This window comes from Spea bombifrons, chromosome 7 (assembly GCF_027358695.1).
Source record: "Spea bombifrons isolate aSpeBom1 chromosome 7, aSpeBom1.2.pri, whole genome shotgun sequence".
In the NCBI taxonomy this organism is placed as follows: Eukaryota; Metazoa; Chordata; class Amphibia; order Anura; family Pelobatidae; genus Spea; species Spea bombifrons.
This window is the reverse complement of record NC_071093.1, coordinates 18,201,875-18,346,053: the sequence shown is the minus strand read 5'-3', so window position 1 is coordinate 18,346,053 and position 144,179 is coordinate 18,201,875. Positions and strand designations below refer to the sequence as shown.

The window sequence follows — 144,179 nt, the reverse complement described above, 5'->3', positions numbered from 1 at the left end:
TAGGTAAGAAGATCTCTAACATAAAGTACTTGAAGACCAAAAGCAACAAATATACATACACAAGCCACGTGACCTGGGCACTTATCCTAAATAACACGCACCCATTATGAACAAAAAAGGGGCCAGCGAGAAAATGGGGGCCAGCGAACAAAAGATTTACCGCCAACCCTTATCCGCCCCTAGCAATAGTGCATGCTACCAGAAATACATAACAAATGTAACCTGCACATACAAGACCCAGCACAGCGAATACATAAACATACAAGACTTATCACACGGCCAAGCTGTGTAGAGTAACGGGAAGAAAATTTCGAGAGGGCCGGTTGATAAGTGCAACAGCCTGCCAGCAGAGGTCAACATTGAGTCCCTCACTTAGCAAGAACAGTACATGAGGTGGCTGTCCCGTCAGTAACTGCTTTAGAGGCGACAAATTTTGCAGACCAAAATCAACAAATTATATTTGTTACAGAAACGGTATACTTCCTGAGCTCCTAATACTCTTAAAAAAGAGATCTTTACCTTTTTTCCTGTGTTTGTGTTCTCATGGCTGGCTGTATCCTGTAGATTCTTGCTGTTCCTGTTAGTGCCTGAAGAATAGTATTGCCTTTCTGCAGTGGAAGTTTTATATAACTCTGTTTGTATTCTCATTTCCCTATGTTTTTTTTTTCTTCAGAATGTCTGATAAAAATCCAGAAAAATCCTGCAGAGAGATCCCCTCCTAGGAAAGCTACAGGGGAAACTAGACAGAAAGTATGTTCTTCCTGCAAAAGACCCTGCATGATCCATTGGCTAAGTTGTGCAGCTCCTGCACCCGTGCTAAAGAAGTTTCTACGACTGAATTTGCCTCCTGGTTAAAGGAGGAACTGCAATCCACTTTTGAATGCTTCAGAGCTATGGCCAACACCTCTCATGCGGCCATTTCCCAGCAAGAACCCTCTCAAAGGGCGACTCTACCCTTCTCACCAGGCGTTCCACATGAATACAAGGATTCTTACACGGATTTTGATTTCTGATGAGGAAGGGGAAATTAAAGAGTATAAATTCTTCTTCCCAGTAGAAGAAAGCGGACAACTCATCTCAGTGGTCAGATCGACATTAAACCTGAAGGATGAGGTACCAGAATCAAAGCCGGATCCTTTTCAAGGTCATTCCAAAAAACCCGAAGACCTTCCCTGTTCATGATTCCCTTTCTGCTATCATAATAGCACCCAGACAGGAAGTTTCTTACTTCCAACCAAATAAAGAAGATGTGTCACATTTTTTTTAAAATTTAAAATTTGTTTATTTTGTTTGCGTTTCGTGTTTTCTTTTTGTTCCACAAAACTTGCATACAGAAAATAGAAATTGCAATACAAAAGAGTACAAACGATAAATATGGTTACATAGAAATGTACACATTGATGCAAGAGGAACAGATGTAAGTATGAATCCATATGCATTTAGATATGAGTGTATTACAGATTTAAGGAATCAAGTAACAGAGGAACTGTCCCAATGGAAGGCTCTGGCGGATGTCTCATAGGCAGTACTGGCGTGTGTAGAAAGCAATCTCGTGGGTAAAAAGGGAACTCACGAGGTCGAGTGAAACATGGGTGAGATGATACATAAAAAAATCAGAATCGAGCCCCTAGCCGAGTGGATAAATTGGGGCCGAGACTGGGCTGTCAACTGTCGGAGCTTGTTCGCCAGCATCGTGTCGGCTTTATTGCCCTTAGCGTAAAAGCGTTGGCGAAACGAGAGAAGCATCTTGGCAGTGAAGTGTGCTTGTATTGTAGCTAATTTATTTTTAACAGATTGGATATCAGAAATCAAGTGAGAGGAAGGGGCTTGTTTATTGAGTCTCTCCAACTCTTTGAAGCAGAAGGACATCTTTATTGCCTTCCTTGTCCCTCTCACGTTTGAGATGAGACGCTATGTTAATGAATCTGCCCCTAATTACAGCTTTATGAGCGTTCCACAATGATTCAATCAATGTGACCGAATCTTGGTTTTCTTGAAAATACAGGTCTAAATGTGAGTGAATTTGTGTAGTGATGGTCGAGTCTGAGAGCAAGGAATTATTGAGGCGCCAGGAACCTCTCCCCTTAAAAGGATGGGGAGAGTGAAAAGATAAACATAAAGGGGCATGATCTGACCAGTTGATAACACCAATAGAGCAGTCCCGAATCGATCAAAAACTTATCAACAAAAATAATATCAATTCTTGTGTGGGATTTGTGTAATTTCGAGAGTAGTCTCTTTCCAAGGGGTGGTGGAGGCGCCATACATCATATAGCTGGTGTGAGTGTAGTGTTGAGGTGACAGAAGGGGCTAAGGAGCGCAATCGTTTAACATAACTACCCGATGGAGTCGCAGAGGTATCTAATGAGGGATCAAGCATAGCATTTAAGTCTTTCTTAACTGAAGTAACTTTACGAAGTAAAGTGTAGGTGATCGTGTTAATGACACAGTTGAGAAGTAAAAACCTTCCCTGGGGGTCCACCACTTGGTCAGTTAATTGAAAAGATAGATGTCATGAAATAAAAATGGAGACCCCTGCTTTACAGGAGGAGCCCATGGAGTGGAATTGCCACGGAAAATCTTTAGAATAAACGCTAGTGGGTTTGGATCGTTTGAAGAGGGTCTCTTGGACACATAAAAGTTGGGCATGTGCTCGTTTAGCTTCAGAAAATAACATCCTCCTTTTATGGGGAGTATTGAGGCCATTGGCGTTAATAGATAACAATTTGAGAGAAGACATCACGTAGGAGGTATTGTATGGCTTAATGAAAAAATAGCCCCCCAAAAAATAGGAAGTGTGGTGTGAAGTGTAAAGGCCCCCAGAGAAAGTACCACAGTATCGGAGAGTCGCGCCCAATGCCCGTAAAGAAAATCCAAATATAAAATAAATGATTGGAACAAATAAAAATTAGCAATGAGGGACACGTGTGTAAAAAAGTGACCATGTGCTAGGAAGCACAAAGTAGTAAGAGCGTGGTAGATTGCGTATTGTTTAACGCGAAAACAGAGTGTGAGAGAGCCGCCATCAGGACAACAGTAAAAACTCAAACTAAAACTTAATAACAGAAAAAAGGTAAGTGTAGTAAAAGAACATTGTGCGACCCGTATGGGATATGGGCGCTGTTTGGGGGAAGGAGCCTCATCCGGGTGTACCATATCTATGTACACACAGAGAGGGAGAGGTTATTTCCTTGAGCAAGTGAGGAGATCTCCAACTCTGAAGAGCAAAATCATAGCAATAACAATAAAACATAAAAAGAAAAATTAAAAAAGTGTGCTCATCTTTGGTTGTCCGTGTAGTGTTTTAACTGTGTGAATGTGTTGATTGAAGCGATCTGGAGGTCGATTGCCATGAAAGGATACCATCATCGCCGAAATCAGGTGTGCGTAGTAGATCTAAAGGAGGGGACAGAGTCCCATTCCAGAGTAAGGTGTTTCGGCAGAGACGGACGAGTGGCTGAGCAAGCCAGGGTGTTGATCGATGAGGATGGTCGTTGCGGAGAAACAGAGTCCCCAGTCCAAAAGCAGCTTGAGGCCAGATTGCAAATGCCTGTAGCCTAGCCAGTTGGAGAAAGTCAGCATTATCAGACGATACCGCTTTTTCTCCTCATCATCTTTTTTTTTTACGTCAGTACTTCTATCCAAGTAAGGAAAATATGTGCACATATTCCCCCTTCTTAATCCTCTCTCTCTCTTGTTTCAAATGGGAGCCCAGAGGTCATTCAAAACAAACATAGACCTCCCTTTTAGCCCTGCTCTTTATCTTTGTCCTTATCATTATCCATATCCTTCTCTCTTCGTTATGTGACAATGTGGCGCTAACTTCAGTAACCGTTCCACTACCCCAACACTATCTGCATAACTCTGGCTATGACGGCCCGGCAGCAATTGTCTGACCGGCCCCTAAAGGCACGCACGGACTTGTGCGCGCCAAAATCTGCATAAGTCCCCCAAACCCCCCTGGGTACCAAAGAGTCACTTTCACAAGCCCTAAGCCGCTCGTCATACCGCTGAAACAACCCATGCATGCCTGCCAATAACGCCCTCACGGATGACATAGCCAAATCACGCCAAAGACACAGTCCTCCCAACAACATTAGAGCTGTCACCCACTAACTCAACTCCTGTAGTGTGTCCCTGAGAAGGGGAAGACACAGAAGCCTGCTGAGGACTAACACCAACCCGCTCATTTTGAAAATGAAGTGAGGTAGAGAGAAAACAATGTTGAAAGTCAGTGTGAGAAGTGAGAGATGCATCAGGATAAATAAACTCACCAGGCTGGGGCCATGGAGCAACCCTATATCACGGTCCCGTCCGAAGCGCATCGCCAGGGTGCTCGCGGCGTTGCGCTCCCGTACAGAGCACGTCGCCCGAGTACCCACGGGCACCGGGTACATGGCACTTATCCCACCAGGGTCTTTGCAGCATCGCTGTGTGCTATTACACGGTGGTTCACAAGAACGAACCGCCGCTAAGTGAAGGACGCATATGGCGCTGCACGCCACGCCTCCCTTCCGATCCCACAACCCCATGGAGGAGCCGAAACGTCCATTGTCACGGTTGGGGGCGGGATCTGGAAGGGCGGCTGATTTAAAAACTGAGCACTAATACCTGTTCAGTGCTCAGTTGTTCTAACGACTGCGCTGTATACTTACCTCTTATCAGTGTTCTCTGCTGGATTCCTGTTGCATGTATATTGACCTCGTTGACCTCTCTGTTCCTGACCCGGATTGCCTGACTATTCTCTGCCTAATAACCGGACAATACTATCTGTTGCACTGTGCTGTCAACTCCGCTCCTTCCCAGGAGTCATCCATACCTGTTGGGCACACTAAAGAGACTGATACCTTATTCTCTGCATCCTGGTTTCCTCACCTGTTCAAACATTATACCCTAGCGTTATCGCTCTCTGCGAAGTCACCTCCAGTGCAGTCCTCCTCAGCTGCTTCTGTTCTGGAGCCTGACCTGCTGCATTGATCAACAGCCGGGTAGTTGGAAGGATGCTGTCCCCTGGATGAACCATTAGTCCATCACTGAGCAGGAAGTAGTTTCAGATCCTCCTGGATGTACCTTCCGATTCCTCAGGAAGAGATATCCCCTGCTGGAGCCTGGCAATGGTTATTGTAGCTTGATTCTGGCCTGAAAACACATCCTGGCTGGCATCAGACAACAGTGTTTCCTTGCGGAGAAGGGTAACAAATTTGACTTCCAGGACTTTCAGGCAATTGCATTTCCAGTCCTGTGCACTTCACTTTCCGTGGTGCTGGAATGCAAAGATGAACCTACAGACCACTTCCTTTCAGCATTGGCCTGTTCAGAAAGAAGCTGAGACACAGGAACAAGTGCAGGCCTGCCGCCCACCTTCACCGATGGTACACCCCGAGGACCAGGCCAGCAATGGGCAAGCACGGAGCATCGGGACGGCCTAACAGCATCTGAGCTAGCGGGGATGCAGAGACGGAGTGGGAAGGGACGGCAAAGCTTGGATAGATGCCAGTTGCTCTTGTAGCCTGGATGGACAGCAAGACACAGCAGCAGCCCTGAACTCCACAAGCATGGCCTCCAAATTTGCATCAGACATGAGAAGTCTCTTTTTTTTAAGTGATTAGCTGATTTTAGTATCAAGTCTCTTGCAGCTCAAAAAGAGGTGCAGAATGCCCCCATATATACCCTCATAGTCCAAACCCTTATAGGCAAGACTGTCTGCAGCCACTAAATTGTGCATAACCAAGCATTGGAAGGGACCCCACCTTAGTAACCAACAGATACTGCATGAGGTCAAATACATTAAATACATGGTGTATTTAAAAGCCCTGGTCTCAGATAAGATAGAAATATTCCACAAAATGTAGAATGTCTGGTCTGGGCCTTGCATAGGTCCTCCTGCTTCAACTGACAGCCCAGCTAGGATGAGCTGCCATGTTGGCACATTGTCTGCCGTGTAATGTATGCCTTTAAAATTTGTTTTGCCCATTCTGTGGAACTACTTGTACTGATGCTTTTCTCTCTGTATCGACAATGCTTGGGCATAGGAGAAACATTTTATTAATGTACAAGTCTATCTGCTGCTCTATGCTTGGACTTTTCTCAGCCTATTGTTACCTACACTTAAGGGGTGTCTTGACGAGCACGTTTTCAACAACACTACTACTTTTTGAGTTCTACCACCCCTTGGCATCACGCACAAGCTGACAGTACTTAGGAAAAATGGGATAGCCACAGTTGTAGGATTTCTATGTACTGTGTTTTATGTCCTTGTTAAAATGTGGTGTTCTATCTGGCATCTATTTGTGATGTAACCTGGTCTAGTTTCAATCCGTAACTAACACCAATAAAATGATAAATAATATAAAAAAAAAACATGGAAAAAAATTTCCCCACACCCTTAGTCAATACACTATATGGACAAAAGTATTGGGACACCTGACCATTACACCAACAGGAACCTTTATGACATTGCAATCTAAATACATAGACATTAATATGCTGTTGGTCCCCCTTTGCAGCCATAACAGCTTCCTCTCTTCTGGGATGGCTTTCCACAAGATTTTGGAGTGTTTCTGTGGGAATTCTTACCCCTTCATTCAGGCACTGATGTTGGACGAGAAGGCCTGGCTCGCTATCTCTGTTCCAGTTTGTCTCAAAGGTGTTTACTGGGGTTGAGGTCAGGGCTTTGTGTGGGTCAGTCGAGTTTTTCCACACTAAACTCCTTCAACCATGCCTTTATGGATCTTGGTTTGTGCACTGGGGCATAGTCAGGTGAGAATGGAAAAGGACCTCCCTCAAACTGTTCCCACAAAGTTTGAAGCATAGCATTGTCCAAAATTTCTTAGTATGCTAAAACAGCCTCATACCATATCTCTCCTCCATCAAACTTTACAATTGGCACAATGTAGTCAAGTAACGTTCTCCTGGCATCTGCCAACCCCAGACTCCCTCACCAGGCTGCCAGACAGAGAAGTTTGATTCATCACTCCACAGAGCACATTTCCACTTCTCCAGAGTCCAGTGGGGGGGTGCTTCACAGCACTCGATTCAACACTTGGCATTGTCCCTGGTGAGGCTTGCATTTAGTTGCTTGACCATAAAAACCTATTCCATGAAGCTCCCACCGCCCTGTTCTTGTCCTGATATTAATGCAGAGCGTTGGCGACTTTTACACACCTTGAGCCTTAGCGCTCGGGGGCCCTGCTCTGTGACTTTAACTGGACTTCCGCTTTGTGACTGAGTTGCTGCCACTTTTCAATAATCCCACTTTGAGTTGACCGTAGAATATCTAGCAGAGATAACATTTCAGGAACTGAGTTATTGCAAAGGTGGCATCCTATCACAGTATAACACTTGAATTCACTGAGCTCTTCAGAATGACCCATTTTTTTGCAAATGTTTGTAAATGTACACCTGTTGCAATGAGTCTGATTGAAATACCTGAATTCAATAATTAAGAGGTGTTTCTCAATACTTTTTTTCATATAGTGTATATTCAATGTGATTGTGTATCCACAAATCACATAAATCACATAATCATGCTAAAGAAATAAACTCTAGGTAGAAAATATACACGTCTACAGGCATGCCATCCTTGGACTACACCTCATTTGGAGTGGGGGGCATCTGTTTTTGACATACAGTGATTATATTGAAATCACTCTATGTCATTGTATGTGACAATCTGTTTTTTTATAATTATTTTTTATAGTTGGAAAGGCCGCAGAACAGCCTATGACCAATCTCCATTTTTTACTCTGTAAGGGGTAGCTATTACATTTAATGGACAGGAGACCCTATGGTGCCACTACATGTCTGGTACATAGGTGGCATCGGTTGACCACATTTTATTTCTGCCATTCAGGGACACACTATGAAGTCCACAGATGTATGTGTGTGTATATATATATATATATATATATATATATATTAGGGCTGCAACAAGTAATCGATAAAATCAATAATAATCGATAATGAAAATGATTTTATCGATTATAAGTCAAGGGTTTTTTTCTGGGGATGCACTGATATATCGGTGGCCAAAATATATCACCGAAAAGGGCTTTATCGGCCAAATGGCGAAATAAAAAAAACAGCCGAAAATAATCGTCCGTGGGGGCTGGGCTGCTTACCTGCACGTTGGTCGCACAGTGTGCGAGCAGCATCTCGGTCACGAAAAGCAGGAACCCATCGGATTCACGTGAATGCACATCATGTGACTCTGCTCCGTTCCTTCTTCCCCTGGGGGCGTTGCCAGAGAAGCTGTTCGCGAGGAAGCAGCAGGGCCCCTTCAGTAGTCTGCAAGTGAGAGATCTGCAGTTCAGGTAAGCGGGTGGGAGAAGGTGTATGAGCAAGTATGTGTGATTAAGGAAATGAATGAGTATCTGTAAATTAATGTATATGAGTGTGTGTGGGGGGGGGTGGCATGGCATAGGGAGCCTGTAATCACTTCCGCCGGAGCTTCTATGATAGACCAACAGCGTGATGTAACCTTCCGGTGCTCCACCATAGAAGCCCAGACGAAGTATCGGCTAGCACCAGGGCCGGCCCAAGACTTAATGCCGCCTGGGGCGAAGTTTAAAATGTCGCCCCCCCCCGCCAACGCAGGAGGGGGGCGGCATTTTAAACTTCGCCGACGCCATTATCTACCCTAAACCCCCTCCCACCCCCCCCAGTACTTACCTTTAAACAGTCCTGCGGCGAGTCTCCTTGCTCTGCCACGGTGCCGGCTTGTAATGCTGAGCGCCGTAAATTGACGTCACTTCCGGCGCTCAGCATTACAAGCCGGCACCGTGGCAGAGCACGGAGACTCACCGCAGAGGAGAAAGAGAGGGGCACCGAGCGGGTAAGCGAAAACCACTCGGCGCCCCTGTCTCTCATCCGCTTAAAAAAAAAAGCGCTTGGGGCGGCAAAGTGCCGCCCCTTCAAAAGGGTCAACTGCCCCAGTCGGCTCCATTGTAGGGCCGGTCCTGGCTAGCACAGTGGAGGTTGTCTTGTCTGCGCGCATTGCACAATGTTCACTGGCTGCCAGGGGATATGGATCTTTTTCTCTGGCAGCCGGTGGGCACCTGTGCTACTGCCGGCACTTCCGCTGGAGCTTCTATGATGGAGCACCGGGGTCACAAGAAGCTCCAGCAAAAGCGCCGGCCACCATCATAGGTTGTATCCACGCATTGTGCAGACATTCACTGGCTGCCCCTACTAGACGCCAAGGAGTCTGGAGCATGGGGGGTAAGTCTGGGGGGACATATTTGGGGGTATAAGGCATATCAGGGGGGCAGAGGGGCATATCTGGGGCTATAAGGCATATCTGGGGCAGAGTGGCATATCTGGTGTATAAGGCATATCAGAGGGCACTGGCATATGGGGGATATAAGGCATATCTGGGGGGCAGAGGGGCATATCTGGGGGCAGAGTGGCATATCTGGTGTATAAGGCATATCTGGGGGGGCAGAGTGGCATATCAGAGGGCAAAGTGTCATATCAGGGGCAAAAGGCATATCTGGGGGTATAAGGCATATCTGGGAGGCAGTGTGGCATGCCTGGGCTCAAACATGCATAACTGCATTTTTCTCAAAGTTTTTTTGTTATTCTGCCGTTTGTTTTTAACATCCTGTTTGTTTATTAAATTAGTTTAAATAAATGAAAAATTTTAATTTTTTTTTATCCGATTACCGATATATATATAAATATTAGACCCTGCCGACAATATATATAAATATTAGACCCTGCTGACAGTACATTTTATATTGAAAAAATTCAAATCCTAGTATGCAATCACTCCCTCCACTCCTGCACCACAAAATAGGTATAGATCAAATAAAAAACACATAAAACAGCACTTGCATGTATAGATCAACTGAATAAGACCTACAAACATACATGACTACATACATAAATAATGTATGGAAACATAGCATAGCAGGGATAGATCAACACATTAACACACAAACCAAGCTTTGCATGTATAGATCAATTGAAATTCACATGAACTCAGCAGTGAAGGCATAGAATCAGACATACAAATCCTGTATTTGCAGGTATACAATAATAATGTATGGAAACATAGCATTGCAGGTATAGATCAACTGGAAATCACATGTAAACTCAGCGTTGAGGATATAGATCAAAGAAACACATGGAAACAGCACTGCAGATATTGATCAACTGAATAAGACATACAAAGCCTGTATTTGCAGGTATACATGAATAATGTAAACATAGCATAGCAGATAAACACCCTGCCTGCGCAATCTTGGTTCCCAAGGCTCTTGTGCCATTTTTGGCTTTCCACAAATCAATTATACATCTATGATACACACAAACACATTTACAGTAATTCACTAATTCACACTTTCATTCACATAATCGATTATTCTCACTCACACAAATAATTTACACATATTCATTAACCCCTTAAGGACAATGGGCGGTCCCTAAACCCATTGAAAACAATGCATTTTGAGCCTGTACATGTACAGGCTTTGTCATTAAGCGGTTAATGCATTCTCACAAATTCATTCTCTCCCTCATTCACACAATTTATCCACACACTAATTCATTTATTCTCTCACGCAATCTCACTCTTTATTTATTTCAATATTCTAACTACCCTCTTTCAAACTATATACATCTCCCTCCCTTCTCGTTATCTACCCCCTCTCTCTCCCTTCTCGTTATCTACCCCCCTCTCCCTCCCTTCTCGTTATCTACCCCCCTCTCCCTCCCTTCTTGTTATCTACCCCCCCTCTCCCTCCCTTCTCGTTATCCGGGACGTGTGGTCACCCTAAGGTGGCATCCTGGGCCAATTTTTTTGGCACTGAAATGGATAAATAACATTCCATCAATTAAATACACATTAATTAATTAATACAATTTTTTGTGTGTATTTTTTCCACACACATTGTAATTTAGGTATGAATTTATAGCTCCTGGTATATGTGACTGTCAAACAAAACCTCAATATGTGTTCAGCAACATCTCCTGAGTACAGTGATATGACCCATACATTGGTCTGTCTGGTTGTTTGAGGACTTGTTTGAGGACTTAAAGGCCACATTTGGGAAGTGTGCATTTTTCAAATTGGAAGTTTGATTCCCATTTGGAATATTTTTGAAGCCTGTCAGTTATATGTACCCCATCAAATCATATATTTTTGAAAACTAGACACCCCAGGCTATTTCAAATGCTGGTATTTTAACTCTTTTCATGTACACATTTTACCCTTCATCAAAGTTTGCTTTAGTATTTTTAGTGTGTTTTTTTCACACACATTCTACTTCAGGTATGAATTTACCATTCAAATCACCTTTATTCATAATGATAACAGTGATACCATACATTCTCGGAGTATGATACAAAATGGTGTTAACAGAGGTACCTTATGCACATGGGGGATTACACTTGATATGCTATAACAAGGCGTAATTTAAAGGTGATACATAATCCAAAGTGACAAAGTAGGAGACATTGAAGTTACATCCAATTAGTAGTTGACAAAAGTATAACAAGGATTCACCGTATCCCATTGTGTAACAGCTTAGCTCTTTAAACATAGACATAATATAAAAAGGAGATACCTTAGGAAAGTGTATGTGTAAAAGACACAAGGTAACAACCTGCAGTACCTGTATTCAACCTGCAAGGAGACCCTGAGTTCTCAGGAGGGTCTGGAGAGACCCTCTTAGAAACTTTGTAAATGACGACCAGGCAGCAGAGGTAAAAGGTTTCGTCAAGCTGGAAGTGACTCGCATGAAACCAAAAGTGCAGATGGCGTCACACGATCCCTCTGTTTCTTGCTCTGGGCTGTTGCTTCTAGCCCACTGACCTACCTACTGCGGTGGTACTGGGGACTGGAGTGCCAGGGTAAGCATAGAAATAAACGCCAAGGGCTTTCAGGCGAAACAGAAGGTTCCCATAAGCGAGTGCTAGCTTTCATCAGGTTTCCTGCCTTTCCATAGAGGCAGAGCCATCTCTCCTTAAGTGCCACCATGCTAATGGCAATGAAACACTTTTTCCACACAGGTTCCTGCCCCCTGCACGGTAAAAGAGATTCCTCACAGAGTGCGCAGGCACCACAGCAGTAACCTTCTTGCCCACGTTAGGTGGCGTGTCTCTCAGCTTGGCTGGTCCCCAGACCAGTGAAATCTGAGAGAAAGGTAAGGGGTACGGGACAGTGAGTTAATGAGTGAGTGTTTAGGGGCAGAAATGGCGCAGGCAGGCTGCTAAAGGGGCAGCGGTGACACAGATGTACCAAGTCAATGTCTGGCTTAGTATATAGTGATAGGGGTTATGCTGCACTACTATCAATGTCTGGCTCAGAGTTACGCTGTGCCACCATCAAAATCCGTTCATCTGGTTGCCATGGAAGCAAGAAATATACACGTAGAAGTTTTTCGTATTGTGCACAATCATTTTTAGTTTCTTCCGATGTTGCATTTGTTCATTCGGTATTCAGACGAATGGACAAAACTGTAAAATTCAGCACGAAAATACATTCGTCTGAAAACGAATACGCAAGTCTAACTGACTACCATTATTTGGGACTGTGCTAGTACGTGCTCATTTATTAATTGCCTCTGAGCTGATTTACTATTAAAGGTGGATTGTATGCTACAGAATTTCCAGGGCAAAATGTAATTTGTTATTACATTTATATTTGTTATTAAATATTGTTATTAATTATTGTGTTATGTATAATTTATTCACATGTTATGGTTAATCTGCTCTCTCTGAGTTTCTTATTTGAAAATTGTTCTTGCATAAATAAAATACTTTTGTGTCCTATATTTAAGAATGCTTATAAGGGACTTATGGGGATTTTTTACTGCAGCACATGTTTTGTGATCTGGATTAGTTAAAAACTCCCCCCCCCCAGCTCTCCTGCTACTTAGCACAATCCAGAACTGGGTCCAGACCTGGAGTTTAGGGTCTGAACTGTGATAAACCATATGTTACCATACTGTATGAACTTATTAACCAAGTGAAGCACCAAATATTGTTCACAGGTCCCAGCCACATTTAGGCAGCGCTTGCACGATTGAAACTTGCAGGATTTGCAAGTGTGAAGTGGTCCTGCCGTGAATCATGGACACAATTCAACAACCTTCAAATCTAAAATTCAGTCATAAATGCAAATTGTACTTGTAAATTTAGTTTTTTTAATGTCTGCTGATGTTTTTTTGTCTGTTTACCCATATTTTAAATGAATTTGTATTGCAGCTAATATGTACAAATATAGTTATAAACAAAAATCACAATTATATTTCTGTCAAACATCTGGGATAAGAAAATATATAATTGGATAAGAAACCATAGTCATAGAAGTAGCATTTTGGCTAACATTTTATAGTACAGTCCTTGTATTGGCATTGAAAGACTTGCATTATCTGCTCATGTAAGGGGTGTATATTTAAGCTTTTAGAAATAAAATAAATTTCTTCAGCTGTTACGTGAGGATGGTAGACAACATTTTTAACAGTAATTCTCTGTGCACCTGTCATGTACCTGGCTGCCGGTTCCTCCAGGTCCTCGGATCTGCAGCCGCTACGGAGAAGGGGGAGACCTCCCGCCTTGCCGCAGCAGCCTCAACCGCAGCGGAAGAGAGGGAGACCTCCCGGCTCGGGTCGGCAGCTGCAACCGCCACGGAAGAGAGGGAGACCTCCCGCCTCGGGTCAGCAGCTGCAGCCGCCGCGGAGAAGGGGGAGGCCCCCCGCCTCAGCACAGCAGCCTCAACCGCCGCGGAGAAGAGGGAGACCTCCCGCCTCCGCGAGACAGCCTCAACCGCCGCGAGGACGGGGAAGACCCCGCAACTCCGCACGGCAGCCGCCACCTACCGGAGCCAGGTCCGGACTTGCCGCGTGCACACGTTCTGCACGCCACCTAGTGGCGCCAGCCGGTACTACCGGTCCTTTTAGGAACTTGCGATCTCGCCAATCCCAAGATGGCCGCGGACCGGAAGTGACGTAACGGCACTTTGAAAATTTGGCGGGAGAATGCTAATTAGTGTCTGGACTTCCTCTGCCTATTTAAGAGCCTCAGAAACCTTCCAGCTTTGCCTTCTGATGGTTGTACCTATCTTGCATAGTGTCTTCTCAGTACGCGTTCCTGTTGATTTCCCGTTACCGACCCGGCTTGTTCCTGTTACCGATTTCCTGGCGTTTGACTCTGGCTTTCCTCACGACGATTCTGACTTCTGGCTTCCTGACCTCGGCTTACCCTGCAACGATCCTGATTTCTGGCTTCCTGACCTTGGCTTGCTCATTGGCTATTCTGTACTGGACTCTGGTGTTCTGTCTATTGGACTTGCACACGCTGTTCTACCTGATTACAGGTTCTACCATACGCTGTGCGTGACAGCACCACATCCAATTGCTTAGTAAAAGGTTTTCTCTATGACAATGTGGCTTCATTTAGCGAGATAGTTGAATTGAAAACTATTCATTTTCACTGTTAACTTCCATCTCTCTTCTTTTTTTTTAACTAATTATTAGATTTTTAACGACATCATTAATTACCCAACAGGTTCTAAGCCGCGGTACTTGCAGAAATATTTTTTTCTGCCCTAATTTTAGGTGTCATAATGATTTTGGACAGTAGACGGTAGTATTGCTACATGTTTACAAAAAAACAAGGTAAAAGAGGATGGTTGTGACCAATACAGGACATGACATGCTATTTTTCTGAAATGTATTGATGTGTATATATATATATATATATATATATATATACACACAGCAAATAAAGTTGATGCACTCAGCGGGTCTTCTTTTTATAAAATGTATTGACTTGGTGAAGGTCCAACGTTTCGGCTCTCAATGAGCCTTTCTCAAGAACAATGAGTGATGCAATCTGTGGCAAATTTATAGCTGAATGAATAAAGTTAAGTGTACTAACCTGTGTGGGACGTGGTCATGTAGCCAGGTTATGGTGTAATGTGTTCAGGTAACCAGCTGTAATGAGGGCGTGCTCTAATCAAAACTAACGTGGAGTGACCGAACGTGCTAAAAAAACAGCAGAAACAAATGTGCTCCAAATATATATATATATATATATACACTTAACAATGCTGCTCTGGGTTCAGTCTGAGCTAAATGCAATCCTATGTGCTCACCTGACAGCTGTACATTTCATTTTTATCTCATGTTACATGTCAGTAGATAATTACATGTATGGAAATCTGCACACTAAAAATGTCAAATGCAACATCATAGTTATGGAGGTAATTCAACTGAATGCATACTCCAATCATTTGGAGCCTCTGGTGCACAGCAGTATGTACACATTCCCCTGCAACCAGGGCCGGCCCTACCATGGAGCAGAGTGGGGCAATTGCTCCAGGCGGCACTTTTGAAGGAGCGGCACTTTTTTTATTTTTTTTTTTAAAGCGGAAGAGAGAGGGCCCGAGTGGTTTTCGTTTACCAAGTTGTCACTACCAGCTCGGCGCCCCTCTCTCTCCTCTGCGAGCCCTTTAGCTCGGTGCCGGCTTGTAATGCTGAGTGCCGGAAGATGACGTCATTTCCGGCGCTCAGCATTACAAGCCGGCACCGAGATCGAGCAGGGAGACTCGTCGCAGGACTGCTTAAAGGTAAGTACAAAGGGGGGGGATAGGGTAGATAATAGGAAGGGAGGGAGAGTAAGGGTAGATAATAGGGAGGGAGAGGAAGGGTAGATAATAGGGAGGGAGAGGAAGGGTAAACTTCGCCCCAGGCAGCATTATGTCTTAGGCCGGCCCTGCCTGCAACACCAGCAGCCATGGTTTTGTCCAGCCACGTCCAAATCTTTGTTGATTTTTTTTTTTTGCACAGAAGGATTAACATACTTATAACATATGCCTAATGAGTCTGTCACAAATCAGTCTTTGATATTGCAACAAGAGATATATGAGCCACTGCTTTTTAATTCCCTTTGTCACAATGAACTTGAACTCGAGAGACATACTACTTTCTTCAAACTAGATTAATTACACATAAAGTGTCCTATGTCATTACTTATTACAATATATATATAGATATACACACACACAGTCACTTCTATCCAGGGTCAGATTAACCAAGGGGCACTTTGGGCAATTACTCCTGGGCCCCAGAGTGGCAGGGAGCCCTCAGTGCCCGTCCTGCGGTAGGCTTACTTGATTTTTAGTAGCTTGAGCTGCTCCACTATTGTCATAACAGGTGATGCCTGTGAGCTCTGGATTAATGTGAGAGACTTTGATTCCCTAGCAAAGTGGAGTCAGTAAAAGAGGAGGACTCCTGTGAGTATCGAGGGGGTGTTGCCGTGGCTGCAGCATAAAGATATTGTTTTTTTTAGGAGTTCATTTTCGGTTATCCAATTCCAGTTTAGGGGTCAGTGTGTCCTACATGGTGTGGGATAAGCTTATGAAGGAGGTGCAGCTGGGAAGCATGATGGGCTCCTTTTCATCTCCCTACTGGCCTAGGTTGTGGGTATTGCCTTTAAGGATCGTACTAAAGAAATAGTCAAACTTTTCATATCCAAGAGGTGGGTCTGTTAATGATTTTATTGATGCAGAATTGTGCTCAGTGTCCTATACTTCCCTTGCATTGTCATGGGTGCGGAAGGTATACAATGACACAAATAAATAAAGATAAACCCCGCATAAGAATGCCCAGTGAACCCGTGAAGCACCAATGTGCTAATAATAAAAATATGAACTTACTTGGGTATAAAATATACCATAAGGCAGATCCAATAATACAATAATGAAAAGGTAGTGACAATAACATATACATTGAGTCTGCCTTTCTGTTATTGCCGCTTCATCTATCAAGTGTTCCTGCTTGGTTTGTGTTATTTTTTTGTTTGCTGTTTAACAAATGGATGTTTCATTTCTTGCTCTTACTGGCTGGGTATTTTAGTGTTTGTTTTCCTGGGTGTCTGTATTTTAGTGTGTGTCTGGGTATGCATGCCCTTACAAAAAAATTACTGCAGTTTTTCTGAAGTAATACTGCTATTTTTTGGACATGAAAAAACTGCAATACTGCACTTTTACTGCAGTATTACTGCATTTGTACTTCACTGTACTGCAGTTTTACTGCAGTTATTTTTGTACGGAAGTACAAATGCAATAAAGCTACAGCACATTGAAGAGCAACTGTAGGTTTGCAATATAAAAAAAAAAGTGCGGTAAATGTGCAGTAATACTGCAGTACAGTGAAGTACAAATGCAGTAAAACTGCAGTAAATGTGCAGTAATACTGCAGTAAAAGTGCAGTATTGCAGTTTTTTCATGTCCAAAAAATAGCAGTATTACTTCAGAAAAACTGCAGTAATTTTTCGTAAGGGCATGTTTGTGTCTTCCTAGGTATGTATTTATGTATCACCCAGGGTATATATGTGTGTCTCGGCCTGGGTATTTTAGTGTGTCTCGGCCTGGGTATTTTAGTGTGTGTGTCTGTATATTAGGATCTGTCTGGGTATGCATATGCATCTGCCAGGGGACAATAGTGTGTGTGTGTCAGGGTATGCTAGAATGCGAACATGTGTCTTTATTGATATGTGTGTGGTATGTTTGTGTGGGTGTCTGGTTGTGTATGTTGGTGTGTGCATGTGTGTTAGTGCTGAGTGCAGGCATGTGGCTTGATTCAGCAGTCAATAACGCCAGATACTCAGCATGCAGCTCAGTGTAAAATTTCAATGGGGCAATCATTGTGTTGGGCAGTGAAGTTACACCCTAATTCTTCTTTTGTTTATTGGCAAGGCATACATAGAAGTGTGGTCTGTTTCTTTTTTTAATCATAAGTTTTTTTGTTTAAATTGCAGGGTTTTTGCATATTATGAAGAGTTCTTTACTTGGTTTTAGGTGAAGGCTTCAGTCCGGCGTTTCCAGAAGCCCTGTTTGGTGGGGAGTGGTGGCATCTTGTATAACGACAACATCAGATGGCCTTCCTAATTTGGCACTTCAAGAGCGACAAGGCGGGTCGAAGATTTTAGGTGGTGTTGCACTTAGCGCCAGATTGCTTCATGTGTCTGCTTCTGTGTTTTGAGGAGTACAAGCCCTGCTTATACAGATAAGTTATCTTTTCTGATTCATCAGGATGGCTCTACTTTCAATTTGTGGTAGTTTTCAGAGGATACATACAGAGTCTGTGGTTCTTAGAGCCGGAATGTGGGTCTGATTCATTCTGCATTGGTGCTGCTACTTAAGCGGCACGGTGGGGTCTTCCAGCACAAGTAATTGTGCAAACACGACACAACGTGCTTCAGGAAGTTACTCAGAGAACACAGGTCCCTCAGCTATCCTGACGTTTTTGCACCACGTGCCAGGGGAAATGACCTGGGGATGGTATTCATTTGAAGGTTAATCATGGATATTAACTTTAATAAATATAATAGCGTGCAGCACTAAAAAAAAACACCACTGTGATAAATCAATGAAATAAGTTAGTAAAAGACAAACCTTAAAACACAAGTGAGAGTCTGGTGAGCTGTAAGTGATTAGATGGAAAACGTGTTATAAAAACCACAGTGAAAAAAATAATATCAAAATTATACTTATTTATATATGTATATATATCTCCATGATTCTTCCTCCAAATAGGGTATAAATCATGTACATGAAAAACAAAAAAACGTACATAGCGCAACTTGTAGCCAGAAGAAATGAATAAACCCAAATATATAGCAAGATGTCAAAAGAACAAATTCACTTAAAAGGAATACAGATTTAATCAGTAGTAAAAGACAACCAGCAATGATTAACAGGCTCTTCAATAACGATAAATGTAAACTGGTTGTGCTTACGAGAGCAAACGCAATATATGCGTGTCAGGAAAGAGCTTTATCAAATCGGCAATGTGAGAGGCTGTTCCGGTGATTTTTCCAAACGTCTCTCTTCAACAAATAAAAAAAAGCATCCAAAGCGGCAAAAGAAGAAACTGTTCCGATCCTCGTTCGGCGTTTCTCTCCTCCTTATGGTTTCCGGGTTCTCGTATCTAACGTGTTTACCCAGACGGAGTCTCTGAAGGTCCAAAACAAGTGCTGCTCATAATAATAAACTTTATTTTTTATTTTATTATTTTTAGATTATTGTTTTACATTTTGAACTGGATGGTTCCTCTGATGGTGACATCACTGCATAATTACTTTTAAATGTTAGCACATTTTTATAATTTTTTTTAGCAATTTTATTTCATTTTTTGTATTTTTTAAATATTTTACTAATCACGTTGTTATTAGAAAGCTGGGCTCCAATGACTTGTGTCGTTGAATGCAGTATCTGGAGAGACCCTCTAGCGAACTTTCCCAACTTGTTTTTTTTTTTAAGGACGCGTGCCATCTTGCGAGTGGCAAAGTCTCTCGCAGTGGAGCGTTAACAGCGCGTCCTGGGTTGGGTGTTTGGTGTCGCTGAATGCCTCGCTATCGTTGATCGCCTCCTAACCTCTTTTAAAACGGGCGTCTGCCGCCATACAAGGATGTTGATGCCCTGGTGAGGGGCTAGCCCTGATGCCGATCACTGTGTTGCTGAATGCCTCGACATTGAGGCATTACAGCAACACCGTTTAAGCAAAGGCACGTCATTGTTCGTTATCTGACTGTTTTTCTGTGACGTGTTTGGCCCGTCATTGGACGTTAATGGGTTCAATGATCCACGGTCAGGGACACCAGAAAGGCAGCAAAATGGTTAAACAAACCATAGTCAAAAACAGGTGGTTATAGGAAGGGAAATGCCAGATACTGAATACACAGAAAGCCAAGCACTGATCAACAGGTGCAATCTCCTTTTAAATGTTTTGAGAGTTTTGGTAAGGCTGTGACGTCACCAGGGGGCTTGCCTGAGCCGCCTTTTCATACGCTGCCGACTTGCACGCGCCGGCAGCTTCAGCCAGCTCCGTGCATGGGAGGCGTGGGATATTCGTGTGAGGTGCTGTGCCCAACAGGCGCGACAGGTCACACATATATCTAGAGCCCATGGCTCGGCTGCAAGGTTGGACTACTTTTTAGTCTCAGCTTCTTTGTTGCCCCAGGTAACTCACACTAAAATGAATAATATCTTTATTTCCATGCCCCAGTGGAGATTAAGGTAGACGTGCAATACACAACACAACGCCCTGGAGGTTGTCATTTCCTGGCACATCTGGCTAAAAAGCCATGGTGAAGCCGGGTCCCCTAAAAAGGCCTGTTTTTTCTGGTAAGAAGAGAGGTTAGGTAGCTTTTCTGAGCGCCCCCCCCCCACCAAACGAGTATTCCAGTGGTCCTAACCCTTGCGGGGAGGTACCAAGAAGATCCGGCCCTCCTGCAGGCCTTAAGGCCAGGGAGGGAAGGAAGGGGCTGAATATCCTTCAGGAGTGCGGCCCTGAAGAAAATGAAGAAGGGGATCTGGTGGCCTTATGGCACTTTGGCACTCTGCACTTTATTTTTTCTTCACAGCAAAGTCACTGACCTCGGGGCTTCAATAAAAAAAAATCTGGCTCAAAAGACAAGTTCAGAAATTATTTATTGGTTTCTTGGACAAATTTCAGAGATGACAACCTTCTTCATGTAGACAAGCATTTACTTTTCTGGCAGACATCAAAGGTGGTCACGAGCGGACAGATTATCTCAAATATGACTCAAAGAGGGAACGGCAGTCAAAATACAACAAGCTCACCAAGGAGCTAGCTGACTCATTGTCAGAATACCTAGATGAAGGCTAAAACCAAATATTTTGATTCAAAAAAATAATGGATAGCAGAAAGGGCAAATTCTTCTATTGGGGAGCATATCGGGAAAACAGATAATATCGTTAGCTAAACCTAAGAACCCCAAACATAGCATTCCAGTGATTAAATCAGCAGGAAACCACAGATTTGAACAAAATTAATACTATCTTAATATACTATACCAACCTTTATCAGGCCGTACCAGATGACTTCTTTCAGGGGGTGGGGTTCCTGAAAGAAGCTTAACTTCCCAAACGTAACAATTCTGGCTAAATGCCCTTATTTCTGAAGTGCATTTTATCAGTAAATTATTATAAATAATTTACCAATTGGTACCACACCGAACTTCCTTTTTCAGCTCTATACTACACGAAAAGACCCCTGTCGGAGAGTTCACACAGGTAAAAACAATCTTGTTGAAACTGAATAAAGACCCCCGAAAGGTTTACTTATACATAGCATAATGTGGACATAAAAATATTGGCAAAGGTGATGGCACTGCATCTACAATCCTTCCTCCTGGACATTCTATACAACTCCTAGCTAGGGTTCATAAGGGGGCGCACAGGCCACAACAGGCATCAGATCAGCAATTGTGGCAGTGAAAGTTTCTATGGTACAGAACAATCCTACAAATAACATTCTTATAAGCTTAGACGCAGTCAAGGACTTTGATCAGGTGGCATTTGTAGACATGCATTTCTACCAATGGGATAGACTCTGACCCAATAGTTTTAGGAAGATGAGATAGACTGGGTTGTCCTTTGTCACCTTTATTGTTCAATATAGCCTTGGACCCTCTCCTTTGTCTACTATCAGTAAGGTTTCTGGGCTTCTCCCCTCCCTCCTTTTCTAAAAATGCTAGAAGATGTGAAAACAATTGCAGGTTTTAGGTTAATATCTCTAGACTGGAAGCCCTGCATTTTGGTAGGAGGCGCAGGTCCAGGGGCTTACCCTAATTAGATATTTACTGGGCAAAAAATCTATAGATTATCTGGTTGCAAAGGTGCCCAAGAACTTTGAGATTCTTTATGCAATCAATATAAATAAAAATCTCTGAATTAAGCTGAGGGGTTGGCAGAGCCGCTCTTATTAAACCAGTCAGCTACCCAAGGATGTTACATGCCCTCCAAAGTTGTGCCGATACTCTTCCATAAGGAAGATGTTAAACTTTTAGAATACCATTTTTGCAACTTTCTATGGGCAGGGACTAGACCAAGAATGCCATGGCTCAGTTACAACAACCTAAATAAAATCTAGGCCATAACATTCCAAATCTCAGGGAATATAACTACTACTACTACTGCCCATGACCACTGGCCGTGCACTTTAGGACTAATGGCCATAAGCGTAGCTGCTAGATACATGTGCCATGCGCTACACCAGAAAGGCAGCGGGAGATTAGGCAGCTAAATGCATGGCTGAAGTCTTGGTGTAAGAAGGAGGGCTTTGGGTTTTTAGAGCACTGGGCTGATTTTGCTTTGGGGTACAATCTCTATAGTCGTGATGGATTGCACCTAAATGCAAGAGGGTCCAATGTGCTTGGGGAGAGAATGGCTAGACGGTTGGAGGAGATTTTAAACTAGGAATGGGGGGGGAGGGAATAAATACCGGGCTAGACAGTATAGAAAGGGAAGGCGATTTACTTAGTAACCAGGTGGGTGGATCTGGGGGCTTGGTCTATACAGATAATAGGGAGAAGCATATATTTTGCCCCCCAAAGCAAGGACAGAAAGCGATTGCAGCATCGGTGTTAAATGACAAGCTAAAGGTCATGTCTACAAATTCTCGCAGTTTAGGGAATAAGATCCATGAACTTGTAACAATTGTGGCAACTGAGAATGTTGATATAGTGGCTGTTACTGAGACATGGTATAATGAGAAAAATGACTGGGACATATCAATACCGGAGTACTCTTTATATAGAAAAGACAGAAAAGGCAAGAAAGGGGGAGGGGTGGCCCTATATGTGAAAAATAACATAAAATCTAACTTAATACAAGTTGGTGAGGAGAATTTAGAGTTGGTTTGGGTTACAGTACAATTTGGCAAAAGTAAAGTAACTCGCATCTGTTTGTTAACAGATATTTCTGTAGGTGAAAGTTTGGGATCTAGTGATCATCAGTCTGTGTGGTTTAATATACGAACAGTGACTGAGTCACACCACACAAAAACAAAAGTTTTAGATTTTAGAAAAGCTGACTTTTCTAAAATGAGAATATGTATAGAGGAGTGATTATCAGACTGGGACAATTTAAATGGCGTTCAGGAGAAATGGGATTTTCTAAAAGCTGTATTATTGAAGATAACAGAAAATTGTATTAGGCTGGTCAGTAAGAGTAAAAAAATTAAAGAAACCGTTGTGGTACTCTGCAGAAGTGGCCAAAATCGTAAAAGAAAAGAAGTTAGCCTTTAGTAGACACAAAAATACCCAAAGTGAGGAAGATAGACAGATCTATAAAATTAGGCAGAAAGAGGCAAAGAAAGTTATAAGAGCTGCCAAATCACATGCAGAAGAGAGAATTGCCCTCTCAGTAAAAAATGGAGATAAAACATTTTTTAGATATATAAATGAGAAAAGGAAAGTTAAACAAGGATTAGTTAGACTAAAAACAAAAGGAATATATGTAGAAGAGGATAAAGGTTTAGCTGACTGCCTCAATGAATATTTCTGTTCAGTTTTTACAGATGAAAATGAGGGAATGGGACCTCAGTTTGGGAAAAAAGACTGAATCATTTGAAATATGTGAGTTTATCGAGGAGGAGGTTCTACTTCAGTTGTCTATGGTATAGACAAATAAGTCTATGGGGCCTGATGGGATACACCCCAAGTTATTAAAAGAGCTTGGGGTGTACTAGCAAAACCGTTAACTGATATATTTAACAAATAATTGGTAACGGGAGTTGTCCCTGGGGATTGGAAAGTAGCGAATGTTGTGCCCATTCACAAAAAAGGCAGTAGGGAGGAGTCGGGCAACTACAGGCCAGTTAGTCTTACATCTGTAGTGGGGAAATTAATGGAAACAATGTTAAAGGAAAGGATTGTTGAACATCTGAAGTCACATGGGTTTCAAGATAAAAATGTTTATTTGCTGACGACACAAAAATTTGCAACAGGGTTCATGTTCCTGGAGGAAGAAGCCAAATGGCAAACGATCTAGGTAAACTGGAAAAATGGTCAGAGCTGTGGCAATTGGCATTTAATGTAGATAAATGCAAAGTAATGCACTTGGGGCATAAAAACCCAGAGGCAGAGTATAGAATATTTGATACTGTCCTAACCTCAACATGTGAGGAAAGGGATTTAGGGGTAATTATTTCTGAGGATTTAAAGGTAGGCAGACAATGCAGTAGAGCAGCAGGTAATGCTAGCAGAATGCTTGGTTGTATAGCAAGAGGTATTAGCAGTAGAAAGAGGGAAGTGCTCATGCCGTTGTACAGATCACTGGTGAGACCTCACTTGGAGTATTGTGTACAGTACTGGAGACCGTATCTCCAGAAGGATATAGAAATGTTGGAGAAAGTGCAGAGAAGGGATACTAAAATGGTTTATGGATTACAAGATAAACCTTACCAGGACAGGTTAAAGGATCTTAACCTATATAGCCTGGAAAAAAGACGGGACAGGGGGGATATGATAGAAACATTTAAATACTTAAAAGGAATCAACAAGGTAAAGGAAGATAGTTTATTTAAAAGGAGAAATACTACCACAACAAGAGGACACAACCATAAACTAGAGGGCCAAAGGTTTAATGGTAACATCAGAAAATATTACTTTACGGAAAGGGTAGTGGATGCATGGAATAGCCTTCCAGCAGAAGTGGTAGATGTTAATACAGTAAAGTGATTTAAGCAAGCATGGGATAGGCATAAGGCCAAGCTAGATATAGGATAAGGGCAAGTACAAAAGGAAAGTACTCAGAGGTTGGGCAGACTGGATGGGCCTACTGGTTCTTATCTGCCGTCACTTTCAATGTTTCTATGTTACAGTTTCACACTCACGGAGCATGCAGCCTGGCAAATCTGGCTGGTGGCTGCAAACTGCAGCATCAGATTTGTAGCTGGAGCGGCAGGTCGGTGAGTATCGGACATTGTTGCCAAGTTGGCGTTTGCCTGGAGCGCCAGATGACCAGCCTGGGCCTATAATGGACTGCAGCACTGTATGTAGGGGAATACATGCTTCAGCTTTAAACTTTAGCCACTAACAGGCTGGAATTCACCCATCACCTTTCTCATTATTGATGCAGCTGGGTCAGTTTCTCTCGTGTTATTATATGTAGTGTGAATCTGTGGCACATGAAACATCAATGAACACGCTGTGAACCCATGCAACTCAAAGTCTGGTGGCCTAATACCTCGTATTGTTTTAAAAATACCCCTGAAAAACTCTTCAGTCTACACCAATAAACTAGAGAAAAGTAGACTTATCCACTGGGATGGGTATAGATTGGGGGTAAAGATTACAGTGGCGTCGCTACAGGGGGGCAAGGGGGGGGCATTGACGTCTCGTGCAATGACGCGATGACGTCACCGCGCAACTTTATTAACAACTGACAATTGTCAGTTAAAGGGGTATGGGGTCATGCTGCTTAGATGCCTGTATCTCAGGCATCTAAGCAGCTACATACCCCCAACATATACCGTTGGAAAGGTAATCGCCTCACCTTTCCAACGGTATATAGATTGTAAAAAAAGAATAAAAAATATTAAGTTAAAAAAAATAAAAATGTAAAAAAAATGATTTGGGGTCTCTAAAGGCAGATAAAAAAAGATCAAAATTGCCTAGAGACCCCCAAATTAAATTATTTAAACATAAAGTAGTTTAACTTAAAAAAAAAAGTTTAAGTATTCTATCTAAATGATCACTGTGGTAGCCAATGTTACCACAGCGATCATATAGCTATAAAAAGTCACATTCCCTTTTTAAAAATGGCCGATACTAATTTTTAATCCTATGATCCCTTTGATCATGGGGTTAAATTTAGCCAACGGTAGAGGGAGGCAATTTTTGAAATCCTGATGAACTGCAAATATTATTAAAATCAGCCATTTAGCCTGTGCGGTACGTGAGTAACCATCTCATCGCTGGAGCGCCTTGCATTTTTAATGCAAAACTTATATCATTTCTTTGGGATTGTAAGGGGAAAGAATGGTGTGTGCTACTGTGAGTAAATGTATGGAAAGAATGGCGTGTGCTTCTGTGAGTGAATGGAGATATGAAAGGCGTGTGAATGGTCAGTAATTAGGGTTGAAGCCTTGACGTGGCATTACTGCTCACGTAGGAAGTTAAATTATGGCACAAAAAGTACACATTTGCAAAAACTACACCCCTTGGCGCATCAAATGAGGGGCTGCATGTGTTTCTAGTACAAACCTGGAGTGCGCAAGACACAAATGAACATGTCGTTATGGTTAGAAAAAACATATTTTCAAGCCAAAGTGACATATTCCATCATTATTTGTGCACTCAACTTTTGTCCTAGAAATACATGTAGCCCCTCATTTGAAGCTCCAAGGGGTGTAGTTTGTTAAAATGGATGAATTGTCTGAATGAGGGAGAGCATGAGTTAATATGTGGATGATTTGTCTGAATGAGGGAGAGCATGAGTTAATGTGATTGTGAGTATCATATATGTATAATTGTGGAAGGGCAAAGATGGCACTAGCAGGATGTTTGAGCCTTGGGGAACAAGATGGCACAGGCAGGGTGTATATGGGACAAAGATGGCAAATCCTATGTGTGTAATCTGGGTGCTGGCCAGGTTCTATGTGGGCAGTGTGGACGCCAGGGCTGACTTTGGGGTGTGCAACCTGTGATCTATGCCTGTAATTTAGGGGGTTTTAAATATACCTTTAATGCCGTGTTTTTATGTGAATTCCAATTGATCTGTACCTGCAAAGCTTGGTTTGTGTGTTCTTCTGTAGATCCATATCTGCTATGCTATGTTTCCATACATTATTTATGTATACCTGCAAATACAGGGTTTGTATGTCTTGTTCAGTTGATTAATACCTGCAATGCTGTTTCCATGTATTGATTTGATCTATACCTGCAAAGCTACATTTCATATATTATTATTGTATACCTGCAAATACATTTGTATGTCTGATTTTGTTTATTTGATATATACCTTCAGTGCTGAGATCACAAGTGAATTTCAATTGATCTATACATGCAAAGCTGGGTTTGTGTGTTAATGTGTTGATCTATACCTGCTATCGGCAGCAGGGTGTAATATTTATATATATATATTTATATATATATCGGCAGCAGGGACTAATATTAGGCCCTGAAATCATTTAGTGGAAAAGTTAAGGTATTGTGTTGTTTAAAGGATTTCAAGGATTAGTCGTACTAAATTGTGGCTTCAGGCTTCCCATGTTGAATGATCAAGTATTGTATTGTCCAAAAACAAAAGTATCATTCCATAGCACATTACTTTTGGCAATATATATATATACATATATATATATATATATATATATATATATATATATATATATATATATATATATATGTGTGTGTGTGTGTGTGTTTTCAGTGGTATGATTTAATGGTGGAAATTATTAATGCCCCCCCAGTTTGACTGTGGCATCTTGTGTGCCCCCCCTATATATTGTTTCTAGAGTCGCCACTGGTAAAGAAGGATAGCTTTTAATGACTAAGATTGTAGTTCTGTATAACAATCTGCTGTATGTTCATAGCGAACGTTCCCTTATGTCCCTGTAGCCGTTTCCCTGTAACTGGCACCACCTGTGTTTTCTATAACAGTTTTCTTCTGTCTTTTCTATTTCATAGCCACCTGCATTTCAACCTCCCACTTGCAGAGTAGAATGCTGCAGGCACAGCTTCCGTCCCAGCTATTGACCCTGCCCTGATCCTGTCCCCACCCTCTCATTCCCTTGTGTCACTTGATACACATAGACGCAGGTAAACGTCTCCACGTCCCCTCCCATGTTCCACTGTACTGTGACCATGCAGTGTCGGAATGTTGGATCACAAAAAGAGAAACTTTGACAGCACCTGCCAATGTCTGGTAAGTGTATCATTCTAATACTTTAAATACGTTGTCTTGTTTCTGTTTGAACTATCTCTCTTTCTGCAATGCTGCCTGCCTTCTGCTGTTCATGGAACAGATTACCAGCTTTGTTTGCTGACAAAGATATAAAGACATTTTAGAAAGTAGAAAGAGTAGACAATATAATACTCTTAATATTAAAGGCCAGTAGTCATTTAATGCATGTGGCTCAAAAGCATTGAGCAAGGCTGACTGAGAAAATGAATTTTATCTACTGAATCCTTTATATTTTCTGGAGTTACAAAGTTACACGGTTCTCACTGTTTTGTATACTGGAGCCCCTAATGTGTACCAATACGAAGGGCAAATTTGTACACAATGTACCCCTTCCAGGAGTGGGAGGACTTGAGGCTAAGAACTGAGTTACAAGGACAATGTTGCAGGGTTTTTTGTCAGGTCACCGTTATCCAGATCCAGTGGGTTGTGTCTTCTCTGTGCCACCTTGGCATCTGTCTACAATTGTGTAGTTCCCAGAATGTCCTCAGTTAGCCATAAGCTCATCAGTTTGCCAGTTATATGCAAGTGTATGTCTCTGCAATGTCCACTATGTCTGCATGCATTGGTAGATCATGTTTTGGCATCAGTTATTGGGTGCTTGGTTGTTTCCATAGACCATGTGCTATCTTCCAGGGATTCTTGATGCCTGTTTGATTCCTATGTTAAACCCCAGCTTGTCTAATGAATGTGGCAAGTTTTAGTTTCAGACTCTGAATCTTGCGCGGTACCACCGGTTGTCATGATAACCAAGCCAGTACATTCCCTCATATTATACTATCTGGACATTTGGAACTTCCTGCTAACTGCCCCTCACCTAAATGTCTTACCCCATTGCTATTCATTTTCACTTGCACCTCATACCCGCAAGCTTTAAATTAACTCCTGACTATATTCGTGTATAAAAAGGGGCATCAATTCGCGAGATAAAAATATAATTTTGCCTCTGTATAAATCAATGGTAAGGCCGCAGCTTGAATATGCTGTGCAATTTTGGGCACCTATTCTAAAGAAGGATATCATAGCACTAGAAAGGGTGCAGATGCGGGCTACAAAATTAATAAAAGGAATGGAGCACTATAGTTATGAAGAAAGGTTAACAAATTTAAATCTGTTTAGTTTAGAAAAACGGCGCCTCAGAGGGGATATGATAGCATTATATAAATATATTCAGGCCAATACAAACCATTGTGTGGAAATCTGTTCATAAACAGGACTATGCATAGGACACATGGTCATGCGTTCAGACTGGAAGAAAGGAGATTTAGGCTAAAGCAGAGGAAAGGGTTTTTTACAGTAAGGACAATAAGGATGTGGAATTCTCTGCCTGCAGAGGTAGTTTTATCGGAGTCTGTACAGACGTTTAAACTGCAACTGGATGGATACTTGGAAAAACATAATATTCAGGGATATTGATCGGCTTATTGATCCAAGGAGAAATCTGACTGCCATTTTGGGAATTTTTTCCCTGGTTAGTGAAAAATTGGAAAGGTGCCAAACTGGGGTTTTTTGCCTTCTTTTGGATCAACAGCAACAAATTAACAGATATAGGAAAGGCTGAACTTGATGGACGTATGTCTTTTTTCAGCCTATATAACTATGTAACTATGTAACTATATATATTTCCTATATATTTGACCCTATCTTCAAATGCTAATCACTATTTTTGTACTGCCCTCTCGCTTCTCTAGGATTTTACTAATTTTTTACCTACTCTCTAGAATGGCCTACCTTGTTCTATCAGATGCTCCTCTAATTGTTCTAACTTTAAGATCTCACTAAAATCCCACTTGTTCAGAGAAGCATAGATTCGATTCTCGCATTACTCCAAATTATTATTATGTATTAGTATTAATCTTTATTAAGCACTAATATATTCTACAGTGCTGTAGAAACAGCAATCCAAACAATTGAAACCACAATGATAATTCTGAAATAAACCATCTGTTCTATTTTCTATATGACTTTTGCCTCAACAAAATCATCTTTGATTCAGCAGTCCCTCACCTTCAGTCATATTCCCCTTCAATCTCCTAAGAGATTGTAAAATCATAACTGCAGGGTTCTCATGTCCTTGTGTGTCTTAACATGTGTTATTTTCCACCCTTCTTTAATGTAGTCCTCTATAAATAAAATGTTATAATGCAAATGACAGAGACTTCTCCAATGACTTCTTGATCCCGATTATTCTTAATCTTCAGCAAAATCAGTCTCAAATGCAAAGCCAAATGCAAAGCCAACTACAAAGCCTAAATGATTCACAACATTTACAATTGCTATTCCACGGCCTGCAGCCATAGATGTTGGTGACAAGTTTGAAGGCATTATGAATTCTGAATGCCTAATGTTGTTCTCCCTAAAATCAGGAACATATGCTACAGACATTATGTCTGTAGGCCCATTTGACTTGGGCTTATTAGTTTCTGATATTACACAGTTCTCTACTGAAACAAAGGTTGGAATACAGCACTCAGTAGTGAGATGGTGCACAAGCACCACCAAGTTCTTCAATAAATCCAAAATAAAGAAGCAGAGGCTCAGCACTCAAATGGTAAGGTGAGTTTATTTCACAGTTCTCTACAGGACACTGTCATCTTTCTTGGAAGCAATGTTCAAATCATGAAGACCAACTCCAAAGACTGTTCTATGTTCCCTAAAACAAGGTCACATAACAATAAAGTACTATGGTGCTTAATTCCAGAGGGGGCCCCAACTCCATATACTGTATCAATAGATTGATGTATCAGGAAAAGGTATGCAGAGTGGATGGACACTCCTCGACAGTAAATGAAGTTTGATGTGGTGTGTCAAGTTTATTTGACTCCAGTTCCTAGTCCTGTTGAGCCAATGCAGATTTGAGCTGTTAGTAAGACTCACACTGAAGAATGAGCCACAAAATGTACCCTATCTGTACTGTGGTGATCTGCCATGAGCATAATAAAGCCACCAAGAGTTAGATATAGCCAGTTTACTCAAGTATCCCTATAAAGACCAATTATCTGGCTCCTTATCATTGTATCATATATGCTTCCTTGTTAGGGGAACACAAACATTTAACAGTGAGCACAATCATTCACTGTGGGAACTAATGGCTTCTACAATGGCTTGTTTTCACAGGTGCCTTGCCACAGAAAAATACACTCATTTCTATTTAGGTCATGGTTGGATCACCTATAAAATGGAACCCTTCACACAAACTACACTACTAACTTCCATTATTGAAGGTTATTGTGTTATAACACTAATGTTCAAGGTTGTGTTTTCTGCCCTGTTCCCTTTGGTACTGGGCCTCTCTTGGCTCAAGTTACACAATCAAACAAGAGTAGTCATCTGTTAACATTGTTTTTCTTCACCTTTCCTTAAATTATATTGAATGGATACCAGCCCGCTACTGGGCTGCAATCTACTACTTTGCAGATGGGTTTAGCAAGAAAGAAGTACCCACTCGCAGGACTTATAACTATCCCATAGAACTTTTTCCTGGAGCTGACATTTCATACGCAGACACACAGTATATCCAAACTCAAACTGAAAGTACTCCCCTGGGAATGTTTAGATGATAATTTGCACATACAGTGGGGCAAAAAAGTATTTAGTCAGCCACCAATTGTGTAAGTTCTCCCACTTAAATAGATGAGAGGCCTAAAATTTTCACCATAGGTATACTTCAACTATGAGAGAATGAGACAACAAAGTCCATAAATCACATTGTCTGATTTTTAAAGAATTTATTTGCAAATTATGGTGGAAAATAAGTATTTGGTCAATAACAAAAGTTCATATCAATACTTTGTTATATACCCTTTGTTAGCAATGACAGAGGTCAAACGTTTTCTGTAAGTCTTCACAAGGTTTTCACACACTGTTGCTGGTATTTTGGACCATTCCTCCATGCAGATCTCCTCTAGAGCAGTGATGTTTTGGGGCTGTCGCTGGGCAACACGGACTTTCAACTCCCTCCAAAGGTTTTCTATGGGGTTGAGATCTGGAGACTGGCTAGGCCACTCCAGGACCTTGAAATGCTTCTTACGAAGCCACTCCTTCATTGCCCGGGTGGTGTGTTTGGGATCATTGTCATGCTGAAAGACCCAGCCACGTTTCATCTTCAATGCCCTTGCTGATGGAAGGAGGTTTTCACTCAAAATCTCACGATACATGACCCCATTCATTCTTTCCTTTACACGGATCAGTCGTCCTGGTCCCTTTGCAGAAAAACAGCCCCAAAGCATGATGTTTCCACCCCCATGCTTCACCGTAGGTATGGTGTCCTTTGGATGTAACTCAGCATTCTTTTTCCTCCAAACACAACGAGTTGAGTTTCTACCAAAAAATTCTACCTTAGTTTCATCTGACCATATGACATTCACCCAATCCTCTTCTGGATCATCCAAATGCTCTCTAGCAAACTTCAGAAGGGCCCGGACATGTACTGGCTTAAGCAGGGGGACAGGTCTGGCACTGCGTGATTTGAGTACCTGGAGGCGTAGTGTGTTACTGATTGTAGCCTTTGTTACATTGGTCCCAGCTCTCTGCAGGTCATTCACTAGGTCCCCCCGTGTGGTTCTGGGATTTTTGCTCACTGTTCTTGTGATCATTTTGACACCACGGGGTAAGATCTTGCGTGGATCCCCAGATCGAGGGAGATTATCAGTGGTCCTGTATGTCTTCCATTTTCGAATAATTGCTCTCACAGTTGATTTCTTCACACCAAGCTGCTTGCCTATTGCAGATTCAGTCTTCCCAGCCTGGTGCAGGTCTACAATTTTGTTTCTGGTGTCCTTTGACAGCTCTTTGGTCTTGGCCATAGTGGGGTTTGGAGTGTGACTGTTTGAGGTTGTGGACAGGTGTCTTTTATACTGATAACAAGTTCAAACAGGTGCCATTAATACAGGTAACGAGAGGAGGACAGAGGAGACTCTTAAAGAAGATGTTACAGATCTGTGAGAGCCAGATATCTTGCTTGTTTGTAGGTGACCAAATACTTATTTTACCGAGGAATTTACCAATGGATTCATTAGAAATCCTACAATGTGATTTCCTGTATTCTTTCCCCCCATTCTGTCTCTCATAGTTGAAGTGTACCTATGGTGAAAAGTACAGGCCTCTCTCATCTTTTTAAGTGGGAGAACTTGCACAATTGGTGGCCGACTAAATACTTTTTTGCCCCACTGTACATACGGGTTTGCCCCCCCTCAACTGAAATTTGGATTTTTTTTAATGGATTTTGGTAGATATTAGTTAGATCCGGTAAGATCAACTAATTACTTAAGTGAAATTACACATCATAAGTACAACTGCTATATCATAATACAATGTACTATAAGAAATAGCACGTGCAAAAAATATATCTCTCTGTTTTTTGTGGGTACAGCTTAAGTCGACTAAAACCTAGCTGTTAATTGGAAAACAGTTGGTATAATTCATGGTGTTTCTTCCTTGAAAACAGCAACAATGGGTCAAACATTGACCAATAATACAGTTGTGTGAAAAATAAATACACCCTCTTTGAATTCTATGGTTTTACATGTCTGAGGTTTCAGAGCAGTTGGCGTACATCCAAATTCTACGAGATACGTTACCACCTGTATTCAGCTGTCACTGCCTTCCCCATTTAGGACAATTCTATTAGAGTTTACATTGCTGTTGATTTATATATCAAATTTTTTCTATATTGAATTCTAAATTTGATTAAAAGTTTTCAAATGGATTGAAGAGGATCTGAGTCTTCCCGAAACACTTCTATACGCAACTCCACGTTTATAAGAGGAGCTGTTTTTGTGAGTTGAATCATGTATTTATTTTTTATTCATTTGTTGACAGTATTGCACTATATATTTTTTTCTTTTATTTCATATGGCTGTTTTTCATATGTGAGACATTGATCTCTATAAGTAAGTAGATTTTTCCATTTTGAATCAACCATTAACTCCTCTGTATATGAAAAGTATTCTAGAGTCATATGTGAGGCCATCTGTTCGGCAGCTAAAGCTTAGCCGAAATTGGGTCATGCAACAGGACAATGATCCCAACCAGCAAATCTACAAAAGAATGGCCGAAAAAGAAAAGAATCGAGGTGTTGCCATGACCCAGTCAAAGTTCAGACCTCAATACTGTGAAATACTGTGACAGGACCTTAAGAGAGCTGTTGTCACCCGCTCCCGCAATTCCGCTGTTCTCCGTTGTCCTGCGTCCGTCCGTCCCGCTCCCAGTTCCCCGCTACTCTTACCTCGTGTCGGGGTGAGGAGAAAGCGTCGGCTGGGTGCTCGGCGTGGCGGTCGCACTCCCCCTGCTGGACGCGCGCGCCACTGCTGCTAGTTTTAGCAGCAGATGGTGCATTCTCGTGTTCTGGCAGGGAGGGGGGGGCGTGTGTCATCAGCGTTGGGGGTGTGGTGGCTACCGGCGCCAAATTTAAAAATCCGGAAGTCCTGTTTCCTGTACCCTGGTGTGGTCTTTTGAAGTTTGTCCTGTTCTGAAGTGTTTTATGGTGAATCTGACCTTTGGCTTGTCTTGACTACCCTTTGATCTGGCTGTGTTCATTCCTCCCTGTGTATGACCTGGACAGTCTGACTACCCGCTTTGGATTTGACCTGTTCTCTGGCTGACAACCCATCCTTTGATTGACCCCTGGCTCGTCTGACTCTGCGTTTGATTTTGCCGTCTGCCATTCCCCTGCACTTTTGTGACTCCTCATTTAGCGAATTGTGCCCTGATTATGTCCGTCATCCCTATTTCGTGTGGATCTCCCCAGCTATACCCAGAGACTATATACCTTACTACATCTACCTACTCCGGGGACTCCTCACTGTTGGGATCATCGAATACCTGGGGGTGCTTTTAAGTATATTCCTCCAAGAGAAGAACTTCCGCAGTGAGTGCTTCGGTTTACGGTGACATTACACCAGGGTCATGGATCCCTCTGAGTATGGCAAGGCTCTCTCAGCCCAGGGGTAGATGATTAAAGCTCATGAAGCCCACTTCACTAGCCTGGAGGATAAGATGGATCAACTATCCGATGTTATGCAAAGTTTGTTATCCCGGTCTGACCCTAATCCTACTGCTGCTTCCTCCACGTCAGCTGCTCAACCTTCGGTTTCAAGTCCTCCTGTGTCTGCTGAGTCTTCTTCTTCCTCCATGAAATTACCTCCTCCGAACCGCTATGCAGGGGATCCAATGTCTTGCTGTGGCTTGAACCAGTGCTCTATCCAGTTTGAGCTCTCTCCTCACATGTTTTCCTCCGAAAAGGCCAAAGTAGGTTACATTATCTCCCTTCTGTCTGGTAAAGCCTTGGCGTGGGCCTCTCCGTTATGGGAAAGGAATTCCCCACTCTCCTAAATTGCGCGGCCTTCATCTCCACCTTTCAGTTTTCTGCTCCTCTAATATCTGACGACCAATCCCTTATTTCAGTCTCTGTAGGATGGATCGGCCACCAGATTTGTGCTACTGCTATGATTGACTCTGGGGCCACAGGATCGTTCATCGACGCCGGGTTTGTAAAGCAATACAATATTCCCTGTGCCTCTTTTATATCACCCATTGCCATCTCTGCCATTGAGGATTCCCGTTACACCCAGCCACTGTCACTAGGCCGCTCTTACTGCACATAGGGCTACTTCACCAAGAGACTATTTCCCTTATGGTCATCTTGTCACCCAAGTGCCCCATCATGCTGGGGCTCCCGTGGTTACAATTACACAACCCATCCATTCATTGGAGACGTAAAGATATCACAGCCTGGGGATTCCACTGCCATTGCCTCTTGAAGCCTTTCCGCACCAAGCCTAATCTAGCCTCTGTTTCTGTTACTCCGTTGCCGATTTGCTGTCTGGACTACACGGATGCCTTTGATAAAAAGAACGCGCATCAGGCAGCGTGATGACGTAAGACGCCAGAGGGGCGGCGTCCCGAGTTCGCGGGCAAACTAAGGTCTGCATACTTTCTCCAGTCGAGGTCTGACTGACGCCCGATGAAAGATTGAGCTACACCGGACAGATTCAGTTCCGTGGGCACCCTCTCTCGCTACCTCCTCTCGTTTAAAAGATATTTCACGAAGATTCCTTCTCTCCCAGATGTTACAACAACGAGGACAACTGTACTACCGAGAACAATACTCACAGAGATAAGGAATGATGGCGGAAATCATGAAAGGATTAAATTCGGCGTAAAGGTGATTTAGAAGGCTACGATCTATCCCTCCAGAGCTACGACTAGAATCTCAAGCACACGTGCTGAGACACTGTGCGGAGTGGAGCCGGTTCCTGAGCACAGTGAGTCTGTACATAAAAACTATAAAGTACTTTTTTTTTTTTTGTATCAGACACCGTTTAAAACGCTGCTAGATAATATTAAATATTTTTATTTGCAAGCTTGCTTAAAAGATATAAGAAAAGATTAGAGAGAAGGCACAGAGGCAGCGAGAGAGAGGAACTGTAAAAACAAAGGTTAAACATTCAAGGCCAATTACAGCTCTGGGGAAATAGAAATCCAATCTATAGACGGTCAGACTCAAAATGAAAAGTTAGAAAATGATATGCAGACACAACATTTAAAACTAAAATTGCACTAAGGAGAGAAATAAAGAGGCAATAAAGAAGATAGGACGAAGAGAGGGAAGAGAAGAGGAAAGGAGATAGGGGAGAGAAAAAGGAGGAAAGAAAAGGAAAAGAAAGGGAAAAAAGGAGAAAAAGAGGAGAAAAAAAAGAAAAAAAAGGAAGAAGGAAAGAAGAAAGAAAAAAGAAAAAAAAAAAAGAAAAAAGTAAACTACCGTATTTGCTCGATTATAAGACGAGGTTTTTTCCAGAGCAAATGCTCTGAAAAATACCCCTCGTCTTATAATCGGGGTCGTCTTCTAATCAGACCCCAAAAAAATGGCTGGGGCCATGCTGCTTACCGGTCGCGAGCAGCGTCTCTTCCGTTAGAAGCAGGAGGACAGGAAGCTTGTAGCTTCCTCACAGAACTCTATCTCCCCCTCCCTCCTCTGGGGACGGGGCCAGAGAAGTTGCTGGTACAGCCGGTCCCCTGCAGAAGTCTTCGAGTGAGAGATCTGCAGTTCAGGTAAGGGGGTGGGGGAGGGTTTTTGGGTAAGTATGTGTGATTAATGGAATGAATGAGTATTTAAATGTTTGTGAATGTGTGTTTGTGTGTGATAGCATGGATGTGTAAGGGGGGTGGGGGTTGTAGCATGGCATAGGGAGGCTGTAATCCCACTACTATCATCCCCAGGTTCCAGCATGTACTGGCTGCCTTGGCTTGATAGGAGTGTGATTGCTGTTAGCAGCAATCAAACTCCTATCAAGCCAAGGCAGCCAGTACATGCTGGGTTAAAAGGCATATCATGGGGCTGAGTGGCATACAGGGGGTTAAAATGCATTTCTGGACCTCCAGAAATGCATTTTAACCCCCTATATGCCACTCAGCCCCATGATATGCATATATACCTCCAGAAATGCATTTTAACCCCCTATATGCCTTTCAGCCCCATGATATGCCTTTTAACCCCCTATATGCCAGAGTGGCATATAGGGGTATAAGGCATATCATGGGGCAGAGTGGCAAATAGGGGGGGTATAAAGCATTTCTGGGGGCAGAGTGGCATAACTGGGGGGGGCAGGTTGGCAAATAAAAGGAAATTTAAAAAATATATTTACATGAATTAATATTTACTGGTAAAACTTTTTTTCCTATAGGGTCGTCTTATATTCAGGCTTTTTGTTTTTTTCCTAAATTAATATTTTGATTTTGGGGGGTCGTCTTATAATCGGGGTCGTCTTATAATCGAGCAAATACGGTATGTCACAAAAAAGAAATGCTGAGGAAAAGAGGAAGGAAAGAAATACTGACTCTAAAAAAGAAAGAAAAACAGCGTCAATATTTTCACCAAATATTACAAAAAAACAACACACAAACCTCGATGACTCAATTTCCACTACAATATCGTCTATATTAGAAGACTCTGAGGTGTATTCAGATTTAACAGCACAGGAAAAATCCATAAAATCTTTAAAAAGATAAAAAGAACGCAGAGGTTCTTTCTCCCCATCGTCCCTATGACTGTCACATCGAATTATTCCCTGGTACCATGCCCCCCAGGGGAAGAACGTACCCGTTATCCCTTCCAGAATTCAAGGATGACTTAATAATATCACTATCAAAAACAAGTATGCTCTTTCTCTCATTCCACAATTATTTGACTGCTTGAGGTTGAGCATATAACCTGATTCGCATTAGGGAGGGGGATGAATGGAAGACTGCCTTCAATACACGCATGGGGCATTAGCAGTATGCAGTAATGCCTTTTGGACTATGTAACACTCCCGCAGTTTTCCAAGAATTTATAAATGACATTTTTCAGACTTTGCACTTCAAGTTGTTATCGTCTATCTTGACAACATCTTAATTCATTTGGCTTATCTTGAAACTCATCAGAAGCACGTCCGTATAGTCCTTCAGCGTCTTCGGCAGAATAATCTATATGCCAAACTCGAGAAATGTCAGTTTGAAGTTCCACACATCTTGTTTCTGGGATACATTATTTCCGCTTCAGGGTTCGAGATGGATCCAGAAAAACTGTCAGCCATTGCAGAATGGCCCCAACCGGCGGCCTTAAAACCACTACGTTTTCTGGGTTTTGCAAATTATTAACGAAAATTCATTACATTTTTTCCAAGATCGTCGCCCCCCCTCACCTCTCTTACCAAGAAAGGGGCCAATTGTAAAGATTGGTCCGAAGAAGCCAAGCAGACATTTTCACTCCTGAAACAGGCATTTTCTTCCGCTCCTGTGTTGGTACACCCTGACGTCACTAAGCCCTTTATTATCGAGGTTGATGCCTCTGAGATCGGGGTTGGGGCTGTGCTTCCCCAACGCAAGGAATTTCAAAGTCGTCTGCATACATGTGCCTATTTTTCCAGAAAATTTTCCTCTACTGAAGCTAATTATGATGTTGGTAATCGAGAATTGCTTGGAATAGTTTGGGCTCTTCAAGAATGGCGACAATCCCATTACTATCCTCACCGATCACAAGAACCTAGAATATCTCAGCACAGCCAAACACCTAAACCCTAGACAAGCCCGATGGACGCTGTTCTTGTCTAGGTTTAATTTTATCATCTCCTACAGACCAGGATCCAAGAATATTAAGGCCGACGCGCTATCCAGACAGTTTTCTACTTTCAATTTCTACCTCAGAGGAAAATCCAGTTCCTGAACCTATTATACCTCCATAGGTACACTATTTATACCTGAATCTGAAAGGCTCATTCGTCTCTCACCGCTGCACATTCCAATGCTCGGTGCATGGCAGACATCATCGCAAGGAAATTTTGGTGGCCTGAGGTTCAATCCGACTGTCATGATTTTGTACTGCTGCCAAAGCTTCTCACTCCCGTCCTGCAGGATTGTTACAATCTCTGCCAGTTTCTTTTCGTCCCTGGTCCCACATTGCCATGGATTTTATGGTGGACATACCTGTCTCCGAAGGTTATACCGTTATTCTAGTCGTCGTTGATAGGTTTTCTAAGATGGCATATTTTATCCCTTTGCCCAAACTCCCCTCTGCGGCCGAGTTGGTACCTATCTTTGTACGGGAAATCATTAGACTCCATGGTCTCCTGATACAGATTGTGTCAGACAGAGGAGTTCAGTCCATTGCCGTCTTCTGGAGAACGTTCTGTAGAGCACTGGGGATCTCTCTAGCCCCCTCATCTGCTTACCATCCCCAAACTAATGGTTGCACCAAGAGAACCAATCAATCCCTGGAATAGATCCTTCGCTGTTTTATTGGAGACCATCACTCTGGCTGGGCCAGATTACTCCCGTAGGCAGACTTTGCGAGGAATAATGTCACGCATGAAGCCTCTAGAGTTTCCCCCTTTTTTTTTGTAACTACAGCTTTCACCCTACCACCTTGCCCTCTGCATTTCTGGAGACCCCTGTTCCCGCTGTTGACCAGTATTTACAACTACTACCTTCCATTTGGGACAAGGCGCGTCAATGTTTATCTAGAGCTTCTGAAACCTATAAACGCCAGGCCAATAGACATCGCCGGATAGGACCATCTTACATGAAGGGAGATTGTGTCTGGCTTTCCACAAAAAACATCAAACTCAAAGTCGCTTCCTCCAAACTGGCTCCTTGTTTTATTGGTCCATTTCGTGTACTTCGGAAAATTAACCCAGTTGCTTATGAACTTCAACTTCCTGCTAGTCTTCGTATTCCTAGAGTTTTTCATGTATCCCTACTGAAGCATCTTGTTTGTAATCGATATACCAGAAGTATCCCTCGTCCTCCTCCGGAAGTCCTGTTTCCTGTACCCTGGTGTGGTCTTTTGAAGTTTGTCGTGTTCTGAAGCGTTTTATGGTAAATCTGACCTTTGGCTTGTCCTGACTACTCTTTGATCCTTGATTTGGCTGTGTTCGTTCCTCCCTGTGTATGACCTGGACTGTCTGACTACCCGTTTTGGATTCGACCCGTTCTCTGGCTGACTACCTGTCCTGTGGTTAACCCCTGACCCTGTTTACGGTAGACGTGACAGCTGTGCATAAACGCCTACAAACCTCAATGAATTAGAGCAACATTTTAAAGAAGAGTAGGCCAAAGTTCCTCTACAACGATGTGAGAGACTGATTAAGTCATATAGAAAAGATTACTACAAGTTGTTGCTGCTAATGGTGATTCTATAAGCTATCACAAGGTATACTTAGTTTACTGTTATGGTCTTTCTGCTTACTACCAGAATTACTCAGCTAAATGCTAATTAACAGGCTTTCAGAGTTACCACAGCTATTCTCCTTTAGACAGTCCATTATCCAGCTCACAGCCAGCCCCTTCTGGCTACTTAATCAGCAAAGGTTCAATTCCTCCTTGCCCTTGTGTTGCTTCTAGCTGCAAGTGCATTATCCTGTGTTCCTGATTACCGGTGCGTGTCTGGCTTTCCTAGACGTTCTCTCTGGCTTTTGATTCCTGGCTTGTTCCTGACTTTGCTGATCTCCATATTCCTGATCTTTTGGTATACACTTCTGGATCACGATTTGGCTTTGTTTGCTTGGCTATTACAATAAAAGGTCTTCTACACTTTACGTTTTGTGTCTGTTTGGTTCCTGGTCTCTACCACTTCTCCATTTTGGCGTAATATGTCACAGGTTGTATTTTCCTAATTTTCAGACCTGTTAAGGAACTGATGATTTTTATTACACCCTCCCTTACTCTCTCTAATGCTCTCTCATGCTCGGCCACCTTCCTATGCCCTTTCTTCCAGATTGTTCTTGTTATTTTGTCATCTTTCTTCATCTGCTTCTCCCCCTGTCTTCTTTCTTTGTCCACTTCTCACCAGGCCTTCCGAAACACTTCCGCAAAAGGGTGGAGCCTCCGGGCACACCTTCTCCCATGACTGGGGAAATGGGAGAGAGGCTGGCTCCTCCCTTTTGTGGAAGAACTTAGAGAGGCCAGATTAAGAAGGCTGATGTGAAGAGAAAGAAGCATGTCTGCACCTCTCTTTCTTTGCAAATTAGCCTGTATTATTCTAATGTCGGAATATTTCCGCAAAAGGACAGAGCTCCGTTCTTACAATAGTGGATGTGCCTGCAGGCTCTGCAGAGACAGAGTGAATGAGAGTGTGAGAGAGGGTGTGACAAGGTATACTTAGCCTTAAAGATTGAATGAGGGTGAGTCACAAGCCCCTAGGCTTAGTCATCTGTTCCCTCAAAATGAAGTCATAAGCCGAAATTCATGCCTCTTTTATAGTTTATGTATTGAAAATTCTCCAAAAAATGTGACATCTGTCTAACACAATACTTGCAGTGCTTTTAGAGTCAAGGATGGATGCAATCCATTTGTGCAAATTTTTCTGTAAACTGAAATATTAGACAGAATGTGGTATCCCCTGATTAAATTGTGTGACCTCGCACAGTTCCCTAAATCCGCAAATTTTGCTTTGAGATGTGCTCAGATAAGGTAAGTTGCTTATCAGCAAGTGTATTGTGTGACTCTACCACGGTGTGCATCTTGTGTTCGAGGTCACTTGTCCATTCGCCTGAAGCTCTCTGTAGGTCTACTTTGCCAATGTCCAAACGAATATGATTCTAATGTTTCCTCCCCAAACATGTCCACATGCAGTGAATATTTCTACTTACCAAGAGATTCTTTTCCCCTGCCGATCCCTGGTGACACTACAGATAGACTCCTCCTTCGTACTTGAGATGGACAAACATTTAAAATCCCCTCCAAGATGTCCTCAGTGAATAACAAAGACCACGCAGGAAACAAATATAATGCAAAAAAAATTTATTCAAAGGAAGGGAGGAAACAAACATGTCACCAGGGATCAGCAGGGGAAAAAAGCTCTCGGTAAGTAGAACTTACTGTTTCCCTGCCATCCCAGGTTACACTACGGATAGATATACCCAAGAAGAAGGGTGGGAAAAACCATTAAGAGGAAAAAACAGCCTCAAGGACCTTATGACAGAAAAGTGAGTCCTCCTGCGCCATCTTATCGAGTCTAATGCTGGGCAAAGATGACCTTACAGATCTGTTCAAGAGAAATGAGACACTGTTCCGCCCAGGAAGTGGAGACTGCTCGAGTAGAGTGATCCCGGATCCAGTCTGTTTGCAAGAAACCGGACGCATGGCAGGATCAATAAATACCGGTAATAAGTCTTTTGGCAGGGAGCCCACTTGGAAGAGCACGAAAGGCAGGGAGCCCACTTGAAAGGGCACGAAAGGCAGGGAGCCCACTTGATAAAGACACAAAGCAGGTAGTCCACTTGATAAGAATACAAAGCAGGTAGTCCACTTGATAAGGACACAAAGCAGGTAACCAGGAACGGTACAGGTGCAGAGCCACAGCAGAATGGTCCACAGACTTCAATACAAAGGCCCTGACTGAAGGGCAGAGCTGGATGAAGTAGCCAGGATTAAATCCCAGAAACAAGGCGCAGCTGGATGTAATGATTAGGGCTCAACTCTAATAAGGTAATAAGGTACATCTGATCCTGGTAATTGAGTGCTCCAGAAGGCGGAGGGTGGCCACTAGTGGTGGCAGGTTACTATACCACATGTATGAAAAAGCCATGGTTCAGGCAGCGAAAAAGTAGACCCTGACAGTAAGGCACTAATGGCAGAAATCTGGACCTTGATAGTAGATGGTTGAAGACCAAGGTCAAACCCTTCCTGCAAAAACTCCAGAATCAATTCTGAGGAACAAGAGGAAGGAAGAGTCTCTGGAACTGCAACAACTGCAAAACTTATTCCAGATCTTAATATACCTGAGGGAGGTAACCTTCTTCCTACTGCGAAGAAGAGTCTCTGTCACCGGAACATAGAAACCCTGAGCCCTCAGGATTTTACGTTCAACCTCCAGGCCATCAGCTGGAAGATCTCCGGATTTGGGTGTAAAACTGGCCCTGATGAAGAAGGTCTCTCCAAGCAGGGAGCCTCAGGGGCCTCCTGTAACGGAAGTTTATCAAGTCTGTATACCCAGACGCGCCTCGGGCAGTCTGGAGCTATTAGGCATGCAATTGTTCTTGATCTTCTGCAGAACCTTGGAGATCAGATAAAAAGGAGGAAAAATGTAGGCGAGATGGAAATTCCAGGTCCGGGTGAAGGCATCTACCTCATAAAGACGATCCTGAGGATTGAGGGAGAAGATGGCCGGAACTTGAGTATTGTCTCTGGAGACCATCAGATCGATGTTGGTTAATCCCCACTGCAGGACAAGGAACCTGAAAGCTGCTGGATGAAGAGCCCACTCGTCGCTCACAACAGGAGCTCTGCTCAGGAAATCCGCCTGAGTGTTCAATGTTCCTCTGAGGTGGACTGCGGTCAGGGTAATCGAATGGGCCTCTGCCCAGAAGGAGATCCTGAGAGACTTACACAGAAGACGGGCTCCTTGTACCTCCTTGCTTGTTGATATATGCTACTACTGCCTGGTTGTCGGAGCTTAGCAGAATGTTCTTGCCAAACAGCAGCGGTTCCCAACCGCAAGCAACTCCAGGCCATTGAAAGGAAGGAGTTGCACAGCTGGAGACCAAAGACCTTGGAACAAATCTGTCTTGATATGTGGCTCCCCATCCTCTGATGCTTGCATTGGTGGTGAGGAGCTCCTTGGCTGATAAGGACCAACTTCTCCCTGCAGCTAGGGTTTCCCTTTGGAGCCACCAGGTGAGAGATGCTTTGACATGAGGAGGGAGACGCACGAGCCTGTCCAGAGTGAACAGGTTTCCATCTAAATGATGAAGGATAAAGTTCTGGAGAATTCTCATATGGGCCAGGGCCCAAGGAACTGCATACCTTGTGGAGGCCATTCTGCCCAGCAAAGGCATGGACGTCCGTATGGAGCTTCTGCGCGCAGAGAGAAGACTGCGAACCAGCGAACAAATCCTGTTGGGAGGTGAAAGAAAGGCCTTCCCTGAGCGGGAATCCAGACATAGGCCCAGGAGTCTGCTGAGAGGGAATGGTGCTGGACTTGTCCCAATTCAGAATCCAGCCGAGCTCCTGCAAGGTGTTGATCACTCTAGTAAGGTGAGACCGTAGAACAGGAGCCGAACGGGCATAGATAAGCCAGTCTTCCAGGTAAGGGATAACCAAAATCCCTTTGAAGTCTGAAATTAGCCGCCTGTACTGCCAGGAGTTTTGTGAAGACTCTGGGGACTGCTGACAGACCAAACGGAAGGGCCTGAAACTGGAAATACTCGAACCCCGAGGAATGGAACGTGAAGATAAGCATCCTTGAGGTCTATAGAGACCATGAAGTTGCGGAGGCATAAGGTGCCTAGAGTGGATCTTATGGTTTCCATCTTGAACCGGACATACCGGAGGTGACCTCCTGGCACTTTGGGGACCAGGAAGACAGGAGAATAAACCCCCGACTTTGCTCCAAATGAGGGACGGGAACCAGAGCCTGTAGATCTGTAAACTGATCTATGTCAGACAGCAGGAAGGCCTGCTTCGCCCGGTCTTAAGGTAAGTGGGAAACCAAAAAACGCTTTGGAGGCCTGAGAAGAAATTGAAGCCGGTAACCTTGAGATACAATGGTTCTCACCCAGGGGTCTTGAGTGAAGGCCCGCAGCCTTCTTTTGGAAGCAGGTCTTCGCTGTGGCATCCAGTGCTTGTCCCCTGTAGTCTTTTCCAAAAGGGGCTCCAGGTCTTTACCAGAGTTTTACCCTTAAAGGGGATATTAAGCAGTCTCTTTTTAGAGGCATTATCCGCAGCCCATGTCTAGCCGCAACAGAGAGCGCAGAAGCCCTGGCCGTCATTCTGATGGTCTCCATGAGATGTTGTTCTTCTGGAGACCCTCATAACTGCGGTATCCACCAGTGAAGTAGCACAAAACTGGGAAAAGTCCTCATCAAAGGGGAATAAACACTTCACATGCCTAGACAGGTTAACCCTTCTCTCTGGGTGATGCCATTCCTGCGTAATAATATAAGACACAGCAGGATGAACTGGGAAAGTGGCTGAATGCTTGGAGAAACTGGCAAAGAAACGGTCACTCTTCTGGGTAGCAGTCTCTTCTAGATGAATAGCAGACCTCACAGCAGAGATAAGGGTATCCATCTCCTCCACCGTGAAAAGAAAAGAACCGTCATCCCGGATTTCACCCTCTTCAGATGAAAACTCTTTCACCTCAGGATAATCAAATTCTGAGTTCGACAACTAGGGTCTTGCACTGCCGGGAGGTGAGGGCAGGAAGATGCAGGGACAGCTTGACGAAAGGCAAAGAAGGTAGACTACATCTCCTCTTTGAGCCATGCCAGAATCTCTCTTCCTCCAGCCGCCTCAGAATCTGTAACTGATTTCAGACAACCGGTGCAAAGTTTCTTCCTGGAGTCTTGCAAGGCTTTGTGACACCCAGAGCACTGCATATGCTTGGTTTTCATCATGATATCTCCGGATATCACCCTAGAAAAAACAAACGGCAAACAGCAGGAACTGAAAGAGCAAAGTTACCTACTCACCCATTTGTTTAAGTAGCTTGTAATCAGACTACAAGCCGCAACAGCAGCGAATTGGCGCCAACATTTTCAAAACTGGCCGATAAGTTTTGAGACACACTCTTAGAAGTGCGTAATGCTCCCGGCCAGAAGCCGGAGAACCGACATGACGGATGTCGTCATGGAGCTCCAAGGAACCACACTGAGTCGTCCAAGCCTCCCTGAACTCCCAGAAGCAGCTGTGCTGCTCGAGAAGAGGAACAGAGAGGACGCCGCCACTAAACTTAAGAGCGCTGGGCGGCACCGGCACCAGCCATTCGGGGGCTTAGCCTGGGGAACCGGCTCCACCTAGAGCCGAAGAAAAATAACAAACGAGAGCCGAGTCCTCCCTAACCGATGTAGGGCAGGAAAAAACACTGAGGATATCTGGTCAGGTAGGAGACCAGTTGCAGGGGATATCAGAGGCTTAGTTTGTACCCTACCTTGCATCATTACCAAAAGGAAGGTACAGACAGGCAAAACACACCCCAGGCTGAATAGTAATGTGAGGTCTGTATTGGAGAAGCTGGCGAGTCTCCGTGTAGTGGAGACACGACTGGAAGCCCTCAGACAGGGCACTGGACATACGACAAGGACACTGGACACACGACAAGGACACTGGACACACAGCAGGGCACACAGCGGGGAGCCCTCATGCTGGGCACACGGCAGGGCAGACGTAGTCAGGCAGGCCGGGTCATTACTAGAAGGACAATATCAATGACGAATAAGAATCCAGGAGGGGAGTCAGAACAAGCCAGGTCAACGCAGGCAGTAGAAGAGCCAAAATCAGGAACCAAGGAACGAAGTCAGAAGTAAGCCACGTCACAACGGGTTAATCCAAATTAGAACACTGCTAGAGAGAACAGGTATTTTATTATTTATATATATATATATATATATATATATATACTTTAAAACAGGGTAAAAGATATAATGGAGCATTTAAAATGAATTAAAACATTTTACATAAAATTACAATAAATACAAAAACCCAGATGTTTGAGATGTTCAGTCCATTCCAAGTAAAATGTACCACATATTAACGCACCAAAGTCTCTTCACTTACATTGAACCCATGCCTTTACAATCCTTTAAAAAGTGTGTGTACACTGATCTCTGGGGCACTTAGCAGTGGTAAAATACATCTCCTGTGCTGAAATTGCCTAGTAGGCACTACCTGCCATGCAAGATCTCTCTGAGAGTTGGCTAGAAATTGGCGACATACATTCTGCCAAACTCTTCTGGACTCTAAAAAATAATATATATTATATATATATATATAATATATATATATATATATATATATATATTTGATAATATAGCAGCAGTCAACTTTTTTGGATTTGCTAAATGACATACTGCTTTGGCGGATTTAAAAGCACAGGAGAGTTAAGAGACAGCGAGTTAAAGTTATATATCCTAAAAATATGACCAGCTGCATAGGGTAAAAAGGAAGCAAAGGTACATTCTTTATAAAAGTTTTTTTTTAAAACACATAGTAAAAAATGTTATATATAAAAAATGCTTCACGTCAAGCACCCTTACCACCATTCACGTTTTGCATGCACGCTTTCTCTCTTTTTAGTTTCTCACTTCTGGAGTTCCAGAAAAACATAAAACAAACACGCATACGTTTCTTTGTGTACAAGTCAGAAGGGGGGAATACCACTCCTAAATACATTATTGCCTTGATGATTAAAATTCTCCCTTCCATTGTCAGCTTTCAATTTTTCTAAAACAATATCCCATGATCTCTCGCCATTATTTGCATAATCAAAAACCACTCCCAGAATGTTAATACTGTCACCTTGGGTCTGGACAGCAGGCGTCTGACTGCCATCCCAATCACAAAAGTAAAACAGTCACATTGTTAATATTCAGCTTAAAACCAGAGACACATGTAAAATACTCAGTCGTTCTAATAGCTCTTTTCAAGGACTCTGGGGTGCAATATACACTAATGTCATCCATAAAACCCAGAGCCTTCACCTGCCCCCCCAAGCAATGTTATGTTTTTTTGCTCATTATAGGTACAAGTTGCATATTGCTATTTCAACACCATTTTTTTCAAATATGGTCATACTGCCCCATGTCCTATTTGGGACATCTTTGAAGCTTACCACTTCAATTTACCCCTATCAAACAACATATGTTTGAAAACTGGACACCCCAGGGTATTTCAAATGCTAGTATTTTAATTATTTCCGTGCACTAATACTACCACAAGCCTTTGTCAAACTTTGTTTTTTCCCCCCAACACAAATTTAGCTTCAGGTATGAATTTACACCTCTTGGTGTATGTCACTGTCAAACACCTCAATATAGGGCTGCAACAACTAATCAATGAAATTTATAGCAATAGATAATGAAAATTCTTGCCAATGAATTTCATTATTGATTAGTTTAATCTATTTTATTGAATATAAAATGAGGGTTTTTTCAAATGCTCATTTTATAATCCGACCTCAAATAGAGATCAGATGATAACACTAAAATCCAGTGTGGCAAGCCTGGGCTCAGATGTGCACAACTGGGGGGGGGCAGGTTGGGAAATAAAAACAAGAAATGAATTTTTCTCAAAGATTTTTTATTCTGCTGTTTGTTTTTAACACCCAGTTTGTTTAATAAATTATTTTAAATAAGCTAAAAATGTACATTGCAGCCCTACCTCAATATAGTGTTCAGCGACATCTCCTGAAAACAGTGACATTAATAGGAAATCCAAATGTGATATTAATATGTGGTGTGAAATGTAGCATTTGGCCTCAGCTGTCTCTTTCCGATATCTTTCATTCTATCTGTGTCCAGAAATTCCACATTATTATGAGAAATCTATGCCTTACATTTTCTGTTACAAACAACCTCTAAAACGTAAAACAACTGATAGTAAGGAGCTACCTAAACAGACGAACTAGGAATGGCACATCTCCCTGTCACCGGAAAAGGTGTGAAACCTGTGCATACATACTGTTTAGACCACAGACATAGTACCAATACCACATACAAGCCTACACAATAAAGTTAATAGTACCCTCTCGTGCAAGTCATCTAATGTGGTGTACTTCATAATGTGTGATGTCCAGACCATGAAAGACTTACTTACAGATCATTTTATTTTAAAAAAATATTTGAAAAATCAGCCTAAGATCTGAAACCCTAGTTTTAATGTAGTGCAGCCTTAGTTGCCAACCACTCTATCGTGTCATCAAAAATCAAGCCTCCATTTGTAAACACTAAATTTAGCACAGTCTCCACTCTTGTTAGCACCTCCACCAATTGCTTAACACACAATCCCTAAACATTGTAGGTTCTCTAATCCTGGCTGACCTAGCTACTTAGTTTTTTTCCAGTTTACATGAGGTATACTAAGGTCCCCCATAATCATACCTGGGAACTTCTCAGTCCCGGCCTACAGGAGTCATCAAAGAGACTCCTCCCTGCAATGGCTGGTCTATAGACCAGCAATTGCGTCCAAGCTGCCAGAGGCAGCTTCAGGGGCAGGGGGAGAGGGTTTTTTGGTCTCCACATTTACAATGTGATGTCATAAAATGACCAGATGTCAAAATTAACAAAAAAAATTTGTACACCTCTCAAATGTGAGCTTTTAACCCCTAAACAACCAAACAAACCTATGCATGGGTTGTATCACTGCACTCAAGAGATGTTGAAAAATACATATCCAGGTGCTGATTTGCAGTGACAAATACCAAGAGGTGTGAATTCATACCTGAAGTACTATGTGTGTGAAAAAAACAACACAAAACCATTACTACCAAAAACTTTGACAATGGTCAGTGGCAGAATTAGTGTGTGAAAAGTGTTAAATTACCAGCATGTGAAACGCCCTGGGGTCTCTAGTTTAAAAAAAATGGTTTCGTTGGGTAAATTGAATTGGCCGGGTTCAAAGATGTCTGAAATAGGGCATGGGCACAGGATCACCAAATGTTAAAGTTTAACATTGAAATGTGGCCTTTTAGCCCCCTTATAACCCAAGAAACCTACGCATGGGTGGTGTGTGCTTAGGAGATGTTGCTGAACACGTATAGGGTGACACTCTCTGGGGCATTCTCCTCTTTTTCCCAATTCCCCTCACAATTCCAACCCATTTAAGGCTATTTGGGGCAAGCTCTGCTCTTCACAGAGGACTGCCCCACTTCTTGCATGGCTATGCCTTTCACGCCTGCCCTCTTTCTCAGAAGTGGGTGTGCTCCTGGTAGTAGGGTAGCTGCGAATATCCAGTCAGCAGCTGCATGTACATCATTTAACTGGCTTTAAAGTAAATACATTCTATTTTACTACATGCATGTATGTGTATATCTATATATAGATATACGACAGAGAAAAAAACACTTCTGGAACTACTACACCACTTTAATATCCAGAACTCCTTATTTCAGCCAATTTAGTTGTTACCAGGTGTAGGAGATCACATCAAAACCTGAGCCACCTTTACAAACACCAACAGGAAAACTAAGTGAAATCCAAACAGTCCAGTGTTTGTAAAATTGATGCTTTATTTTAAAATAAAATGCAGACATACAGCAGACAGAATAACAAGAAGGAGCCTTACACATTTCATGTGCTATAGCACTTTTGTTTATACATATTTTCCTTAAGGTCCTGTCACAGTATAGCATATGTAAGACCATAGAATTCAAAGAGGGTGTACTTTCTTTTTTCACATGACTGTATGTGTAGAGCCCTAGGAAGTGTGCAACAGGTGCTGCTGCGTGGGGGTGCAGGGCCTGGCTCAGAACCACTGCTTGTGTCTGGCTCACTATATAATGACAGGAGTCATGTTGTACCACCATCTATGTCTGGATCATTGTATGGGAGTTATGCTGTATTACTTTCAGTGTCTGGATCACTATATGACAGGAGTCATGCTGTACCGCGGTCTGTGTCTGGATTACTGTATAATAATGGGAGTTGTGCTGTACTACCCTAAGTGTCTGGATCACTCTATAATGACAGTCCCACCATCTGTGTCTGGCTTGCCATATAATAATAGGAATCAAGCTGTACCACCGCCTCTGTCTGGCTTGCTATATAATGATAGGAGTCATGATTTACCACCGCCATTGTCTGGACCACTATATAATGTCGGATAAGAACAGGAAACTGAGGCTCTAATTTGCACAGGTTCACCAAAATTGGACAATGGAAGACTGGAAGAACATTGCCTGGTCTCAATTCCAGCTGCGACATTCAGATGGCAGGGTCAGACTTTGGCGTAAACAGCATGAAAGCATGGATTCGTCCTGCCTTGTATCAATTGTTCAGGCTGGTGTTGGTGGTGTAATGGTGTGGGGGACATTTTCATGGCACACTTTGGGCCCCATAGTGCCAATTAAGGATTGTTTAAACGCGAGTACTGTTGTTGACTGTGTCTATCCCTTTATGACCAGTGTACCCATCTTCTGATGGATACTTCCAGCAGGATAATGCACCATGTCACAAAGCTTACATCATATCAAACTGGTTTGTACTCCAATGGCCTCCACAGTCACCAGATCTCAATCCAATAGAGCACCTTTGGGTTGTGGTGGAACAGGAGATTCATATCATGGATGTGCAGCCGACAAATCTGCAGCAACTGCATTATGCCATCATGTCCATATGGACCAAAATCTCTGAGGGATGTTTCCAGCACCTTGTAGAAAGTATGCCACGAAGAATGAAGGCAGTTCTGAAGGCAAAAGGGGGTACAACCCGGTACTAGCAAGGTGTACATAATAAAGTGGCCAGTGAGTGTATATAATGATGGGAGTTATATAGTATAACCATTGGTGTCTGGCTCAGTATATAGTAATGGGATTTATGCTGTTCCACAAATATCAGGCTCAGTATGTGCTTATCATCACCATGAGCTGCATTGTATCATATTCATGTCTGGCTACCTGTATGTTGATGAGAGATATGATATAACGCTTGCATGTTCACAGTGCCGGCCTTAGGTGTTCAGGCGCCCAAGGACTATTCCTCTGGCGCCCCCCCATCCCACAAAAAAGAAAGGAAAAAATCTTGTAACAACTAGTTTTATTTAAATATTTTTTTTATCTGCAATTGCAAATAAGTACAATAACTGGAAACACTGGTTACAATAATATACATTAAATATAAGGGAAAAAACCGAATCTTTGTAACAAAAACATTTTTTTAAATATTGAACAAATTGGACCCCAGAGAGCATTTCCTTGGTTCCTGCTCCACGCTCCCTAGCATGCAATTACTCCCTCCGCTACCACACACACAAATTTTTTTACTGCAGATTATGGGTTGACTGTGAAAGTCAGTGCAGTCTTCCTTCTTTCTGGCCCTACCGTGACTTTAAGTGGTCCTCTCCCCCATAATCGTCCCCAGAGTCCCTTTGTCCCCTCATTCGCTAAGCCATACCTCTCTTTTCCTTCCTTCCTGTGAACTGTAGATCAGATAAATAACACATGTAAACAGCACTTGCATCACCTGAATAAGACATACAAATCCTATATTTGCAGGTATACATAAATAATGTAGGGGGGGCGTGCCCGACCGTCGGAGAAGATGGCCGCTTAAGTGGAGAGCTCCGCCGCGGCCCTGACTTGCCCTAGCAATCTATAGCCATCCCGCACCATGGGACGCAATAAAAAGATGTCGGAAGATGCAGAGACCCCACGGGGTAAAACTAAGTCGACCTCTGCCTCGTTACGGGAATATTTCCAAACGCCACGCGACCTCGCCACGCGGCCCTCTGAAGGCCTTGACGCACCGTCACCTGAAAGCACGGCGGGCACGGAGGACAGCAGGCTGAGCGGTGGTGACGACACTCCAGTGGACCCCACGGGTCAGGAGACGATTCTCTTCGTTTATTTTCCTCGGCCCCCTGGAAGGCTGATTTTGCCACTCTCATTACGGAGCTGAAGCTTACGGTGAAGGAGGAGGTGGCATCGCTCAAGGCCGACCTACTTGGCCTGGAGAAGAGGATCGATTCCCAGGAACGTGAGACCACCCGCTTATCTACCAACCTTTCCCAAGTGGCGAGGATAGCGACGCAACACACCCTCTATCTGGCGGATTATCGGAGGCGCCTGGAGGACCTGGATAACAGAGGCCGGCGACATAACATCAGAGTTTGCGGCCTCCCTGAGGTAGGCCCCCAGATGGAGGAAGATGTGTTTCATGTGCTCACTACCCTCTTCAATTCGCTGCTTGATCGGCCCCACGACACCGCGATCCCTATGGATAGGGCTCACAGGGCTTTGCGCCCTCGTGGCCCGGCATCGACCCCGCCGCAAGATGTTATTTGCCACGTGGTGGACTATAGGCTGAAGGAGGCCATCATGCGGAAGGCGCGGGAGGTGGGCACCTGGCAGTTCGAAGGCCATACCGTATCCTTCTATTACGATCTCTCCGACCTAACCCTGCGCACTCGGCCTATCCTTCGCCCACTTACGAGTGAGCTCCAACGACGTGGGTTCCGTTACAGCTGGGGCTACCCTTTCAGCCTGAATGTCCGGACCAACAATGGAGTTGCGACGCTGCGCTACCATCATGAGCTCCCCGAGTTCTTGGAGGAGCTTGGCCTGGAGGATCTCCATGTTGACGATTGGGGGCTGCCGGACCTACACTTACCTGGCCGTCCCTCGGAGCGTCTGCCTCATCGACGTCGCCGCGAGTTTTCCAGACTTCGAGGCCCTCCGGGACAACGAGACCTGTCCTCGGCCCCTCCGGGCACTGGAGCCACCTCGGGGGCCTTCGTGCGCGAGGAGTAACGGCTGCCCGGTGCCGTGAGTACACCCTTGTGACAGTGACTTTGGCCCCGTTTATTGGTTTGTTTTTTTTTGGGCCCTACGGTTTTGTATTTTTGCTTCACATTCTGCGGTTGTGGTCAGTCGCCATGAAGTTTGACATTTCGGGACAATGATCACCTGTTTTCTTTTACTTTTTTTAAATTTTTTTTATTTTAGGCATCCCACGATACATGTTGCGATATATGTTTTTTGATTTTAATTTATTTTTATGTACACATGTTCCTATGCATTCCTGGGTCTCCCCACGCTGGGACCCGCTGTGGCCCTCGTGGTGGTGCTGCATTTCGCGCCATGTCCCTGCTGTGGTCGCCTTACGTACGCCACGGCTCTTGCCGTTTTGGCTCATTGTCACGGCCCGCTTTAGGGCTTTTTTGCACTACACACTCATTACTGCCTGATATGTACACATGTGTTGTGGGCAGTCCGGGAGGGGGCGGGGGGGTACGGGTGGTTTTGGGGTGGGGGGGGTTTGTTTTGGGGTGGTTGGGTTTTTTTTTTTTTTAACACTACATTTGTCTTCCTCGTTTGCTATCGCGACCCCCTCTGGCCGGGGTACCACTGTCGCGCTATACATTTTCTGCTGGTTGTGGGGCCGGCTTGATATTAGGCTGCGTTTGGCCTGTTCTGCCTTGCTGGCCCTACGTTCACGCACTCACATTTACACTGTTTTATTGGGGGGTTGGGGGGGTTTCTTTTCTTTCTTCATGTTTATGGGACCTTTGGTCGCCTTTGCTTGATAGGGGCCATGTGCTCCTACTTATACACCACATGTGTGATTGCCTCTTTCCTCCTGTGTCGATGAGAGGGACGAGGGAGAGTGCATTATGTGATTATTGCCCCCCTTTTTTATTTTTTTCTCCCCTTTGCTGCCTCTCCTCCCTCTCTCTCTGCTCCTGGGTTGCGATTCTCTGGTCATCCGTTTGGTCGGTTATGTGATTTGCCAAGAGGCCTCATCTGTTTCTATGTTGCCGTGCTCATTTACCTTGTTACCGGGTTGTGTCCTATCTCTTGCCAGTAAATACTACTGTGTCATGTTATGTTCACGTTGTGTTCCTTTTTGTTTCTTAATCTCCCTATGCGGGATCTGCTTATCGCTCTGCAGGTTATGGGTGGCGGCGGGATCCCCCTGCTCATTGTTCCTTTGACTCCTTCGGTCCTCTCTTGGGCGGTTGGTACTTCCCCCTGCATCGGGAGTGTTCCATACTATTGGGGTGGTCGCGGTTGCTGTCCTCCATTCTGTGGGGTGGCCCGTTTCCTTCCCGGTACTCACTCCAAGTGTTGTCTGTTCCTTTTCCCCGTTTCTCCCCTCCCCTCTCCTTGTAATCTTCGTCGCCCCCCCCTTTTTTTTTTTTTTTCCTTTTCTTTCTTTCTCTCTCTCTTCTTCCCGCTACTCTCTCTCTATTTTATACTTCCCTCCTCTCGGATTTTTTATGGCTCCTGTGCAGGCGCAGCGCCCCCTTGTGTACGTCGTGACCTTACTGTCGTCTCCTATAACGTGAAGGGCCTTAACCTTCCAGAAAAACGCTCGCATTTGTTGCGGGACCTGAAATACCATAGGGCTTCTGTTGTCTATCTTCAGGAGACTCACTTTCGGTCGCCCAATGCCTACCTTACTTAATGCCCATTATCCGATGGGGTTTTTCAGTAATAACGAGGGGTCTAAATCTAGAGGCGTGGCGGTTCTTTTTGATAAACATACGCCATTTCTCGAGAAGGCTCATATGTCTGACCCTAATGGTCGGTTTCTTTTTGTCAAGGGCACTATCGCGGATTCTGTTTATACTTTTGCTAATGTGTATCTCCCTAATAGGCAGCAACACCGTTGCCTTTCCAGGATTCTGCGATTATTACGCTCCTTCCAAGAGGGTCTCTTGATCCTGGGCGGCGATTTCAATGTGGCTCTTGAACCCAGACTGGATACTTCCGAAGGGCACTCCTGCACTCCCCCGCATGTCTCCCAAAAAATGAAAGCTCTACTTCACGATCTTCAGCTAGTAGATTGCTGGAGAGCGCTTCACCCCTGCGATAGGGACTACAGTTTTTTTTCCACGGCCAGGAGACTTTATACTAGACTTGATTATCTCTTCCTGCCGTACTACCATCTCCCCAAATTGCTGTCTGCCCGTTATGGTCTGATTACCTGGTCGGATCATGCACCGTTGATATTGTCTCTGTCCTCAACGCTGACCCGACCTGCGACGACGTGGCGTCTTAACGAATCACTTTTTATGGACCCGATAGTTCAGACTGACACACATTCCCTCCTGTCTGACTATTTCGCGGATAACGCTACCCTCGACGTATCCCTTCTTACTGTGTGGGAGGCTCATAAATGCGTGGTTCGCGGTCATTTAATAAAGGTCGGATCTGAGCGCAAGAAAGCTGCTGCGTCGGCCCTGGGGAAGCTCTATCGCGACATTGCGACGTTAGAGCAGGCCCATAAAGATTCTCTTACTGATGAGGCCTTCCAGCAATTGGTTCTTTTGCGTAGGGACCTCTCTTCGTTGTTGGTCTCTAAAGCACGCCGCTCTTTTTTGAAGCTGAGGGCCCTTTATTATGAACACGGGGATAAACCAGGTAAATATTTGGCTAGAGCCCTGAAAACTCGCTGCCGGCCATGGTATGTCCCTAAGATACGTTCGGCGGACGGTTCCCACCGCAGGCTTCCCAATGAGATTATGTCTGCCTTTAAGGACTATTATTCTAATCTCTATAATCTGTCTGGTGCCCATTCGTCTACTGATCAGCCTGCCCGGTCTGCTACGATACGTGCTTATCTTTCTAGAACGCTGGGGAGGAAGTTGTCTGTGGAGCAGGCGGATAGTATAGAGGCCCCTATCACTATAGCTGAACTGGGGGTGGCGGTTAAGCTTGGGAAGTGCCCTGGCCCAGACGGGCTCCCTTTGATTTATTACCGGAAGCTGTTAGATGTCCTGGGGCCACAGATGGTGTGCTCATTTAATTCTATTTTGGAGGGGAGGGATATTCACCCACACACCTTGATGGCTAACATCTCCCTGATCCCCAAAGAGGGCAAGGATTTGGAGCAATGCAGTAGTTTCCGCCCCATTTCCCTGCTTAACGCAGACCTCAAATTGTTTTCCAAAATTTTAGCCACTCGTATGCAATGGTTTATCCCGTGCCTGGTACATCCTGATCAGACAGGTTTCACGCCGGGACGCGAATCCCGAGATAGTACACTTAGGGCGGTGAATTTAATGCATTACGCGATCTCCTCCAAGACTGAAACCATCCTTCTGTCAACAGATGCTGAAAAAGCCTTTGACAGGTTGGATTGGTCCTTTATGTTTGCGGTCTTGGATCATATGGGTTTTGGTCCAAATATGCAGCGCTGGGTCTCCTCCCTTTATTCCCGCCCCTCGGCCCGGGTGCGCGTTAATGGAGTGTTAACTGACTCCTTCTCTATCACGAATGGGACCAGACAGGGCTGTCCGCTCTCCCCCTTACTGTTTATTCTTTCTTTGGAGCCTTTCATGGAGTCTATCCGGCAGAACGGGGACATTCGGGGCCTATTAGTTGGTAACGTCATGCACAAGGTCCTGGGTTATGCCGACGACTTACTATTTGTTATCACCCAACCGCAACTAACGCTCCCGGTCATCCTCCGTGAGTTCAGAGAATACGGGGACTTGGCTAATCTCAAAATTAATACTTCAAAATCTGAGATCCTGAACCTTAATGTGGCTACGCTTGACGCTCTGCATTTGCGTTCTAGCTTGCCCTTCAAATGGTGTGGGGAGAAGCTGAGGTATTTGGGGATCTGGCTTACGCGAGACCTGTCGGAGCTTTACCGCTATAATTTCCCTCCCTTGTTGTCTACTATTCAGAAGGACCTCAACGCGTGGTCCCCTCAACATATTTCATGGTTTGGGAGAATTAACACGCTAAAAATGACTATCCTGCCCAAGCTTTTATTTTTGTTCCAGTCTCTCCCGATAGAGATCCCCCGGGCCTTTTTCACTTTGGTACGTTCCATGTTTTTGCTTTTTATATGGTCTCGCGGGCGCCCCTGAATCCAGTTTGCGACCTTATGCAGGCCTAAATTAGGTGGAGGCGCGGGTCTGCCGGACCCCCGCCTGTACTTTCAGGCTTGCCACCTCTTGCGAGCCCTGGAGTGGTCCCACCGTCCTGCACACAAATTGTGGGTTGGCATTGAGGCCCAGGCGATTTCTGTGCCCCTGCACCATCTCTTGTGGTTGCCGCGCCACCACTCCCGAGCTTTCGCCCGCACCCACCCGTTTGTGAAGGCTACGATTCTCACACTGCACTCACTGCATTTATCGCACTCTCTGACGACGTATCCCTCACCCCTGACGCCCATTAGAAATAATCCTGACTTCCCGCAGGGACAGGTTGCTGGCCCTTTTTTGTCTACCACGTTGACGGACAGGGCTCCTATTTCCGACTTCTTACTTGATGGCAGGTTGAGACCATTCGATACGATTATACCGGGCAGGTTGCCCACCATTCTCGATAAATTTCACTACTGTCGATTGCTGAGTTTCTTCACTAAATCGGCTCGCAAACATACCATGACGCGTGCTCTTACTAATTTTGAGCTCTTATGCGCTGGCCCATCCCTCCCTCCGCATGGTGTTTCACTATTATATCAACTTCTTTTACGGACGCAACTCACTGTCCCGCTACGCTTTCAAGGCTTCTGGGAGCAGCTACTGCAAGTCTCTCTAAGCTTGAAAGACTGGGACAAAATTTTTCTCCTCACCCATAAAAGCTCACGTAGTACTAACTTGCAAGAAACCTCGTACAAACTCCTGACCCGCTGGTATAGGTCCCCTGATGTTCTCCATGCTGCCTTCCGGGATGTGCCAGATACGTGTTGGAGGTGTGGCTCCGCGGTAGGGACAATTTTTCATTTATGGTGTGAGTGCCCGAGGATTGTTCCATTCTGGCGTCAGATCCATTCGCTCTTGCCCCGGTTCACGGACCGTCAGGTACCGTTTTCGCCTGCTTTTTTCCTTTTGCATCATACTGACCAATCGGTCTCTAGCTATAGGAAGTCGATAGTGCCTCACCTTCTAAACGCAGCGAAAGCCTTAATCCCGCTTCACTGGAAGGATCCTCTGCCACCTTCGTTTCGGGAGTGGATCCTGAAAGTGGAACATATCAGGTCTCTGGAAGAGTTGGCCATGTCCTCTGATGATCAAAGTGAGAGGTATCGGAAGACGTGGTATTATTGGATGGAATATGTTGGGAGCTCCGACGTTCGGGCCCTGTTGCAGGTGTGAGGGGTCGTTTCCGGGGTGGGGCGCTGTGCTGGTTTCTGGGAACACCCCCCCTTTTTTTTTTCTCTCTTTCTTTCTTCTCTCTCTCCTTCCTGTTTGTCTTCTCGTCTCCCTCTTGTGTGCCGTCCTCCTTCCCCGTGTCCTTCCCTTGTTATGTCAGTGATGTTGCATCTCTGCGCCTCCACACTTACCCCCATCATGTCCTATTTTCATCGGCCCCTGAGGCCCCCTATTCGGCCTCAGGGGCCCCTATTCGCAATGTGTTATATTTCCTGCATTATTCTTGCAGCTGTATGTGCCCTGTGTTCGACAATGATGGCCCACTGCGTTGGGCTTTACATCTGCCTGTATTCTGTGGACTTATGGACCCCTCCCCCCCCTTTTTTTTGTCTTCCCTTCCCATTTATCTCCTGTTCTGTTGTTATGATAAAACAATAAACATATATTTACAAAAAAAAAAAAAAATGTATGGAAACATGGCATAGCAGCTATAGAGTAAAAGAATAACACACAAACCCAGTTTTGCTGGTATAGATCAATTGAAAATCACATGTGAACTTAGCATTGAAGGTATAGATCAAATAAACAGAATCAGACAAACAAATCCTGAATGTGCAGGTATACAATAATAATGTATGGAAACATAGCATAGCAGATACAGATCAAACGAATAGCACACAAACCCAGGTATGCAGGTATAAATCAATTGGAAATCACATATAAACTCTGCATTAAAGGTATAGATAAAAAGAAAAACATGATTGAAATATGATTTCAAAACAGCTGAATCTCTACCTCTCCCCCAACCTTTCTGACTATCTACCCCCACTCCCCCCTTTGTAGTTCACTTACCTTCCAGAAGTCCTGCTGTGGGATCGTGAGGCCTCTGCCTCCCTGCTCTGCCGCGGTGCTTCACTGCTGAGTGCCGGAATATGACATCATACTCTGGCGCTCAGCATGGCATGCCAGCACCGCAACCAAGCTAGGTGCCTAGCGGAGGAGAGGGTTGCTGAAAACTTTATGAGCGACCGCTCAGCGCCACTCTCTCTCCTCCGCATCAATTAAAAAAAAAATGGAGTTTCAATTAGGCTGCACAGGACCCTGGCAATCCGGCACATGTGGTCACACTAGTGGTGCCCCTGCTGCCATGGCGCTCTGTGTGGCAGCACAGTTCGCACACTCGGAAGGCCCGCCCTGCATGTTTATAATTGGGATTATAGTACACATCTAGGGTGCCAAAGGTTATGTTAGTGTTCCATTGTCCCTAATCTCCCATTAAGCTTGTGCAAAACACTTGCTCAGGCCTTGGCCAGCCCAAAATGTGAATAAACCACTGGGCTTTAGTATTATTTTTTTTATTATATAATAATAAATAGAATCAATTTCCTCAGAATAACCTCTGTAAAAACATAGTGAGGTGGGGATGCATTTTTCCTTCTTGCCTGGGGCGCTAAATGAGCTAGCTACACATACATACATGTGTTTCCATATACATGTAGTAAACACTACTACAGGCCTTTGTGTATTTGCATTTGGGCATTAACACCCATGCGTCTACACACCTAAAAATAGATACTGTACACGCAAGTGCGTATTGTACACGCAACGGTAATGCAAGTGATTAAAGCATTATGTGTGTCAGCTGGTAGCCTTTTTTTACCGGTTACAATCTGTGTGTCCAGCTCCTGTGATTGGTAGAAATAATTTCTTGCTTGATTGCGTCAGGGCTAGATACGCGTGCCCTGCTCGCGATTGGCAAGCGCCTAGCCCCCTCCAGCTCAGCTCGCGTTGGACGTCACTGCAAGCGCTGTGCGGAATCTTAAACAGCTCCATCCCTCTCCATTCATGAATCTCCCGTGACGTCAAAGGAACCCTGGACTCTCTTTGCAGTGGGCTGCAGTATTGAGTGGGTGGTATCTCCCCCTTTCACTTGTATTCTCCATAACCCTATGCATCTCCCGATATTTGTGTTTCCTGGTGCTTTTCAGAGTCAACCTCTTCTTGGCATTCTTAAAGCCGCAATATGGACACCAGCCTTATGCAGCAATGTGAGTATCAGCTGTCAGTCTGTCCTTTGTTTTATTCCTTACGATAGCAGGAGTGCAGAAGGGGTGGAGCTAGTGACAGTGGTATGAAGGACAGATGGATATGTCATGATCCATCTGTCCTGTAAGATCTCTGGGGCACAAAATGATGCTGCGGGGCCATAAATTAAATTCCTCCCTTTTCAGGAAAGATCTTGTCTGCTTTACGGAAGCTCAGCTTCTTTATTGTAACCATCGCTGCCTTGTCAACCTCCCAACTAATGAAGTGCAATTTTCCTTTGTACGACTATACCGAGCTACAGCTGAGTCGTGCAAGGTAGCAGGGAACCAGTATTGTAGCAGGAGACAAAAAGCCATATTCTAAGAATCTTCTGTGGATAAATATATGCAACGATTTGGAAACTTCTGCAGAGTCCCTTCATTTCTCTGCAAGCCTATTCATATGTGATCTCTCCAAGAATTGGTAATATTGCATCCCCATCTTTGTCATTTTGTTGAATGTTTGGTGTTGGCAAATATCTTGTGGGATTTACGGAACACAGAGTAACATTTTTGTGACCCAGGAGGTAAACGAGTTAAATAGACTGATCTGATTATTTAACCTGGTTTTGTGCTAGACCAATATGGGATATAGAGAGCAGTATGTTGCTGACCTTTATGTAAGCCTGGATGGTATATAGAAACTCTACCATCATTCTCCTAGCTGTATACTGTCATCAAACCGATATCAAACGTACATTTAGGGCAACAGATAAGATATGGGAATATAATCAACAAAAAATGATAGAAGATAGTGTTTGTGGTCACTGTGGCAAAGTACTTTGTGTTAAATATAATTAAATAATGAAGGGACACCTAACTGCTGTGACTACAGGAAATGTGCAGGTAGATTGTATGAGATAAGGCTTTAATTTTTTTGCATTAAATTACCATTGTCTATTATTTTGAGAACCACAGCAGTGCACTTTGCTGGTCATGTAACGTGCTTGGTAATGTTACATTAACAGTGCTACTGGTTTGGTATTTTCTTAAATAAAATAAAACTTTGCTTGTAGATTTTGAAACATTACATTTTGTGCAAAAGGTATACTAGTCGGGTTGGAACATTGGTTTATAAAAGCAATAATGCCCCTACATGCTTGTTAAGGCCAGAGTGAAGTTGAGGGGAGTCTTATACGAGTAGTCATGGTCCAGCGTGATCTATTGTTGTTGGAGTGGTTTTAGATTTTGGATTACATGCTGCTTAGGCCTCTCAGACAAGGGGGCTTTGTTGTTTTAATTGTTGACTAGTAACAGTACTGTGGGTCCTCCCATGGAATACACAAAGGTATGATGATATGCACTTGTCTTTTTGGAATAAGAATGGCTAATCCAAGGTAATCTAATTTCTGATTATTTGTAGTTTGGAGGGATTCAATTGATTACTGTAGGGAAAGTTCACCTTCTAGAATACATCAGGAAGTCAAGGAGATGAACATTTCAACTGTCCTGCAAAGCCTTGGGTTAGTGAATACACTGATACAACAGCCCTGGCTAGTGGTGATGTGATAGAGGTCCATGGTTAGGGTGACCAAATTCCTCCTTTTACCGGGATAAAGCAAAAACCTTTGAATGCAGTCCTGGAATCTATACCTTTTGCCACTTCATATTCACTGTACGTAAATGAAATTATTACTTTAATTTGTATGTATATATATATATATATATATATATATATACAAACACAGTCATTCAGAAAAGAAAATACACCCTATTTGATTTATATGGTTTTACATATCAGGTCATAATAACAATTATCTGTTCCTTAGCAACCTTTCCAACCAAACTGATCACTGCAGACTGGAAACACCCCACAAAAGCTGCAGTTTTGGGGATGCCCACAATCTGGCCATTGTCAGATCCTTACGCTTGCCCATTTTTCTTGCTTCTAACACATCAACATTGACGATGAAATGTTCACTTGCTGCTTTATATATCTCACTCACTGGGAAAAGAAAAAATGTCGGTGCACTAAGCTAGTCACAGGCTCAAATAATACAAATGTATAATACGAGGCCTACCAAACAGGTGTAAGCATGCTGCAAAAACAGTGTATTGGCTGTACAATGTATACAAAAAAAAATATATAAACATAATATTTGAGGTTGTTGGCTCCTCATCAGTCTGGTTGCAGCTTGCTGTCCAGGGATTAATAGGGAGGAGGTTTAATTGCACCTCCCCCAACACATTAATAAGGTTTTGGTAGCAGTATAAACTGCTTGTGTGCCCACTATGTAGGAGGTGAGAGTAGGTTCTCACCCTATTGAGAGTGTGCCTTGACGTGGCGGGTGAGCTTAATTATGCTTTGGCCAATTCATATAACCATAACCTCTCATTTATATTATGTTTATATATTTGTTGCCAATTTTATTAGGGTAAGAAGCGCAGACAGTTTTTTGTTTTTTATATCTCACTCACTGACAGGTGCCATGATAACAAGATCATCAGTGTTATTCACACACTAACCTTGGGCTTAAACTGGACATTCTAACACACAAGTAAATGCCATATACTAACAACCACCCATATTTATTCTGACGCTATACAGTACACGTACACACACATTTTTTACTAAAGGGCTTTGAGGGGTAGTGTTTGTTTTAATGTTTGTTATAATATTTTCTTTTTATTTATAGTGGTATGGCTAAGGGGTTTTTAGAAAAAAAAATATTTTATTTTATTATTGTAATTTTTTATTTTGTTTTTTTTTGTACCATGCTCTGTGCAGTATGGCTTGAGATTCCCTTGGGCATCTGTCATACATTTTTTGTGCCAGTGATGTCTTGGTGACACCACTAAGCTTCCAATCGATTTTATCTTTGTATTAACTTCATTTATATTTCAGTTTCTTCTTTACTTTTGTTTTACTATTTTTTTTGTAAGGGGAGAAACTATTTTTCTCCCTTTCCTCTTCCTGGTGTTTGTGCTTCATAGCCCTGCATTACCGATTGCAATCATGAGAGAGCCCAGCAGGGTCTAGAATGCAGTAACACCTACCGGAAGAGAATGCCAGATCTCATAATGAGGTATTCCTTAAATTACAGCATACCAGTGCTTGCAGCGAGCACTGTTAAACAAGATCAGTTGGCAGGGGAGAGTGCAGGCTGTCGATAGATCTATCGTGTAGCAGCAGGGAGATGCCCCTGCAACAACCTCAGTACGTACCTGTGCATCCTAATGGGCTTCTTGCCACAAGTTTTCTTCTTTTGCCGCAATGGTTAAGCATGGCACCGTTATAGAAAGCCACCTTTGCCACATGTCAGTTTGTGAAATTTATGCCCTGCTAGATCTGCCCCGTCCACTGTAAGGGTTATTATTAAGAAGTGGAAGCGTCTAGATGCTGAACCAGGAAGAAGGGACTTGCTCTAAAATCTAATGAAAAGCCTTTCCAGACTCAACTGTTAGAGCCTCAAAGGGGTGGGTGGCAACTCCATATTATGCCCCTGGTTTTGGAATGGAATGTCCAAGAATCCCATGTACGTGTGATGGTCAGGTATCCACATACTTTTGGTCATATAGAGCGTTGTATGCATTACATTGCATATCGATGGCAAGAGTGTCCCTTTAAATACCCATTGTACAGCGGTACTGTATTAAGATTGTATATCTTTGTTGTGATATAAGAAAAAAACAAAACAAAAAACAAATACATTGTGTAATATTTCTAGAAAGCAATGACCTTTTACGTTTTTAGTTAGGCACTCACGTTTTAGTTGGAGTGCTATAGGCACTTAGTTTTAGTCCTGCCTTAGTCTCCTTTCCACATTTCCAGGAAATCCAACAAGCTCAGAATAAAAGAACAGTAGCAAATCAGCAAGTAGTGTAATATATTAAAATTGTTAATAAATATAGAATCCTACATTCAAGTCTTGAGTATTCTGTATATGTGTCTTCTGACATATAAGTGGTTAACTCACCAAAGGAACATTGCCAGGTTCTATTTAAAAAAAAAAAAAAAAGTCCTCACACCACATGAGTTTCTACCAGATGTGTGGACAAGTTGCAGTGTTCGTCCTTAAATATCCAACTTTTTTTTTTTTGAAGATCACTTCTACATTCTCTTTTTGAAAAGAGAAACTTTGTTACCTCTCATATGAATCCAAATGCACAAGGCTAATATCAGGGGTGCCCTTAATGACACCTTAGTAAACCTCGCTGATGTTTTCTAAACAGTTCACATATAACAATAGACAAGCTGATTTTATAGAGCCTGTCAATGTTCCTTGCACTGCTGACTGCTATCAACAACAGAAATTTTGGCCAATCATAAACAGGTGTCTTCCAGCTTAGTCCTATGCCTTCATAATGACATTTGTGAATGTTCTTTAGGGAATTTGTGAATATCTGCTAAGATGTGAGAATCTGTACAAGAGAGAGGAAGGAATAAAGCCTATTGATTTTTTTGAATCCAATCCAGCTGTCTCCTCATTTCCCCCTCCTTTCTTCCAACATACACAGGGGAAAGTGATAGACATTAGTCATTTCCTGGACAATTCTCCTTACAGACATTTGCTTTTGGACATTGGAGTGTGCAAAGAGCTCAAAAGGATGCTGTATATGCAGCAAAATAAAATATATTTATGTCAGTGTTGTCAAGTCTTAACTGCAACATTTCCAATACTTTAGAATTCTTAGGAATTCTAGGCAGTCATATAGATAAAGATACAAGATGTCACATTTTGATTTCATATCAATTGCTGTGGAGGTACAATGCTTTTGGTGACGAACACAAGCATGGTATTTATCCGCTGGAAGTTGGTAGTAGACCACCAAGATCCCTAGTCTTCTTTTTCTGGAGTCGCACTCCCTAAAAAGATATGCAACTGCTTTCCTTCATGGCCCAATGGCCAGCAAGAGGACTAGATCTTCTTGGTCACCCTAAGAAAAGGGAAAGTGTTAAAATATTTAAGGGCAGAAGGCAACCAGAAAGCAAGCCCATCTCCCCCAAAAAAGCTTCTTCAGGAGCTTTTTGTCTTTAGGAACCCAGCTCCACTATGGCATTTTCAGTGAATGAAACCCACATATACACATATATTATCGGTCTGTATATATAGTGTTTATTATGGAATAAATGAAAATGTTTAATAAAAAACAGTACAATGAGTGAGGGCTATTAAATATATAAAAAAATCTACTGCTGGCCCTAGCCCTTTGCTTTGTAAGGGGGCCTATTGAAGGTGAGCTATGTATTTTATTAACCTAGAGCAACACTAAGAACATTAGAGTACTATGGCAGATGCAGGGGTGCACTGCACCAAGGCGCTCACTTAGCAAGGGCGCACTCCATGCCCTACACCTCCCCAAGTGAGGCTGAGTCAGGTCCAGCACGGCTGTATCAGAAGTGCTTGATGTGATGTCACATCTGGTACTTCTGATACAGTTGCACAGGATATGCTGCCTCTTCTACGCCAGAGAATGGTGCACCCTCACAAAAAAAGGTATGCATGTTGGTGGTGGGGATTATAGGTGCTGGTTGGAACAAACAGCCCTAATGGGGCTGATGAGGACAATACAGGGGCTAATGTGGGGACATGGCAGGGCTAGTGGGGACAATACAGGTGGCTGATGGGGGCATGGCAGGGGCTGGTGGAGACAGGGCAGGGCTGAGGTGGCAGGGCTCTAACATGACAGGGGCTGATGGGCATAATAAAGAGGTTACTGCAATGTGAACTGATGGAAAAGAGATAACATGGAGGGTGGTGCTGGTTATATGGTAGAAGGGGACATGATATGGAAGTTTGAGCATGTGACTTGGTAAAAGTAAAGAACATATGGAGGTCAGGGTAGATTAAGTGTACACATCTGTGGAGTGGCAGATTAATTAGTTTATATGTATATGATAAAATTCTTCCACACCAATCTGATCCAACTATGTCTTTATGGACACATACACATATATCTTTTTCCTGCTTATCTTAAAATATGAAGTTTTTAAAAGTAAGTTTTGGTCATTAATTTACTTGCAAGGCCTTGCCTGTCATTAGCATTGGTCATATGTATAGTAATTGGTTTTGAGGATAGCCATGCTAGTTCAGTGGATGGATTTAGGATTCCCGGCTACAACTCTACGTTTTTAAAAATGTATAGTTTACCATTAAAACAGGGAACATTTTCTTCTGTCTAGGTGCCTAATACGTAGTAATGAGTATGTGAGTATGTGGCGTTAAGAGTGTGTAGGGGTGAGATAACATGAGCTAACATATGTTATTATAGTGAGTGTGTGTGCCTGTTAGAGTATGGCGTTGAAGAGAGTTAACATAAGATTTCAGTGTGAGTGAGTGTATGGTATAAGTATATGATGTTAAAGTGAGTTTGTGTGTTAATATATGGTGGTAGTGTGTATGGGTGAGTTTGCATGTTAGTATGTTTTAGCCTGTGTGTCCTACTTGTGAGAGAGAGGGGAAAGGAATCCTGGACCCAGGTGCCAGTAACCCTACGCTCACCTCTGGCTAGGGAGGTATGAAATTCTATCTGTATAGCATGTAATGGACTCCTTTAAGCAAGGGTCATATGCCTTACACTTGCTACATCTGTGGTAGCTGGGGGGTTTTATAATTCACAAGGGTAACATGATATATTAAGCACTAACAATTACACAAGATGAGGGGGCAGAAATGGACCTCTGACAAAAGTGACATCTTCACAGTGATGGTTTGTTACTAGAAAGCTTTATTACACAGTTGCCAGTCAGAATACAAAAAGCCACAAAGAACAAAGAATACCTTGTTTTGCCCATATAAATACACCCATTGATGAAACAAGCCAATTAATGCAACAGCAGCTAAAATAATATTAATACATATAAATAAGCTATAAATCAGGGTTGAGTAATCTTCTCAGCTGATATATCTAAACCATAACTAATGGTATCCATAATAAAGTGCCGTTATAGAAACATATGATATTTACAGTTAATCGATATAGCATCTACTCACTGTAGCAATGTCTACATTTAAATATATAACAACCAAGTTATTAGTACTTAATAATTTAGAAACTGCGGATGTGATATGTTTTGTGCACCTGATATTTTAAACAGGGTTATGCTGCAAAAATTAATTACCCAATAATCAGGGGTGTAACTAGAAACCACAGTTTGCAGAAAGTGCCCCGCTTCACAGCTGGCTTGTGCCATCACTGCCCTCAAACAACTTGTCTGTGCCTTCTTTGCACCTTGCCCCCTTCCTTCCAACATACATTCTGGCACAGATGTAAACACACTTATACAAATTACACATACTCCATCTCGCCCCACATACACATCCGTGCTCACATACACACAATTACACATCCAAGCTTACACACACACACACAATTACACAAAATTACATATATACTCCCCCCCCCAGAGGCGTATCTACTGAAAATAGCGCCTGAAATTGCGCTAGCAATGAAATTGCGCCCCTGTCCAAATATCTAAAACCCATTTACTAGCCCCTGCTGCCCATATATATATATATATATATATATATATATATATATATATATAAATATATATATATTAGTCCCTGCTGCCGATAGCAGGTATAGATCAACACACAAACCCAGATCAATTGAAATTCACTTGTGATCTCAGCACTGAAGGAATATATACCCTCCCCCCCTACCCACTATATACCCTCCCCCCCTACCCACTATATACCCTCCCCCCCACCCACTATATACCCTCCCCCCTACCCACTATATATCCTCTCCCCCCTAGCCACTATATACCCTCTCCCCCCCTAGCCACTATATACCCTCTCCCACCCTAGCCACTATATACCCTCCCCCTCTAGCCACTATATACCCTCTCCCCCCCTAGCCACTATATACCCTCTCCCCCCCTAGCCACTATATACCCTCTCCCCCCCTAGCCACTATATACCCTCTCCCCCCCTAGCCACTATATACCCTCTCCCCCCTAGCCACTATATACCCTCTCCCCCCTAGCCACTATATACCCTCTCCCCCCAGCCACTATATGCCCTCTCCCCCCCCTAGCCACTATATACCTTCTCCCCCCCAGCCACTATATACCCTCTCCCCCCCTAGCCATTATATACCCTCCCCCTTTATACACCCCCCCCCCCCGTAGTTCTCTCACCTTGAAGTCCAGCGACGGGAGCACGATGCTGCTGTCATCCTGCACCGCTCGCCGGTGCCCGCTGCTTCACTGCTGAGCGCCGTAATATGACGTCATATAATATGACGCTTTTAAACGCTGTCTTCTTTTTTTTGATGCGGGGGGAGAACGAGGGCGCCGATGTCATATTACGGCGCTCAGCATGAAATGCCGGGACCGGGACAGAGGTAGAGGCCTCGTGGAGGCAACCGCTCGCCGCCCCTCTCTCTCCTCCGCATCAAAAAAAAAAAAGACGGCGTTTGAAAGCCGCTCACTGGCGCCCCCTTCAAATGGCGCCTATGGCACGAGCCATAGGTGCCATACCCTAGATACGGCTCCCCCCCTCTCTCTCCCACCCTCTTACCTCATCACTAGCTACCTGCCTGGCCCTTTCTAAACAATTTTAAACCGATACAGGGAGACGAAGGGGTCCCAGGGGTTGCACCGGGCCCCCTAGAGGCACACACACACTGCAACTCCTATAGTTATGCCACTGTGAATATCCATTTGTGAATCAAAATAAACTGATCAGCCTTGTCATTATGACCACAGGTGAAGTAAATAACACTGATAAAATTATCATGGCACCTGTCAGTGGGTGGGTTATAATAGGCAGCAAATGAACATTTAATCGTCAAAGTTGATGTGTTAGAAGTAGGAAAATGCACAAGTGTATGGATCTCAGCAACTCTGACAAGGGCTAAATTGTGATGGCTAAACAACTGGGTCAGAGCATCTCCAAAACTCCAGCTCTTGTGGGGTGTTACCGGTCTGCAGTAGTCAGTACCTATCAAAAGTGGTCCAAGGAAGTAAAAGCAGTGAACTGGCGACGGGCTCATGGATTCAGGACACACAGTGCATCACAGTTTGTTGTGTAGGTGGTGCGTAGCTGCAGACCAGTCAGGGTGCCCATGCTGACCCCTATCCACTGCTGAAAGCGCCTACATGGGCACATGAGCATATGAACTGGACCATGAAGCAATGGAAAAAAGTGGCATGGTCACGGTTTCTTTTACATCACATGGATGGCAGGGTGCATTTCCATTGATTACCTGGAAAAAACATGGCACCAGGATGCATCAATGGAGACCCACCATACTTACAGGACATAAAGGATCTGCTGCTAACGTCTTAGTGCCAGATACCACAGCACACCTTCAGAGATCAACTGCCCATGTCCTATTTGGTACATCTTTGAGCCGGGCCATTTCAGTGTGCCCAATAAAGCCATATATTTTTGAAAACTAGACACCAGGGTATTTCAAATGCTAGTATTTTAACTCTTTCCATGCACCATATCTACCACCAGTCTTTGTCAAACTTTGTGGTAGTAATTTTTTTGCATTTGTTTTTTCACACACATTTTACTTCAGGTATGAATTATCAGGTTCTGGTATATGTCACTATCATAAAACACCCCAATATGTGTTCAGCAACATTTCCTTAGTACAGCGATACCTCACATGAATGATTTTGCCTGGCTGTTTAGGGGGAAAAAGGGCCACATTTGGGGTATGCGCATTTTTCAATGTTGAACTTTGGCATTTGGGGATGCACTGCCCATGCCCTATTTGGTACATCTTTGAGGTGGGCCATTTCAGTGTGCCCAATAAAACCATATATTTTTTAAAACACCCCAGGGTATTTCAAATGCTGGTATTTTAACTCTTTGCATGCACACATTTTACCACCAGTATTTTTTCAAAGTTTGCAGTAGTATTTTTGTGTATGTATTTTTCCCCCACACACCTACTTTATGTATGAATTTACAGCTCCTGGTATTATTTTTCCCGGGCGGCTGCCATCTTGCAGATGGCGAAGACCACTTGCAGCGGCGGCTGTGACTGCTGAATGTCTCCTGATCGGGGCATTCCAGCAACACCATTTAAGTTTAGGAGGTGATCGTTGATCGCCTCCTAAACGCTTTTAAAAGGGGCGTCCGCCGCCATACAATGTATGGCGGATGTTGACGCCCCGGGGAGGGGCCAGACATGGGCCCTAGTGCCGATCGTGGCGTTGCTGAATGCCTCGAGGTCGAGGTATTACAGCAACACTGTTTGTGCAGAAAGCGAACGGTCCTGGCACGTCAATTGTCGTTAACCGTTCGTTTTCGGGTGACGTGTCCGGACCGTCAATTGTCATTAAGGGGTTGAATTATTTTAAATAAATGAAAACATTTCATTTTTATCCGATTACTCGAAAAAAAAATCGGCCAACTAATCGATTATGAAAATAATCATTAGTTGCAGCCCTACTAGTTTATGTCTCCTTATTTGTTTTCCTTTGTATCTAATTTATCTAATTTAATGTGGGGTAGTTATATAGTGAGGTTAACAAGGAATGGCAAGGGATGATTGAAATACATTTTTTCCCAGCACTGGCGTAGCTAAACCAAAGCCGCTTAGTAGAGTTCTCTTAAGGATTACCAATGCTTACCGGCTCAGAACATGCTCTCATAATTATGCTCTGCTTTCCAAGGCAGTGTGAGGTTAGTTACAGATTTCTGTACAAAGGCAAATGCAGGTAAAAAATGTGCTTTAATCACTGCACCATATAAAAGCCTCTTATGGGCATGTGAACAGGTTTTTCTGTAAGACTCATATGGTAGTAGTAGAACGGCTGCAGAGTGATTTTAAAATGCACTCTTAAATATTTTTTTTAGTAAAGGATAGCCATAGTTTATTTAAGTACTCAAACCCAGAATGGGTTCTACGTGTTGTGCTGTGTGACATGCAGAATCCATAATAATGTTTCACATCGAAAAATAAATCTTACAGTATAAGAACCATTCATCCCATTTACTCTGCTCATTATTCCTGCAGTAAAAATTCAAACCTTAATTTGTGCTTGGTGTTGTGTACCTACCCCATATGTGTTTAAATTCATACTCACTGTATTAATCTCTATGACTAAAATAATGTTCTATAGGAAGATTTACATTTCTGTCCTTTATTGATTATGTTCATACCTGGGAACTTCTGGGCTCCGGCTACCCGGAGTGGGAGTTCCCATGACGTCGAGGGGCGTTCCCACTGATGTCGGGGAGTGTTCCCGCTGACAGCGGGAAACACCCACATTTAAAGGGAAAATGGGCGGGGCGTTCAAGACCCCGCTCCTCGGACCCGGAGGATTCGGGTCTTGACCCAGAGAACCGGTGTGTCAGGAACTGGGTCCATACATACTACTGTAATGACCCAGAGTGCCCAAAGATTGTGTTCAGGAGTTATTGCGTAGTAGCGGGTTGGACAGGCCTAGTGCAGGGCGACTGTGCTCTCTCGGGTCGGAATCTAGGGTTGTGCGGCCACATACCAGGGCCCTGACGTAGCAGCGGATGTTGTCCAGAACAAAACAAAGTGATATCCTGCAGGCGCCCTGGAGCAGGCATCCAGACAAATGTGCAGGATGCTGCCGGCTGGGAGTATGGAAGCTAAGCAGAGTAACAGCAGAAACATAGTAAGCAAGGGGGACAGAGCGAGCAAGGGATAGGAAGACCAAGCAAGAAACATAGCCAGACAAGACATACATGTACAGGACACAACAAAGGACAGGGAACAAGGAACACAAGGGATGGAGTGGGGAGCCGAGATCCTCAGATGCTTCTCCTTAAAGCAAGGATAGGGTATCTTAACTGGGACATGGGGAGAGGAACCAAAATCCTCAGATGATTCAGGGAAAAGAGGGCAAAGGTAGATAAGAGACAGACATGAATACAGGAACTAGCCTAGGACTATGTGATAAAAAATTGGAGATTCCGTCACATCATATGGCCATAGTATGCTTAGCCCACCACTACGCCAAAGTACTCCAATATTCGGTGGGTCCTAGCACTAAACCCTGCCTACTGAATTATTAATAAGCTGAAACTAAGCATTGAATCTAAACACATAACCAAGAAGGACATACCTTTAGACTGTAGACTGAGACAAACATAACAAACGGGTGGGGCACACCTTATAAAAGGAAACATGGCTGAAGCAAAGAACTGAAATCAAGGACTCAGAAGCACAGAACAGAGCATATGGAAATCCAGGAATGGATTACAGCAAAGGGGAAACTCTAGCGAGGTGGGGGTGGGGGGTTAGGACAAGAGAGAAGCAGCTCCGCAGCCTGAATGGAGCCTGACACGGTGCTTCACCCGGCAATCTCTGGGTGAAACCCGGAGAGTTTCCAGGTATGATTATGTTACAAACAGAGGTCTAATAATTCCTCCCTGTAAAGCAACCACCTCCTTCAAGCTTCTATTCCAACCCAATGAGGCCCTCAACTGCATTTTGACAAACTATAGCTGTCATGTTTTCTGCGGTACCTGCAGTGGTCATGGCCTATCAGGTAATATACATGCCTGGGAACTCTCCAGATTTGACCCAAATCCTCCGTTTTCCCTTTAAATGCGGGTGTTTCCCACTGCTGTCAGCAGGAACCTGCCACCGACGTCAGTGGGCAGTCCTTGGGCAGTGGGCAGACCCAGAGTAGCCGGAGCCTAGAAGTTCCCAGGTATGGTAATATAAAACCGGGAAAGGAACTCTGAGTGACAAGCTGCTTGTTTTTTTGAAATTGGCAGAAAGTATCACAGAGCTACAGATATCTAATGTATCTATTGGGTATATGTTTTAGTATGTAAGGTGGCAGTTGTTAGACTTATTTTCCTCATAATCAGCTTATCTCTAGTAAGAAGATCCCTTAGTTATATGCAATTACCAGAAGTCAATTATTATACAAAAAAAAAAACTGTCTGCACTTTTTAACCTAATAAAGTTTGCTACAAATATATAAACATAATATAAATTAGGTGTTTTGGTTATATGAATTGGCCAAAGCATAATTAGGCTCACCCGCCACATGAAGGCACACTTTCAATAGAGTGAGAACCTACTCTCACCTCCTACATAGTGGGCACACAAAGCAGTTTATACTGCTACCAAAGCCTTATTAATGTGTTGGAGGGGTGCAAGATAACCACCTCCCAATTAACCCCTGGACAGCAAGCTGCAACTGGACAAATGAGAAGCCAACAACCTCACACATGAATTCAGGTGTCCTGATTTCAGAAATACCTAGTTTATATAGAATTTCCATAATTTTCTTAGCACTTATAGGGAACATACTATAAGGTGTACATTTTTTGTATTTACATTAGGTATGATGGGATTGCAGCTCTAATTTTAAGCAAATAAACCAAGAATACCCACAGATGGTATTTGGGCATTTTTCATGCAGCTATTTGGCCACCAATCACTGTGAAAGGTGCCCGCAGAAGTTATTTCCTGCACTATTCCTATTATCTTTTTTAATAATATGCAATATTATATAGTGTGTTTGTAAAAAATATCTGTATCAATAAAAGAAAAACATAGAAAGCACTATCAATACTTAAAGGAAATTTTAATATATATATATATATATATATATATATATAAACCCGGACACCATGTACACCATCTTTGGAGATATAGATTGTACACAGATTATGTGACATTAAAATGCTAAAAGATGCAGTAAAGTACTGATATGATATACTATGAAATGGGCAACACTATTGGCGCCTGTATTTCTCTGGACCTCTCTTATGTGTTATCCAGAAGTCAGCTAAGAGGTTGTCTGGCCAGTTTTCTAAAAGGAAGTTTATCTCTGCTTTTTGTTCCTTTGTTTAATTGCTGCCAAGGTGATCTGCTGTTGTCTTGTGTGTATTAAAGAAACCTAATTGATCAGCTGGAGTCAGTTATTGTACACATAGCAGGAGGATAAATAGTATTGTGCCAAAGATCCAGTGCTATGTTGGCGATATGGTTTCACAAATAGTACCACGGAGGCACTGAGGATCCTTGAGAGGTCAACACATGCTGTCACGAATGCGTACCACTCCAAGCAGGCACATGACTTATTTTAGCGGTAAGAGGGTCTAAATCACTATCTCTCTTCACTAGACCGCAAAATAATGATTAACCCCTTCGTGACAAAGGCTGGTTGTAAGTACAGGTAGCGTTTTGCTATTTCAAAACCATTTTTTTCCAAAATCTGGTAATTTTTACCCCCCATGTGCCATTTCGGTTATCTTTGAAGGCGGCCAATGCAATTTACCCCATCAAATCATATATCCTTGCCGTGTGACAGCAACATATACCAGGAGCTGTGAAATCATACATAAAGTAAAATTCTACTGCAAACTTTGAAAAAATGCTGGTGGTAAAATGTGTGCATGCAAACAGGGCCAGCCCTACAATGGAGCAGAGTGGGGCAATTGCCCCAAGTGGCACTTTTGAAGAGGCGGCACTCAGGAGATGTTGCTGAACACATATAGTTTTCAAAAATATATGATTTGATGGGGTAAATTGCATTGGCCGGCTTCAAAGATACCCGAAATGGCACATGGGGGGAAGAAATACCAAATTTGAAAAAAATGGTTTTGAAATAGCAAAATGCTACCTGTACTTATTGCCCCATAACGTGCAGAAAAAAACAAAAACATTGGGTATTTCTAAACTCAGGACGAATAGTAGAATCTATTTAGCAGGTTTTTTCATTATCTTTTATAGATGAGTGTGACGGAACCCTCCATCACTGGGGCCACTGGAGAGGCCTGACAGCCAGCCTCCTCCCTATTGACTATGGGCCCTGGGTTTGTAAAGACTTCTGTGGCTACCCCCAGCAGTATATCATCCCATCACTTGCTGAGGGGATTATCTCTGGCAGACAGCCAGGATCTGCAACCAGGGAGTGACCACCATTGTTTTAGTTCAATGTTGTATAAATCCATCTCCCCCACCCTCCCCAGTTCCACCACTACAGACATTTACCCCGGCCAACCCTGGAACTGAGTGGAGGTTGGGACCCTATTGTATTGTTAGCCCCATTACTGCCCCTCTTGTCTCTGGGAGGCAGATTAAGGGGCGGGTTTGTATCCCAATATCTTGTTTTATGTTAATGTGTGTTTTGCTGGATATATCCAGCCCTGTGTGTGAGAAATAAATCTTTTTCGTTTTCGTTGGTTTTACCCTACACTGAGTCTCGGCTAGTGACTGGGGAACCGGGGAGAGTGTGTGGTGTCCCAGGCTAAGGGAGCACAGGACAGCGGAGGTAGTCGGTTGGACTAGCCAGATCCGTGACAATGAGTAAAAGATTTTTCAAGTAAAGGGTTAGAAAAAGTATTTTTTCAAAATTTTCTATATTATTACCATATATTATACTTTTTAAATAGTAAATGATAATACAATCAAAACAAAGAAAGCCCTTGTCCTGAAAAAAACAATATATAACTTGTGTGGGTTCAGTAAACGGGAAAGAAGAAAATTACAGCTAAACACGAGCAGCGCGGTAATGTTAAAACGCCCATTGTCACGAAGGGTACAAAAAATTAAATCAGCCTTTGTCACGAAGGGGTTAATAATCTGTGTACACACTGCCATAGCGGAGGATTAGAAACAACCCTTGCAGTTGTGGCTTAGAATAAATTAAATGTCTAGTGGCATTTTAGAATCGTGTGACTGACATTAAAAATACTAGTAAACATATGTGGAAGTGCTAATAAAGATCACTGTGATATGGCTTTACACAGTATAAACGTTTGCTATCTTCCTGCTGATATAGTACTGTTGCATGGGGTCACTTGGGCAAATTTTCTAAGTGGTGACAAACAGTAGTTAAGATGAAATTGATTCATGTGTCCAAGCAGTTTTCTTGATCATAATGCAGCCTTATTTCTTTATCTAATTAGATTAAATAGGGCAAGGAGTATACTACTGTAAGTAATGTTTCTGACATCAAATGTATTGCATCCAAATGAAAACGTTGTAATTGTTCACAACGGTACAATGGCCGGTTTGTTGGTTACCTCACAACTATGTTGGCTTTGCCTGTTTTCTGACTAGTGAGGTAACAGTATGTATTGCACTCTATTACACATATCCGGCAACATTCTGAGATGAACACTTAAACACTTACCAATCCATTTATATTTTCTCTTGAACAACATAATTAAATTAATTTCATGTGACTCCAAGCCATCTTTCTGGGTGCAAAACAATTTTGCGACAATTTATCCTGACCTGTAAAATGGTCAGTGTAAAAGGGACACTGTAGTGTTCCAGTAAGCCCGTAAAAGAACAATGTTTGTTTAGTACTTGCAAGTACTTCCATGTGCATTGTTCTAACTGGATAAAAACAAGAAAAAGGTACTTACCCCAGATAGGAGCTGCAGCTTAACACCCCAGTGTCCCTACATTCTGCACCACTGGTTCGCTAATTGAAGAAGCCAATCAGTGGTAGGAAAGCGCTACCGCTAAAATCAATGGGTGCACAGTCCACACATATGCAGGAGGGTTCAGTAGACTGACAGTATGTCACATGAACACATCTCCTGATGGGGGTCAGGGGAAGGGGCAAATGGGTATGGAGGATTCTGAAGAATTCCCACATTTTTTGCAAAAGGAACACAATAGGAATTTAAGCTATAATATGCATTATGTCCCTTTAAACATTTCTGTGAGAAATTTATGTCAGAAATCACGTGCTAGTCTACCTCTCTGATAGAAATCCTGGACTTTTCATGTTTTACAGTCTCCGCCCTGTCACATGCTGTTTGATTTGGCTTCTTCACAAACTGCTTGAATGCAGATGTATTTACATTATAACACTAATGCCAGTATCGTCCTCCCAGCATATGGGTAGGACATAAAAAATGTGTAACACGTACAAATTATAACAAGTGGAATTACAAATATATATCACTTGTGTTTGCAACTTTATGGCTTCAAGGAATTGCAAATACAGGCATGCCCCACTTTAAGGATACTCGCGAGTAAGGACCACTGTTAATGTAGGCTCCCTTTGCAAGAAGGGACACATAACAGCATGACAGACACCAGCACGTCATAGCGTCATTGAAGCATCTTTTGTCATAACGTCATTGAAGCATCTTTTGTCTTTCTTGAGGGCCCTTTAAGTGTTTTGTGGTGGAAATGCCTGACGATTACACTACAGTGCATGCATTGATAAGTAAAAAGAGGTAGTGCTTTACTTTTAGTACATGCTTCATTTTACATACATGCTCTGAACCACCTTGTGTATGCTAATGTGGGGTATACCTGCAAGATATTCTGGTTTTAAAATAAAAGATCACCTATTATCAGGGGAGGGCTGGCAGCCTAAGGCCTGGGGGGCAAGTCAAGTCAAGTGGCCCATTGTGCCACCGAATCAGCCCACAATACATGCCCATATTTTCCTGATTTTCTAACGCATATTGATTATAAAAATACAAAGATGATTCAAATGTGGTTTAACATAAGTAAATGTAATAGCAACAAAGGATGGTAAAAAAAAATCAAAACCTAATGTCCCCATGATACTGGCTGAGGATTATGGGAAGTATAGTACACAGCAGCAGGGAAATTGTAAAGGCTAATATTAGTACCCTACCAGGATCATACCCTAAAGTGGGTTGATTGGGGACAGAGCTGACACTGAAGAGCTGAATGGGGACAGCAATGACATGGGGGGCTGAAAGGCGACAGTGGTAACAATGGGAGGGGCTGATTGGGGACAGAGGTGACACTGGGGAGGTGAATGGGGACAGCAATGACATTGGGGCTGAAAGGGGACATAGGTGACACTGGAAGGGGCTGATTGGGGACAGGTGACACTGGGAGGGGCTGAGTGGGGACAGAGGTGGCACTGGGGAGGTGAATGGGGACAGCAATGACATGGGGGCTGAAAGGGGACAGAGGTGACACTGGGAGGGGCCGAATGGGGACAGCAATGACATGGGGGGCTGATTGGGGACAGAGGTGACACTGGGAGGAGCTGATTGGGGACAGAGGTGACACTGGGGAGCTGAACTATATTGTTTGTCCCCCACGGACACACAAACATACACACACACCTATTTTTTGTTTTTTAACGAATACAAAAAAAATATATAGTTTGTAAAAAAAATTAATTGGTTTACTAACCTTCTACTTCTTCTACTTGGGGGGGGGGGGTTCGTCTAGGCCTCCGTCCTGTGATAGCAGCAGACTGTTTTCTACGTGAACAGGATGCCAGTGACACGACATCCGGTGCTCCAGCAGTCTGAGTGCGAGGGGGCAGAGCTTTCACCCCTCACGCTGCTCCCATCACTATGCGGCCATCACATTGCTTGAATACTGATCTAAACGGCAGATACGTGCTGATGCCGCCGGCCGGCGCTACTTTAATACTTTTTTTTTTTTTTTTATTTCATATGCCAAGCCGGATCGGCTTGCCATATTAAATAAAAAAAAAAGTATTATAGTAGCGCCAGTCGGCGGCATCAGCACGCATCGGCCGTTTAGATCAGGTTTCCAACAATCTGATGGCCGCATAGTGATGGGAGCAGCGTGAGGGGTGAAAGCTCCGCCCCCTCGCACTCAACTTTCACCCCTCATGCTGCTCCCATCACCAGGCGGCCATCGCACACGGGCGCTGGGTGCTGATGCCGCCGGCCGGCGCTACTTTAATACTTTTTTTTAAAAAAAATTTATTAAAAAAAAAGTATTATAGTAGCGCCGGCCAGGGGCATCAGCACCCAGTGGCCGTTTAGATTAGATTTCGGGCGGCCTGGGGGGCAATTGCCCCCCCCGGCCCAGCACGCCCCTGCCTATTACAATACCCTATTGCACCAACATTTTCCTGTTTTGAACCTGTGTTCACTTTGAAACGGTAGGCCTAATCCAGTATATATTTGCTACTGTTTTTTGTCATGCTCTTAGAGGGTTTGGGGAGTATTCTTGCCCAGTGATCTATACAAACACGGGACATACTAAATGGCAAATATTGGTTTTGTGCTATGTAATACCATGGACACTGTTGTGGCCTTTTTTATGCAAGATTATGCTAAAATTTTATATTTAATTCACCACAACACATCTAACAATACAACACATTTTTTATACAAGAATACACTTAAATTAGAGTTAGTTTAGTTATGTAAAGATGAATACCAAGAGATGTTATGATATATAATGATATACCGTATTTGCTTGATTATAAGACTAGGTTTTTTTCCAGCAAATGCCCTGAAAAATACCCCTCCAGGGCCAGACTGGCCCATCGGGATACCTGGAGATTTCCCAGTGGGCCGGCAGGTCTGTGGGCTGGGCAGCCGGCAGACCCACATTCAAAACAGCCGCTGAGCTTTGTGCACACCGGCCCCTTTAATTACATGAATGCCGGCCTCCACCCACTGCCCCCACCAGACACCAGGGAGTCAGAAGCAGTGGTAAGTCGGGGGGGGGTGTTATATGGGGGGCAGAAGGCTTTTCTGGAGGCAGAGTGCCCCATGATATACCTTTTAACCCCCTTTATGCCACTCTGCCTCCAGAAATTCCTTTTAACCACCTAGGGCCGTAGGAAGGGTGAGGCGAGTCCTGTGGGACTAGTTGGGAAGATCACGGGCCTCCCCAGTAGCATACCTAAAGGGGGCGAGGGTGGTGGTACATCCCAGGTGCCACTCATCAAGGGCGTGACCAACGGCTAACACAGGCCAGCAGCTTACTGCTATGGTGCTCGCACACTGTATGAGGAAACTCTTTTCCTACGCAGGGGGAGATTGAACGGGCCTGCGTTAGGCGGTCATCAGGCCACATACAGGACCCCGAGTACTAAATACTGTAGGTATATCCCTGGATCTCCCTGATCAGCCACTGGGCAGTTTCCCATGGGCCTCGCGGTCTAAAAAGAGCGATTCTATAGGGGAGGAGGCAAGTGGAAAGGCCACCTCCCCTGGGCCATTCTTAAGGGGAGTGCTGAGGCAGCTTCAAGATTGTGATCTCCCCAACCAGCCCTACTCATGATGTTGTACCCCCATGCTCTGCTACAATAGCCGGCGCATAGTGATTAGGGAGTACTAAAGCAGAGGCCTGAAATGACAGACCTCACGCTCCCATGACAAGATGGAGGATGAGAAAGGGATGTAAGGGCAGTATATGTGTGTATATATGTGTGTATATATGTGTATATGTATGTATGTGTATTAGGGCTGCAACTAATGATTATTTTCACAATCTATTAGTTGGCCGATTATTTTTTCGATTGATTGGATAAAAAATAAATGTAAATGTTTCATTTATTTAAAATAATTTAATAAACAAAACAGCAGAATAAAAAAACTTTGATAAAAATGCCTTTCTTGTTTTTATTTCCCAAACTGCCCCCCCCCAGTTATACACATTTGAGCCCAGGCTTGCCACACTGCCTCCCACATATGCCACTCCGCCCTCCCCACATATGCCTTATATCCCCACATGTGCCTTATACCCCCCGATATGCCATAGTGCTCTTGTAGATTCACAGACTCGTTCACAGCTCACTGACACAATACTTTTATAAATAAATACAGGATTAATCTTCACTGCCCCCAGGATTTAGATTCCTCTTAGTCTGCCCCCTTTACTTCTAACTGCACCTTAAGTCAACCTTATTAAATGAATTAACCCTCAGTCCTCAGCATTAAATTAACCCTAAATACCTCATTAACCATAACTTCCCTAAAGTTAATCCTAATGACCCCATCAACCATAACTGCCCCTAAATTAACCTTAAACACCCCATTAACCATAACTGCCCCAAATGAACCCTAAACACTCCATTAGCCATAACTGCCCCTGAATTAACCCCCACCTCCCCTAACTTTCAGCCGCCCAAATATTTATTTTATACTCACAGTTAGATGAGTTTGAGCAGTGTGTACGCTATGAGGAAATGGGCGGGGCCAATCGTCAGTGTGACTGCAGGGAGAGACAGTAAGAAAGGGGCGGGCCAATCGTCAGTGTGACTACAGGGAGGGACTGGTAAGTAGTAACTGCTGTGAATCACACTGAATGAAACAGATTATAAAACAAGGGTTTTTTTCATGGCATTTGCTCTGAAAAAACCCTCATTATATAATCGATAAAAATCGATTCAACTAATTGATAATGAAATTCGTTGGCAATGATTTTCATTATCGATTATCAATTTTATTGATTAGTTGTTGCAGCCCTAATGTGTGTGTGTGTGTATGCATATATATATATATACACACACACATAGTGTGTGTGTGTAAGAGCACTGTAGGTATTTGTATGTTTGTAAGCTTGTGTGTGTGTGTATATGTGTGTAAAGGCAGTGTATGTGTATATGTGTGTTTATGGGCAGGTGTGTGTAAGGGCAGTGTATGTGTATATGTGTGTTAATGGGCAGGTGGTTATAAAGGCAACATGGATGGGCAGTCCTGTGTAAGAACAGTGTATGTGTATATATGTGTTAATGGGCAGGTATATGTAAAGGCAGCATGAATGGACAGGTGTGTGTAAGGGCAGTGCATGTGTGTTTATGGACAGGTATGTGTAAAGGCAGTGTGTGGGGCAGTCATGTATAAGGGTAGCGTATGTGTATGTGTGTTAATGTGCAGGTGTGGGTAAAGGCAGCATGTAAGGGCAGTTTGTGTATGTGTGTGTTAATGGGCAGGCGTGTGTAAAGGCCGACATGAGTCACTAATAATGGATGATGCAAGCCATGTCCACTACAGACACCCTGGGCTAGGGTGAAGGGCACATGGGTTGTGTCACCTCTCTAAAACAGAATATTTCAACCAAACATCTTCTTTCCTTGGAGGACACATTGGGTTTTGTGATTTTATTTTAGTAAATGGCACCAATTAATTGCACAAGCCATGCCACAGACACCGGTGTCCTTGTACACACACCTTGTCTGCCTCTGAGTGGGAAGCAGCAGCCTCCTACTGAATCAGTAGGAATAGAGTATGCTTCAATAATTTCTGACATAATGCACCACAGTGCATTTAATACCAGGAACAGAGTAGTCTAAGAGATTTATAGAAGATGTTTACATTCATACTATCAAGTATATAATGCATATGAAGGAATAATAAGTTGTCTATATAATGTGCGTATTTGTGTATGTATCTAAAATAAGACTATTAACCTTTATTATGCCCTAAATGGTAACAGATTGTTTGTTTTTTTTCTCTTCTTTTTTTCTGGGATTGCAAGTCTCCTGGATATGTCATTAAAATGGACTGTCGTTATCAAACTTTAGTCTTAAAGAACATCTAATAACCTTCAAGTTGAATGAGTTTATTCCACCCAAGGACAGGCTATGGATGGTAGGCAGCTGTCACCAGAGGTTCAGCTCTGACATGGTCATGCTCTATTAATTCCTGTATAGTGGATTCTAGATAATTACATGTGAGAGCACTGTGCAGAGCTGGTGCTCATTCTGTGCTATAAGGTAAATACTGCCTACCCAGTTAGCAAATCTTTGTGTATAGAATTCAGAACAGCTAATAAATAAACACACCAAATCGAAAACAAAAAAAAGCTAAAGAAACTATATTTTTTCAGTGCCGCTGTTTCAAGAGTACACTCTCTTTGAATTCTATGGTTTTACATATAAAGACATAATGACAATCGTCTGTTCCTCAGCAGGTCAAAAAATTAAGCATATACAATCTAAGATGAACAACACCACCTGACATATTACAATGTGTAATGATTTGTTCAACAAAAATAAAGCCAAAATGAAAAAGCCATGTGTGAAAAACTAGGTATATCTTATGATTCAATATCTTGTAGAACCACCTTTAGCAGAAATAACTTGGAAGTACTAATTTTCTGTATGTCTGTATCAGTCTCTCAAATCATTGTGGAGGGATTCTGGCACACTCTTCTTTACAACGTTACTTCAGTTCATTAAGGTTTGCTTGTATTTGTTAACGCACAGCTCTCTTAGGGTCCTGCCACAGCATTTCAATCAGGTCGAGGTCTGGACTTTGACTGGGCCATTGTAACACCTTGATTCTTTTCTTTTTCATCCATTCTGTTATAGATTTGTTGGTGTGCTTGGCATTATTGTTCTGTTTCATCTAAGCTTAAACTGTCAGACAGTGGCGCTCCAAATACATAGGCTTGACATGTTTTCAGGGAAGCCACATGATCAAAAGCTGAACATGCACAATTCAAAACTTTATTCAAAAGATTTTTACACTTGGTCCATATTTCATTTAGGGCATTATAGCCCTATATATATAGTATATATTGTATATATTAAATTACCACTGTAAAAGTATGAGATCTTGGAAAATAGATAACATCGATGAATACGCTTTATTTTGGTCATTTTTTTATAGAAAACACTCAACAAAATAAATTTGAATGAAAATTATAAAATGTATATATTTTTAAAATGTAAATATTTAATGCATCAAGTGTTTATGTTTTAAGAAGTGTGGTTGATATTTTACTAATTGCTCTTTTTCTATAGGTGCATGTGTCCTACACACCAGGAAGAAGTTAAGTTGAAGAAATTCTTTTAAGAGGTGGAATCTGGAGGTTTAATGCTCCATTCAAACTAATGGTACCATGGCAAGTCCTCATGAGCCCTTGAGCTGGTCACCTCCCAAGTTTTTAGTTGATTCTATAAGGGATGATAAAGACTATATAGCAACATTCAGTGACCATACCAACCCCAGCCACCACCTTACAGAAACTCAAGATAAGCATGATGGCCTGGAGAATGCCAGCAGCCCGATCACTGCTGCTGTCCTGACCTCCATCAGTGAGGACTCCCGAGACCAGTTTGAGAACAGTGTCCTGCAGATAAGAGACCAGGACGAAGCAGAGAACTGTCCACCCCAGGGTAGCAGTCATTCAGGAGATGGAGTGAACAGCAGTGGTACTGAGGACATCAGAATACATTTTAGCCACTCTGGGAGTGGAAATGGTGGCTTCCTAGAGGGGCTTTTTGGCTGTTTAAGGCCTGTGTGGAATATCATTGGGAAGGCCTATTCTACCGACTACAAACTACAACCACAAGGTGAGACATGCTGCAAGACTGGCTTTCTTCACTGTTTCATGTTTCTGCACTATTAACTATGTGTTGAGTAATTATACTTACTATATAGAGCATCAGATTCCTTAGCACTATTACAATAACATTAACCGCTTCAGTCCAGTACCAGTACGTCAAAAAAACGCATCTCAAGAATCCCCTATGGAAGTAACAGTACGTCTAGCCCTTCTTGCAGTGGCAGGGACACATCCTTGCCGCTGCATGGGAGATCAGGCCGTCGTTTGACAGCCTGGACTCCCCCCTGACAGCTGAAGCCAGCATCGCCGGCTTTCTGCTGTGTGATCTGATGTAACGGCTGTTACATTTTAAACTGCCCGATCACGCGATCCCTTCCGGATTGCCTGATGAGGCCCAGACCCTGCGATTTCTATGCACGTCTGTAAGGACCTGCATGGAGATCAGTTTGATCGGTGCAGGGGGATCTCGGGGAGGAGAGTGAGAAACCATGTGCCTCCGTTACTGCCCTTCACTTACGCTGAGGCTTCTATGAAGCTGCAGTGAAAGTGCCTGTCAGCAACGGAGGTTCACAAAGCACCAGGGAGTCGGGAGAGAGGCAGAGTGGTGTATGGGAGGGGGGAGGAGTCAGAGGGGTGTATGGGAGCCACCCTCCCATACACCACTCTGGCTCCTCCCCCTCCCATACGCGACTCTGCCTCTCTACCCGGCTCTCTGGTGTCTTGTGAACCTCCGTTGCTGACCGGAGGCAGAGTGGAGTATGGGAGGGGGAGGAGGCAGAGTGGAGTATGGGAGGGGGAGGAGGCAGAGTGGAGTATGGGAGGGGGAGGAGGCAGAGTAGAGTATGGGAGGGGGGAGGAGGCAGAGTGGAGTATGGGAGGGGGGAGGAGGCAGAGTGGTGTATGGGAGGGGGGAGGAGGCAGAGTGGTGTATGGGTGAGTTGTAGTGGTGTATGGGGGGGTATGATGAATTTCAGGGTAGCAGAGTGGTGTATGGGGGTGTAATGAATTTCAGGGAGGCAGAATGGCATATCTGGGGAAGTTAGAGTGGTGTATAGGGGGAGGTAGAGTGGTGTATGGGGGGTATAATGAATTTCAGAGTGGCATAAATGGGGGAGTTAGAATGGTGTATAGGGGAAGGTAGAGTGGTGTATGGGGGGTATAATGAATTTCAGAGTGGCATATCTGGGGGAGGCAGAGTGGTGAATCAGGAAGTATAATGAATTTCAGGGTGGTGCAGGGCATTTATGGGGAGCGGAGTGGCATATCAGGGTGCACAGTGGCATATAGGGAGGTATAAGGCATAAATGGGGGCGAGTGGCATATTGGAAGTTATAAGGCATATAAGGGGTATAAGGCATATCGATATTAGGCATATCAGGGGGGCATAAGACATATCTGGGGGTAAAAGGTATATCAGGGGGCTCAGTTGCATATCACTGGCATATAAGGAGTATAAGGCATATCGGGGGCATAGTGGCATATCAGGGGGCACAGTGGAATCTCTGGCATATAAGAGGTATAAGGCATATATGGGGGCAGAGTGGCAAGCTGGGGGTCAGATGTGCATAACTTGGGGCAGTTTGGTAAATAAAAGAAAATATAAACAAGGCTTTTTTCTCAGTTTTTATTAAATATGAAAAATAGTTAACATATGAAGTAATATTTACTAATAACTTTGTATTAAAACCTAGTTTGAGAAACACTGTGTTTGGGTTCTTGTAGCTTTTATTATTATGTCAGTAAAATAAGAAGGTGAATAGAGAGAGGCCATTGCAATAAAGAGATGAAAGTGTAAATTGTACTTTTTTATTACATTATTTTAAATTAAAAAAAATTGCATTTTTTATCCAATTAATCAAAAAAATAATTGCCCAACTAATCGATTATTAAAATAATCGTTAGTTGCAGCCCTAAATCAGACCTCAAATAGGTCTGATTATGAGACTAAGATCCAGATCTCCCGCAGCGATGCAGGGGACCTGGATCCTCCTGTGTTATGCCCCCCCCCCAACTTACCGGTGCTTCTAAGTCCCCGGTGCTTAGTCCGGGCTGCGTGTAGAGCTCTACGCGATACAATCACGTAGAGCTCTATACGCTTCCCGGACTAAGCACTGGGGCCTCAGATGCAGAGGACCTGGATCCTCCTGTGTTATGCCCCCCCCAACTTACCGGTGCTTCTGAGTCCCCGGTGCTTAGTCCAGGCAGCGTGTAGAGCTCTACGCGATTCGCGTAGAGCTCTACACGCTGCCCGGACCAAGCACCGGGGACTCAGAAGCACCGGTAAGTTTGGAGGAGGGAGGGGGAGGGAGTGTTAAATGGGGGGTATAATGCAGAGTGCTCTGTGAGATGCTTTTTAAACCCTTTAATGCCACTCTGCTTCCAGAAATGCCTTTTAACCCTCTATACGCCACTCTGTCTCCTGAAATGCCTTATACCTCCCTATATGCCACTATGCCCCATAATATGCCTTTTAACCCCCTAAATGCCAGAGTGGCATAAAGGGGTATAAGGCAATTCTGGAGGCAGAGTGGCACATAGGGGGTCAAAAGGCGTATCATGGGGTACAGTGGCATATAGAGGGTTAAAAGGCGTATCATGGGGCACAGTGGCATTTAGAGGGTTAAAAGGCATATATATGGGGTATAAGGCATTTCTGGGGCAGAGTGGCAAGCCTGGGGGCAGATATGCATAACTGGGGGGGCAGGTTGAAATAAAAGGAAATAAAAACAAAATATTTTTCTCAATCATAGCTTTTGTTCACATAGTTTACATGAACTAACATTTACTGGTAAAACTTTTTTCCTATAGGGTCGTCTTATATTCATGCTGTTTCTTTTTTTCATAAGTTAATTAATTCAAATTTTGGGGGGTCGTCTTATAATCAGGGTCGTCTTATAATCGAGGAAATACGGTATGTTTACATGGGTACACTATTCACAGGAAAAGAGAACAAAAACAGCAAAATTGCCCCGGGACTTGAGGTACCAAAAACTCCTGGGATTGAAGGGGTTAAAACTGACTGACAATAATATCAACACACATTTAGACAAACTGGTACAGAAGTCCCTGCTCTAGAATATTCTCAATTTCTTTGTATCCTCATTATAAACATTATGTGTCATTAATCACTTTTTGTTCTCTAAGTATGCCACAGTCAAACAGGGCACTTGAACTCATATGCTCTTAGTAACATAAGGTTCATTTTATTGACAACATTGATTTCAACTCTATAGATTACCAACTTTTAAAATAATGAAGCGAATGACAATTATTCATTTGCATCCAGAAATGCATTTTGTGCATTTGCAATTGAACCATATGACGAAACAGCCTTTGTTATGTCAGATCTTAAGTGAAACGTTAAAAAGTATATTAATAATCATCAATAACAAAAGTAATATAATGGTTTTTAGTGTTGGATTTCACATCAAATGTAAAAGTGTTCAGAACCTTTAAAGGCGTACAAATAATGTAAAAGAATTTCTCTGTAAAAGCCATTTAGGACGTACAAGTACGATATGACATTCCTGCAGAAGCAGGTACATTTCCCTGCCGCTACACGGGAGATCAGGCTGTCTCTTGGCATCACTGGTTTCCTGCTGACTGAACATTTGTGACCGCTGCTGGCACAAGCATTGACAAGTTGTTGCATAAGGGATGCCTGATCACACAATCGCATAATCACTTTATAAAAAAAAAAATACATGTAAAAAGTATAACCACCCTGCCCCCGTTCGCTACACACCCCAAACCTGTTAATTATAGAAAGTACTACCCTATAGCATACTATATAAGGCTCTTATTATTTTGTTGCATGTTTCTATGGTTTCAAATGAAAGCCCTATTTGTTGTGAAAAAAAGAATGTGTTAATTGTTTGGGTACATCATTATACAAAAAAGGGTTATCTTAATAAAAAAACCCACATATGGTGGCTACGGTACTTAAGTTAACAAAAACCCTTGGGAGTTGCTCCAGAGAAGAGATAGTTAAAAGTCCCCTCAGATGCCCATTGTCTGCAACAAGAGGCTCAGATTAGTGTGTTTTATTGTCGGGTGACAAGCTTATGTGTCAGCCTGTATCAATGTCAGATAATCATGTGCAGCACAGGGCAAGTAAGGAAAGGTAGGAGTGAGGGATAGAGGCAAACAACAGCTGATGGGTTATCAGTGCCAAAGCAGCTCTTCTTAGTCACTAGTGTGGGAAGTCTCTAAGAGATTACCACGGAGATGTTTAATCCTACATTGTTCTTTTAGTCATCTTTAAAGATAATATATACACACTAATAGATTGGCACACTCAGAAATACAAATGCGGTGTATGTATAAGTAGGCAGATGTCGTATGGTAATACATGCAGCAATGGAATACAGTAGCAATAAGAAGACGACTGCCTAACAATGTGAGACTACAGACAAACCCAAAAATTAGTAATCACACCTATGATTAAACACATACCTGTTAAATGCACTCATTTGTTCTACCTTCAATTAAATGCTGAAGATCTTTTTTTAATCATGTTAGGCTTTGAAAGGCCTGTGTTTCATACTGATTTGTTGTCCTTTCTGGTTTTACTTTCATGTTCAGTTGTTCAAGTTTCCAGGTCCTCCATTCCCTGTCCTTGCTGTGGAGCACCAGGATATGATGTCATATATCTTTTTGCTACATGACTTAAAAGTGAGAAACACATTTTAAACCAGTTTAGCGCAGCCTTCATGGTGTAAATGGGCTGGTCTGGGAGATAAGAGATCTCCCTTGAAACTAATCCATACAGCAGCAGGACAGGCCTGTCTGGCCAATAAGAAGCTGCTATATTGGTCACATGGTAAAGTCAACAACAGCGGAAGCTGCTAGGCTCTTTACTTGTAAGGAAAAGGCAAGGGTCAAAGTTACTTTGTCATGACCCCCCCCCCCCCCGCCAGGAAGCTGCAGCTACCGGAAAAGTCACACTGTGTATAGTGGGGGGGATATACACATTCTTCGTGTAGCTGAGGACCAGCTGCTCCTTACTGCGTAGATCACTGGTAGTGCTGTGTCTCTGCTTGGGGTAGGCCAACTGCTTTGGAAAACCTTTGTGTTTTTTCCTCACAGTGCTACATGCATATCCACCTCAGTTTTCTCCCGTGTCAACGATCGCCTCCTAAGATTCAACGGTGTCACTGAAATGCCTCAATAACGAACCATTCAGCGACCCTGATCACCTAGCCCAGGACATACTGCTAACTCTCAGGAGAGCAGTCGCAACCACCACTGCTGGAGATTTTTCCACTCGCAAGATGCAGGTGTCCTTTAAAAAAATAAACAGACCCTCCTGAGAATTCTGGCTCCCCTGGCAGGTTGAATACAGGTATTGCATCCAACCATGCAGGTCAGTGGAGCCCAGCTTTCCAGGGGTGTCTACGTGGTTTGTTGGGGTAAGTTTAGTGGCCAGGTTCATTTTTGTTTACAGACTGACCAAAATGAGGAAAAAGCACACTTCCCAAATGTTTTAGCCCCCAAACAACCAGACAAACCCATGCATGGGTAGTATCACTGTACTCAAGAGATGTTGCTGAGAAAAATACAAAAACAATTACTACCATAAACTATGGCGAAAGCTGGTGGTAGAATCTTGTGCATGGAAAGGGTTAAATACCAGCATTTGAAATACCTTGGGGTGTCTAGTTTTCAAAAATACATGGTTTGATGGGGTAAATTGAATTAGCTGGCTTCAAAGATGGCCCAAATAGGACATGGGGGCATTAGGACCAGATCTTAAAGTTCCAAGTTGAAAAAAAGGTGCACTTCCCAAATGTGGCATTTTACCTACCAACAAACCCATGCATTGGTCATATTACTGTACTCGGGAGATGTTGCTGAACACATATTGGGGTGTTGTGTGACAGGGACATATACCAGAAGCTGTACATCCATACCTGAAGTACAATTTGTGTAATAAAAAAAACACAAAATAAATGACTACCACAGTTTGACAAAGGGTTGACATTGCATTTGTTAGATCTTTGTTCGATCAGGCTTGATCAACTGGTTTTTTTTTCCGTTAGATCTACTCTAAAATAAGCAATATTAACAATACTAACCCATAGCCACCCCCCCTTAACATTAGTTTCAACAAAATGTTACTCATTGCGATAGCTCCACATTAGATCAGGTTTGATCAGACAAAAGTTTTGTTAGATCTTTTGTGTTTTGGATTTTTTTTAAATGGATTTTGGTAGATATTCGTTAGATCCGATAAGATCAACAGTTTTTTTTCATTAGATCTATCACACAGGAGGCGGTATTCACAATCCTATTTTGTATGCGGGGGATGGGAATACATACGGGTTGGCCCCCCCTCAACTGAAATTTGGATTTTTTTAATGGATTTTGGTAGATATTCGTTAGATCCGGTAAGATCAATTGTTTTTTTTTCCTTAGATCTATCACGCAGGAGGCGGTATTCACAATCCTATTTTGTGTGCGAGGGATGGCAATACATACGGGTTGCCCCCCCAGCTTAAATTCTGAATTTTTTTGAATGGATTTTGGTAGATATTCATTAGATCCGGTAAGATCAATTGTTTTTTTTCATTAGATCTATTACACAGGAGACGGTATTCACAATCCAATTTTGTGTGCGGGGGATGGGAATACATACGGGTTAGCCCCCCTCAACTGAAATTTGTTTTTTTTTTAATGGATTTTGGTAGATATTAATTAGATCTGGTAAGATCAATTGTTTTTTTCATTAGATCTATCAGGCAGGAGGCGGTATTCACAATCCTATTTTGTGTGCGGGGGGGGGTAGGTTTTATTTCCTAAATGCTTTATTTTCTATCTTTTAGCTTTGTATAGCGTTGTTCAGTTGCCCTGTGCGTACCACCCCCGAATTCCACGGAACAGAGGTAGAGCTCAGCAGCACATACATTCCAAATTTCAGTTTCGGGGGGCAACCCTTACGTATTCCCCTCCTCCTGCATACAAAATAGGATTGTGAATACCGCCTCCTGTGTGATAGAGCCAACAAAAAAAACAGTTGATCTAACCGGATCTAACGATTATCTACCAAAATCTATTATTAAAAATTAAAAGTTCAGCAGTGCATTTATAAGAGAGTGAAGAAGGGAAGGACAGGGAGAGAACTATGTGTGTTCTCATTCTGTGCAACTTCTCTTATAGTGCACTGAGGAGGCAGTGACTCTGCTGGGTTCCGCTTCCCCTGTGCGGTACAAAAGACACTTCTCTCTGTGTGTGCGAGCAACTCACAGGTAAGCAGCAGGGCCCTTGCAGATCTTACACGGGCCGCACCTCAAGGTCCGGCGAGCCGCATGTTGGACAACCCTGTCATAGAAGATGGAGTGTTAGGGTGTGTGAGCATATGGTGTGTATGGTATTAGAGTATATGTGTTAGTATGAGTGTGTGTCAGTGTTGAGTGTTTGTGTATTAGTGTATGTTTTTAGCATGAGTATGTGTGTAAGTGAGTACGAGTGTGCGTGTCAGTGAATAGTGTTGCATTGTCATGGTTGATTCTAGGGTTAATAGTGCGAATGGTGGTGAGTGTATGGTGTTAGAGTGAGTGCTAGTATGTCCATGTGTTTTAGTTACGAGAGTGGGACACTTAAGTAGTACTGCACCCAGACTCCACTAACTCTAGGCTCACCTCTGCTTACCCTATGCACAATTCTACTACATATTAGAAAACTCTGTTCCAATTATCCTTGTTCTGTTCCAATTATCATTGTTCCTCTTACTTAACCCCATTTCTTTGTTCTTCTTCAGACACCTGGGAGGTTCCTTTTGAAGAGATTTCAGAGCTGCAGTGGCTTGGGAGTGGAGCCCAGGGCGCGGTTTTTTTGGGCAAGTTCAGAGGAGAAGAGGTTGCCATCAAGAAAGTTAGGGAGCAAAAGGAAACAGACATTAAGCATCTGCGGAAGTTAAAACATCCCAACATCATTGCGTTCAGGTACGTACTATTTCTCCATTATCACAGTTTTACAGTAAATGTTATTTCACGAAAATTGCAATATTTTAATTCTGAATATTCTGATTCTAAATCTTTGGTGACCCTTTGAAAATAATTATAGAACAGTAATTGATATTAGTGGTTTTGCACGTGCTGAATTAAACCTTATTGTAGGTATTTTTATGGGAACACATAACTGTCTGTTTACACTAAAGTAGTAACTGGAAATTATTATTAGCTCCTCCCACTTGACAGCTAGACCTCCATTTCTCTTCATCGGCTTTATTGTGATGCAGGCAGGCAAAGCACAGATAATGAGTTAAGTGCTGATCTGTACTATCAAGAACCATAGAAAAATTTAAACACAGTGCAGTCTCTTTGGATTCTTTCCTTATGGTAGGATGCCTAGCGAATAACTGTGTATTATACATCTAAAATAGATAGCATAATGCATCATTTTCATGAAACCTCTCAAAACTAACTATTACTTAAGGGCTTGTTATGTTTCAGCTATTGTTATTGCTATTATATATATTATAGCTGAATTTTGCAGTCCAATTCCCAAATTCATTAAAGCCAACTTGCACTTGCAGAAAAAAAAATCACACTTAGTTCCTATGTTCACATTTCATCTCACATCTCCATGGACCCCTGGTGGGGCAGGATATAATAAAATAAATTTTCAGGGTATAGGGCCCATGTATACCTGCTTAAACCTGTCCAGACACTGTCCATCCTAATAAACACTATTAAAATAATTAATACTTGCCTATTGATGTGTTGGGGGTCATAATCCCTGCCTGTGCTCCTTTTAAATCTGTTTACCCTCTCTACCATTAAGTAGATAGATGAGGTGCAGCCAAGCATCATTTGCTTGGGAGGACAGTACAATCAGTACTAGTCAGTGGCGGAACTACCGGGGTCGCGACTGCGACCAGGCCCTGGAGTTCTGCCAGTCAGGTGGGCCCAAGGGTGCCGAGCCGTCTTTTCTGTCATATGCTGGCGCTCAGCAGTGAAGCCTCGCGCCCCCACCACTGGACTGCACGGTAAGTGACCTACAATGGGGCGGTAGGGAGATGGTAGATAGTGAGAAGTGGGGGGTAGGGAGAGGGTAGATAGTGAGAAGGGGGGTAGGGAGAGGGTAGATAGTGAGAAGGGGGGCAAGGAGAGGGTAGGGAGAGGGTAGATAGTGAGAAGGGGGTAGGGAGAGGGTAGATAGTGAGAAGGGGGTAGGGAGAGTGTAGATAGTGAGAAGGGGGTAGGGAGAGGGGGTAGATAGTCTGAGAAGGGGGGAGAGGGGGTAGATAGCCTGAGAAGGGGGTAGATTGGGTTGGGGTGGGGGGGCCCTTAAACAGATTCTCGCACCGGGCCCTGAGGCTTCTAGTTACGCCCCTGATACTAGTGGAGAAAAAAATCTTTACTGGCCTATCCAGCAACGATCAGCAAAGTAACTGAGCATGTATACAGTTTGACAGGTACATCATTATCAATTTCCAATAAGGGGCAGAACTGTACACAAAACTCTAGGTGAGGCCTGACCTGAGATCTTTAAAGTGGCATAATCACCTCGCTTTTCCTGCTACTAATGCCTCTCACTATGCAGCCTAGCATCCTGCTTGCATTTTCAGACACTTTGTTGCATTGTCCGCTTACCATCATCTTTAGAAATAATTACTTTTAACTCCCCCTCTTCCATTGTCACTGACAGTACCACCAATGCTATATTCTTTTTTGGATCTTTACATCACAAATGCATTATTTTACACTTATTAATACAAACTGCAGCTGCAATTTACTTACATTATTTGCCATTTGAGTTGTTCTATCGGGAATGTCTACCATGTTGCAGACCTTTGTATAATCTGCAAAAAGACATAATATGCTATTAAGATGACGAAGTCTTAACTGGTCTGTTGTTCGAGTCTTCCATACTATTTTTTTGTGCACTGTACTGCATTTCTACTGTACTGTAGCAAATGAAGAGCATCTTTAAAAGTGTGATATTACATTTGATACTGTCAAGAACTGGGTCCATACAGACAACTGTAATGACCCAGAGCGCCCAAGGATAAAGTGCAGGAGTTATTGCGCAGTAGCAGAGTAGGACAGGGCCTAATGCAGAGTGACTGCACTCTCCCGAGTGGGCATCTAGGGTTGTGCAGCCACATACTGACATAGCAGTTGATGGTAACCAGAACTTGGACATATCCTGCAGGCACCCTGGAGCAGGCATGAAACATACCACTGGAATCATGTGCAGGATGCTGCAGGCTGGGAGTAGGGAAGCTAAGCAGAGTGTACAGCAGAAACATAGCAAGCATGGGGGACAGAGCAAGGGGCCAAGCAAGAAACATAACCAGACAAGATATACATAATACAGGGCACAACAGGGAACAAGACAAGGAATACTCAAGATCCGACATGAACAGGACACCCCTCTACCGGGGATTCAAGACAGGACACCCCTCTACCGGGGATTCAAGACAGGACACCCCTCTACCGGGGATTCAAGACAGGACACCCCTCTACCGGGGATTCAAGACAGGACACCCCTCTACTGGGGAATCAAGACAGGACAGCCTTCTACCGGGGATACAGGACAACAAAGCACAGAGCTGACAAGACTGACCAGGCAACACATGACAAGAATACACAGAAACCACAGGACCAACCTAGGACTGTATGATAACTATTGGAGATTCTGTCACATCTTATGGCCATAGTATGCTTAGCCCATCACTACACCAATAAACGGTGGGTCCTAACTCTAAACCCTGCTTACAGAGGTACTAAACAAACCAAACAAGAAATCTAAACACATAGCAATGAGACATACCTTTACACTGCAGACTGAGACAAACAGAACACATGGGTGGCGCACACCTTATAAAGGAAACAGGAGCTGAAGCAAAGAGCAAGACTGGAATCAAGAAATCAGAGGTTCAGGACAGAACATACGGAAATCCAGAAATGGAACACAGCAAGACGGGGAAACAAAAGACATGCAGCTCCACAGCCTGGATGGGGCCTGACAGATACTTAAACATATGCTTTTGGGAAATTTTGTGTGTCTGTAAGAAACAGCTGTCCATGAGTGGTCATCTGGATCCCGAGTTTTGTTTAAAGGCTGTATTACAGCGGACATTTGATCCATGGCTAAAATGGATATAGAGGCGAAAGGAAATCATTGGTAATCGTATTTACGTATGCCTACTCAATTCTGGCAAGTTTGGTGGATGTAGATTACTGTTTAATAATACCATATTTGCTCGATTATAAGATGACCCTGATTATAAGACTACCCCCCAAAATCTGAATATTAATTTATGGAAAAAAAAAGAAAGAGCCTGAATATAAGACGACCCTATAGGAAAAAAGTTTTACCAGTAAATGTTAATTTATGTAAACTATGTGAAAAATTTCTTTTTAATAAAGCTATGATTGAGAAAAATATTTTGTTTTTATTTCCTTTTTTTAACCTGCCCCCCCAGTTATGCACATCTGCCCCCTGGCTTGCCACTCTGCCCCAGAAATGCCTTATACCCCCTATATGCCACTGTGCCCCATGATATGCCTTTTAACCCTCTAAATGCCACTGTGCCCCATTATATGCCTTTTGACCCCCTATGTGCCACTCTGCATCCAGAATTGCCTCATACCCCTAAATGGCACGCTGGAATTTAGGGGGGTAAAAGGCATATTATGGGGCATATAGGGAGGTATAAGGCATTTCAGGAGTTAGAGTGGCGTATAGAGGGTTAAAAGGCATTCCACAGAGCACTCTGCCTCCAGAAATGCCTTATGCCCCCCATTTAACACTCCCCCTCCCTCCTCCAAACTTACCTGAGCTTCTGAGTCCCTGGTGCGTAGTCCGGGCAGCGTGTAGAGCTCCATTGCGATTCGCGTAGACAACTTCCACTGCAGCCGGGAGGAGGTGCGGCTAGCAATGGGGGTTGTCTGGGTCCATCGTGCAGACCTTCCCCGGCTGTCAGAGATCACGGAGAACTCTGATTTCTGACAGCCGGGGAAGGTCTGCGCGATGGACGCAGACATCCCCCGCTACTAACCGCACCTCTTCCCGGCTGCAGCGGAAGTTGTGTACGCGAATAGCGTAGAGTTCTACACGCTGCCCGGACTAAGCACCGCGGACTCAGAAGTACCGGTAATTGGGGGGGGGGATCCAGGTCGGCATGCGTTTTTAAAAATTCCTATAAGGCTCAGCCAGACATACTACTTCCATGATGCTGGCTGAGCGTCATGGGAAGTGCAGCAACAGTAAAGCTGCAGACACACACATATACACGTACACTCCCCTTACACGCACATAAATACACGTACACTGCACTTAAAGAAAAATATAGACACGTACACTGCCCTTACACACAAACACACATACATGTACACTGCCCTTACACACACACACATATACAAGTACACTGCCCTTAGATTTTGGAATCAAAACATTTGCTACTGCAAACATTTTTAGATAAGAAAGTTCCATTTTATTCAGTGGAACAAAACCGTGATCACATTATTCTTCACAATATTCTTGTAAGAAACTTTTATTTCTTTATTAATTCATGTAAACTTCTTTTTTCATATTTAATAAAAGCTATGATTGAGAATTTTTTGTTTTTTATTTCCTTTTATTTGCCAACCTGCCCCCCCAGTTATGCACATCTGCCCCCAGGCTTGCCACTCTGCCCCCAGAAATGCCTTATACCCCCCCTATATACCACTCTGCCTCCCTGATTTGCCTAATACCCTCCTATATGCCACTCTGCCCCATGATATGCCTTTTAACCCCCTATATGCCACTCTGTCTCCAGAAATGCCTTATACCCCCCTATATGCCACACTGCATCCAGAAATGCCTTATACCCCTAAATGCCACTCAATGGCATATAGGGGGTTAAAAGGCATATCATGGGAGATAGGCATATTGGGGGTTAAAGGCATTTCTGGTGGCATATAGGGGGTTAAAGGCATTTCTAGAGGCAGAGTGGCATATAGGGGGTTAAAAGGTATTTCTGGAGGCAGAGTGTCATAAAGGGGGTTAAAAGGCATATCATGGGGCACTCTGCCTCCAGAAAAAGCCTTATGCTCCCCATATAACGCCCCCGACTTACCACTGACTCCCTGGTGTCTGGTCACTGGTGGGGGGAGCAGGTGTAGGACGGCGTTCATGAAATTAAAGGGGCTGGCGTGCACGCGCTGCGCCACCCAATAGCACGGCCATTGGGTGGTGCGGCCCGCGCACACCCGCCCCTTTAATTTCATTAGGTGCCGGCGGCCAGAAGAGGCTTTCCGCTCGCAGCCGCTCAACGGCTGTTTTGAATGTTGTTCTGCCGGCCGCCCGGCCCTCGGACCTGCAGCCCCACTAGGAAAGTCCGGCCCTGGCCTCATCCTTCTTCTGCCCCTGCAAAGCGGGACAGAGGAAGGGATAGGCGGGGCTGTGCCACCTAAATTGGGACAGTTGGGGGGCATGCACACACAAATGTACACAGATGTCTGTACACACATTCCATGCATTAGCAAGGCTTTGGCTGCTTAATGTAGCTGAATTCATATGTTGTCTTTTAGTTTTTACAGCACTGTTACTTTACATTCAAATATAGATGGTCACAACACAACTCAGCATGGTACTTGAAATAAACATATTATTATTTATTGTTTTATATAATGCCATCGTATTCTGCATGGATAAACAAGACACAACAAGCAGTGCATAAAATGTGACCTACAGAAATAAGTACAATAAACACAACCACCTGAATCCCTACATTTATATATCTTTTGTCTTTTAGTTGTATCTGGTTTGTTTATCTTGTACTGTAAACAGCAAATGATGCATCCTGGTTCATTTAAGGTTAGAGCGGTTGACAAGTTTAGTAATTTGTGTTTTTTGAGACACAGTGTGGATGATTGTGCTGCAGTATCTGCTCCATAAAACCATCTTCACTAAACAGAGCTACAATCTGTCTCAGTTTTCATAGATTTCCATGCTCTTTAGTCCATATATCTGGCAATGCTTTAAAGAGGAACAACTTTTTGCCAGGAAAGATAGCTCTGAATTCCAAAAAATCCTATGTGTGATTAAAAGGGTTATATTTTTTCTAGGGGCTGAACCAAAACACAGCCCATAGTAAACTGTATTTAACTCTGGGAAAGGGACAGGTTAAAACACAAATTACAGGTTGTCATATTTTATTTTAGGAATCCTTCATCTGCACAGTAAAATCTAGCAGATGAAGAAAAAATGTGACTCTTTTGATGTAAGCTCTGTAAGAAGTATTGTGTGTAAGATTTATTTATTTATTTAGCAAAGCATAAAATATCAGTATCTTAAAAAAGAAAATGGGTAAAACAAGGATTTGCAGGCATATTTTGGAACATGTATCTGGTTCATAGGAATTGCTCATATATAGTTATCCAGGACATTTTTGGAATATATAAATATGACATTATACAACAGAGGATAACCTGCAACTTCCCAGTGGTTCCATGGTGGTAACATGCAGCAAGTCCTGTAGGTAGGGCCTCCATGGATCAGACTTATTTGTCAGCACATCCCGCAAATGGATTGAGATCTGGGGAATTTAGAGGACAAGCCCTCAAACTCATTGTTATATCAGAGAATACCGTGTCCAAGAAAGGGTGTATATGGTCTGCAACAATGCTTAGGTAAGTGGTACACGCCAAAGCAACATCCACATGAATGGCAGGACCCAAGGTTTCCCAGCAGAACATTGCAGAAAGTATCACACTGCCTTCACCGGCTTGCCTTCTTCTCATCGTGCATGCTAGCCCTAAATGTTCTCCAGGAAAGCAACGCACGCGCTCCCGGCCATCCATGTGATGTAAAAGAAAATGTGACTCATCAGATCAGGCCACCTTCTTCCATTGCACCCTGGTCCAGTTCTTATGCTCACGTGCCCATTGTAGGCGCTTTTGGCAGAAGACATCGGTTAGCATGGGCACCCTGATATAGCCACGCAGCACTATACACAACAAACTGAGATGCACTGTGTGTTCTGACACCTTTCTATCAGAACCAGCATTAATTTTTTCAGCAATTTGAGCTACAGTAGCTCGTCTGTTGGCCTTCGCCCTCCACGTGCATCAATGAGCATTGGGTGCCCATGACCCTGTCACCGGTTATCGCCTTTTCCTTCCGTGGACCACTTTTGATAGGTACTGACCACTGCACCTCACAAGAGCTGCAGTCTTCTAGTCATTACAATTTGGCCCTTGTCAAAGTCGCTCAGATTTTTCAAATGTTCACTTGCTGCCTAATATATCCCACTCGCTGACAGGTGCCATGATATCAGTGTTATTCACTTCATCTGTCAGTGGTCTTAATGTTATGGCTAGTACGTGTATAATACTGAAGTGGCTAAAATTTTATGAAAATAAGAAAAGTTGACTATTTTTGACATTGTTATACTTAAACAAGACTGCTTTATTATGAACAAGACTGCAATGTCATATTTGATGTGTGATGGGCTTTCAAAACTATTTTTGCATTATAAAACATGCATGTCCAGACACAGCATTCCCACGATCAGGTTTCTTTTTATATTATTGTGTTTTGTTTCTGTGATTTGTACTTACCTAAGAACATTAATTAAAATGTAATGTAAGGTCATCTTGTTGCAGAGGGATATAGACAAAACGGGAGCATTGGTAGTAGAATGGCGGGTCTAGTTTAACTTTTAAAAAAATGTCAAAGTAAAGACAAAAAAATCTTCCAATTTATATGACAAAAATTGCCTTGAAGATCTGGGAGTATTTGACATTAATAGACTGTCCAGTAGTGCAGAATTTCAGACTGTTGCTGCAAAACCAAGCAAGTTGTTATCCTGAGCAAACAACACTAGAAGATCTCAGTTATGAAGATGGGCTGTCCAAATTCCGAAGTATATTGAAGTGAAAAGTGTTGAATACATTGATAGCAATCCCAGGCATTCATTAATTATTTAACTTAAGCATGGGTAATGTTGATCCTTCGCAAATGTGATTGCTCTGAAGTCAAGATGTATTTTTTTAATCTCTTGAGGACAATATTGTAGAAAGAAATATGGGTGTAGAATATGTGACAAATAGTACACTAAAATTGCAGTGAACCAAAAATGTAATTAATCCATTATTCATAATGCCTACAATAATAAATGCAGCTGTAGATAACTGGGTTTGACCGAGTCTGTTGTGCTCCTTGATCATGCCACTCCTTTCAATTTACAGTTTAAGATTTTTTTAATCTAATTTTATTCTTCTGATTTATATATATTATTTCAATTTTACAGAGGCGTTTGTACACAGGCCCCCTGTTATTGCCTTATCATGGAATACTGTGCTCATGGTCAACTATATGAGGTGCTTCGGGCTGGGCGAAAAGTTACCCCCAAACTGCTAGTGGACTGGTCAACTGGCATTGCTAGTGGCATGAACTACCTCCACTTGCACAAGATCATCCATCGGGACCTCAAATCGCCAAAGTGAGTTCCATCAATGTGAAACGTCCTTTATTGAGAATAGTGAAACCAGCCTCCTTATCTAGCCCTGCAAATCTGATGACACACTGTGAATAACTTCACACTATCAATTTGCTTCCAAAGGAAGGAGTTGATCCAAATGATAAGCAGTCCAAAGAAGTTTGATGTTTTTATGGAAGAAGATGTATTGGCGCATATATTTTTAACACAACAGTAGGCCCTGTCTTGAGTTGTTAATTAATAATAATCATTAATCATATACTAAATGCTGGATTTTATAGCTGAAAATTGTTTAAACTAAAGCCCCATGTATATATATTTTGTGTTTGTACACTAAATGAGAAATGAGAATGAGGGGAAATTGCAGTTGAACAAGGACATGGCAGTAATTTTAAAAATGACTTCGTCCTGAGGGGCTTAAAAATAAAGTGGTGATAGCAAAGTATTATATACTGTATAACATACCACCAGCTCTGTATATCCCTTTAAATGTATTCTAATAATAAGATGCTTGGACTTTGGGACAACTCTCATCAATCCCAAAGCCAAATACACAAAAATACACAATCCTGCATCTTAATTATAAGCTCAAAATATTGAACAGCAATACAAGAGTCCAACATGAATAGGGTTGCCAACTTACTGTTATTTTACCAGCACAGCTGGTAATCAACCCTTTAGTCTAGATTTTAGACTTTTTCTAAAATTGCTCATTCTTTCAAATAAACTTGCTTCCTCTACTTTGTTAAATGTATGTAAATTTTTCTGTTGCATCCTCCCTGTTTTTAACTTTCCTCCAAATTTACATACATATTAAGATCCTTTAATCTTCCCTGATAACTTCTGCCCTTCAGACCACTTACCATTTTTGTAGCTCTTCTCTGAACTCTCTCTTCAATATGTCAATATCTGTACGCAATACTCTACGTAAGGCCTGACCAGAGATCTGTAAATTGGCAGAACCACCTTCCTCTTCCTGCTACTAATGCCTCTCCCTATGCAACTCAGCATTCTGCTTGCTATTTGCAGGTGCTTCATTGCTTTTCCTGTTTACCTTTAATTTATCAGTAAGAATTACATCTAAAAGTCAATCTCTTCTGTTGTCACTGGCAGTATTATTTTTACACTTATCAACATTTAACTACAGCTGCCTCACTATCAACCATTCTTCTAATTTACTTAAACCAATTTGAGTTGTTCCATCTGGAATGTCTACCCTATTGCAAACCTTTTGTAGACTTTCTGTTAAATTACTACTAAAATATTAAAAAGTATGGTACCCCACTAAGTATTTCCTCTGAATATACACCATTAACAGCCTTCTGCCTCCTGTCACTATTGCTTTACCCATTCAACTATTTTTACATCCAAACCCAAAGACTGCATTTTATTAAGCCTTCTTTGGGGAACAGTGAGTAAAAGTGTGATTGAGCAATAAATAGTGCGAGTGAGAGAATGTGAGTTAGAGTGGCGTGAGTGATAGTATGAGAGATTGTAATAGTTAATAAGAGAGCGTGAGTAAGAGTGAAAAAGCAACAAAATACAAATGAAAATTATAAGCTACATTAGCATACCTGGGAACTTCTCGGCTCTGGCTGCCCGGAGCCTTCCCTTTGCGGGACGCGGCCAGGACTGTACACTGACAACAGTGGGCGGCCCGCTGACGGCAACGGGAAACACACCCATTTAAAGGAAAAAATGTCTGTCTTCAATTGTACTGCCATCTCATTTAGTTTACCCACACAAATTTAATTTTTTGGGACAAGTAAGGATTTGTTTTTTAAAACACATTGTTTTTTTATGAGAAAAAGTAAACCATTAAGAAAGGTGGTTAAGAAAAAACACGTTACTTAATAGTTTTATGTGTATATAAATGTGAAAAATATGTATTATTGTTATAGTTACATTTTGAACAGTATTTACTTTGCCTTGGGAAACATTTATAATTTTTTCTGTGAGACATTCCATAGAACCACAGATGTAACTGCTAGAATACTAACTATCGATCTATTACATGTCAACATGTAATAGATGTATCTAAATTGAGCCTAAAGCTTGCACAAAACTGCTTGCTCTTATTTACATTATGTTGAACACAATTTAACTGTGAACGGCACAGTTATGCCCCCCCTCCTTTCCAGTAGTTCTGTGGTTTTATTAGTGATGAGCAATAAATAAACACTGACAAATTATTTATCACACTCCCCTCAAGCGTCCTGGTCACCCACACAGATACAGTGAAAATTTCTGACTTTGGTACGTCAAAGGAGCTTAGTGACAAGAGCACCAAGATGTCCTTTGCTGGTACCGTGGCCTGGATGGCTCCTGAAGTTATCCGCAATGAACCTGTGTCTGAGAAGGTAGACATCTGGTGAGTGCTCCATTTTCCATGCTGTTGCTTTTGAGTTGGTTTTGTGACTTTGAGACTGTTAGTCAAGTATCCCTAGGAATCCATCAGTGCCCCCCTCCCAAATTCAAACATACCCCCATGTGTCCTCGGCCTCAAGGGGTTACCATGTTATTATAGTAAAAAACTTAAAACTAATCTGGACAATAAACTGGAGTAATGAAATATATGTATTGGTGGAAATAAATTGGGCTGTACATCTTATTGTTTAAAATAAAGGTAAATGGTTGTGGTGTTCAGGCATTTTACAATATTCTCGTGTTAATACAATTTAGGGACAGAGATAGAAGCCTTTGAGCTGTACTGTTGCAATACCAATGCTTAAACACATAGTAATTTACTGCAGGTCTTTTGGGGTTTTGCTGTGGGAGCTGCTTACTGGAGAGATCCCTTACAAGGATGTAGACTCATCTGCCATTATTTGGGGTGTTGGCAGCAATAGCCTTCACCTTCCCGTTCCCTCAACTTGCCCTGATGGATTCAAAATCCTCATGAAGCAGACATGGTAAGAACCATTTTTATCTCTTCTATGGCAGCAATATAGTCTGTTGGAGTTTCATTTCAGCAGCGTTTCTTTTGCATTGAACCTTCTGAACAGGATTCTGAACAGGGTGGATGAGAAGAATGCAAAATAAAAGTAAAATAAATGGATTCTTTAGATATTTATCATTGTGTGTAGTGTAATTGTCTGCACTGATACCTTAATAAATAATTACTATTAGATCTCAGTACAAGGTTTTAGGAGACCGGTCTATGCAACTTCTATTATTTGCCCCTCCCTTTACCACACGCACGTGAGTATAATTATACCAATGTTTCAAAAAAAATAATGTTGTTTATCTTAGTGCTTAGAAAAACAACCAATGCAAAATAAGGTTGCCTTCAGCATACAGATTATTTGGTGATATTCGGAAAACAGATGTGCATTGTCTTTTGCAGAAGCTGTGGCTTGTATCACAGTATATATTTTGTGTCCTGATTTCATCCCACAGGCACAGTAAACCTCGCAACCGACCATCATTCAGACAGATTCTGATGCACCTTGACATTGCGTCATCTGATGTTCTGGGCGCACCTCAAGAGACATATTTTAAATCACAGGTAGGACAATCTACAACAAGTAAAGTCAGTCCCTACTATTAGATTGCTTCAGCACTGTATGGGGCACAATCTGACACAAGCACAACTATGTACATACCTAAGATGTGTGCAAACTCTGACCTTCCTCCTACGCCTCTCAAGCATTATTAATTTAGTGCTTTCATGTTCCCCTCTGCTTTCTGCTTCATTCAGATCAAAATGGTCTATCCATTTACCGTTCTCTTATGCTTCAACAATTTTAAAATTCTTTGACTCTGGCTATGCTATAAAGAGCCGCAGGAGTCAAAAGTCTAATCTCTCTTCATGTTTAAATAAATCTTTGTAAATAATTAGCAGGAATTAGTGAATATTATATATATATATATATATATATATATATATATACAGGAGCTACTAAACAAAAAAGGTTTTCTTTTAATGTCTGAAGAACAAAATAATAAATCCTTAATCCTTATTGTGAAATATGTGTACAACTCAATTTACCCTATTTTAGGGCGAGTTAGTATTATAAATAGCCTGGCCTGACATAATTTATTAGGATTTCTTATAACATGTAATTATGTAATATGCATAAATACTTACCATATACAAGATTTAATGGTACTCTTTAAACACCTTGGGTTGCCATCGATGTCTAAATGCCTCATAGAAAATAATTACTTGTATGGATATTGTCTATTAAAAATATCAGTTTTCAGAATCTTAAGCCTTCTAGGGAAATGAGGCCCAGAAACACTGATTTTGCAGCAAACTGCTTTTTATTGACACTTGACAGGGGTACACAAAAAAAGTAAGCAGCCAAACCGTTGTTTGTTGTAGATAAGGAAAGCTGTAGGTTTTAGAGCAACCTATGCACCTATGCATGTGGTTGTTTAATTGAGGCTCTCCGTTTTATTCCATGGTTTTGGTAAAATTTACAATTTGCCCTGTAAAGTAGTTACTACTAATACTTCCTTACATATCCCATTGTCCCATGTTCAGGCTGAGTGGAGGGAAGAAGTAAAAAAGCATTTTGAAAAGATCAAAAGTGAAGGGACCTGCATTCACCGTCTAGATGAAGAGCTGATCCGCAGACGCAGAGAAGAACTAAGGTGTGTTCCTCTCGCTGCACCTATTACTTCTTCTTATATCACATTTCCTGGAATAGTGTGGCACTATGCATATGCATGTGTTTACTGGTCATGTATTTTTTTTTTAATTTAAACGCTGACCTGACGTCTAGTAAGTGGAATGAGTGAAGTGACCTTGACTTCCTTGGTTTCCAGAACTTAAGTCTTAGTAGTGAATTGCATTTTCAAGTACAAATGGTTAACGGTGAAGTACCAGTTACCATAAGAAAATTACAATATTCACAGATTAATAGAATTCAAAAATTCCAACAGTCCAAAATACTTACAATACTAACATTTTCCATTCCTGTATTCCAGTGACTTGCAGGTTTAGGTGTATTTTGTTGACCTATATATTTATTAATATAAAGCGAACAAATTAAGCTAGGCACTGAAAATGCAAACTAGGAAAAAACAAACAAAAGATTACCCTAAAGGAAGGAAATTAAATAATGCAGTGAAATGTATTTGTCAGGCATGCACTGGATATCCGTGAGCATTATGAACGTAAGCTTGAGAGAGCCAACAACCTGTATATGGAACTAAGCGCTATCATGCTGCAGCTAGAAGTACGTGAGAAGGAGCTCATCAGGTATGTGTACACAGCTGCGCATTTTCTGATAAACAGTCATACTCCTTTTACTGCACGTGTTCCTGAGGAAAGCATAATTTTAAATAAATGTAACCGTAGAAGGAGAAAATTTGTATTTATTTGAACTATAATGACTTGCAGTTGTTTTCGTTGCCTGTATGTGCTTCTAATAATAGATAAATGAGAGACACTGGCATTCACTGTATAGGCGGAAAGAACAACAAACTTTTGGGGGAAAATGCAGTGTATGCAGTGGTATGTTCAGTGCGAATTGATGGCTGACTTGACGTGTTCTGTGCTAGGCGTGAACAGGCAGTAGAGAAGAAATATCCCGGGACGTACAAGCGCCATCCTGTTCGAACGATTGTCCACCCTAATGCTGTTGAGAAACTTATAAAAAAGAAAGGTGCTTCTTCCAAAACAGCATCTCAAACTAAGAGGTAAGTAACATTTACTCATTGATAGGGCACATCATAGATTGTTAACCTACCATACTCCTATAGTTAATTATTAGATGCTAAAGCCCACTGCACAGCAGAGTTTACTCTTTGTAAACAACATCTGTGGTATAAACTATTTTACTTGAGTGTATTAAGCAACCCTGAGTTTTTCACAGTGACTCCCTTTTCAGCTGTAACTCTCAGTAAAACTCACATACAATTGTCCATAACTAAATGTGGGTTGGGACAAATATATTCCAAACTTACCGAAAGTCTGACCTTGACTTTTGTTTAAGCACATTGTAAAACTAAACTTTACTGGAAAGTGCTTTTGTTTCAAAGTGACAGGAAAATCGCTCTCTGAGGGTGCCAAATCGATAATAAATAAATAAACACTATTTTCTTTGGTGCTGCCAGTTTGAACCTCCACATATATGAAATTTCACCAACTTTCAAACATAATTTAAGCCAGGGCTTGACAAATCCCAGGCGCCAGGTCGCCATGGCGACAGAGAATTTTGTCCTGGCGCCTAGGTTTTGTCAGCCTCTTACATCCAGAAAAAATTATGGATGTAAGAGGCTGAGTCACCACACGGGGGCGCTGCTGCTGCTGTCTGCCCAGGGGTCTGGGCAGACAGCACAGCCACTCAGAGCCCGAGCCTGAGATCACTCCCACGGAGTGATCCTGTAGGCTGAAAATGCGGTTGCTGCAAAACCAGCAATCGTGTTTTCAGCTGCCACAGGCAGCTTCAGGAAAGGGGGTTGAGTGTTGATTGGGTCCCCAAGTGTGGGGACCTGACCCAACACCCCCCCAGCTGCCTGATCGCTCCATGAGAGCGTCAGTGCAGCGTTAACCCCTTCAATGCCGCGATCGCGGCATTTAGGGGTTAATTCCCGTTTTGTATGGGGCTCTGCTGCTGGTGGTCTGCCTGGAAGCCCAGGCAGACCAGCAACAGCAAAAACGAGCCCCCACAAGCCCTTTGATGATTCCTGTAGGCATGGAAGCCTACAGCAGTCATCAAAGACTCCCCCCTGCAATGGCTGGTCTATAGACCAGCAATTGAGTCCCAGCTGCCAGAGGCAGCTTCAGGGACAGGGGAGAGGGTTCTTCGGTCTCCACATGAGTGTGGAGACCAGCCCCAACACCCCCCTCCTGCCTGATCGCTCCCTGAGAGCGACAGTGCAGCGTTAACCCCTTCAATGCCACAATTGTGTATGACACATTCGTGGCATTGCAGGGGTTAACATTTGTCCCCACAAGCTTGTGGGGACTAAATATCAGTCAATGCTGTGCTCCAATGGAACATCAGCATCGAAAGAGTTAAAAAAAAAAAATTAAAAACAAAAAAACAGCACTGACCTGAAAGTCCAGGGTGCTTCCAGGTCAAACGCTGTGAGTTTAGTAAGTGGGGTGATGATGATCAGATCACTCCTGACCAACTGTTAGTTTAAAAAAACCCTGGCTCCTAACTTTTTACCTGGTGCCTAGATTCACAACAAATTTGTCAAGCCCTGATTTAAGTGGCATGCCTGAAGGTGTCAGTATAGTTAAAAAAATTCTCCAGACAATTAGCTTTTTCCTGCTCATCATCAGTCAAGATGGTATTCATGTTACTGTAAACAACAGTGTCGCCTTAAGTAAATCTTTGTTTATCCTTAGTGAATCAGCGTTTTTTGGCAGAATATTGCACAGTCTAAGTACAGCGGTGCATCTTCAGGTGTAAAGAAGGTGCCAAATATCCATTACAAATGAATTTCTCTGGGATTTCAATAGTGCCTTCTCAAAGACTTGTATCGCTAAAAAGTTCCCCATTATCTAGCTTTAATAGCCAAGCTGCAAAAGCCTTTTCTTCTGCATCAGTTCTCTTATTCTCAGGTAATTTTATTTGTTGGAAGTACCTCCAAGCTTTACTGCATCTCAAACTGTTTCAACAGGTGAAAAACAGGTGAAAAACTGATGCCATGTTTACTTTTGCCGTTACTTTAGCTTTAACCCCTTAACGACAAAGCCCAACCATGCAAGGTCAATGGAGCCCAGCTCACAAATTAGGGTTATTAGTAAAAAACAAATTCAAACAAAAAAAAAAAGTGGAAAGAGTTAAAATATTGGCATTATAAATGCCCATAGGGTGTCTAGTTGTATGAAATGTATGATTTGATGGGGTAAATTTAATTGGTCGGCTTCAAAGATACCCGAAATAGCACATGGGGCAGAATGACCAGCTTTGGGGAAAAATGGCTACTGGTACTTATTGCCCCATAACGTGCAGAAAAAAGCAAAAAAAACATAAAAACGTTGGGTATTTCTAAACTCAGGACAAATAGTAGAATCTATTTAGCGGGTTTTTTCATTCGTTTTTGCAGATGAGTAAAAGTATTTTTTTTTTAAAGTGAGAAAAAGTAATTTTTTAACAAAAAATCACCATATTTTATAATTTGTTTCATAGTAAATTAGATTATATGATATGATATGATATCTAAAGAAAGCAATGTTTGTCCTCAAAATAACAATATATACTATGTGTGGGAGCACGAAATGAGAAAGAAGAAAAGCTAAGCAGCAACACTGAAAAATGTTAAAAGAGCCATTGTCTCACAATATACTACGAGTAAGAAACAGTATTGTCCTTAAGGGGTTAAAAAGCCATTAATGAGCTTCTGTTTGAAAACAATGCAGTTACATACTGCGTTACTTAGTTACCCAAATTTGTCATATTATAGCACTTTTAGGCTGGTTTGATGACAAATAAATTCCTCTATGCACTCCATTTGGTTGGCAGGTCTACAGTCAGGTAGGAAGTCTTTTTGTTGCATAACTGGCTGTTTTTTTCTGCAGGCCAGACCTTCTTAAGTCAGATGTCATTGCCAGCATCGAAGGAAGTGCATCTCCGGTTTCTGGAAGTCCAAAGATATCATCAACAGGGGGGAAGAACCGTTATCGCAGCAAGCCACGTCATCGGAGGGCCAACAGCAAGGGCAGCCATACTGACTTTTTGGCTATTCTGAAACAGCAGGAATCTAATTCTCCTCCCCTGCCTTCTACTCATCATCACCATTCACCTCCTTCTCTGTTTATGCCAAGCAACCCAAACCATGAACCTTCTCAGCCTTTGGTGTCACGCCATCAAAGTCTAAATGTGCATGGCCAGAACATTGCAAACTGTGCAAACAGTCTCCGCTACTTTGGACCAGCAGCTGCACTTCGCAGTCCCCTGAGCAATCATGCTCAACGATGTATGTCTGGCTCTAGCCCTGATCTTCTCTCCAGCACCCTTGAAGCTGATAGTCACATTCGCTCTGTAATTGACTTGGAGTGTTGCACTCAGGTTCCTTACAAGCCTTGTCCAGACTTTGCAGAGGCATCAGCTCATCAAAACATAGAGTCTACTGCTTGGGAAATTTCTAAAGTAGGAAACAATAAACTGACATCAGAAGGAAACCAACCAGAATCCCCTAGCCACAGCAACATGCAGGAAAGAATTGAAACTCCAAGAAACAGAGAACACTTTAGCAGTATCAAGGCAGCTGTGGTTGTGGGCTGTCTGAAGGCACCCAGCCCTCCTTCACTGTCACGTAGGATACACTCCCTGCAAAAGGTACATACCATGTAGTTTCTAGTAACCATTGTTAGTAGCAAATCTGTCTAAATACTCATTAGCGTCATAATGTCTCCTTATTAGAGCATCATGGAGCTCACAGATTTTTTTTTTTACCTTTACCAAAAAATATACCGTATTTCCCCATGTATAAGACGCACCTTAATTTTGGGGCCCGAAATTTGAAAAAAAATGTATTACATAAAGTTATTTAACTCAAGTTTTATTCTTCATAAAATTCATACTCGTCATCCTCATCACTCCCATCCATTAACTGCCCCTAAATTAACCCTAAACACCCCATCAACCATAACTGCCCCTAAATTAACCCTAAACACCCCATTAACCATAACTGCCCCTAAATTAACCCCCACCTCCCCTAACTTTCAGCAGCCCAAATATTAATTTTATACTTACTTTTAGATGAGTTGCTGAGCAGTGTGGACGCTATAAGGAAAGGGACGGGGCCAATTGTCAGTGTGACTGCAGGGAGGGACTGGGAAGTCGTAACTGCTGTGGGGGGCGTTTTTTCCCGCCCCCCCTGAAATGTGCCGCCCAAGGCAGTTGCCTTGTCTGCCTTGTGGCAAATACAGCAATGGTGCAAAGAAGAAAAGCGGTAAATGTAAATGTAATTTAAAAAAATCTACAACCACTGTATAAGACCCCAAATGTTTCGAAAAAGGGTGCGTCTTATACATGGGGAAATACGGTATAGTTCGATTGTAGACATTGGTAGGTAAAGTGCTTTGGTCCCTACTAACAGGGACTAGTCGATGAAACAACATGGAAGCTTGTGTGTTTTTCTGCTGCTATGGTAACATACCTTTTAAAGCTATAACTGCTTTATCACAGTTTATAATTAAGAAAATTTGAGCTTGACAACACTTTACATAATACTTTACATAATAACTTATACATGGCCAAACACTGTACAATAATATTTTTTAAAAGCTTTAAAATGCTCTGTATAACTCCTAAAGTTCTGTGATCACCAGTATGTTGGAACTACAGTAAGCATGTTACACCCCCTGTTTTGAAGACTTACTACAGGTTTTGATTCACTTATTTCTGTAATGGTAAAATGCCCTTAACAGGGAAGTTACTGATTACATTACATTTATTTGTATAGAGCTAGCAGATTCCATAGTGTTGTTACAATCTAGTCGGTGGTTGAGAGGGAAGTGAAACAATAGGAGAGGACTGCTTGGGTAGGGATGAGTTTGTAAGGTCCAGATCAGGGGCGGGACTGGGGTCAGGAGGGCAGTTGCCCCCAAGGCCACCCTAAATCTAAACGAAATGGCCGCTGTTTGGGTGTCAGTGTCCTGGTGTGTGTGTTTGGTCATTTGTTTCCTGGCACTTTACTTACTGTAGGAATAAACTGAACAATTTAATTGCCCCCAGGCCACCCTAAATCTAAACTACACAGCCGCTCTTTAGGTGTCGGTGTGGCAGAGCTTGTCCTGGTATGTGTGTGTTTGGGTGTCGGTGTGGCAGAGCCTGTCCTGGTGTGTGTGGTTGGTCATCTGTTTCCTGGCACTTTACTTACTGTAGGAATAAATTGAACTTTAATTTTTAGTTATCCAGAAATAAAACACCCTCCTGAATTTGTAGTCACTTCAGATGATAAAACATCTAGGTCCAGAAATCAGTGAGAGGAAAAGTAAAGGTTCTGTGTTATTTTTTCTAATTCAATCTACATATGTTATTAATAAGGATTAGTGGCACTAAATTGTGGCTTCAGACGCCCTGTGTATGATGACATTTTTTAGTGTACTCCCAATTACATCAATACACATTATAAAATTAGGAAAAAGATGGGCATGGATGGTGGGCCACTTGACTAGACTTGCTCCCCAGGCCTTATGCTGCCAGCCCTCTCTTGGTCCAGATGGTCTGTTGAGGTGGTTGCTTGTTCAGATGGCTTCATTAGGATGATGGCTGAGATGGAAAATAAGATTGTATGCTTCTCAAAAAGGTGGGTTTTCAAAGGGCTTTTGAAAGTTGCGTATGAGGGAGAAAGTCTGATGGTACGGTTAAGGAATTCTTCAAAAGGGGTGCGCCAAGCGTGAAATCTAGAATGCAGGAGCGGGAAGAGGTAATGACAGTAGACTAAAGTCACAAGTCATGAGAAAAACAAAGAAGCAGTAAAGTCACAAGTCATGAGAAGACTGAAGAGGGTGGTTAGGGCTGTATTTGGATTGGAGGTTAGAGATAGGGGATGCCGAGTTGTTAAGGGCTCCGTAGGTCTTGGTCAGAGTTAATTGAATTGATTCTGAAGGGTATGGGGAGCCAAAGGAGTGATTGACATAGTGGAGCAGCAGATGAGGAATGGCGACAGAGAAAGATTAATCTAGCTGCATATTGAGGATGGATTGGAACGGTGAAAGACAGGAGAGGGGGTGACCAGTTAGTAGAGAATTGCATTAATCCACATGGGATATCACAAGGGAGTGGATTCGTATTTTGGTTGTTTCTTGTGTAAGGAATGGGCAGATTTGGGAGATGTTTTTCAGGTGAAGGCAGCAGGATTTGGTGAGAGACTGGATGTAAGGGATGAAGGAGATAGCACAGTCAAGTGTGACACCAAGGCGCGAACTTGGTCTGTCGGTTGGATGGTATATGCGATATGTAAGGAATTGTGGACAAAACAGATGGTGGGATTACCATAAACTCGGTCTTGCAGATGTTAAGCTTTAGGTAACGGGATGACATCTAGGATGCAATTCCTGAAAGACAGTCGCTGAGGCGAGTTAGAAGAGAGGGTGAAAGGTCAGGCGAAGAAATATAGGTTAGGGTGTCATCTGCAAATCGGTGGTACTATTACTCTTTGCTATTACCATAAAAATATCTTCTGTCATAAATGTATTGTCAACCTCTTTCATAGCATGGTGATGAATCGTCAGAAGAAGAGGAAGGAGAAGTGGACAGTGAGGTAGAATTTCCACGGAGACATAGACCTACCCGGGGTATGGTCACCTGTCAGTCATATTCCACTTTCAGTTCTGAAAACTTCTCAGTGTCTGATGGTGAGGAAGGGAACACCAGTGACCACTCCAATAGCCCAGATGACATGGCTGGGGCCCGCAAGGATTACTTGGGTGACAAGTTTGAGGATATACTTTCCCAGACTCCAGAGATTCCCATAGAAATCTCCACACAGTCAGATGGGCTTTCTGACAAGGAATGTGCAGTGAGAAGAGTCAAAACTCAGATGTCACTGGGTAAACTTTGTTCGGAGGAGCGCAACTACGAGGTGAGCCGTCTATGAGGACATTAACTTATAAATAACCATTCTAAAATAATAATGGCTTTCTATATGCTTCCACATCGACACCTCACTCTTGCCAGTGTACTTATATGCATTTCAAATGCACATAAATGCATGTACCATGCTGTCCTACACACATGTTCCTTATTTGGTTGTGTAATTTGTTGTGCGCGTAAAAAGAAGTTTTTTTTCATGCTTTTTTCAAAGGAAGATTTTGTTTTGTCTTTTATTGCATTATATTTCATGATGAATTAAAGCTTCTTCTTTGTTGCTTTTGCAGAATGGAGTAAACTTCCCAGAGTCAGACTGTGATTCTTCAGATGGGGACTGCTCTGATGCCACGGTACGAACCAACCAACCTGGCAGCTCCTCCAACTGGTGAATAAACAAAGTCTTCCAGGAGCATTGCTTTCCCTTACATGCCCAATGTCACTCACCAGAATTATCCCCATAAGTTCTACATAATCGTTCATCCTTTGGTTTAACACCTATCCTTCTGGACAGTGACACCAATGCATTGCAAAGGGATACATAGTTAATTATCCAGTCTGTATAACCCTGCAGGAATAGTTAACTGTGTATCTATACATTCACACTTGCAATAAAAAGGGCCCAAAGACTCCTGAGAGGATTCTCCAAAAATGAACAAACCTCTCAGAGAATGGCAGGGGAACTATTTTCACAAAAAACTCTAGGTGCTGTAAAATGCCATAGTTATTGTTATTATTGTTTGTGTTTGGACCCTTTTTACTGTAAGCAAGAGTTAATTGTGAATTTATTAGAACACTAAAATAATGTATCAGAGGAGGAAAACATGATTCTTGAGGACGTACAGGAGGAGGATATGCTGCTGGTTTTTTAGGGACCAATTATTTTTGTTAATTATGACTTAATGACTCTCTGAAGATTGAAGAGAACAAATACAATTTAGAACAAGAAACAAAGAAACGTGTAGAACATTTTGTGGATATCTTGGTGACAGTGTGTTTCAGTAGTATCCATTTTTTTTCCCGGAGAAAGTGAGCACAAAGTAAAATGAAGGCGCTTTGACAGAAGAAAAAAAATTAATTTGGTAGTTTTTCATGAAAAATAAGGAGATCTCCAAAACAAGTTCTCAGGCAATGGAATAATTAAATGCACACTTTTATTTTTAGAACGGTGTGCTGAATGGATTGTGAAAAAAAACATACCTCCCTAAACATCCTAGGCAATTGCCAGTGGCCTGCACTATCCCACTGTAATTAAAATTAAAAAAGGTGGCCCGTAAACTGTTAAAAATCCATGTGTGCATGAGGGCGGCTTTTAAAGACTTCAGAAAATGCCAGACACCAGCACTTGGAAACATGTCTCATAATACATGTTTTTTGTTCCTTGTGGCAACAGACTGGAAGTCAAGAAGTGACCGGTCGTCTCAGGAGCTATCCCAGCCATACATACTTATGCCTTGTGCTGGCATTTGGCTTATTTATAACACACTCCCCATGTCCCTCTGTGCAAAAGAAACTCCCTTTGGGCCGGTACTGTAACCAAATGATAGCACACAATGAATAGCACTAACATTTAACTTGTAAAAGTACTCTAAATAAAAGGCATTTAAGATGACCTCAGGGTCAGCATTTCAGGTATATGGATGAAAGGCCCATCCCTTACATGCAGTTTCTGCCATTTTGTTATTTCTTTAAAATACTTTCATTTTCAGTAGAATATGTTTAATTCATCTATATGCGGGTGTGACAAGTTACCCTGCACTCTCAATACATGGCTGCCCGAACATGGCAGACAGATAACAGGACTTCTGTTTGGCTAGGTTGCTAAATTTTAAATTGGTACTGATACATTTTCAGACAGATGCAACCCTGCTTTGATCATAAGAGTTAAAAACTTTATTAGGCAATTAGAATGCAACATCAGGAATGGGCCACTCTTCCATTTGTGTGTTACTATGTATATTTGTGTTTGTTTTATTGTTTTTTTACATGTGCTATGAGTCATCAGTTTTATATAATAAGGTAATTTATTTCCCTGAAAACCTCAGGTGTCCAGATTTGTGTGAAATGGAATTTCCCTTTAGGGATCCTACTTCTTCCATGAAGTGTGAATCTGACATAGCTTTTTGTTTTAAAAAAATGTTTACATAGATGAATTTAATCGAGTTGCTGCTGGAAGTAAAATAAAAAACCTCTGATCAGGGTATGGGGGTTACTGGTTCCCATGCTAATAATAATAATAAAAAAAAATTAAAAAGTCAGAGCAGCTGGTCATTTTGTTGGATCAGTTTGTCAATACGTAGGAATAATTATCAGATCTCTGTTTAAAAGTAAAAGTAATCAGACATTGTTAGCTGACAGCCCAAAGGGTTAAGAAAAAGAAAAATCCCCCTAGATCACAGCTTAAGGCTTAAATTAAGTTGGATATATCTTCATCCATCAGGTGATATTTAGTGGGTACGCCTTGTAAAAGTCAGATGTGGTTTTGGCTGCTGGAAGTATATTTAAGGTGCTCTCTACAAACCAGAAACGTATTGTAAGTGATTCAATAGTTATATTGTTGGTTTGGTAAATCTGAATCATCTCCCATAAACTTTTCCATTAACACCTATTCACGTATTATTGCAAAGGTTATTGCTAAAAAAAAAAAAATACAAATATTTCATAGTGGGAAATAAAACATTACAGTCAGTAGCCAAAGTCCCTAGAAGTATTAACCAGAAAACAACCTAGACAGTGTAAGTATCATAAGACTGCAAGTAAAGTTGGAAGCATGAGGCCCTATGTTGGTACTTGTGTTCATAACCTGTATTAATAATCTCTGGATTGATTTTTTTTTTCCCTGTGCTATAGAAGCCAGTAGGGTGCTAAAACTAACCTTTATATTTTAACATAAATCCGTTATTGCTCTTGAGGGTGCTTTAGAGCTGTACCCAAAATAACCATAAGGTCATTTTGATAAAATTTTCGGGCCAGGAGTTTGTTCCATTTGACTACTAGATGTTAAACATGAATCTTAAATTTTCCAAACACATCTAGGTATTTATGCATTTCTTTTGTTTTATTTTTAAGGTGGAACAGAATTTCAGGACATGTTTTTATTATTGTGTGTTTCTATCCCTTATTATGGATTTTTTTAGTTAGCTACTAACAATACATTTTAGGATCAAAGATAAAAATAGTATGAATGTTTGTCATGGCATCAAATTTATGATACTATATTTAACGTCTTTCTCTTAAGAGATTCAGCAAGTGTATCGACATAAATAGCTTTCCAGCAGCAACTAGGTTAAACCTACACACACCCCTATCATTGTAAGGTGAGCCTGCTGTGTCCTGTCCATCGCAGATGTACCAAGCAAAAAAGGGTTAATGCTTGTGTAGCACCTTAGGACGAATGAAGGGAAATTGTATATTCATATGGGAAAACAGTATTGTATGAACTTTAAATTATTTGATCATTTGGGTTGTTTGCTTGTCTTTTTTTGTCATGTAGCAGGACTACATTGTGATTTTAATTTATACAACACTTAATTTATGTAAGTTCCGTAATTATTTGATTTCTGTAGATCAGAAAATTAATTTCTGTTTATTGTTGGTGTTAACAAATCTTTTATCCGGTTGAACAAATGTTTGAGATGAATCTGAATGACAATTAATGACATAGAAAGGTCATAAACCACATTTTCATGCCCGATTCCTGCACAATCCCATTTTACAGATTTTGGCCATGAAGTTAAGGTTATCCTGATGCTGTAATGCTAATGATACAATATGGAACACTTCTAATATCAAATTATTTTGGCCCTTGTAATTTAACATAGATTGTTTAATCCATTTTGAGTGCCCCTAAGGATATTCCTTTTCTAGTAAATACCAGTGTACCATAAAGTCCAAATATTTCCACAGCATAATTTATCTTCTATTTTTACTCATTTCATAAAAATACTTTAAGGTCCTATTACTATTCACCTACTCATTGATGTACAGTCATTCCATACCAATCCCCAGTACCACAATTCTTTATTTATCCTTTCATTAACTACTGTTGTCTTTTAGATGCCTTATAGATTTAGTCTCGGACAACACTGGGGTATTTTGAGTTTTCATAAATTCTCCAGACTTCCTCTTAATTTTTTTTTTTTTTTTTTTTTTTAACATGGACCTGTAGTTCTCATTTTAAGGATTTGTTCTCATCACTAAAACCTTGTGTTAAACTTGAAGGTGACAGAAGTTGTTCTCCATCACTTGTAGAAAGTGTAACCCTTTAATGCAACAGTCCTCCTTTTTAATATATCACTGTATGTCCTTACCTATATATATATAATTTCACACTTTGCCCAGAATTTGAAAGGGTCCCAGTTGTGTCCCGCATACCAGCCTGACCTTTCCTATTTGTTTGTATAGCAAAGTAAATCAAAATGAATATCAAAGCAAACAAATGCATGGAATTAAAAGCCAATGTACCTTATCAAGTTGTACGAATTTTTATTAATGAGTACTTTCCTTCCTCAGTGAGCGAGTGAGTGTGGAACATAAATGGTAAAGGAACATCTAGACTGGGTCTTAAGAAAATAACAACCTGGCTCTTTGGCAAACAGTAGTGCCACAGCTAGCAGTCAGCCCCCACATGCATGGTGTATTTTTGTAAACACTGAATATGAAAGTTAGGAACCTGTAATGTAAGTCAGTATATTTGATCCAGTAAAAATAAGACCATATTAAGCAAAAATATTTGGTCCACAAAGGATTATCTTAATAAAGTAATGTTCAGTGTGACACATACAACTCAATATTTTGGACACATCCAAAACAATATTTTATTATATTCTCCAACCTAGGAGGTTTGAAAATGTCACCTCACTGAATGCACCAAACATTTTAAAGGGTCTGAGCTGGCCCCCTAGATGGCATGACAGAAATACCCCCACATTAACTGTGCTTTTTTTGCAGGAGAGGGTCACTGTGGTTGGCTGTTACTAATTCATATTAGATAGTATACATGTTGAATACACAAAACTACCTATTTAGTGAATATATCTCAAATATCAAAGAATGCAATGTTTGAGCTTCATTCCCTTACTGAGCAACATCACCAGATAACTGTATTATATTCCTATAATAGCTCACATTAATATATTAGGCACTAGAAAATAATTCATGTAATTTAATCATGTGAAAATAAGGATTGTAAGATTATTATTACATTTTATTTATAGAGTAACAGCAGATTCCACAGTGCTAGTATAGTAGGGGAGAATACAAAATTAAGAACATTAAATCTAAAAGTATACAAATTAACAAAAGTATGAAGGCACACAACACATACCAATACAGAAGGCGTAAAGGGCCCTGCTTGTGAACTTAGTCTACTAGATTTGTATTCCTTATTTGTATAAACAGACAACAGAAGGATAAAACAGACTATACTGAATACTTGGTGTGCAATATTCCAAATCAAAAAAAGGAACACATACTGAAACAAAGTTTATTATATCCCTGCAAAGAACACTCATGTCATATTGATTTATTGATACTTCAATGGATTGATAACATATTTCCCCAATGGAAAATCTTAAATCAAACAATACAAAATTGTCTCTGCGCCATATGTAAACAATATTAATTTCTTAATGCACTGTTGATAATACTGTATTTGCTTGATTATAAGACAACCCACCTAACTTTGGATCTTAATATAAGAAAGAAAAAAAAGGCCTGAATATTAAATGACCATATTGGGAAAAAAAATTCTAAACCACTATTTTTGCTTTTGTTGCTCTCACATCTTCTCTGTGAATGTCTTTCTACCTTCTTTACCTGTCTTTACCCTTTCTCGGTTTTCGTAGCGATACTTCTTTGCTTGCCTCTTCTTCTGTCTTCTTTCTTCGGCTCCCCAGTATCAGCTCTGTTATCCATGTACTTCTGCAAAAGGGGCGATTTGGGGACAGAGGCTGTCCATGTGGTGCTCCACTGCTTTTACAAAAGTAGGCCAAGAGGACAGCATATTGCAGACATATGAATGGAGAAAGAGTGGTTGACTGTGAATCCAACTGCAATATTCTAGCCTTCTGAAGTACTTCTGCAAAAGGGCAGACACTCTGCGTGCACCACAGAGACAGCCTCTTCAATCTCCTCTTCCTCCAATTGCTGGAAGTACCTGGGTGACTGAGCTTATACCGGGGAGAAGCAGAAGAAAGAACAAGAAGAAATAGATCTGCGAAAAAGGAGATAAGGATGTGGAAGAGGTTGGAGAAGGTAGCAAGACATCGAAAGACATCATGAGTGTGAGATTGAGCATGAGAGAGTGAGTAAGAACGTGAGTGAGAGTGACAAGCCCCTAGAATTATCCCTGTGCAATGTTTTTATATCTTGCATATAAACCACGTGGATGGAAAGTTTGTGCTGTTCCTGACAGGATACAAAATCGGGACAAAATTAGTTTTTTCCCCATACAGGCTCAAGTACAATATATTAGGACTCTAGGTAGCTGGTACAAACCGTTTTCAATCTTATTTTAAACACTATACAACAAGAGAAACCCCATACATCCTGTCCCTTAGTGGCTTCAATATATACCAGGCACATTAAGGAGCAGCACAAACGGTTTTCATTACTCATGTGGATTTAAAGTTTACGTTGCATTCTCAGTTTGGATAATATGCAGTCCTTTGAGCTAATATTCCTTATACTGTATTTTGAATATAATACTATTCTAGAGGCAAACACAATGAAACTAAGCATCTTGCATATTGATTTATCCTCGCTGGTAGTATAAGGCAGAAAATACATTAATGTAGGATCTTATGGAGGAAATTCACACAACATGCCTTATTAAAATACCCGGTTCCTTGTTATTACTGTTATTCCCTGTTAGTACTGCAATGTTGGATGAGTGAAGATGGTTCTGTATCACATAATTTACACAGTAACACAAAGATCACTAATTTCAAATACAAATCATACTGATAAAAGCATGGGTTTTACCAAACGCTAGAAAAATAATTTATGTAAGACTAACAGTCATAGAAGAGTAACGTTGTGGAACTTTTTAACACAAAAGTGGTTCACAACATTCCGTTTTCTGTTTGTTTCCAGTTTTTCACATTAAATGTGCATGTTCACCATTTAAACATGTCAAGGTTTCTGTCAATGTCTTTTTGAGAGATGGCACACCATGCCACTGTCACCAACCATACCTCACATTGACTTTTTGCTATTCAGCAAGTGATCTTTGTCCCGTAGTCCTATATTTTGGTCTGAAAGTCTCTTTACAACGGTTCCTGGAATTAGTGCAACCAGTGCGATAGCCAGCAACTTGAGTAACGTTCCCCAGGAGAACATGTCATCTAGAGACTTGATTTTTGAAAGGATGGATCCCGTCTGGACGCAGATAAAATTATATGGCAAAAGACCTGTGTGTATAAAAGATTTACCTGCTCATTTTAGAATTCTAAAGAAAATATGTAACATAGCAATTCTTATGAAACAGTGGACAGCTATGGATCACTGCTCTCAAAGTAAATTGTCCTCATCAACAGTTATAGGGTTGTTACATACAAGAAAAGCTCAACACATATAGAGCTACATGTATCGTATTTTCTCGATTATAAGACGAGGTTTTTTTCAGAGCAAATGCTGAGGTCTTCTTCTAATCAGACCTCCAAAAAATGTCTGCTGGGGCTGCTTACCGGTGCTTTGGTCGCGAGCAGCGTCTCTTGTACTAGCAGCAGGAGAACAGGAAGCCAGCAGAGTCATCACATGACTCCACCCCCTCCTTCTTCCTCTAGGGGCGGGGCCAGAGAAGTTGCTCGCACAGCCGGGAGTGAGAGATCTGCAGTTCAGGTAAGGGGTGGGGGAGGGTTTATGAGCAAGTATGTGTGATTAATGGAATGAATGAGTATTTCAATGTTTGTGAATGAGTGTGTGTGACAACATGGATGTGTAAGGGGGGTAGCATGGCATAGGGAGGCTGTAATCACACTCCTATCATCCCCAGGTTCCAGCATGTACTGGCTGCCTGGGCTTGATAGGAGTGTGATTGCTGTTAGCAGTTATATACCTCCAGAAATGCCTTTTAACCCCATATATGCCACTCCGCCCCATGATATGCCTTTTAACCCCCTATATGCCTACAGGGATATAAGGCATATCATGGGGCAGAGTGGCATATAGGGGTTAAAAGGCATATCATGGGGCACAGTGGCATATAGGATGGTATAAAGCCTGCGCCCGCAAGTTTTTGGCCTCCCAATGCAGTCCTCTACCCCCCAGTACTAATCATAAGCAGGCCTGCACTGGCCAAATGTCAATGGGCCACTGGCCTACAGTGCCCAATACTCACTAGATCTGCCGCTTCAGTGGGAGATCGGGCGCAGCAGTGTGTGGCCACTAGCTAGATATGGGTAAAAACATAATGCACGGCTATGCACATCTAGCTGTCGTCCGCACTTGCGTAATCTGACGGATTCTGGTTTTAGAGAGCCAGGTCCACCACGTCATCACCAATCCAGCAGAGATTATTTCTAATATTGCAGTTTGTAGAACTTATTTTAGGAATCTTATACATTCACATGTACTTAAGATGTTGCTCAAAACATTTTTACATCACTGTAAAAAAGACATGGTTATTAAATGAAAATAAATATATTTACCTATAAGGACAGAAAAGAAGAACTGCCCCACAGGGATATTCAGAATTGGAGAGGTGAGGTTTAGAAACCAGTTGGGTGTCATAGGAAACAAACGAAGAAAGAGTAGGAAGAAAAACAGACTGCTACGGTTTTCTTCAACCTGCCAAAAAAAACAACTGTCAGGGTTGCTATGCGGAGTATTGTGGAAAACACATCAGGCCAAACACATGACCTTGTACGTGATATACCGTATTTATCGGCGCATAACACCCACTTTTTTTTTTTTAACTAAAATATGAAGCTGAAACCCTACCTGCGTGTTATACACCGATAAATCCTAGAGCTGCACAATCTTCCCCTGCACAGCTCTCTCGCGCGCCCTCTCTGATGCCGGGAGCCAGGTGATGACGTCACTCTGGCCCCGGCATCAGCACAAAAAGTAAAACGCTGTAAGATGAGTTAGTGTGTGTGTGTGTGTGTGTGTGTGTGGTTTCCCAGATAGCAGTGATTCTGATTAAGTTTTTTGTTCAAAGAAGTGCTTTTTCTTTCATATTTGCCTTATAAGTGGTATAAATGTTATAATGTAATAAGTATTATTCCAACATTAAGTTCAGCCAATAAAGGTATCATTCAAACTCCACTTGTCTCCAACATTAAGTTCAGAGCTTCCAAGTCATTTATTTTAATTTTTTATTTTTTTTACTCAAATTTCCTTGTTAAAATGAGGGTGCGTGTTATACACCAGTGCGTGTTATATGCCAATAAATACGATAAAACACTTACCGCCTGTCACCTCAAGCGATGGCATGGAGAGCGCTGCAGGCATGGGGTCTGTTCAGACCCTCCTGCGCATGCATGGAAAGTGCTCCAATTTTTATCAATCAAGCTGCTGCAGATCCCCCGATAATGGGTCAGAAAAGTGCCATTTTTATTTTTGTAAGAATAGATATTAAAGTACTCAAAGAGAACTTTATCATGCAGTCTTCTTTAGTAGGGCTAAGTGTTCCAGAATGCATTTATAGAACACTATCTGCATTGTACCTTGCACTCGCTGTGTAAATTTACCAGCAGGTGTGATTACCTTTGCTTGTAAAACGGAGACCTTTTCAGGAAAATACTGTGACACAATCTGTTTACCGAATGCATATGACAGAAGGTAACAACACGTGGCACCCAAGGAGGTTAGAGTGCAACAAAGGAACAGGCCCAACCAAGGTCCAAAGAGTGCTCCACCCAACAAGTTCTGTAGGGGACACATTCATTTTTTATTAGCATTTCAAGAATAGACATAAGAAACACTATCATAACTGCTGTGGATATTTTAATTCTAAAAAGTATCTATAGTAAAAAAATGTTTTATAAAATAAAAAAAATTATGTGAATTTACAACATGCATGCAAGTTACGAAGTCTCACAGTTTACATTTGGATATCAAACATATTTTGACATCAACAAAACATTAACCAAAAGCGGTTTATAAACAAAATAAATTTTTACAGCTAATTTTAACCCCTTAAGGATGCATTTTGAGCCCGTACATGTACGGGCTTTGTCATTAAGGGGTTAAATAAAAGATATCCAAACTGCACTGAACAAATGGATGCATTGCAAGTGGTAGGAAGAGGAAATAAACTGTTGTACATTTGTAGACAACCCAAATATTTCATTTGAAAACTCTGCTAATCCACTGGACTTCTACCCTAGTGAGAAGGTTCAAGATCCACCCATACTAATGGTTCAGTAGCCTGCTAAACAGCATCAGCCTGAACCATTCTGTTACTGGTATAGAATATAGATCTAATTAAAACATGCCTCAAAAAACTAAAATGTTATCAGTCATCCAACGGAAACGAAATCATCAATTTACAGAAACAGAATTTTACAGCAGATAAGAAGCATTGGGGCCAATTAACCTGCTCAATTTTCCTAATGTAAAGACTCAGACCTGTATTAGTCCTTGGTCTCGCATTAGGCACAGAGCTATCCTGAATCTATCTCACGCATGTTTAAATGTCCTCGCTAAATTAGCGATCACTTACGGTATCTACCACCCACTCAGTAAAGCAAAACTTCCTTACTATACATCTAAGCCTTTGGTTGTCTAGTTTTAGATTATGAACTGTTGTACTAACAATTCGCTTGATTTTAAATATACTCCCCTCCTGTACTTTGATAAGTCACTTTATTTAAATAAACAAACACAATTGAGAATACAATCTATCAAAACATTTTTACGTGGGATGCAGTTATATTTTAAAGTCAAGACATACATGTAGATTATAATGCCGAAATAAAAAACATGTTTAAGGAAATAGCTAACAGAACAGTTAATTACTTGCCCTACAAACTACTAGCTGCAAATCATACATCTGATTATTTAGTTTTCAGATAGGTTACCAGGAAGCTGGAGCCAGGGATGGCAAAACTTTGCTTGTACAGGTATGCGCTACAGAACAGAAGCATTACGTATGTTTGGTGTTCTTGCTTATAGTGCAGAAGGAAGTCCGCTAGTTCACGTAGTTCATCAAGGTCTGAAGGGAAAACTAAGGACCTAAAGGAGTATGAAATAGTGCATGGATGAGTTGTATAATACATACAGTACACCAAAGTCATTGGCTAAACTGGCTTCCCCCATAGGTATTCAGAAGTACTTTAAAATAGGTTTTAAATAATATGCTGTTAATCTACATTCTCTACAGGATAATTTATAAAATAAGATTCAGGTGCTTAGTTTGCGATGATGATAACCAAGCTGCAGGTTGATTTCAACGGTTGCTATGCGGATAAAATCTGTGTAACGCTTTCGGTGCTGAGTTAGCAGAATCCATTTAATTTTAAAGTAAAATACAAGAGGATGAGTCCAATACATAATAGAGGTGGAAACAAAAAAAAACTATCTTGTGATCAATATTGTATGAATATTTGAGTGAGAGTGCATTTATGTATTGAAGCAGAGCCTGACAGATAGCACACCCACCAAGACTCCATCCCCCGTGCATAATCAGTCTAGACCTATCCTGTCTCTCCCAACCCCTCTACTTGTAACTCCTTACTGAATTTCACATACATTCACTCCCACTAAATTTAGCGATAATAAACCATGCAATATTATCTGCACTGCTTTAGTGCAACACGACACTTTTATTTTAAGATTTGTTGTGCTACATTGTAAGAGCTAGGACCCACTTGACTGGCTCAAAAAGCACATAACTAATATGGATTATTAAGCAAAAAATTGTAGATCCTGTTTGTTTCCCTTGTCAAACAAGACGTATGGAAACAATTCTAGCCTAAACGCAATAATTATCTATATAGATAGATTAGATTTGAATTATTGGATGCTTCCTCCCTCTGTATATATTTAGTACATACTGTATTTTAACCTAACCCATTTAACCAACTAGCATTCTTTGCTATCTCGCCTCGCTGATGCCTACCTCTTTGACTCATGTCCTAGGCCAGGCCACAGGCTGGTACTCAAAATATACAGGTAGAAAGTAGCGAATCCAAACACAAGGAAGAAGCCGAAAACAGAACGCATGGTGTCAAAAAGGTAACTGAAAACTAATAGTGTCCTGGAACCAAGCGCCTGGAGCTCGCAGAGCCAGGGGACGACACAGCGAAAGGACAGGAAGTACAAGACATTATGGATGGGTGTATGCAGATGTATCCATAGCAACTAGGTGGTTCGTGTAGTGTTAGAAGCTTAGTTGTTGAAATGCATACTTAACTGATACGCAATTTCAGTTTCTTAACCCGATAGAACACTTTCTTCTTTCAGCGCGATTGCATTATGAATCGTGCAAAGGTGTATAACCTAAACACCCATCCAATGTTACCTGAAGGAGAAATCCATGCAAAAAAAAATACCGTATTTTTCTTTAAACGGTCAATATAGTGTTGTAGAATTATATCCTGCACTAATGCAAGTGTTATAATAAAATAATACAAACGTGCCCTAATTGAACTGATCATATGTATACCAACATTTTTCCTTTGACTCAGTTTACAACTGATTTGCGTAAATGTTCATATGTTTCTAAATGTATTTATTTGTTATTAGTATGTCGCATTGTGATGCTGTGGCTCATCTTTTTGGTTGTCAGGTAGCATCTGTAGGTATTCTAATCAATTTCATGGTTGATTTTGTCCAGGAACCAAGTGTGCTGGAAGGTGAAGCCGTACTGTATGGCTTATCCTAAAGACCCAGAGGACTCTCGTGAGGGACGATTTTAAATGCCTGATCAAGGAAGGGGCTACAGCTCTATTCATAGTACAGATATAATGGGCAAGACTTCCAGACATCTAATGCAAGTGTTTATTAAGCTGTCCCTAAGAGATGCAATTGGCTCAGGATGGCCCAGCTCCATGGAACCACCTGATCACTCAATGTACTCTTGGATAGACTTTGTGTTCACTTACTGGACAGTGAAGTGCTCTATGGTCCACTAAGATTTTTGTGACCACAGAAGGAACTGTGCATTGTATACATATATAATGTGACTCGGAATAGCCGCTTCTTCCCTGTAGGCCTGAATACACCAAGGTCAAGCTTTGCAGTTTATACCAGGTGAAAGGTAGCAGTCCTAACTATGGTAACTTCAGAAGGCTACAGTAAAAATTGAGTTGCTGTTGGACCTTAAACAGTGTGGATTGGAGATGGAGGATGAACTGGAAGAAATTAAAGACCGGGCTCCACATGCATCTTGGCAGCATTAGACCATTAACTCGTGGTTAGCAGCAGAGTTAACAGATCTCCGGATAGGAGATCATTGTAGCAATGTCTGCTTGCCCCTATGTGGTCTGACCTCCAGGCTATGAACTGGGACTTGCACCTTGCCTGACAGATTTTGTACTGTTAATTTCTGGCTTTCCCAGGCCACATTGGCTACTACCATGTACACTGCATAAACTATTGCTCTGTATACTATGGTGTTTTCCTTGTACAAACAGAAAAACAAGAGATGGCATTAAGGGGATCTCCCACCATTTCTGTTGTTGGGATAGTTACTTAGACAGTAGGGTACCTAGTAATCTGTGTTTATCTGTTTAAATTAGCATGTATATACATGTGAATGAGCCCATATAACCATCGATAAGAAAGCAAAGAGACTTTGGATATTTATATGCTTCTCTTAGTCTTAGATATGTCCGTATTGACATGGGTGTATTTTATTTTACTTGCAAAATAGATACGCAAAGGAACATATGCATATACTGTACACACGCATACACTGGTATGCAGCCACATAAAAAAGAGGGGAGTTCCCTTTTTTTTATTGGTAATATACTTATGAAGCCAGTAGGGTAAGGTCACGACCCACAGGGGGTCTAATTTTGTGAAAGGGAGTCCAGTATGCAAAGGGATATGCAGTTGTAATGTGCCTAGGTAGATCCAGATGACAAGCAGGCATGGCAAACATATGCAAAGGACAGGGATCCAGGCAAGCATGAAACAAAACAAAAAAAGAAAAGAAGCCTTCACGTCAGGCAATTCCTAACACTAGCCCTAAACTAAAAAAAACAGAATACCAAAACTAAAACAGGAGAAACAACCAAGGTGTTTACCATGTGAAAGGCAGGAAAGAAACCAAGAAACAGGGTGGGACAGGTTAAAAACAATGAAAAGAGAAACATAAACTAATGCATAGTCATACAGGGTACTGGTTGCATACTACTGCGGCAGTAGTCAGATGCCCCATTCATGAAGCCACAGATTTTAGCAATGCTTGGCATACAAATGGGACATCAAGTGCTATATGCGGCATCCATATATACATGCTTTTCTCATGCTAGGTTGAACATATGTGCTGTAGTGTTTTTGACGTTTAGGAGGCTTCCTGGTTGTGAGGGCAGAAGTTGGAATGTGCCAGTAGATCACGGCACAACCACATGCATTCATGCAGAGACATTATTGGGGTCCCAACAAATTAACAAAATTGGGAAATTTTGTTAAAATTAAAAATTGTGGGGGCGTGGCCGGCTGCTGGAGAAGATGGCTGCTTGAGACCTGAGCTCCGTCGGTCCCCCGGTTTTATTAGCACTTCTAGCTATCATTTGCACTCATGGTGCGTAACAGAAGACAGTCCTCGGCCCCGTCGGGGTCTGGGGAGGGTGCCATGTCTTCAACAGCCACCCTTAGGGAGTTTTTTCGCACCCCAGCGGTGTTGGCCTCGCAGGCCCCTGACGACCACGAGGTGCCTTCGCCCGCGGGTTCCCGCGATTCCGGAGACCGGTCTGAGGATTTGGCTACGGGACTGCCTGTTGCACCTACCTGCTCGGCGGACGTTCGTCAGCTTTTTTCCTCGGCTCCCTGGCGGGAGGATTTTAGCACTTTGCTGGTGGAATTGAAGCAGACCGTGACCGATGCCGTTGCGGGCCTTCGGGCCGACTTGGACGGGCCTTCGGGCCGACTTGGACAGATTATGCGGCGTGCGAGGGAGGTCGGCTCCTGGAATTACGAGGGCTCTGAGGTTACCCTGTTTCAAGATCTCTCCGACATCACGCTCCAGAATCGGAGAGTGCTTCGACCTCTTACCGCTGAGCTCCGGAGCCGTGGCATCCCGTATCATTGGGGTTACCCCTTTAGCCTTAATGTGCGCTCGGGTGGCTATACCTACTCGCTCCGATTTCATCGCGAACTGTCAGCGTTCCTCCGCGATCTCAACTTACCTGCTATTCGGATCCCTGATTGGAACTTGCCTGATGTCCCGGCGGATCGTGGTTCTGGTGGCGGAGTGGCGGGCTCTTCCCGTCGTGTGGGGAGGTTGCCGGGTCGTCCTCTCCGTCCTGTACGGAGTGCCGGGATTCCTGCGGCGACGGATCCGGAGGAGTGAGCGCCCCGTGCGGTATCCCTGCTGTTCTGTCCGGTTGCGGCTGTTTCCTCGGCTCCGTTGATGTACCCGAAGGTTGCCTGCATTTGGAGCTCTACTCCCCCCTGCCATTGTTCTTGGTCTTGGGGCTCTGCCTTGCCCTCCTGGGTCCTGCCTGGTGGCTTTGCTCGGGACGCCTTGCTTCTTCCTCCGGTCGGCCTTGTGGACGCTATCCTGTGTCGGGCTGCTCACATCCCCGTTGGACGGGTCGCAACGCAGACTCCTTTTTGTTTATGTTTTTGGGGGGTTTGCTTTTTATTTTTCTGTAAGGGTCGGAGTGGGGTGGGGGGGGTTTATGTTTATGTTGCCTGCACATGTCTACTGATGTTGGGTTCTCCCACTTGTGGCTCCCAGCCCTAGGCAATGTTTGATATGTTGTGTGGGTGATAGCTCAGGGCATTTTTTGTTGGGATGCGGGGGGCGGGTTTCGGCACTTTTGGGTGGGGGGGGGTTTTTGCGTTTGTTATTCTTGTTTATTTTCTTTTGCGCTGATTTCTTGACTCTGCTACTCGTCCTCTGATGTGCTGCCTGGGTCCACGTTTCAGGCTTGGATTTCTACTGCCTGCTGCTGTATGTTGCTGTATGCTGCCGACGGGTTCTCCCGCTTGTGGCTCCCAGCCCTGGGCGCTGTTCGATGAGGCAGATGGGTGCTGGCTTTGGGCGATTTTCGTTGGGCTGTGGGGGGAGGGTTTCGGCACTTTTGGGTGGGGGGGGTCTACGTTTGCTATTATTGTTTACTTTCTTTTGCGCTAATATCTTGACTCTGCCAATTGCCCTCTGAGGTGCTGCCCGTGTATGCGTGGAGGGTTTGTGTGTATCCAGCCTGCTACTGTTTGCGGCTCTTCCACTTATGGCTCCCGGCCCCCAGGTCATGTCCTGTAGGGTGTTTGGGGGCAGGCTTTGGGCGATTGTCGTTGCGATGTGGGGGGAGGGTTTCGGCACTTTTGGGTGGGGGGGGGCTTGGTTTCTCTGTTCATGTTTATTTTACTTTGCGTTGATTTTTTGACTCCACCACTTCCCTCTGCTGGGCTGCCTGTATACGCGCGCAGGGTTCGTGTTTACATTACCTGCTACGGTATGCTGCTATCGGGCTCTTCCACTTGTGGCTCCCAGCCCTAGGCGCTGCTCTGTTGGATGGCTTGGTGTTGGCTATGGGCACTTCTCGTTGGGCCGGGGGGGGAGGGTTTCGGCACTTTTGGGTGGTGGGGGGCTTGGGTTTTCTGTTCTTGTTTATTTTCTTTTGCGTTGCTTCCTTGACTCTGCCACTTGCCCTCTGATGTGCTGCTCATGTGCGTGGGCTGGGTTCTGTGCTGGATCATTTCTCGGTTCATTAGGGGTTTTGCTTCCCTCTTAGTTCTTGGGCCATATATTTTATTTTATATTTTATATTTTATATTTCATATTGCATATTTCCTTTTTTGGGAGATGTGCCCCCCTCGCCGTCTGCCATTCGTGCCCTCATTTGACTTTATGGGGTTAGCTTGTTGTGGGGGGGGGTGGTTTACTTTGCTGATACGCTGGGCTACCTGGTGTGCCGGGGACCGATGGTAGGTCTCAAGTTCTTTTTGGTTGTTTTTCCGGTTTTTGTTTTGTTTTGGCCGGATTCTTTTTCGGTGGTCGCTCCGCCTCTTACCATAGGCGTCGTGTAGTGCTGGTGGATGCGGGGGTCCTGTTGTTCCTGGGCCTTCCAGTGTACCCTCTTCCGGCTGACGCCATAGGTATTTGTTTGGAGTGTGGGGATTGTTTTTTCCCCCCACTCCCCGTTTCTTCGTTTGTTTGTCCCGTTGTGCCTTCTCCTTTTCCTTGTCTTCTTCTTCTGGTGTTTGTCCCTTCCCTCTTTGTTTCTTTGTGGGTCTGTTTGGGGGTGGGTCGTTTCGTCCGTACCCCCTTTTCCTTGTTTTCGTCTTCTCCTGGTGTGTGTTTTTCCCTTCTTTTCTCTTTGTTGTTTGTCTCTCTCCTTTTTCTCTTCCTTTTTCCTTCTACCCTTCCCCGGGGGGCTCCTGATTCCTGCTTTCAGGGGTAATTTCCCTCTCGTTGGTCCCATCCTGCAATATGACTTCTCGTCCCGCTGATCTTGTTGTGCTCTCGATCAATGCCAAGGGGCTTAATGTCCCTGAGAAACGTTCCATTCTGCTTAGGGATTTGAAGCGTCAATGTGCTTCTGTTGCGTTTATTCAGGAGACTCATTTTCGGGATGGGTCTCAGCCTCACCTGAGGTCGCGGGATTACCCTGTTGCCTATTTCAGTAACAATCCGCACTCTAAATCGAAAGGGGTTGCTATTTTGTTTTCTCGCCATATCCCGCTTACTGACGTCACTCATTTAGCGGACCCGGAGGGTAGATTCCTCTTTGTCAAGGGTAAGCTTGCTGATGCCTGGTACACGTTTGCTAACGTTTATGTCCCTAATCTCAGACAGCATTTGTGGCTTTCTAAAACATTTCGTGTGTTGCGTCGCTTTCAGGAGGGGCTGTTGGTTTTCGGTGGGGATCTCAATGTTGCTCTGTCTCCTCGTTTGGACACGTCGGCGGGGGTGTCTCAGACCCCTTCTCATGTTCTAAAACGTATCCATTCCCTGCTCACTTCTGAGCAGTTGGTGGATTGTTGGAGGGCCCTTCATCCTTCTGCTAAGGATTTTAGCTTTTACTCTATTCCGCATGACAGATATTCCCGCATTGATTGTTTGTTTATTACTCACTATAATCTCCCTCTCCTGCTGGATGCCCGCTATGGGGCCATTACGTGGTCTGACCATGCCCCCCTGTCCCTGACGCTTACGTCCCCCCTGACTCGACCTACCCAGAGCTCTTGGCGGCTGAATGAGTCGTTGCTTACTGATGCCATTGCCTCGGAGGTTACTGCTGAGACCTTACGCGACTATTTCTTGTCTAATGTGACGCCAGATCTGCCTCTTCCTACGATTTGGGAAGCACATAAGTGTGTTGTCCGTGGTCAGCTTATTAGATTAGGGGCTGCTAAGAAGAGGGCTCATGCTCAACAACTTAGCGATTTATACTTGGAGATAGAGAGGTTGGAGAGGGTTCACAAGGATACGCTGGTGGCTGCTGACTTTGCGCGTCTGCTTGCGCTTCGTAAGGAACTCGCTTCTATCCTCAATGCCCAGGCCCAGAGATCTTTTGTTCGTCTGAAGGCCCTCTTTTATGAACACGGGAATAAGCCGGGAAAATACTTGGCCCGCGCTTTACGTAAGAGGAGACAACTTTCCTATATACCCAGGATTCGGTCCGCTGGGGGTGTCCTGCGATACCTTCCGTCGGAAATAGCTCAGGAATTTGTGACCTTCTACTCTAACCTCTACAATAGCTCCCCTTCACATGACTCCTCTGGGGATGTGGAGGCTCGTAGATTGGCTATTGCACAATACTTAAACCGGTACTTACCCCGTCGTTTGTCCCTGACGGATTCTGCGCAGTTGGAGGTTCCGATTTCTCTGGAGGAGTTGTCCGGGGCGATTAAGCTTTCTAAGTCTGGTAAGTGCCCAGGTCCGGACGGTCTCTCCCTGGCCTATTATAAAAAGTTTTTCGACATTTTGGGTCCCCAGTTGGTCTCGGTGTTTAATTCTATTTTGAAGGGAGACAGCTTTCATCCCCATACCTTGGCGGCTACGATAGCTGTGATCCCGAAGGAGGGGAGGGATGCGGATCTCTGCGGTAGCTATCGGCCTATTTCCCTGCTGAATGTGGATATCAAATTATTCTCCAAAATTTTGGCTTTGCGTTTGGGGCGCTTTCTCCCGGCTTTGATTCATCCTGACCAGTCGGGCTTTGTGCCTGGTAGGGAATGCAGGGATGGGACTATCCGTGCTTTGAATCTTATCCATTTGGCTGGGCGCTCAGGGGTCAGGTCTATTTTGCTCTCTACGGATGCCGAGAAGGCTTTTGACCGCCTTGATTGGTCGTTCATGCTGGCGGTGCTTCGGGGGGTGGGTCTTGGTCCTCATATGATGGGTTGGGTCTCAGCTTTATACTCTGGGCCTTCTGCCAGGGTTCGCCTTAATGGTGCTCTTTCCCCCTCGTTTCCTATTTCCAACGGTACTAGGCAGGGCTGTCCACTCTCCCCATTGCTGTTTGTCCTTTCCCTGGAACCCTTTTTGGAGGCGGTGCGTGCTAACCCGGATATTTCTGGGGTCCTGTGTGATGGTGTCCAACACAAAACGGTGGCTTTTGCAGATGATATGTTGTTTGCACTCGGGACTCCCCATGTTTCGCTCCCCGTGCTCCTCGAGGAATTTAGGCTTTATGGTTGTCTTTCTAATCTGAAAATTAATTTGGCGAAATCTGAGATATTAAATATTTCCTTGCCTAGGGCGGAGGTGGACTCTTTGACCTCCTCCTTTCCCTTCCGTTGGTGCTCTCAAGCGCTGCGTCACCTGGGGATCTGGTTGACTGCGGACTTATCTCTTCTGTATCGCTTTAATTTCCCCCCTCTGATTGATGCCATTCGCGGTGACCTTCGCACGTGGGGCTCCTTGGTTGTGTCCTGGGTTGGTAGGGTGAATGCCATTAAGATGAACGTCCTTCCCCGCATATTGTTTCTGTTGCAGGCGCTGCCTATTGTTTTGCCGAGGGTCTTTTTCTCAACAGTGCGCTCGTTGTTCTTGTCCTTTATTTGGGCTAAGAAGTCCCCTAGACTGGCCCTGGCGGTGTTGCAGAGACCTAAGGTGCGGGGTGGCTTGGGGTTGCCTTGCCTCCGTTCTTATTATTTTGCTTGTCATCTTTTACGGTCTTTGGAATGGACGTATCGCCCTTCTCATAAATTGTGGGTGCCTTTGGAGGCGTGTGCTTGTTTGGTTCCGCTCCGGGTACTTACCTGGTTGACTCCTTCGGTGGCGCGGAAGCAGGTCGGGGGTAATCCCTTTGTATTGGCTACCTTACAGGTGTTACACTCTGTCTCTCGCAGATGCCAGTTGCTGACTTACCCGTCCCCCATGACTCCGCTTCGTGGTAATCCGGATTTTCCCCCGGGTGGGTCGGGGGGTGCCTTTTTGGGGTCGCCATCCCAGGACTCCCCCTCGTTGTGCTCCTTTATGCTGGGTCGTGCGCTTCGGCCCCTGTCTAGCCTTCTCCCCGGGGTTGCCCCCACCGCTCTTCAGGTCCTCCAATACTTGCAGTTACGCGATTTTGTTGCGTCTATCCCTCAGAAGCATCGCCTTATTCGGGATCTTACGCCCTTTGAGGCTTTGCACTCTAGGGATGCTTTGCCTCCCCATGGTATCTCTCTGCTCTATCAGCTCCTGCTGGGCGCCGATGATGCCCCGCTACCTGATTATGTGGCTAAATGGGAATCAGAACTCACTGTCACCTTGACTGCAGCACAGTGGGGTAAGATTTTTACTTTGACACACGGCTGTTCCCTAAATTCTAGATCACAGGAGATGTCCTTCAAGTTTTTGTCGCGTTGGTACCGCACACCGGTTAGGTTACATGCTATGTTTCCTGAGTGCCCCAACGTCTGTTGGCGATGTGGGCAGTCGGTGGGGTCAGTGCTTCATATCTGGTGGGCTTGTCCCTTGATTGTCCCTTTTTGGACCACTATCCGTGATGTCCTTCCTCGCTTCACCGACTCCCCGCCCCCCTTCGCCCCTGCTAACTATTTGCTGCATCTTACCTCCCAACCTGTCTTAGTGTATCGGCGCTCGGTGGTTCGACACCTGTTGAATGAAGCTAAAGCTTTGATTCCCCTTCATTGGGGTGCGACATCTCCGCCCTCTATACGTGAGTGGGTAGTGCGGGTTGAACAGGTTCGTGAAATGGAGGAACTCGTGGCCAGGTCTGATAGTCTTAGCGAGAGGCATGGTCGTACCTGGTTCTACTGGTCCCAGTTCCTGGCGGACCCCTCTTCCCGGCTTCTGTTTGGCTGATTTTCCTTCATTTGTTTCTGGTACCCCCCCTCCGGGCTGCGGGTGCTGGGTCGTCTGTATGCTCTGTTGGGCTATGATGTCATATATGCTGTCATTGTTATTTGCATTATCCTGCTGTGTCAGGATCTTCTGATTTCTTGCTACTTTTCGCAGGAGTGTCCCCCCCCCCTCCCCTTCCCCCTATTTTGTTCCCTCTTATTTCCCTTCTGTTGTGTACGATTTGTTGTAAAATAATAAAATCTAATTTACAAAAAAAAAAAAAAAAAATTAAAAATTGTATGAATTCAAATGCACAAGTCTAGTGTCCACTGTGAAAATCAACCACAGTGACTGTGACGGATCAACCTGTGTCCCAGACTGGACACATCCGCCCGTCAGCTCCTTCCCTCAGCTCCGTCCCAGTAAGCGGACACGCTGTGGCTGTCCGAAGAAAGCAGTCATACACCAGCACTTCCCTCAATCATCAGACAGGACTTAATGCTTTGAGGTTAAAACAGAACTCTCTTTATTTGGAGACACAGGGGTATTTAATAGACTTGGGCACCAGGGGGCTCTTCGTGTTCGTCTTCGTATTCCGCGAGTATTCGCCTGTTCCTGTCTCTTTTTTGGGCGAATATTCGTGGACATTCTTCGTGCTCGTTTCATCTTCGTTTTCTCCCGGCTGCGTAGCAGGGGTTAATACGGGGTTTAGAACACATCGGAGCAGCAGCAGCAGCAGATGCGTTCGCTCCGTGAAGGTACGTGTGTGCGACTATTGGTCTCCGGAAGGGGGCTGGTCTGGCATCAACAAATGAATTGCAGAACTGCAGAATGCACTTCATTCGTTGATGGCAGGCGAGCCCCCTGCCGAAACGACCAATAGAGTTGCACACACGTACCTTCATGGTGCTATCCGAGGTGTACACAATATACATTGCCTGAAACTGAGGGCCAAGTTCCTCCGAGCAGTTGTCTTGTCGGAGACCTAGACAAATGCTCCAAGGAACTTGGCCTCCTTTTTATCATACATAGTCACACATCCATAGATGTTTAATAAAAGAATAGGGATTATTTTACATTTTTAAATCGATTTTGGACCACTTTTAAATACATGCCTAACATTTGCTACCTATTTATAATGGCATACTTTGCAACAACCCAACTTTTACTGGAAAGGACTGGAAAAAAGCAGGACTGTCCACGAAAATGTTGGGTGTGTTGGCAGGTATGTGAATGGAAAAATAAAAAATAGCTTAGGGTTAATGTACGGTTATGTTTAAGATTATTAGCAGTACACTGTTTTGGTTAAAGATATATTATGTCTAAATAATAATTTAATTTTAATGGGTTTATTTAATTTTATTTTAAAGTTATTATTATTATTTACTTTATTATATTTATTTAATGTTGTAGTGCTACCCTACCCAGCTATACCTATGTGCGCTAGCATACCTAGTTTAGCTAAATTTGATGGGACAGGAAACATTACGTTCTACTTCTTTTCCCTGCCAATCCCTGGTGACACTGATGAGATACTCCTCCTCCGTACCTGAGATAGGGCAGGACTCAAAAGGTTAAAAGGCCCCTCCCCTCCTAGCACCCTCAGTGAATATCAAAGACCACACAGGAAAACAGAACTGCTGTAAAAACATTTTTTCAAAGGAATGGAGGGAACCAAACGTGTCACCAGGGATTGGCAGGGAAAAGAAGCTCTCGGTAAGTAGAACTTAATGTTTCCCTGCCATCCCAGGTGACACTGATGAGAGATATAACAAAGAAGAAGGGTGAGAAACAAAAAACCTCAGGGGGAAAGAACAGCCCCAAGAACCGTACGACCGAACAGCGCATCCTCCTGTGCCATCTGATCGAGTCTATAATGTCGTACAAAAGTACTCAGAGTTCCCCACGTAGCTGTCTTGCAGATGTGTTCAGGCGAGACGAGACATCTTTCAGCCCATGAAGTGGAAACTGCGCGGGTAGAGTGGGCACGAATCCCGGGAGGGGGAACCCTGCAAGCTGCTGTGTAAGCCAAGCTGATAGTTGACACAATCCATTTCGCCATCGTACGCTTGGAAATGCTAAGACCTCTGCTGGGCCCAGAAGAGGCTATAAACAAACTAGAAGACTTACGCAGAGGCTGCGTACGTTCCAGATAAATTGAAAGACATCTCTTTAAGTCCAAAGTATGCAGGGCTTCTTCCGCCGATTGAGGGGACGGGAAGAACGTAGGCAACACAATTTCTTGGTCCCTGTGAAAAGCCGTCTGTACTTTGGGTGAGAATTCTTACGGCAAAGCAAGGATGACCTTATCCGGAAAAACCCGCAGGAACGGTTCCTTCATAGAAAGGGCCTGGAGTTCACTAATACGCCTCGCAGAGGTAATGGCCACCAGGAAGGCCGTCTATAGAGACAACAGGTGTAGGGAAACGGATTGAAGAGGCTCAAAAGGTGGTAACATGAGCCTGCGAAGGACCAGGTTCAGGTCCCAGGGCACCATCTTGGAGACAGGGCGAGGACGAATACGCACCATAGCCTTGGAAAAACGACGGGCGACTGGAACAGAAATCAAATCGAAGCCAAATAGAGCACTGATGGCAGCAATCTGGACCTTGATGGTAGAAGGCTGAAGCCCAAGGTCAAACCCCATTTGTTAAAATTCCAGAATGGCAGCCAGTGAACTGTCTGAAGGAAGAATTTTCCTGGAGCCACACCTGCTACAAAACTTCTTTCACACTTTAATGTATCTGATGGATGTGACCTTCCTACGACTGCGAAGAAGAGTTTCCGTAACTGGCTTAGAGAAGCCTCCAAGCCGTCAGCTGGAATACCGCAGGATTCGGATGAAGGAACTGACCCTGGTGAAGCAAGTCTTTCCAGGCCGGGAGCCGCAGGGGCGGTGCGTGGTTGAGTGTGACTAAGCCCGCGTACCAGACACGATTGGGCCAGTCTGGGGCTACCAGTATAACAGACCCCCGGTCGGACTTGATTTTCTGCAGAACCTTGGATATTAGAGGAAACGGAGGGAAAACATAGGCGAGGCCGAAACTCCAAGTCTGGGCGAAGGCATCCACCGCCAGCGGCTGGTCCTGTGGATAGAGAGAAAAGAATGCTGGAACTTGAGCATTGACCCTGGAGGCCATAAGATCTATATCGGGTACTCCCCACCGTTGGACAATCATGTGGAAGGCTGCAGGATGCAAGGCCCATTTGTTGCTTTGGACGGAAGTCCTGCTCAGAAAGTCGGCTTGGGAATTCAAGTCAAGTCATTTGACGTGATTCTGCCCAAAAGGAAATTCTGAGAGCTAGACGCAGCAGGCGAGGACTTCTCGTACCTCCCTGCTTGTTGATGTAGGCGACTACCGCCCGATTGTTGGAACAAAGCAGGATGTTCTTGCCCACGAGCTGCTGTTCCCAGTGATGTAGGGCATTCTCCACCGCCAGCAGCTCCAGGCAGTTTGAGGGTAGGAGCTGAGAGGCAGGTGACCAAAGGCCTTGAACAAAGCTGTCCCGATAAGTGGCTCCCCAGCCTGTTCTGCTTGCGTCCGTGGTAAGTAGCTCCTTGGATGACAAGGCCCATCGTCTTCCTGAGGCCAAAGTGTCTCTTAGGAGCCACCAGGAGAGGGATAAATACCCCTTTAAGACGCGGCATGAATATTCATGAGATAGCCGTTCACGTATACGGGGGCGCGCGTCTAGCGGCCGGACGGACCTCACTGCGTCTCCCGCGAACGGAAAGAGCAGGGGGCTGAACGCGCGGGCTGCGTCTCGGCTTCCCTGCTCGAGGCAGCACAGGAACCGCCGGCAAGGTAACAACAACCAGCCCAGGAAGCACTGTGCTCTGAAGAGTGGTCACAAGCACCACTACGAGAAATTTTGCCTCTAGCAAAGATGGCAGCGTCCTTTAAACAAAATAAACATGTTTCCAAGAGGGTCTTTCCAGATCTGCAGGTTGAATGTTTGACCTTGCTTTCTTTATGGAGAATAGTCTCAAGCCCATCCATGCGAAATATAAAATGTCACCGTGATAAGGCCACTGGTAATAATGGTGGCAGTGGAGATATCCACTCCTGCCGTTTTAGGAAGGATATTATTTGTAAATAGACCAAAAATTGTCCACTACACTGTGATTTGGAAATGTATACCCAGATGTGCTTTTTTAAAAAAAACAATATAGATGTAGGGCTAATTTTATGGCAAACAGGTTGATGCCTTTAATTCAGGTAAACCACTCAAAGTAACAAAGCATAAACCCTTATGATCAATATCATAACTATATGGTATGTGTATTGGGAGTTCTGCATTTACCGTATTTGCTCGAGTATAAGACGACCCCCCAAAATCTGAATATTAACTTAGGAAAAAAAGAAAAAGCCTGAATATAAGACGACCCCAAAGGAAAAAAGTTTTACCAGTAAATGTTAATTCATGTGAACTATTTTTTTAATAAAAGCTATGATTGAGAAAAATATTTTTTTTTGTTTTTATTTCCTTGTATTTTCCAACCTGTCCCCCAGTTACGCACATCTGCCCCCAGGCTTGCCACACCAATATGGCACTGTGGCCCATGATATGCCTTTTAACCTTCTGTATGCCACTGTGCCCCATAGTATGCCTTTTGACCCCCTATGTGCCACTCTGCCTCCAGAAATGCCTTATACCCCTATATCCAATTCTGGCATTTAGGGGGTTAAAATGCATATTATGGGGCAGAGTGGCATATAGGGAGGTATCAGGCATTCCAGGAGGCAGAGTGGCATTAAGGGAGTTAAAAGGCATTGTATAGAGCACTCTGCCTCCAGAAATGCCTTATACCTCTATATGCCACTCTGGCATTTAGGGGGTTAAAAGGCATATTATGGGGCAGAGTGGCATATAGGGAGGTATAAGGCATTTCAGGAGGCAGAGTGCTCTATTAAATGCCCCCTTAACGCCACTCTGCCTCCTGAAATGCCTTATACCTCCCTAAATGCCACTCTGACCCATAATATGCCTTTTAACCCCCTAAGTGCCAGAGTGGCATATAGGGGTATAAGGCATTCCAGAAATGCCCTATGCCCCCATTTAACACACACACTTACCGGTGCTTCCAATTTCCTGCTGTATTGCCGGGGCAGCGGGTTGACGTCTCCTTCCGCTGCAACGGGAAGGAGGTGGAGTTGGCAGCGGGGGTTTGTCTGCGTCCGTCACGCATACCTTCCTCGGCTGTCAGAGATCAGAGTTCCCCGCACCGGTGGGACGCAGACAACCCCCGCTGCTAGCCACACCTCCTTCCGGCTGCAGCGGACGTTGTCTACGCGGACGTAGACGTCAACCCGCTGCCCCGGCAATACAGCAGGAAGCACCGGTAAGTGTGTGTGGGAAGGGGTGTTAAATGGGGGGGGACAGGAGGATCCAGGTCCCCTGCAGCAGTGCGGGGGATCTGGATCTTAGTCTCATAATCAGACCTCTATTTGAGGTCTGATTAGAAGAAGACCCCGATTAGAAGACGAGGGGTATTTTTCAGAGAATTTGCTCTGAAAAAAACCTTGTCTTATAATCGAGCAAATACGGTATTTGCCATTTTGTTTTGCTTATAGGAGGCCCACATGGTTCTTTTTTCTTTAGTCTTCTCATCCTGTTGTATTCCTAATTCTGAACTCTAAATAAAAAAATTATTTACAAAATGTATGCATATGAGCATACATGCTTGTGAACTCTCTTCTTCACACCACTCCCCCTCTACTAGCAGCTGCCCCTATCATCAAAAAGCCACACTGTCAGAAGAGGAATAGCTCCCAGGAAGTACCTGGTATGCATGTGGGATATAAATCTATTAGGGGATATTAAATATAATTTTTTCACATAGTAACAACTCCCCTGTGGAAGAAATACTAACAAAAAAACAATAATCCTTTGTGTGCCAACTGGAGCTGAAACAACTAATCGATAAAATCGATAATAATCGATAATGAAAATCGTTGTCAACGATTTTCATTATCGATTAATCGGATCGATTTTTATCGATTATAAAAAGAGGTTTTTTTCAGAGCAAATGCTCTGAAAAACTCCTCTCCTTATATAATCCCACCTCAAACAGAGATCGGATTATAACACCGGAATCCAGATCCCCCGCTACGCTGCAGGGGACCTGGATTCTCCTCACTGTCGGCCGGTCTCTCACTTCCGTCTCTCTCCCCCCTCCCATCTGCCTCCTTCCCCCTCCCATACATCACTCTGCCTCTCTACCCGGCTCCCTGGTGTCTTGTCAGAAAGGGAGGTTCACAGGAGGGAGAGTGAAGTATGGGAGGGGGGAGGAGGCAAAGTGATGTATGGGAGGGGGAGGAGCCAACGTGATGTATGGGAGGGGGAGGAGGCAGAGTGGAGTATGGGAGGAGGCAGAGTGGAGTATGGGAGGGGGAGGAGCCAGAGTGGTGTATGGGAGGGGGAGGAGCCAGAGTGGTGTATGGGAGGAGGCAGAGTGGAGTATGGGAGGGGGAGGAGCCAAAGTGATGTATGGGAGGCGAGGAGGCAGAGTGGTATATGGGAGGGGGAGGAGGCAGAGTGGTATATGGGAGGGGGAGGAGGCAAAGTGATGTATGGGAGGGGAGGAGCCAAAGTGATGTATGGGCGGGGGAGGAGGCAGAGTGGTGTATGGGAGGGGGGAGGAGGCAGAGTGGTGTATGGGAGGGGGAGGAGCCAGAGTGGTGTATGGGAGGGGGAGGAGCCAGAGTGGTGTATGGGTGAGTTAGAGTGGTGTATGGGGGGTATTATGAATTTTTAGGGCATATAGGGGGTATAAGGCATATGGATATTAGGCATATCAGGGGGGCATAAACATATCTGGGGGTAAAGGGTATATCAGGGAGCTCAGTGGCACATAGGGGGTATAAGACATATCGATATTAGGCATATCAGGGGGGCATAAAACAAATCTGGGGGTAAAAGGTATATCAGGGGGCTCAGTTGCATATCACTGGGGGTCAGATGTGCATAACTGGGGGCAGTTTGGTAAATAAAAAAATTTAAACAAGGCTTTTTTCTCAGTTTTTATTAAATATGAAAAATAGTTAACATATGAATTAATATTTACTAATAACTTTGTATTAAAACCTAGTTTGAGAAACACTGTGTTTGGGTTCTTGTAGCTTTTATTATTATGTCAGTAAAATAAGAAGGTGAATAGAGAGAGGCCATTGCAATAAAGAAATGAAAGTGTAAATTGTACGTTTTTTATTGCAATTTTTCTTCAATTTAAAATAATGTATTTTTTTATCCGATTAATCGATTAATCGAAAAAATAATCGGCCAACTAATCGATTATTAAAATAATCGTTAGTTGCAGCCCTAGTGCCAACCCCATGTAAAATATGTGGTTGCAAAAACTGTGCCCTTATATCGAAGGGTAGTTGAAATTTACTTTTATGCTGCGCGATCACTCTATAATATGATTGTGCAGCTGTACCTCTTCCTATTCCAAATCGCCTTACAGCTGCTATAAGCTGCTTCACTAACACAATTTAGTGTAGTAAAACGCTGCCCTTTGTAAAGGGAAAAGCTTTCCTTGTACTACAGGGCAGTTCTCTGTGTCTGCCTGAGTACTTCTGCAAAAGTATGAGCCATTGCAAAAGCCCCTCTATTCTCCAGTCAGGGGAGACAGCGTGAAGCGCCGGCACCAGGACAGAGGCCTCGTGCTCCCACCACTGCAGTCAGGGCAGCGCTTAGGCAGGTGGCGGCAGGGAACAGAGGAGCGCTGAGCGGTTGCTGAAAACTCTTTCATGAGCACCCGCTCGGCGCCCCTCTCTCTCCTCCGCCTAGGTGCCGTAGGACGTTGCGATTGGGGGGGGATTCCTATGGCCCTGAGGGGAATTTCTTAATTACTTTACTGGGGGGATTCAGTTCATTTTAGTTTTTGTTCATTGGGGGTCCTTCCTCATTTTCAGACATTTATTTAAATTTACAAAATTGGCAAGTTTTGGTAAAATAAAAATTCATGCAAGTCTAATTTATAGTTCCAGCACTAACTCATATGGCTTTGACTGTGTACTAAACTTAAACTGGTCGGGCTTAAAGTGAAGGTCTGCAAATGCTTGCATGCAAGTCATTATCTGTCTTATCTGTGTTCTGTTGTTTGCAGAGAAATGTCATATACATTATCATTATATCACTGCAATGATATCTGCTGCTAAAATGTTTATGGCACACAAAATGGAAGTTAACCCCTGACAAAAAACATGGGAAAACATCATGTAGGCGACAATTGACGGGTGTGGTAGGAAATCTACAATCGCTGTCTTCTCACAACTAGTCGTGCTGTACTGGCTTGATGTTGTTGCGTTCACCAACACCGAAATTCACAGCAGGGGCCCCATCTGATCGCTCCACAGAGTTTCTATGTGTACCATGGTGCCAACCACCTGTTTAAAAGAGGTTAGGAGTTGATCATCAAGGCAAGGAATATCAAGGCATTTCAGCGACACAGAAAACCTATTCAGACCCTCCTGAGAACCAGGTACTGCATTTAACCATGCAAGTCCATGGATTCTAGTTTTAAAAAAAATGTGGTAATGTGTAAAAATGATTCCCCGCTGATGTCGCCATCAGGGGAACCATCCGTTACCAACATAATGTTAAAAATAATAATAATAATAAAAAAATATATATATATCTATATATATATATATATATATATGTAAAATATATATTTTTTGAGCAAGTCCTAAAATTAGCACTCTGTCTTCACAAAAATCCTTGCATGTAAAGAAAAAATACTGGCATTTGAAATACCCATGGAATGTGCGATTTGATGGGGTAAATCAAATTGGTGGTGTTCAAAGATGTCCCAAATTGCAAATTGGACACAGCACAGACTGGCCAGATGTCAGAATTCTAAAATAAGGTGCACCTCCCAAACGTGGCCTTTTACCCCCAAACCAACCCGACAAACCCATGCATGGGTGGTATCACTGCATACCTCCCAACATTTAAAAATATGAAAGAGGGACACTTTTTTTTTATCGCTCTTGTGGAACTCACCAATAAAAGCAATTTCACTTTACAATGTCGAGCTTGCATCGCTACTTAAAACACGCTTCATTTTTGTCAGCAAAGTCAAGCATATTAAAAATAACCAACACATTGAAATCACATGAGG

At 43.0% G+C, this 144,179-nt stretch overlaps 2 protein-coding genes across 2 annotated transcripts; one reads left to right on the top strand and one right to left on the bottom strand.

Moving 5' to 3' along the window:
• Nucleotides 1-60,157: 60,157 nt before the first annotated feature.
• Nucleotides 60,158-114,762, top strand: MAP3K13 (mitogen-activated protein kinase kinase kinase 13). The gene is made up of 13 exons (XM_053471758.1): nt 60,158-60,789; nt 84,203-84,754; nt 92,507-92,690; nt 100,997-101,188; nt 103,398-103,556; nt 103,939-104,097; nt 104,585-104,693; nt 105,675-105,784; nt 106,278-106,394; nt 106,697-106,834; nt 109,671-110,430; nt 113,315-113,683; nt 113,979-114,762. The coding sequence occupies exons 2-13, from the start codon at nt 84,301-84,303 to the stop codon at nt 114,078-114,080; spliced, it is 2,853 nt and encodes a 950-aa protein (XP_053327733.1). The 5' UTR covers nt 60,158-60,789; nt 84,203-84,300; the 3' UTR covers nt 114,081-114,762.
• A 5,803-nt stretch (nt 114,763-120,565) lies between these two features.
• Nucleotides 120,566-125,999, bottom strand: TMEM41A (transmembrane protein 41A). The gene is made up of 5 exons (XM_053471760.1): nt 125,756-125,999; nt 124,716-124,869; nt 123,400-123,561; nt 122,340-122,478; nt 120,566-121,100 (listed from the first exon to the last, which is right to left on the bottom strand). The coding sequence occupies exons 1-5, from the start codon at nt 125,857-125,859 to the stop codon at nt 120,886-120,888; spliced, it is 774 nt and encodes a 257-aa protein (XP_053327735.1). The 5' UTR covers nt 125,860-125,999; the 3' UTR covers nt 120,566-120,885.
• Nucleotides 126,000-144,179: the final 18,180 nt, after the last annotated feature.

What these genes read in the sequence shown, in the direction of transcription:
- MAP3K13 (XM_053471758.1), top strand. Translation starts at nt 84,301, where the DNA reads ATGGCAAGTCCTCATGAGCCCTTGAGCTGGTCACCTCCCAAGTTTTTA. An exon ending in TCTGAGAAGGTAGACATCTG is followed by an intron (nt 103,557 to 103,938) that starts GTGAGTGCTCCA and finishes AATTTACTGCAG; the next exon opens with GTCTTTTGGGGTTTTGCTGT. An exon ending in ACAGCATCTCAAACTAAGAG is followed by an intron (nt 106,835 to 109,670) that starts GTAAGTAACATT and finishes TTTTTTCTGCAG; the next exon opens with GCCAGACCTTCTTAAGTCAG.
- TMEM41A (XM_053471760.1), bottom strand. Translation starts at nt 125,859, where the DNA reads ATGCGTTCTGTTTTCGGCTTCTTCCTTGTGTTTGGATTCGCTACTTTC. An exon ending in CTAGGACATGAGTCAAAGAG is followed by an intron (nt 124,870 to 125,755) that starts GTAGGCATCAGC and finishes ATACTCCTTTAG; the next exon opens with GTCCTTAGTTTTCCCTTCAG. An exon ending in TCCCTGGCTCCAGCTTCCTG is followed by an intron (nt 123,562 to 124,715) that starts GTAACCTATCTG and finishes TGTCCCCTACAG; the next exon opens with AACTTGTTGGGTGGAGCACT.